A 144,179-nucleotide genomic window follows, 5' to 3' on the forward strand; every position below is an offset into this window, starting at 1 on the left:
CTATTTCGCGGGGTCCGCACCCATTGGTTATAGATAGTGATTAGGTCCGCACTCGTCGTAAGCAATAGGTGCGGACCCACGACTTTTTTCTTTGTAGAAAACGTCAGGGGCCGCATGTTGCACCTATGGACCCCCGCGAGCGTTTTTCTAAATCAAATTATCTTTAAAAAATCAATTTTAAAGCCCTAAAATGAAATGTAAATGGTTGAAATGCAAGATAAGGATGATGTGGATTACCTGGAGCTGACGATTTTAGATTCCAACGGATGGAGTTTCTGCAATCTTCACAGGAAGTTTCTTACCCAAAAGCTCTCACTTCTCGCTCTAAAGTGAAACGGTAAAAATGAATTTACAAAAGCCCTTTTTATAAGTTTTTTTGAATAAATGAATTTTTAATTTATTTATTTTTCACTTTAAAAAGGTAACTTTTTGATGCATTTTTATTTATCTTAAATAGGTATGAGTAATGTTTTGAGTTTTTGTGAAAAATATTGGATTTTTTAGGGAAAATTGATCATTTTCAACAGAGAGCGTACTTTTTTCACTTTTTCAGACTCTCCCAAAATTTACGAAAAAACGAAACATAGGAGTCCTCTTTAAGCTCTTTTCTGACTCATAAAATATGAAAAGATTGCCAAGTTTTTCCTTTTTAAACTTGTTAAAACGGAATTAAAAGGACGATCCACTTAAAGCTCTTTTCTGACTGTATAAACATGAAACGATCACTGGATTTTTGTCGTTTCAAGTTCGATATTGGTTATAAAACAACGTGTCTTTGATCGCTTTTTATTTTTTCAGATCGGAGCCACTAATGATGAAAAGTACTCCTTGATTGTAATGGTCAAGCGGTTTTCCCCGGTATTATTTTATACTTTTTCGGGCTTGGGAGACACAAATTTACGAAAAAAGACATCCATGGAGTTTTCTTAATTTTTTCTTCTGACTCCCTAAGATTGAAAAACACCGAGTTTTTCCTATAGTAGACTCGTTAAAATTTAACATTAAAGGACCTGTTCAATTTGAAACAGCAACGAACCACTCCTTCTTAGGGTTCGAATTTTAAACTAAGTTGGACTCATCCTAAGGATGAGCTTATAAACAAGAAAATGTTATCCTCCTCAAGCTTGTCAAAAATAAAGAGGTACTTGCTAGAAATGGTGGGGGAAAAGAGAAAAAAAGGGACTTGTTTGTTATACTTTGTGTTTTAGAAAAGCAGTTAACCACTCTTGAACACAACACTTTTTGTTCACCTGGGTTGGGAAATCCTTTGCCTAACAGTTAATCAAACCATATTGAAAGTCTTCAGCCGGTTTCTGGGTATTAGCTTTGGGTCAATTGTCACCAAACCATCTACAGTGTTGATACGTGTTCAAGAGGTCAGTTCAAATAAACCATTCATTTGCAAAATATATGTCATCCATTATGACCATCCCTGCGTTAGTCGTTGCCAAATATATTTCTTCAAAACTTGATCTATGATTTCATGTTGTGGGCTTGCCTACGACGGATCACTTTCTATCAACTTCAGCTCATTATCTAAAAAGATGATCTAGGAATTGTCAGTACCTTGGAATCTACATGCTTTACTAGCAGGTTTCTCGCCTTCGACGATAGGTTGCATCATTGACCTTCGATCAAAGGATTCTATGACATATTCGACATCAGCTCACCTATTCGCATTTCATGGATTGTACTGAGTACTTTGAGAGCCATTGACATTACTGGTGGTTTCTCTCACACTTGTTAACAGTTCACATCATTGACTGGTAATCAAGTGGGTTCTACCATGTTCAACTTCAACACATTCATTCACATGGATAGAATTGTACTATTTCGGGAAGCAGAAATCAAGACCCTGGATCTAGTTTCTACCATCCAGGCTGTGAGGAATTTTGTTATTCATTATACAGTGCACTATTCATAAACATATGGCTGCGCCCATAATGTGTCTACATATGTCTATACTCGTGATGTATTTCCTGTATCTGAACAGTTTAGTTAGTTTTCTAATCAGTTTTGATCCGAGTATGGGAATGCCTACCTCAGCGATGATATGTTCATATATATATATATATATATATATATATATTGCATTGAATGTTTTTACAAGTTCCGACTGGGGCGTCCACAAGATGATCCTTGAAATGACAAAGTACTTCACTCTTCTTAGATGACAAATTCTATTTTCATCTATTACAAAATTCGCACTTTAGGGGGCAATTTGTTGCACAAAAAATTGTCACCTTGGGATTCTGCAATCTGTGTGAGTCCATTATCACTCATACTTTCCTCCTTTGCAAGTCTTAAGCCTCAGTTCCTAATATCAAGCCTTGAAAATAATAGAAAGCCCTTAAAAGTCTCTAAAACTTTGATTCCGCACTTTCTCTTAGCATTGCCTGTGGTCCCGCACCTAATGGTCATGTTCCCTGAACACCTGACCGCTCTGTCTCTGCGTTATGGGTGCGGACTCCTATACAAGTTAAAAAGGCGCAAGTATATTCTTAAAAACTCACTTTAAGTCATTTCTAGAAGCTTCTGGAAGGAATCTTGAGGTGGCAAGTTCGCTCCTTTGAGGTGCATCCCATACCTTAAGGAGCTAACCCCTTGATGTGAGGAGCTTATCCTTTGAAGGAGGACTCTATCCCTTCATAGGTGGACTTGTAACCTCCTTCCTTTGCACTACAAAATGAAGCATTGCGTTGGTTACTTGAGAGGTTGAAAGTTGAATATTTTTGAGGTGAAATGCTGCTGGAACTTAGTCTTCCTACTTGACCTTTTGTGAGGAGAGATTACATACCTCTTTGATCTCATTTGGAAGAGTGTGAGGCTTGTCAAAGTAAAGGAGATTTCTGTTTTGGACCCTGGGAAGAGCTTGTACAACATCAAGGCTAAAAAGGTTGTAAGGTTCTTCTATTTCAAAGTTAATACAAATAAGTTTGTTTTTCTCAATAAGCTGTGTTTTATGGTTTATTTTATGGATTCCTTGATCACCATAATGAACATGATTTATGATATTAGCTATACAAGTATTATTTGATGTGTGCTTGTTTGTGATTGCAGGTTCTCAAAAGGAAACTCTTTCGGACGGTTGAAGGATGGCTAACACAAACTAGCGTCGAACTTAAGGTGGGGTCTAAACACCTCTATAGCTTTTGTTATGAATCGTATATGTTTAGAGAAAGATAGATTTTTTTGTCCTACTTGTTGCTAGATATCTTTTCATACTAGGGAGATCGGCCTTGTCCGCAAGATCGATTTATCTGGCCAACAACTATGGAAAGGCATAAGAATGTATGACATATCACTTCCTTCATCAAGTAGGCTTTTCATGTTGTATGGTGTGCTCTGTTGGACTATTCATGATTTCCAAGGACTTGGTTTTTGTTTCAGTAGGATAATTTTTTTTTACGTATTTACGCTCATAATTTATTGTCATCCCAACTTTCATATTTAGTTTTATACTATTATTTTGATTTTATTAACCTTATTGAATTGAAGGGATTCAAACAAAGGGGATATTTTCTTGTCCAAGATGTGTAGAACAATTTCATAGGTGGTACTCTAAAGATCTTCATAAATTTATTTATGCCGACAACAAGGTTTTTCTACCATTAGATTATAGGTTTAGAAACTACCATCATAATAAATTTGATGGAAAATTTAAAAATAGACTCCCTGCCATGATTATGGTTCCAACTTAGTGGCTTAAGAAGTATGAAGACGCTGAATTGAAATCTTGGCAGGATTTTTTTGATGGGGGTGATTCTATTGAAGAACTAGAACAAGTTGTAATTAATATTCCAAAAGGGATGAAAAGGAAATCCATATTATATGAGCTCCCATACTGGAATGATCTATTTATATCTCACCTATTAGATCCTATACACATCTTCAAAAATGTCCCAGGTTCAATTTTTTGACATATAATAGGCAAAGAGAAGGACACCTTGTCTTCGAGGAGAAATATTGCTCTTTCACGTACCAAATTTTATAGAAAACATTTATGGACAAACATGGAAAATGAAAAATATGCAGAAGCTCCATCGATTTCAAAAAGAAAGAGCTAGACCAACTAAAAATTTTCATATGTTCAATAAGAAAACCTACTAGCTATGGGTCATCATTAAATAAATATTTTACTTTTGATGGACATATCATAGGATTTAAAACACATGATTTTCATAATTTTATGAAGGTATTATATATCATTAGTTAACATTTATTGGTAAAACTGATTAGGTACTAAATATATTATGATATTCTATTGTGTGACAAAAATACTAATAATGACATTTGATAAATTTGTTTGATATTATATCATATCATTGGAAATTGGAGGGGTTCATTTGTTACCTTTGACTCGAGGAATGCCATAAGTGAATTGTCAGCATTTGCAAGTTATGTGGTATGGAATGTTCATGTGTGAGAGACATAGATATATTTTATTACATTATAATTTGTTCCTACAAGTTCATACTAATTTACTATTCTTATATTACGTGGGTGACATACAAGGAGGTCCACAAATGTGAAGTGTCAAAATGGAAGAAGAAAATTGCAGAAATTGTATGTGTATTTGGAAAGGAGCTCCCTACAAGTTTCATGGACATACAAGTCCATTTACTTATACACCTAGTTGATGACATTGAATTGGCGAGTGTTGTATCGATGAGGTGGATGTTTTTCTTTCAGAGGTATATGAAAAATCTAAAATGATACGTTTGACAAAAGGCACATCCAGAGGGTTGCATGGTTGCAGGGTGTGTATTGAATGAATAATTTTTCTTCCTATGTGAATTCCTTCATAAGTGTTTCAAAGATGGGCCACACTTCTGGGATGAAAAACAAGCATTAGATATTATTAATGGAGAAAAATTACAATCTAACAGCGTTCAAGTATATTTTATTAAGTAAACTCATTATCATTGTGGTTCTTTTTATTGCAATCATTAATTTACTCTATAATTTATTTGTAAAATTAACATTTCCTTTGGAGTTTGAAATGAACATGTTGACATGTAATAGGTGTAGATGAAAGTGTTATACTCAACAAGTTCGTTATGTACCAGATGGACTTTATGAACAAATGGATTGATTTATTTGATAAAAAGAGAGATGAAGTGTTCGAAAAAAGGAGACAATTTAAGAGATAAAACCCAAGGAATACCCCATTTCCTATTGATCTGCAATGAATGTGGCAAAAATTTCACACTAGAATGGGTTATTGAAAAAATTCAAAACAAAAGAGAATATGCAAGTATAGATTCAACCATAACAGAAGATGAAATCCACATTTCTAGAGGTTGTGAAAAGAAGTTACAGTTGGAATTTTACAAAATGTTGTTTCCTTATAGTTTTGACACTCTTAGTTGTCTTAATATTCATCATTATATTTGTTTTAACCAAAATAAATGGTCTTTCATAGGAAAGGGAATATCCATCAATGTGGGCATATGGTCGAAATTATCATGTAAAATGTGTAGATGTAAAGAGATGATCCTTCGATTGTGGCATCATGGTTGACTTCAGGAAATACAATCGATCAAGCTCAAAAGATAAGAATATTATTGAATGGAACCTACAATACGTTGGGAAAATACAAGAAATTATGGAGTTGGATTACTTCTCTTTTAAATGTTGTGTTTTTAAGTGTAGATGGTATGAAGCATTTGAGAGGACATGAAGACATGATACAGATAGTCGATTGTTTTCTATAGATTCCTCAAAGTTCCTACCGAAGGATAATGAGCCTTATGCTCTACCAATTCATTGTGAGCAGGTATTTCTTTAACTCAAAGAAGAAGTGATAGTGATTAATAATCTAATAATACATTGTTTATTGTGAAAATGTACACGTGCTTATTAATAAAAAAAATGGTATAACATAGGTCGAATATATGTATGTACTCATTCATATGTAGGTATTTTTATATGAAGATATTCTGGACCTGAAATGGATATTTTTTCATACATTATGATCCATTATTAAGGCATGGATTTGATGTTGCATTAGTGGATGTTGAGCAAAAAAATTATGGCAAACAAAATGAGAGAGAGGGATTAGATAACATTGAAGAAATTGATATCCATAATAATGTTGAAGGTGGTTATGTTCAGGCACAAGAAGAAAACAAATATAGAATTAGATTTTGTTATGGAAGACAACATATGGATGGTGTATAAAATGATGATCGAAATACATCTGGTAAGAATATGGATAGTCTACAGTCATATTGCAATGATGATGAAGATGATTCAAGTGAATATGAGGATGATGATAATATTAACTACTTGAAAGATGATAGGAACATTGACAATACTACACTGGATGACATTGTTGCAAAAAATGGTGTTAATGACCAATACTTCTAAATTTTGAGAATTATTTGTAATCCATGTCTAAAAATTGACAATTCTTATGGCCTAAACTTTGAAATGCTTCAATATTATTTGTGTCAATAGAAAATACCTATTGTAATATCATTAAAATGTTCAAGATATGGTATGAATTGTTGGCAGAAAATTTAGGATTACTTGAATGATTCCTCCATGAATTTTGTATCAACATATATTCATGAAGACATAAAAGTTAATAAAATATTAATGCATGTATCTCACAATGATTTGAATAAGAAAAATTATTTAAATTGTTTGCATTTTAATGTTGGTCAACCTACTCTTACATTTAATTATCGATCCAAATAGGATTTTATTTTTAAAAATTGTCATGCAAAGTCTATACTAAGGCAGATGATGACTGGTATATAATAATCTCAAACCGAAGTCATTGCACACACACTCTGAGCAATCAACAAAGCTATTACACACTCCACAAAGATTCAATGTGAATAAATACTGCAAAATAAGCTACTCTTTCATTCAACCATTTTCATAGCACTCCTGAAAACCATCACTCATTCAATCTACACACATAAAAGGAAGTGCAATCCAAACTGTAACAACAAAGAAAATAATTCACTGTCACACTAAGATGAGGGACTAGTTCGGGACTTAAGTTGTCACACCAATCAAAGCTAACTCCAATTAATTAAATTACACACAAAATTAATTATAACAATAGCAGTAACAATGATCACATAACTAAGAAATATTTATGAAATCTATCATTCAAACACTCTCACAACACTTTTGAAACGATCACTCATTCAATTTGCACACATAAAAGGAAGTGTAATCAAAACTGTAACAACAAAGAAAATAATTCACTGCCACACTAAACATTGGGACTAATCAAGGACTTAATTTGTCACACAATCCAAAGTTTATTGTAATTAATTCAATTACAAACAAAATTAACTATAACAACATTCACAAAACTGAGAAATATTTATGTAATCTGTCATTCAACCACTCTCACATCACTCATGAAAACCATCACTCGTTCAATTGGCACAAATAAAAAGAAGTGCAATGCAAATTGTAACAACAAAGAAAATAATTCAATGCCACAATGAACTTAGGGACCAATCTAGGACTTAAGTTGTCACACCATCCAAATCTTACAACAATTAATTAAATTACACACAAAATTAACTATAACATAAGAAATAACAAGAATCACATAACTGAGAAATATTTATGCAATCTTTCATTCAACGACTCTCACAACACTCCTGAAAACTACCACTTATTCAATCTGCACACATAAAAGGAAGTGCAATCCAAATTTTAACAACAAAGAAAGTAATTCACTGCCACACTAAACTGAGGGACCGGTCCATGAATTAAGCTATCACACCATCCAAAGCTTACTCCAATTAATTAAATTACACATAAAATTAATTGTAAAAGTAGCAGTAACAAAAATCACATAACTAAGAAATATTTATGCAATTAAGTATTCCACTCTAACTAACCAATGACCCCTTCTAAGAACGAGGGTACTTCCTCCTCAGCAGGGGTTGATGCACCAAAAAACACACAGACTACTCAGAGGAAATTATTATAGCACAAATTTTAGATTTGCATTAATAAAAGTATCAAGATTACAAAGCTTTGGTGTTTCCCTTTTCCAATCCTATTCTCCAATTCTTCACTCTAGCCCTCACTAGAAAACAATATTCTCTTTTATAGATCTTAATTACAATGATAAGATCATCACGAGAATCTTTCGATTCCCTTGTGATCTTAAAATAAAACACTATATTAACAATTACACAACAATTTCCATGGAAGGGGTAAAACTATAATGGTTTCCTTCAATTACAAATAGAGTTAAAAAATATCTCAAACAAATGAACTGGATGCTCCACAAATATCTTTTGACTTTGATGTGCTCCTAGATCCAGTCTGATTAGGAAAGGCAACACATGCTTAAGAAATTATCTGTATAACAACAATAGCGCCCGAAACGTTAATTAATCCAAATCGGTAAATGAACAAAAATTTAATATTGTAACAACAAGCTTTGACAAACCATCCAAACCTAAAATAACCCATACATTAGTTTTATGATAAAAATTAGTCTAAGAAAATAGTTATAATGTCAAATTATAAGTAGAATTGGACTAAGAAAGTAACAAGTGAAAAAGGACATACTTAGGTGAATAAGGGTTGTTACAATAATAAGATATGGTCTTGTTGGTCAAAAATGGATAAAATAAATAGGAAAATAAGTAGGAAAAAGATGGAAATTTCATGACCCAACATCTCCCCCCAACTTAAGATTTTGCATGTCCTCATGCAGACTCACGTCACTAATGCCTGACATGCTGAGAGTGAAGTTGTGTGAGGTTGTGAGTTCCTGCCACGTCTTCTCCTCTGACCTTATATCCTCAAGAAATAAGGTAACCAAACAAAAGGGAACTTGAATATAAGTCTTATCTAACCTGGACCACTCTTCCTAATACAATCAACATATTTATGAACTCTTAAAAATGATTTCTCAAAATTTTGATAATAATATGGGTCTCCCTTCTTCAATTCTTGTCGGGAAAGATCCCATCTCAACTTGCTTCCTTCTAAGGGACCAATTCTCATTCATTGTATATTTCTCTGGCATCTCTGTAGAATTGATTCTTAATGATCCATTCGTTGTGCCTTAGTGGTTGGCAATTGTCATATTTTATTTATTTGTGTGCGACAACTTTAGCTAAACAATGTTATCCTCTAATAAATATTTATACCTCACTACAAGAAAAAATGACATTGGTGAGAGGCGAAAATGTCACAATAAGCTCATTGGTGACAATCAAAAGAGCCTTTGTCACCAAAAACTGAACGTCACCAAAGGTGGCATTGCCAAAAGTATAGGTGTTTTGGTGACATTCAAAGTCTGTCACCAATAATGATTTATAATGATGGATAGTGTTATGAAACCAACTCGCAAAAATATAGAAAAGATAGATCAACGCCTTAGAATTCAGCATCTTTGAGGGGGAAACCTCCTTTACATTACACAAATGAACAATTCTTGGATGATACAAATGACAAGACCTCCTTTCTATATATAGGAGTCTAAGGAGTCATAATATAATCAGAGCCGACATAACAATAATAATGTAAGGGAACAATAATAACAATAGTGGGCTTCTATGGGGCACAATAATAACAATATGGGGACTACATTGTGCTAATAACAATAAGGGATTACAATAGTAGTATAGGGGCCTAACATGCCCCTCTCCTTCAAAAAGTGTTGTCCTCAACGCTTGAGTACTTCTTGATGCTTCTGTATAAAATTCTTGTCCTCCCACGTGGAATCTTCAGCGGGTAGGTTCTTCCACTTGATGACATACTCTGAAATTGATCGATTTCATGGCTATCGACTTCTCGGTTCTGTGAATGCTTTAGTTTCCAATATGGTTTTTCCTTCCTTGTCAAGTTCTGGCAATATTGTTGGAACTGGGATCTTCGATAACTTTTGAATGAGTTCCCACCCTGATTCGTCATTCTTCCATTCATCCCTTTCTTTGTTTATCATATTTGGTTGGATAATTATACCAACCTCTACCATTTCTGCAACCATATGTTCAATTTCACTCCTTTGGGTATATGGATAACTATAAGGCCTGACATTTGGAGGAACACTTCCTGGAATAAAATGAATAGCATGATCATGATCAAGAATACATGGGAAACCTTTGGGAGTCTCAAATAACTTGGAATGATTTTCCAAGACTTTTTGGAGATCTGGAGAAATACATGATTTCGATGTGGGAACCATTAGCGAACATAATTGTGCAATTACGCCTCGTTGTTCTTTCTTTAGAGTCTTTGTCATTCTGTCAGAGCTGGTGATCTTTCCTAGTTTCCCTGTGATACCCTTTAATTCAACTTCCTTTCCTTCTGAAGCAAATTTCATAAAAAGTTCTTGAACAAAGCCCTTTTTCTCTTTTTTCTTCGAATTTTTGTGGTGTTGCTCTAAAGAAGGTGTTGCTCTTTGTATCCTCATAATGTGCTATCATTTCCTCCATGAAAATTAACCACGTAATAATTTGTTTACGAGAACAAAGCCTTTTATACCACAAAAATTGATCCAGTTCTAAATATGAAGATGCAATACATACCTTTTGTAACAGTGGTACACCATGTCGATCAACATATTGCTCCATCTGAAGTATCCAACTTACCGGATCCTTGCCATCAAACTTCCTCATTTCGCTTTTTCTTGATTTTAGGAGCTTGATCTTGAAACAAATGTAACTCTATAATTTCAGATCTCCACGTTCTGAAATTTCTTCTCGGGGTATCTCTCTGCGTTTTCTTTCTAATGCCGCAATTCTGATCAAGATTGGATTCTGCAAGTGGGTGTTATGTCAAATCTCCCACAATGTCCTGATTATAGATAGGTTCAGTAGAGTGAACTTGTATGAAGTTCCACATGTCATTGTTTCAACCTTGGTACCTGAAACTGATACACATAAAACTACAAGAAGTCCTCTTTCTGACACTTCTTACGAAATTTCAATCTGATGCTCAGAACAAAAGTTATGACGATTTTCCCCAAGTCACTTGTTTGGAATGTAATTCGGGAGTCTGCACAATCGCTAACTTCCTCAGATCATATCTCCAAAAATATAGCAAGACAAGATCTAAACTTCGGGCTCAAGGTTCAGCGCGATTTCTTCTCAAATGGGTTTTGTTTTTCGCTTCTGAAACATTGCAGAAAAAATGTTATAGATAAAATGTCATGATGACCTATTTGGAGCAGCAAAACCCTAGAATCCAAAGCTTTGATACCAAATGTTATGAAACCAACTCACAAAAAGATAGAAAAGATAGATCAACGCCTTATAATTCAGCCTCTTCGAGGGGGCAACCTCCTTTACATTACACAAATGAACAATTCTTGGATGATACAAATGACAGGACCTCCTTTCTATATATAGGAGTCTAAGGGGTCATAATATAATCAGAGCCGACATAAGAATAATAATGTAAGGACACAATAATAACAATAGTGGGCTTCTATGGGGCACAATAATAACAATACGGGGACTACATGGGTACAACAATATAATAAGGGGGTTGTATTAATAACAATAAGGGGTTACACTGGTAGTATAGGGACCTAACATGCCCATCTCCTTCAAAAAGTGTTGTCCTCAACGCTTGGGTAGTTCTTGATGCTTATGTATAAAATTCTCATCCTTCCATGTGGAATCTTCAACGGGTAAGTCCTTCCACTTGATGAGATACTCTCATGGTAAAATGAGCTTTGGTCACCAAAAAATGATCATCACCATTCCATATGGATATTAGGGCATGATGGAATTGAACCACCAACCTGTTGCTTATAAAGCAGGTGTTCTTCTATTGAACTAACACCCTTTAAAGAATTAGATTCTAAAAATTAGACCTTGAAACTTCATAAATTGTAAATTCGAAAGCTTTCAATAAATTTAAGTCTCGAAAATCTTTTACTAAACAAGAAAAGGAGCATCGAAGTTGCAAGTCCCTACCTAATGGTTATGGAAGTTATGAAATGTGGGTGGAAGGATAAATAGTTATGTATAAGAGAATCATTATGTTCAGTTGAATACTCAATTAGAAGTGACACTCTGAAGACATTTATAACCTATAAATGACCTATAACTAGAAAATGCACCAAATATTGCAAAGGAAATGTCATAAGTGGATAGCATATGGAAGAAGAGAATTGTCGAAGATTGATGCAATATGTTATAGGTTGAGTGAGAGAAAAATATTAATGTTGTTGTTGTTGGGTGTTTAGATATCTAAATGATATCGAAACTTTTGTGCAAATATAACACGGATCTCTGGAAACCATGAATGACATAGGATAAAAAAATTATATATATAATTTGGAATTTCACAAGTCTGCACTCAAAACATGATAGCAACCAACAAATAAAAAATTTGACTTGGACAGAAAGCAATAGCTTCACCTTCATTCTTGAGTTGCTTCTGTTTATTTGAATTTGACTTGTGACATTATTTATCTGACAAGGAATCAAAATCATCACTAGTATTAAATTCATCCAACACGGACTTTGGAGATCCCACATACATCTGCATTTTTGTTGCCATGCTTGAAAACCATGGAGATGCCTATCGATAGTAGAATAAGATGTGTACTTGTGTACTTGACAGAAACCAAAGAGACAACACAAGAGACTATAGCAGCAATACCAAGATGACTCTAGGGCGGCATATTGAATAGACAGAGGCATGTTTACAATTATGAATAATCATACGAAAATTCTAGTTCTAAATATGTGTTGTTGCATTAGTATAAAGAATATCATTGAACATGTATGAAACTAGAAGTAACATATACCTGAAGCAGACAACCTTTGCAGCAAACAAATATATATATATATATATATATATATATATATACATATACATATATATATTTTTTAGGCCCTCTCCTTGCCTAATCTTTAGCAATATCAAGCAGTAAGGAACATAATCAATGCACTGTATTGTGGCATACTTCTGGGAATTTGTTGTCATCATTACTTCATAGTTATGCAGTAAGGATTTGAAGTGAGACAGAATTTCATCATTTAAGGAGGTTTCACTATTATAATTCTTCTATAGCAACATTTGTCAGTAAGAGTGTTTTTGCAACTGTAAAGGTACAAAAATCTACTGAGTCAAAATATTGAAAATTGAAGGAGCACCAAAGGTATGTGTGTAGTTGGGGTATCAACATTTAGTTGTAATAGTTTCTTTGCCTAAAGATCATGATGCATTTGAAGGGGCTTGTAGTAATAATTGTAAATAGGCCTACCATATATATCTCCAAATCAATTTATGGACTGGAAGTTTGCTTCATTCTTTTAAGGGTTTCATTAAGCTCATTTACATGTGGTTTCATTCTCCATCTGTAATTTAAGACAGTTTGAAATTCCTGGAAATAAAAGGCTCGACCCTCCACTCACTATTCTATGTATATCGTTCTCATGATTTGGTTATTCTGCTTCATTTGGTACCACTGTGGTATTAGCATCTCTATAGCAGATGGTCTCCAAGTTTAATGAAATACCACTAAGAATTGTGCCAAAAAAATTATTATGTATGTCATATTGTTGCTCCTCTTCTTCATGTGGAAGGCATAAGAATTTTATGAAAATAATGAAAATCTAAACTATGGATATGTTGGAGCCCATCAATTTTCCTTTTCTGCATATGGTAAGAGAGGAATAAAAGTCCATGAGGATAGTAATTATGTGCATGTGAAATCATGATAGTATTTGGAATGACAAGCAAGCCACTAATAGTGACTCGTGGTAATTGTAAGTGGTCATACAAATATAAATGGAGGTTTGTATCAAAGGATTTTAACAGTCATTATTTGTTTCTAATTGAGATAGTTTAAGGACCCCAATATAGAGATAAATTATAAAAATCCTTAGTGATTGAGTATGGTTGCGGAGGATATTAATATATCCTCTCAAGTTCCTTAGATAGACCAAGAAAACTGTGCATAATCATACTCAATCACTAAGGATTTTTGATAATTCATGTGTGAAATTTACATTAATTAGGAAAATATCCTAAGAAAATAGAAAACACATTTAATCGATTGGATTTAAAATATTTGAAAAGACAAGTACTTTTGTAAAGTTTGATTTTGTGCTTGCAAGGGCTTGCCCATGTGGTCAACGACTGTTGATGTTGTTTATAAAGCTGACTTGCTCGCGGTAGGTCTCCAACCAGGGTGCTTCTGCTTCAACAAAGCTACAATGCCAGCTATTTGTGGTGTTACCATGCTTGTCCTTGATATCATGACAAATCCTTCTCCTTGATAATTGACTTCATCAGTGCCATTAGGAGACCATGCTGCCCATATTAGAGAACCAGGAGCCAGAATATTTGGCTTTAAAACATCAATGTCCTGAAAGTTGGAATCCTTAATATCTGGCCCTCTAGAAGAATAGAATGCTACCTAAGGAGTTGTACCTTGATATATAGGCTTCAACCCATTTCCAATGGAAGCCTTAGCTCCAAACCTTGTGATTTGACCTAATGGATCCCTTATTGTTGATCTATTATAGTAATCTACAAGAATATGTGTTTGATCTACTTCTTTTATAACAATTCCTAGAATTCCCACTAGAACTAGATCAAATTTAGCTCCCAGAGACAGATTCTCGAAAGCCATAATGAACCCAGTTGCACCTAAACTCTTTGCAGTTTCTAATAGACATCTTACAGATGCAGCACCATATGCAAAGTTGTATGAATATCCACAAATTAGAATGTTCCCCTAAATCATAGTCTTGTTAAAAGCTTCAAGGTCTTGGCAGTCAGATGGACTGGATATCACAACTTAATATTTCAATTTTATGGTAGCTTAATATTTATTAGACCTAGGAATGTCTCAAAGAAATTCCCACTATGAATCACAATTTTCAACATGCCACCATTTCTCAACATTCATATCTAATAAAGAATTAGGTGTTGAGATATCGATCATATACGGCTTTTGTACATCTTCATTTTCATACCAAAATGTTGACTCTTCTTTTTCATCTTGTGCAGTAGCTAGAAGTTCATGAAGAGATTCTTCCTCAAATAAACTCATAGGATCTGGAATAAAAGATTCAATAATTGAAAAAAAAAAGTTTCTCTGTGTTCTTCATGCACTTCGACATTCTCTTCACAATTACATGTTTCCTCAATGCAGTGCACCCCACATTCCCTGATGATTTCATCAATCCAATCCTTATGAATTGGATGATCATTAACTTGCATTTCAGCTACTGCAAAAATATCTTCATTTTTCTGATCATCTTAATAGAGTTCAGACCCAATTTTATCCATTGGTGATTTAAGCAAAGAACCTTGGGGAAGATCAATGCGTGCATTTGCTTCAAGTTGAAGCTGGAGAGACTTCTTTTGTGTTTCATTTTTAAAGCTTAAGTCTTCAAGAGCAGACATATCCTCAACAGACAGATAAGGTGGTTGTTCCAAAATGTCCAAGGCTGGGAATTCAAAAGTTTTTTCCTTAGGTAGAACTGGATGGTCCTCTTGCAATTTATTAGGAACTGGAAAGGCACAAACTAAATCTTTCCAACTAGAGACACAGTGTTGGGTTGTGTTATATTCTTTCCATGACTAGCCCATGTAGTTAACCAAGGGGGTAGAAGGCGGACGGAGCCGCCCCTTCGTTGCGCCGATTACGTAGCGTGGGGAGTCACAGGGGGTTTGAGGGGTATAGGTAACCCCACTATATGGGGTTCGGGCCTACCTATGGTTTTGTGCATGTTTTTCGCACATGTTTTTGGACGTGATGGTTTTCGGTCAATGGTTTTGGAAGCAATGGTTTTTGGTCCATGGTATTAGATGCTTCGTCATGTATAAATATGTATTGTAACATTGAAAGGAACATAATGAAAAATCAAGTTGGTAGTCCCGGTTTTGGGATCTAGGGGAAATATCTGTGTATATGTGTTTTATGAGTTCTACTCTCACATTGTTTATTTTCTGTGTTTTAGAAATCATATGCAGGTAATTTCTGTACAGGGTTAAAGCCTACATTTAGTATCAGAGTTGTTTTGGCTTCAAGGGGACGCCTTTGTTGCTGAGGGGTTTCGCTCGGGCTTGTGGGAGATCTGCAGGATTGATTCTCATAGTGAAAGAAGATGGCGAGCAGTGGAAAGATAGAGATCGAGAAATTTAATGGTCAGAGTTTTGAGTTATGGAAACTCAAGATGGAGGATCTGTTGGTGGATAAAGATCAGTGGATCACGGTAGATTCGGGTACTAAACCAACAGGAGTGTCTGATGAAGAATGGAAGAAGTTGGATCGGAAGGAAAAGAGCATAATATGATTGTATGTCTTAGATTCAGTATTGTTGAATGTATCAGAGGAAGCTACAACGAAGGATTTGTGGGACAAGTTAGGGACTTTGTACCAATATAAGTCTCTAGTGAATAAACCGTTCCTACAGAAAAATATGTACAACCTGAGGATGAAAGATGGAGACTCAGTGACAGAGCATCTGAATGTGTTTAATACTGTGGTAAGTCAGTTATCGTCTATTGATATCAAAATTTCAGATGAAGATAAGTGCATTAGCTTGTTGTGTTCTCTACCAGATTCATGGGATAGTCTGGTTATTGCAATAGGTAGTAATGCAACTGCCTTGTAGTTTGATGAAATAGTCTCATCCTTCCTGACAGAGGAGATGAGACAGAAAAATATGGAGAGCCAAGATGGTGATGCCTTGTTTGTACGTGGACGGTCCCAGAGCATAAACAAAAATAAGTCATCGAGTGGGAGATCTAAATCTAGAGTGTTGTGGGGAAAAATGCCTATGCAGGACGATCCTATCCACCTAAGGTGTGATAGTGCCTTAGCAACAAACAAAAACAGCTATTCTAGTATTCTTCCTTTATGAATTAAGAATGAAGAGAGATGGATGGACTAACCAGTGTCTTCCGTTTGTCCCTCGATCCGGTTTCTCTTCTCTTTGAGAGTTCCCAGCTACTTGACTTCTCGCTCGCCCAGCTTCAACAGGTCTCTGCAAGATCACAAGAAGAGAACACTACACAAAGACATAGATTCATATTCATAACTAGTTCAGGATTAGAAATAAACTAAACATACTAATGCAATCATACATCAAAGATACATCAGTATATAGGAGAAACCAAGATAGCTTTATTGATGAATAACAAGGTTCAGGAAGAGATACAACCAAGAGGGCTCCAATCCAGCATCTCCTTCCCAGCAAATGAAATTCCTATCTTCACCTTCCTTCAAAGCATTAAGCACCCAATGATTCCAGTCTCAAACCAACAACAATTCTTTGCAATAACAAAATTCCAGCCTTCAGATCTCATGGAGGAGAGATCCATATATAGATGTTTGGAGAGAGGATGAGTCAGCTTGAGATCTGACTAGTGTCCTCTCCCTCTGTTAGTTCTTGCTTCCACTTGGAGACTGAGAGCCTCTTACTCATCACTAGTCGAATTCCTTGAGGCAAGTGTCATTGGAGAAGATTCTGGAAGCTTCCAGGGTATTTCCACCTCGTTGAATGAACTTGCCATTTGTCACTTCCCGCTCAGCGCACCCTGGTAGTGCTTCTACCTGTGTTGCAGTGCACCTAGCCAGTGTAATCTCTGCATTTCAGCGCAGACAGCTAGTGGAGCCTCTGAATTGATCCTGAATTAACTTGTTTTTCAGCAGTTTCTGGTGGAGAACTTCTGTGAATTGTTGTGGTTTGTTAGCCTTGTTCCTCTAGGGGTAGGAACAACATGTTTAGGGACTTTGGATCCCTTGGATTATGGACATTTCATGCTCAATGCTGTAAGGCACAAAAATGTCTATAACAGTTGCCCCCTAAAGTATGAGGCCCTTTATCGGGTGAAATGCTTTATAAGGAGGATCCGAAGTTCTTTCATTGCTGGGAGGAGACCTGTAATAAGATACAATACAATAAATTATTTTTCATACTGCTTTCATGATCTAGCTGAGGCGGGCATTCCCATGCTCAACTTTATAAATTCATTTTTCTGTACATAGAACAGACAATCGTCTGATGGTAGACTGATAATTTTGATGAAATTATCATCCTTTGGGTAGGATGATTATCTGCTGCAATGATTTACATGTCAATGTCTTTATCTTTCCTGAATATATATCGGAGCCCGGATGGATGAAACTAGATCCGGGGTCTTCAATCTCGTTCGATCTTCACTCTAAGTACAAGTCAATCCATGTGAGAAATGTTCTGAAGTCGAACATGGAAAGACATCGCTTGATTACCGGTCAATGAGGTAAACCGTTAACAAGCGCGAGAGGAATCACCGATAATGATAATGACCCTCAAGGTACTGCAGTACAATTCACGTGGTGTGAATAAAGGACTTGGCATCGAACACCACGCAAAATCTTTCGGTCGAAGGTCATTGATGTATACCTGTCGCCGGAAGTGAGAAACTTGCCATTGAGGCATGCAAGCTTCAAAGTACTGAAGGGGTTGTTCCTAGATCAACTTCTTGGATAATGAGCTGATGTCGACAAGAAGTGATCCGTCAAAGGAGGGCCTTAATGTATCCCACATCAGTGACACGGAACGGAGCAAATGATTTTTTATGGAGGTGAAAACGATCTGATGATATATGATTCAGGGTAGCGGTCATGAAAGGATGAAGGATAATGTATGGCAGTGGATGGGACACGGTTGACTTCTCTGAACGACTTCTCTTGAACATATGGCGACACTTATGCGATGGATCGGTAGCATTACCCCAAATATGGATGGTATGGCGAGACCATGGTGATGTGACCGGTGAATGAAACAACCCAACCTGACTGTGGTACGAGGAAAAGTGTCATGTTCAAGAGCGACTTGCTACCATCAAAGTTTTCTTGAGTTTCTCCCAATTTTTCCCCAGTCATTGCTGACCAGTACCTCTTTATTTTTGTCAAGCTTGAGGAGGATAACATATGCTTGTTCTATAACTTGCCCTTCGGGCAAGCCCATCGCTATGTTTTAACGAGCCTAGCGATAGTGAAACTCGTTCTCGTCTAAAGACAAGTTTGTCGCTATTTAATGCTTTTAACGAGTCTAACGACAAAGATAACTCGGTCCTTTTCATTTTTAGAGAGTCTGAAAAGGTACGTAAAGTCAACTCCGAAAGTCCTTTTTCGTCATCTAATCCCTTAAGTTCGAAAATTTATAAAACAATACAGAAGGGATGAGTTTTCGATAGTTTTAACGAGCCGAAAAAAACAAGCGCTCGATCTTTTTGTGCAATAATCCCTTAGGTCCAAAAAGATTAAAATGTAGAGGAGGGATAGCACTTCCGGTCGCTTTAACGAGCTGGAAGGCCAAAACTCGGCAATCTTTTCATATTTTATGAGTCAGATGAAAAGAGCTTAAAGAAGACTCGTCTTTTGAGGAACGAGTGATAAAACGGGTTAGCAGCTTATTCCAGGTATGGGTTGGAATTTTCCAATCACGGCAGTGTCACAAGGATGGCTAGTGAAATCACTCTTCGCAGTTGTTCCTCAAAATGGGTAAACAATCATATGGAGTTGAATGATCGGCCAATGGAAAAGTGGAGGTGGTGGGCAAACACGACCAAGGCTTTAATGGCTGATATCGCTACATTCACGGTGGTTATTTACTGGAATAGTTCATTTTTTAACGAGCTTAAACGCGGGTGGAAACATTTGCTCGGTCTTATGTTTATTTTTTAACGAGCATGAACTATGTGCTAAAACTGCTCGGATCTTGCGTTTATTTTTTAACGAGCATGAAATGTATGCTAAAACTGCTCGAAAACCCAGTCATATGATAAGAATGTATCATTGAAGATGCTATTTTTTATGGAGCTTAGATCTTACAAAGCTTTGCTCCGGATCCTTTCGTTATGCAAGTTTGGAAACGACTAATCCTACGAGTTTAAAGGGTTAGACCTACAGGTTTAAAGGGAGGACCTAAAAATTTAAAAAATAAATAGCCGCCCCTTGCTTGCACTCCAAAAGGTTTGCATGCCCCCAGGCATAAAGTACGATTTCAAGGTTACCCCTCAATTTGCAGATAAAACATTTGTTTTACCAGGAAAGGCCTACCTCTTTCAGGTTACCCAAAGATTGTTCTATTAATCTTTCAAACAAAACACTTCTTCGGCAATGTCTACCGAAATAGACAAAGGTGAGAGACTCCGTCTGTCAACTCACATAACTTTGACAAAATAATCTTATTCTAGAATAACCCTCTTCCAGCATGGGCGGGGTACAGACTAGTCATATTCTCCCGCGGAAACCTACCCTATACCCAAAGTTTTCCTGCCGAAGCAGACCAGGATGCATGCCCCCTGGGTTCCAGTCATATCCTTCCGGATTACTCGCGCTCATCGGGAGGACGGACCGTGGGTTGAGACATTTCTTGCGTGAAGAGACCATTTAAGGAAGGTATATGACTATTTGCGATGCGTGATCCGGGAAATGAAAGCTGGTCCACGAGCTTGACCACTCTTCCTTCGTGCGGAAAACACATTACTCTAAAGAGTGAGGAGACGATGGCTCCCATGCAATATATATAGTCTCGTCCAAGGAGTAGGTTATAATCCAAGGGTCCTTGAACGACCATCACGTTCATTTGAACGGTCTTCCCTTTCAATGTGATAGGCACATTGGGGAGGATCCCTAAAGGTCGACTGGTTCCTTTATCAAAGCCCGTCAGATTTCTCATTTCAGGCAAAAGCGCTGGCGAACCAAGCGCTTTCCAAGAAATAGAGGAAAGGATACTCATAGATGCCCCCTCATCAATGATGGTGCCAGCCATGACCATTCTGTATATTTGAACGATAATTATGAATGGTATGCTTGCTGGCAATCGGGGTCTGCCTAGTTGGTTCCAATCGAAGGAGACAACTAGGTTGCTTGGTGGTGGGACCGAATATACGGCCGGGTATGACTCTGACGAAGTTCCTTCCTGCGATAAAGGAGTGGGCAAATTGCCCCCTTGTTCGTCGGAGTCTGTGTTGATGAAGAGAACTTGGACGGTGTCATCTTTATTCTCCTCTGTGATGGTATCATTCGAAGATAGAGCCTCTGAAGGCAAAACCGGGTAAACTGCCGCCTCAACCTTTTGACTTTCATCAGGTATGGATTCAGACGGTTCATCCTCAATGATAGGTGCTTCGGCTGACCACCTGAGCGGGCCAGCCGGGTTCTCAACTGGTGAAGGACTTGGCAGGAGTTTTTGATATCCAGGAGGAAGTTGCACTGGTAAAATCGGGCGATCTTCCAAAACTCTTTTAGCCTCGTCTAAGAAGGGACAACGGTGGATGGCATGGTCGCCTTCACACAGTTTGCAGGGAAATCTAGCTTTCCCTCTCTGTCCTGTGGCTTCACTTTCACTAGTTGACGGTGTGCTGTCAACATGGCTATCAGAGGTTGACGCCATCGAGTTGTGCAAACGGGGAGACCAGTCCCTTAGTATCCGAGGGATGCAGGGACAATCTCTGTGGAAGTGGTCTCCCTTGCATATGACACATGGCGATTTAGGCCTAGTCAGTGCTGTGTGTGGATTTTTGTCAGACGACACTTGTTTGCCCCCAGTCGTTTTTGGCTCCTTCTTCTTCTCTTTCTTCTTCTTTTCCTTCTTCTCCTTAGGAACTTGGTTTTTTGTTTTACCAGTTCCGTCAAGCGAAGAGGAAGGAGGAGAGGAAGAATTAGATGAAGTAGAAGGCTGGTGGGTAACTCTGGTCTGGTCTAACTGTTGATTCGATTGTTCAGGAATAGTGGTGTTCTGAACGACATTAGTTGAGAAAAGCCAGACCGGCAAGCCAATTGTCAGTCCTGGAAGCGACAATGTGGCCATATGCGGCGCACCAACATCTCCCCAAGAGGAGAAGGGACTAGGATTTCCACCAAGGGGAATTCCTTGGTTGGTGTGCTCCATTTTCTCAACCTAAAGATCAACGCAGGAAAAAGGGGTGATTGTTCCGTTTAAAATAAATTTTAACGACGCTTTAGACACAACTTGCTTTTTCAATTTTAAAGAGTCGAGAAAAAGCTAAAGATGACTCTAGTCTCCTTCGATGTTTTAACGAGCTCGAAGTGACAAATGCTCGGATGGACTTTTTCCGTTATAGAGTCTGAAAAAGACCAAAAGGAACTGCTCTGGAGTTCTAGGTAGAAGGTGTGCCAAACTTTTCGCAAAACCGCAGAATACTTTTTAAGGTACGGGCGGTCAATCTTCCTGAATGTTGTGTTCAGTGCATTGCGATTAGTAGGGCGGCCGACACGGCTTCCTAAGGATAAATGTTTTATGCCTATAGGGGTCTCCCAATATATACTCGACGGTACGTGGGAGCACAATCCCTACTGGCGCTATTGTCTCTCAGGAGTAATCACCCACCATCAGCGAGATCGACAGTCACCAGGCTTTACGACGCCGGAACACGTCTCTAGCCTAGACCTCTATGTTGTGCGTTAAGTTACAAAGCGTTGTTAAGTTCATTCAATTTATTTTAGGTTGATCTTTCTTAGAAGTTTGCCTTTTTGGATCACCACGAGATGTATGATACAATTCCTAAATGTAGTCTAAAGATGATAAGCAAGCTTTTATATCTTTTCAACAATGAAAATCCTAGCTACAAAGGGAAAAGAAAGACACCATCTTTTCTCAAAGAGCAATCAGCACACTCTAATGCACTTTTCCTAAATCAAGCATGCAAACTATCAAGATGCAAATGCACAATGCAGGTGTTTGTTTTCCGCTCTCTTAATATTGATGCCTAAAAAGAAAGCTTTTTGTACAACTTTGAATTTGCTTTTAAATGACAAATACAAACAAGTTTACTTTTTCGAAATCAGAAAGGGTAGAAGAGATTACAACACTTAACGATTTTCGAAATGAATACTTATTTTGACACTCAAAAGAGACAAACTCAAACCAAAAGCAAAAGTAAATGTATAATCAACTGTATACAGCCAATGAACTCTCTCCTAAGATCACTACCAACAGATCTGAATCAAAGGCTACAGGATGACTATTTCACTCTTGCAAAGGAAAACTGTAAATGACGCCACAAACACATAAAAACACTCACAGTCTTTTTGTACAAAAGGAGGCGGAATTTAAGCAGAGAAAAGGAGTTATCAGACAGGTACCTATGCTGGTTACAGGCTGCAAAAATCAGAGATCAAAACAAGGCAAAACAGAGCAGAGAACCCCAGCTGCACAAGGCTTAACTGGATCAACGCACCCCTAACACAGAGGTTTTGACATTCAGCGCAGGTAGCCTTCACGGGACCTGCGTTGAAATGCAGAACCTCTTCACAGAGTCTGCGCTGAAAGAGAAACGAGAGTTTCTCACTGGGTTCTGGGTCACAGTTTGCTGATTAATCTACGGTTTCAGGCCAAATCAAAGCAACAAGCAAGGTACAATCAAAGGGATGCTTTGAGGGAGGACTAAGATCTATCACAAAGGATCATCAAATCATTTGTGAGTCCATTGTTCAGATCATAGACAAATCCAGTGATTGGATCAAAGCAGCAGCTGTCTACTTTGCATCTCAGAATAGCAGATGCAGTTCGATTGTTGCTCTTGAGTCTATGAAACAAACAATGATAGAGACACAAATAAAATGACTAAACAAATCTCCCCAGCGGAGTCGCCAATTTGTTGTGGGGAAAAATGCCTATGCAGGACGATCCTATCCACCTAAGGTGTGACAATGCCTTAGCAACAAACAGAAACAGCTATTCTAGTATTCTTCCTTTATGAATTACGAATGAAGAGAGATGGATGGACTAACCGGTGTCTTTCGTTTGTCCCTCGATCCGGTTTCTCTTCACTTTGAGAGTTCCCAGCTACTTGACTTCTCGCTCGCCCAGCTTCAACAGGTCTCTGCAAGATCACAAGAAGAGAACACTACACAAAGACATAGATTCATATTCATAACTAGTTCAGGATTAGAAATAAACTAAACATACTAATGCAATCATACATCAAAGATACATCAGTATATAGGAGAAACCAAGATAGCTTTATTGATGAATAACAAGGTTCAGGAAGAGATACAACCAAGAGGGCTCCAATCCAGCATCTCCTTCCCAGCAAATGAAATTCCTATCTTCACCTTCCTTCAAAGCATTAAGCACCCAATGATTCCAGTCTCAAACCAACAGCAATTCTTTGCAATAACAAAATTCCAGCCTTCAGATCTCATGGAGGAGAGATCCATATATAGATGTTTGGAGAGAGGATGAGTCAGCTTGAGATCTGACTAGTGTCCTCTCCCTCTATTAGTTCTTGCTTCCACTTGGAGACTAAGAGCCTCTTACTCATCACTAGTCGAATTCCTTGAGGCAAGTGTCATTGGAGAAGATTCTGGAAGCTTCCAGGGTCTTTCCACCTCGTTGAATGAACTTGCCATTTGTCACTTCCCGCTCAGCGCACCCTGGTAGTGCTTCTACCTGCGTTGCAGTGCACCTAGCCAATGTAATCTCTGCATTTCAGCGCAGACAGCTAGTGGAGCCTCTGAATTGATCCTGAATTGACTTGTTTTTCAGCAGTTTCTGGTGGAGAACTTCTATGAATTGCTGTGGTTTGTTAGCCTTGTTCCTCTAGGGGTAGGAACAACATGTTAAGGGACTTTGGATCCCTTGGATTATGGACATTTCATGCTCAACGCTGTAAGGCACAAAAATGTCTATAACATAGAGGGAGATCTAAATCTCTAGAAAAACCTTTAAAGGTGGTGTGCTGGAAATGTGGAAAGGAAGGGCACTATAAAAGGGACTGTAAATCTAAAGCACCTGATAAAGGAAAGGGATCTGATGATGCTCCTTCTGCAGAGGCGAAAACCACCTCAAATGAAGGTGGGGTTGTGTACTTGGCTTCTTCAAGTACACATGTAGATCATGAGGCATGGTTGATTGACTCAGGTGCATCCTTTCACTTCACTCCCCATAGAGAGTGGTTCTGCGAGTATGAGAAATACGATGGTGTTGATGTCTTCTTAGGAGATGATAGGAAGGCTAGAATCATTGGTCGGGGAAAAGTAAAGTTGAAGTTGCAAGGTGGAAGGGTTAGAACACTTCCGGGTGTTCTACATATTCCTACATTGGCTAGAAATCTGATTTTTGTAAGCAAGTTGGATGATGCAGGTGTAAAGACGGTGTTCGAGAAAGATACCAATAAGATGGTTCGAGGAGCACTGATATTGATGCGGGGAGTTCGGATTGGAACTCTATACAAGCTGCAAGGTAGCACTGTTGTTGATGGGTGCAATAGTTCTATGGTTCCTGAAAATGAAGTAGAAAATCTAGTGGTCTCTGGAGAGAAGACCATGTTGTGGCATCAAAGGCTTGGACATATTGGAAAGAAGGACCTTCAAATACTTCATGGTAAAAGTATGGTAGAAGGTATGAGTAATAGCTCTCTAGATTTTGATTTCTGTGAAAATTGTGTATATGGGAAGTAGAATCGAGTGAGTTTCCCCTCTGGTGGTAAGAGGGCGAAACAGATATTAGAGCTTGTGCACAGTGATGTGGTTGGACCAGTGAAGGTTCCATCACTGGGTAAGTCTATGTACTATGTATCATTTATAGATGACTTCTCAAGGAATACATGGATATATTTCCTTAAGAAGAAATATGAAGTCTTTGACAGGTTTAAGGAATTTAAGGCTCTGGTGGAAAACCAGACAGAGGAGAAGATAAAGGTGCTGAGGACAGATAACAGTGGAGAGTTTTGCAGTAAGGAATTTGAAGAATTTTGTAAGAAGTGTGGTATAGGACGGCAGAAGACTACTCCATATACACCTCAGCAAAATGGAGTTGCAGAAAGAATGAACAAGACGTTGATGGAAAGGGCAAGAAGCATGCTCAATGGTCTCAGTTTAGGATAGGAATTCTGGGCAAAGGCGATGGAGACATCATGTTACCTGGTCAATAGATCACCTTCATCAGTGTTGGAGTATAAGACTCCACAAAAGGTATGGACTGGTAAGAAACCCTCTCTTTCACATCTGAGGGTATTTGGATGTGATGCATATGTACATGTTCCAAAGGAGAAACGAACCAAGTTGGATAGTAAATCTGAAAAGTGCATCTTTATTGGGTATAATGATGGTATAAAGGGTTATAAACTTTGGAACCCAGTAACAAGGAAGGTTGTATACGGCTGAGATGTGGTGTTCAGAGAGGTGAAAGATGTTATTAAACATGATGTCCAACCTGTTATCACTCAGGTTGTCCCTCAGGTTGTAAAAAGGGATACGGCCGAGGTAACCACAGACCAACTTTGGACTACAGGTTCTAGCCAACCTGCAATCAGAGAGGGCTCTCTCTTTCTGATTTAGATTTGTTAAAAATGATTTTAGGCTAGGTATTGGGTTTGAGGGGTTTTTGTTTTGGTTTTGGTGGGAAGATTTATGTCTTCAAGTAGAGAGGCTAAGCATAGTCTGATAAGTTTCAAACCATTGGGCATGGAGTCGAGGAGGAAAGATCGGTGGTGCGTTTTCTTGGTCACAAGAGAGATATGTGGAGCAAGGTAGCTGCACATGAAACAATGTTTCAGGTTTAAAGGATGGAATGATTGCTAAGGAATGAGAGGCAATCAAGAATCTCTCTTTTAGCTTAACAGAGGGAAGTAACAGAGCTTTACCTAGGGGCAATAAAGAATCCCTAGATAATTGGCCAACATAGGGGAATTAGGGTAAATATGAGCCAGAAGGAATTCATATTCATTACCAATTCATTCAGATGAAAACATATAGAAACAGCAGAAATTGAGCATAGAGTGTTGTAAACAAATTCTAAGCTAATCTTTCTTTCTGCTATTCAGATAGTGGTTAACAATAAAACAGAGGTAAGATGCACTTATTGTTCCAAGTTGCAGCACAAGAATTCCACATTTAGTCTCCAGAAATCTTTAACAACACATCACACCGTCATACTCCAAATCTTCAGCAGTCTTTGATTATAGAAAAAATCTCAGGTATACAGTGTGAGTCTCTAGTGAGAGTTATCAATCGACCCACTCTTGAAACAATACAGTGGGTCGTATATATAGAAAAAAAACTCTTCAAAACTGCTTATTTACAATTTGACCTAAACAGGTATGAAAGAAAAGATGATTACTTTAACCTAATCCTATCATAAATAAATGCGTGAAAATATCTCAGGCTGCGTTGAGGGCATCCGTATCAAAACTGAGTAAATTATGTTGTCCTCGGTGGCTTGGTGCAGTGTTTTCTGAAATAAATGAGCATGGGTCTCTGCTTCTTTGTTGTCCGGTGGCTTTGAATGCTTTAATTGTGATTTGAGGGCAAGGATGGGCTTACGCCTCTTGACTTGACTTTCTGGGAACTCATTAATGCTCAGGTGCTTTGAGCCCCTAAAAAATCTTGGCTGATACTCTTTGGATCTTCTTCTTCCTTTGATACTCTTTGACAATAAACTAGGCTGCTACTCTAATGTGCTGTGCGTTAAATCAACATTTAATGGCCGTTGTTCGGCCCTCGGTTTCCTTCAAAACTGTCTTCTTCTCCTTTCTGAGTGCTTCGCGAAGAAAAACGGGTCATTCGGCGCCTTTTGGGCTTTATGGGGGCTGCGTGATGAAAAGATTCCCCATTCTAGCCTAATTTATCCAGCGATGGCGCAAATCGCGCATCAAAAACTACCTCAGAAACTGATTCCGGGGCTCCAGAGTGCAATTTGCGCCCTTCGCGCCAAAATTGTTGATGACGTCAGCATGGTGGGACCTTGTACGGCGGATGACGTCAGCATGATGATGTCATCATGTACGGAGGTGACGTGGTAGTACGGCAGGGGACACGGTGGTAGGACACGTGGCAGGGTGACTCGGCGATACAGTGGCAGGAGGCCACACAAGCGGATGACGTGTCATGGTGACTGGGCAGGGGGGTGACGCAAGCGGGTGACATCACTGGGCAGGAGGCGGTTTCCGGTTTTGGGGCACACTGCCTTTAGACAGAGGTGGTTTTGGGGAAGGGAGCTCCGCCACAGCCCAGAAGGCGACGCGTGGTGGGAGTACGGCGGGAATACCGCCCATCTCCCGGACGCTAACCTTCGGGTGGCTTAGAGATGGGAAGGCCCGCCCACCGTAGATCTGTGGGGCGGGCAATCTGACGGCTGGCGGCGAAGGTGAGGCGGCGGAGGGATAAAGGGCGGGAATATACACAGAATATTCTGATTTTAATAATGCGCGGCGGTGGGTTAAAACTTAGGGAACGGCGGAGTTTGAGGGTTGTATGGGTTTAATGAGCGCGGGTAAATGTTTTTATGAACAAAACTTAGGGTAAGGGAGCCAAAAGTGGGTTTTTTAAGGGTTTTAGGGCTAGGGGAGAGGTTGTTAGCATGACCAGGTGTCATCTAACTCCTGCTATGACACGGATGGGCTAAAAACAGCCCCTGATGGACCATTTTTTCCCTGACTTAGAAGAAATATGGCTATAGTGCCAGGGAGGGGATATTTAATATTTTTGGGATTTATATACATAGTTTTAGCAGGGGAAGGGGATACAGATTAGGGATTTAGATAATACAGTCAGCAGTTAATATGGAGATGACCAGAAAGCGCTAAGTTAAGGGTCCTTAGGCTAATTTTGGGGAAAAGAACTTGTAAAGAAATGAAATCCTTGAGCGAAGCAGACCTTCACCAAGGCAGCTGATATGGAGAATGATGGAACTAAGAGGAATCAAGCAGATCTTGACCTCTTTGGGGAAGTTAGTTAGTGACTTGGGAAATGAGAAGAAGGGGAAGTTAGTTATGTCTAGCTCGAGCTCCTCCAGATAAAAACCTTCCTGATAACTGTGATCTGAAAAGACAAAAACACTTTGTAACACAAAATTGATCATAAATCATCATTCTGTAACCTCACAGCTACCTACCCGGCCTACTTACCTAACATTTTTTCTTCTTTTGATTTGGGTGCACTTAGATTTGCAGACCCAGATTTACAATTTTTCTTTTGAATGTTTCCTATCTAGATCTACACTTATTTCTGCCAAGGGCCAAGATTAAGCAGTTGGGTCCCTTTGATTCTCTACCTATCTACAAATCTGCCAAGATTAAGCTGTTTGGAAAGATACATTCTCTATATTCTAAAACAGGAAATTGAAACCTAGGGAGGCGAAGATTAAACTGTTTAGCCTTCCCTTAACTGAAATGAATTCTTAAAAATGGAATGACTCATCAAAATTGGAATACAACAATGGCATGTGGACTAGCACACTTCATGGCATCTTGTGGAAATATGGAACACTGCAGCCTGCAAAGTACGACATATTTGGCATGTAAAAATGTCAATCATGAAAGATGAAACCCTGTTGCAACAGGAGGCTAACAGTGGCTCCACTTGGGGATTGCTTTTCCTTGTGAAAAGTCAAGAACAGCAAGTCAGACTGCCTTGATTTTCTATTTGTTGCTGTCGACTGGAAACATTTGTTCTGGCTGCTAAAAAATGTGAAACTTTGAAATCTGAACCATTCTCTCCTCAATTGAGTTACTGTGAATTGTACAGCATCGCCTGCTTTCTTCTGCGTGCTTGATAATTATGTACAATGTTGTTGGAACATGCCTTTGACTACAAATAGTTCTTTTCTACCATGAATTGCTTGTAATGTGACAGTTTTCCTCTTGCTGTTTTGCTGAAATTGGTGTAGAGACAGAGCTTTTAGCACTGGAATACTTGCATTGGCTGTGTCTTCGCAAAATTTACTGTTGCTCCTTTAACAATAGGCCTGCTTATACGAAAATGAAAAATAAAGTGCTGATATATACAAATAAGATTGTACAAAAGATATATACAGGGCTGCATTGTTTCCTTTAAAAGGGATCATGGTAATGTTTCAGCATACGGCCATTGACAGGGCCTTCTTCAGTAGAACTATCCTCTACAGATTTGAGAAAATATGTGTTATTTCCCTGAAAAGCAGAAATAACGAATGGCCCTTTCCATAAAAAATCAAACTTGGCATGTTTGCCCTTGTCTTCTCTTCTTTAGTCCCATCTTAGAACTTTGTCACCAACATTGAAATCCTCAGCCTTAGCTCTCTTATCAAACATCTTTTTTAGCTTTTCTTGCAAAATTTGAGCTCTGTCATAAACTTGTTCTCTGGTTTGCTGAAGATGAATGGTTTGATTAACTCTTCTCTGAATGTCATTTGGTTCAGCCTGAATCTCCTGTAACAGTTTGATAGTAGGAATGCCCAGGGATGAAGGAAATCTAGCCTCCATGCCATATACTAGCTTATAAGGGCTCATTCCAATGGATCTTTTGCTCGAGAGTCTGTCTGCCCATAGGGCATTCACTAGCTTTTTGTGCCAGTTCTTCTTGTTTTCTTCTAGCACCTTCTTTATGATGTTGATGAGGCTCTTGTTAGATGATTCGGCCAAGCCATTACCTTGAGGGTAATAAGCTGTAGAGTGGCCCAAGGTAATATGAAATCTGTGGCAGAAATTGATCATTTTTTTGGACTTAAAGGCAGCGGCATTGTTAGTGATGATTTTCTCAGGGCAGCCAAATCTGGAAAGGATATTGCACTCAAGGAATTGGATAATGATGGTGTCATTGGCTTGTCTGCAGGGAATGGCTTCAACCCACTTAGTGAAATAGTCGGTGGCTGTTAGGATCCATTTGTGCTGGCCTGAGGAAGAGGGATGGATTTCTCCAATGAAGTCAAGACCCCATTGTTGAAAAGGTTTTTCGGTTGAGATGGGTTTCAGGGGCAGGGGTAACAGCTTTCTCTTGCCCTCAAAGATTTGGCATTTGTGACATGACATGGCAAACTTCTTTACATCTGCAAAAAGAAAGGGCCAATAGAAACCTGCCCTTAAAATTTTATCAGCGGTGGACTTCCAGTATAGATGTCCTCCACAGTCACCTACATGGAATTCTTTCATGACATTGTTAGTTTCATTCATGGTTAAACAATTACGCAATATACCTTCATGATTTCTCCAAAATAATGCACCATTTATAACACAAAACTTTAAAGCCTTCATTTTCAAAAATCTTTTCTTGGTCCTGGACAATCCTGGGGGAGCACACAGGTTTAACAATACAAAGCATATATCAGCGTACCATGGAGATTGTAAAAAGGTTTCACTGATCTGTGGAGTTGCCAGCTCCGGTTCATTGTCCAGCTGGTTAATGTCTAGGGCTTGAAAGTTTGTTTCGGACATCAGTTTGGCTAAACCTTGTCCCTTTATCAACTTGGTTGGTTTTATTTCAATGTCATATTCAAGGATGTTTGCAATCCACTTGCCTCTTTTGCCTTCCAATCCCTCTTGGGTCAATATGTCTTTTACAGCAGTGTGTGGGACATAGGCAATCACGTGTGAATATAAGATGTACACTCTGAAATCCTTGATGGCCTTAACTAGTGCGTAGGCCTGCTTTTCCATGATTGGGTATTTCAAAGGGGCGTCTCTTAGAGCTCGGTTGAAAAATGCAATCGGTTTTTCAGCTCCTTGTTCATCCTTTTGTAAAAGGACAGCTGCTATCGTGTGATCAGATGCAAACGAAAATATGATAAAATCTTTGTCAAACTGTGGGCTGGTGAGTACAGGGGTCTAGGTTAAGGTCGTTTTGATACTTTCAAATGCTTGCTTGGTTTCGAGAGACCATTTTATCTTGGCATCCTTTTTTAACATGTTTCTTTACAGTCTTATTAACTCAGCTAGATTTGGGATAAATCTTCTTAAGAAGTTGATTTTCCCAAGGAAAGCTTGCAGCTCTTTTATGTTTCTTGGATATGGGATTTGGAGGATGGCTTGGATTCTTTCAGGATCAATTCTAATGCCATCTTTTGATATGATGTGTCCAAGTAATTTGCCTTCTTCAAGGCCAAACAGAGACTTGTTGGGGTTCAAGGAAATGCCATATTTCCTACATGTCATAAAAATTTGCCTAAGATGCTTGAGGTGTTCATCAGATTTTGAGAATGGGGTTAAGTCATCAAGGTAGACAACTAGGAAGTCATGTATTTCTTTGGCAAATGCAATATCCATTGCTTGTTGAAAGGTAGCACCAGCGTTTTTAAGTCCAAATGGCATCTTGACATACTTAAATGTTCCCCACGGTGTGGTAAAGGCAGTTTTGTCTTGGTCGTCCGGGTGAACAAGTATTTGATTGAAACCTGAAAAGCCATCTAGCAAAGAGATTCTAGATGACCCCACTACTCTTTGTAGGATGTGGTCCATTTTGGGCAAAGGATAGTGGTCCTTTAGGGAGACTTGGTTTAAGTTTCTCAGATCTACACAAAGTCTGATTTCACCTGTCTTTTTTCTTGTAGGAACAAGATTGGACACCCATTCAGAAAATCTGATGGGTGCTATTATGCCTGCTTCAAACATCCTTTTTACTTCCTTCTCAATTGGGGGAAGAAGCATAGGGTTGATTCTTCTAAGTTTCTACTTGAAGGGTTTCTGGTTGGGTTTCAATGAAATTGTGTGTTGGATCACCGAGGTGTTGTAGGATTTCAAATCCTCATAGCTCCAAGCAAATACATCTTGGAATTTTTTGAACAAATCAATATACTTGGGCTTTTGATCAGGTGGCACATTTTTGGACAATTTGATCATTTTGGGTTTCTCTTTTGTCCCTATGTTGTGTTCCTCTATATCAGTGTTTATGGGTTGCAATTTTGGCTTTCTGGGCACATCATTGGTGTCAAACATGTCTTCTAATGGGGTTAAGCTAGCAGGCAGAAAGTTATCCTTTAAGTCAATGATCTCTGCCTCTGTTTTGACTATCTCTTCCAACCGCATTTGTTTCAGCTGTTCAATGTTTTCGTTGTCAAAAATAGTTGGGTTCAGGATTTGTTTGGTTGTTGCAGCTGTTACATCTTGATGATTTTCATCTGTTTGGTGTTGGGAGTCATTCATAGCATCCATGTCGATGTTAATATTTGAAAACTCATGCTCAAGGGTAAGAAAATTATTAATATGGGCATCATTTTCGAATACTTTCCAATCTTTAACGTTATTTGGGGCAGCGGGCCTATGTTTTATTTCAGCTGTGAAGTGATGGTTTGGGTCAAAAGGAAGCTTGCATGTACTAGCAAAGGTGGCTAGGTTGTGTGCATGAATGTTATGCTCTCTTGAAATCTTGGCCAGCTTGAATTCAGTGAATGCATTGAGTATATTAGTGGCAGCCGTCCTATAGGCTCTCATTCTATTGTCATTGGTAACAAAGTTACCTTTCATCTGTTGTACGATTAAATCAGAGTCACCTAAAATAGACACCTTTGCAGCTCCTAGAGCTTTGAGGAGTTTAAGGCCTAACAGCAGAGCCTCATACTCTGCCATGTTATTTGTGCATTTGAAATTCAGTCTATAGGCATGGCCTTGTGCATGATTATTATGCGTATTGTGAATCCAGACACCTGCCCCTGCTCCTAACTTGTTGACAGAGCCATCAAACTCTAAATACCATGTGATTTCTAGCTTGTGGTTAGTGCTAAGAGTTTCAGCTGTTTTAGGGTTGGGTAGATTTGCAATTTCTGTTTGGGGATGTTCTTGTAACATGCTGGTTGCGTTAACTGTTGTGACAGTTTCATGGGTATATGCAACCGACTCTTCGTTGATGTGTGCTTGCTGCTCTAGAGCGAAGGGCTCATTATCAATTGAAGAATTTGTATCATCATTAAACAAAATAAAGGAATCCATATCAGAGTGGATTGAGTAAATGGGAAAAATTTCAGGCTTGCTCTCACTACTCACCACATATTTCATGATCGTTTCTCTATACAGTCTCTTTGGTTGCCCAAAGACTGAAATGGTGGCATAGGAAAGGTCTAATTGAAGGGATCCTTGGAGCTTTGCTCCCCATGACCTTGACAGGAGCATACCGTATTTTGGTGGAATGTCAGCAACCACTACATCCATGAGGATGGTCTTATTTGGATATTGAACTAAGGAGACACACAAGTCTTTGATGAGGCCTAGACATTTCACTTGACTTGAGTCAAATGAGTATAAATCTTTGTAAGGTCTTGTAACATCAAGATTCAGTTTTTCCATAACTACTTTGGACATAAGATTGTGCGATGCCCCAGAATCGAACATAGTGTTGTGTAAGACTTTGTCATGTATGTGCAAGCTGATATAAAAGGGAGGGACAGGTCCATGTGTTGATTTCCCATTAACCTCTGGGCCAAACAGCAGTTCTGGGGTGTCATCTAAAACATTTACATCATCCTTAACCTCTGGCATTTGAAGTGATCTTTGAATTTGTTGCCTATATACATTGTGTTTGGCAAGTTCTGAGAGGGGAATGGATATCTTCAACTTAGCTATTTCTGCCTCTAAATTAAATGGCTTTTCCAATGGAGTTTTGGTGTTGATAATGGCAGTTTTTTCTGTTTCATTTGAATTATGTGCAATTTGCTCTTGTTTATCAGCGTTATGAGGACTGATTGCTTGCGGTTTTTCAATTTCAGGAAAGTTTTTTGGAACACTGTTCGAGCTTTCTTTCGAGAAAGAAGGTGGAAAAGGCTGATCTTTGGAAGGCTGCAGGTCTGTTATGTCTTCTACAGTCACTTGATGTGGGTTTGGGAGAGGTATATCAGCTAGTTCTGTCATGACAGCCTTGCCTTTAATCTTGTTGGGCTGTTTGCCATCCTTTGTTTTGCTAGGTTCGGAAATATTAATGGTCCTAGTTCTCAGCTTATATTGTTTGTGTACTTCATACACAGCAGTATCGTAACCTCGTTTAAAATCAAAAGACTCGCCAGATTTAGTCTGAAACTGATTACAGTCACGTTCGTTTTGGTCTTCTTGGCTCAGAAATTTTTTATGCTCACCCTTTATATCCATCAAGTTCATGTGAGTGTCCTCTATGGGTTCACTAGAAGTAGATCCTTCAACATAGTTATCTTGAAAAGGGGATCTTATATCATGGTCTTGGTTAGACCTACCAGCATTTGTGTTCTACGTTTTCCTAAAATTTGGGTTCCTTATGGTATTAGACTGTTGTCCTTCCCATGATGCTTTTCTCTCAACATTTTCTACTCTCTCTCCCAGCCTTTGTAGGCCACTAATAATAGCATCAAGCTTTTGATCAAAGGCTGAGGGTTCTTCCTTAAAGGTGGTTCTTCTTTCCATTCTAGCTCTGTTTCTCTTGGCAATTAAGTTGGCTTCTACGCTGACAGCAACGTTTTGCATGTCTGCAAGGGTCTGAGGAGCTCTTTCTTTTAGCTGGTATGCCATATCCGGGTCGAATCCATCAGGAAATTTATACAAGGCCAGATCAGGGGGAGGCCTTAGGTTCTGTGGTATTGCGTTATATACATTATTGAATCTTGCACAGTACTCCAAAACAGTCTCTTGAGGACCTCTTTTAATTGTATCATATTCGGCTAGTATGTGCAAGGGGTCTTTCTGTTTCTCCCATCTGTTGGTAAAGGATTGCTAAAGCTCATCTGGGGTGGTTATGGAATTTGCAGCAAGTGATCTGAACCAAGTTCTTACATCACCTGTTAAACTTTGAACAAAAATTCTCATTCTCACGCTATCCTCGTCTATCTCGTAGTTTTCAAAATAGTCTTGCATTTTTTTAGTGTGCTGAAGGGCAGTAAAAGGACCAGTACTATCAAAATATGTGGTTTTAGATTGGTACTCTTGAGGTAAAGCCCCAGGATTAGCAGGCAGTTGCAGGGGTGCATATCTATTGGCCATATTGGCAGGGATAAGTGGAACAACGGGGATAAATGGAACAATTGGGACGACAGGGATAACTGGGATAACATGAACAGCAGTAGTTGTGGTATTTGCAACGAATGGAGGTGTGGAAGGAGTGCTTTGAGATGTGGATGATGAACACAGGGAAACAGGGGTAGACCGGAATAAAACCTTGACAGGAGTTGGAACAGAGCTAGGGTAAGCTGTTTCAAGACTCAAATCAGCAAAATTTTCCTGTCTTTCTTGCTTCCTAAGGATTTTTGGGATTAAGTTCAGGTTCTCAAAAACAGCTGGAGGGTCTGGATCTGGATTTGACCTTGTGTATCGTGGATTTTTCTTAGGAGCCAGCTTCCGAATTTGTTTTTTGGTATTTTTCTGGGAAATTTTTGTAATTAGCAAGGAACTGATCAGATTTTTTGAATAATTGTGTATAGCTTAAAACTAGCATGAAGATTGACTAAAGCAGCTTTTATCTACTCCTGTAAATGTAAAACAAGAACAGTTTCAAAGGCTTCCTGGCTGACATTCAGGCTTCATCTGTAGTTTTAAGGGATATATAGCAATTAGAAAGTCGATTTTTCCTGTGGATTTTTACAACCTTCTTCATGAAATTAACCGAGGAAAGTTCCCCAGCGGACTCACCAGCCATTATGTTATCACTCAGGTTGTCCCTCAAGTTGTAAAAAGGGATACGGCCAAGGTAACCACAGACCAACTTTGGACTACAGGTTCTAGCCAACCTGCAATCAGAGAGGGCTCTCTCTTTCTGATTTAGATTTGTTAAAAATGATTTTAGGCTAGGTATTGGGTTTGAGGGGTTTTTGTTTTGGTTTTGGTGGGAAGATTGATGTCTTCAAGTAGAGAGGCTAAGCATAGTCTTATAAGTTTCAAACCATTGGGCATGGAGTCGAGGAGGAAAGATCGGTGGTGCATTTTCTTGGTCACAGGAAATATATGTGGAGCAAGGTAGCTGCACATGAAACAATGTTTCAGGTTTAAAGGATGGAATGATTGCTAAGGAATGAGAGGCAATCAAGAATCTCTCTTTCAGCTTAACAGAGGGAAGTAACAGAGCTTTACCCAGGGGCAAGAAAGAATCCCTAGATAATTGGCCAACATAGGGGAATTAGGGTAAATATGAGCCAGAAGGAATTCATATTCATTACCAATTCATTCAGATGAAAACGTATAGAAACAGCAGAAATTGAGCATAGAGTGTTGTAAACAACTTCTAAGCTAATCTTTCTTTCTGCTATTCAGATAGTGGTTAACAATAAAACAGAGGTAAGATGCACTTATTGTTCCAGGTTGCAGCACAAGAATTCCACATTTAGTCTCCAGAAATCTTTAACAACACATCACGCCGTCATACTCCAACTCTTCAGCAGTCTTTGATTATAGAAAAAATCTCAGGTATACAGTGCGAGTCTCTAGTGAGAGTTATCAATCGACCCACTCTTGAAACAATACAGTGGGTCGTATATATAGAAAAAAAACTTTTCAAAACTGCTTATTTACAGTTTGACCTAAACAGGTATGAAAGAAAAGATGATTACTTTAACCTAATCCTATCAGAAATAAATGCGTGAAAATATCTCAGGCTGCGCTGAGGGCAGTCGTATCAAAACTGAGTAAATTATGTTGTCCTCGGTGGCTTGGTGCAGTGTTTTCTGAAATAAATGAGCATGGGTCTCTGCTTCTTTGCTGTCCGGTGGCTTTGAATGCTTTAATTGTGATTTGAAGGCAAGGATCGGCTTACGCCTCTTGACTTGACTTTCTGGGAACTCATTAATGCTCAAGTGCTTTGAGCCCCTAAAAAATCTTGACTGATACTCTTTGGCTCTTCTTCTTCCTCTGATACTCTTTGACAATAAACTGGGTTGCTGCTCTGATGTGCTATGCATTAAATCAACATTTAATGGCCACTGTTCGACCCTCGGTTTCTTTCAAAACTGTCTTCTGCTCCTTTCTGAGTGCTTCGCAAAGAAAAACGGGTCATTCAGCGCCTTTCGGGCTTGCTGGGGGTTGCGTGATGAAAAGATTCCCCATTCTGGCTTAATTTATCGAGCGATGGCGCAAATCGCGCATCAAAAACTGCCTCAGAAACTGATTCCGGGGCTCCAAAGTGCGATTTTCGCCCTTCGCGCCAAAATTGCTGATGACGTCAACATGGTGGGACCTTGTACGGCGGATGACGTGGGAGGATGACATCAGCATGATGACATCATCATGTACGGAGGTGACGTGGCAGTATGACAGGGGACACGGTGGCAGGACACGTGGCAGGGTGACTTGGCGGTACGGTGGCAAGAGGCCACGCAGGCAGATGACTAGGCAAGGGGGTGACGCAAGCGGGTGACGTCACTGGGTAGGAGGCGGTTTCCGGTTTTGGGGCACACCGCCTTTGAACAGAGGTGGTTTTGGGGAAGGGGGCTCCGCCACAGCCCAGAAGGCGACGCGTGGCGGGAGTACGGCAGGAATACCGTCCATCTTCCGGACGCTAACCTTCGGGCGGCTTGGAGATGGGAAGGCCCGCCCACTGTAGATTTGTGGGGCGGGCGATCTGACGACTGGCAGCGAAGGTGAGGTGGCGGAGGGATAAAGGGCGGGAATATACACAGAATATTTCGATTTTAATAATGCGCGGCGGTGGGTTAAAACTTAGGGAACGACGGAGTTTGAGGGTTGTATGGGTTTAATGAGCGCGGATAAATGTTTTTATGAAAAAAACTTAGGGTAAGGGAGCCAAAAGTGGGTTTTTTAAGGGTTTTTAGGGCTAGGGGAGAGGTTGTTAGCATGACCAGGTGTCATCTAACTCCTGCTATGACACGGATGGGCTAAAAACAGCCCCTGATAGACCATTTTTTCCCTGACTTAGAAGAAATATGGCTATAGTGCCAGGGAGGGGATATTTAATATTTTTGGGATTTATATACATAGTTTTAGCAAGGGAAGGGGATACAGATTAGGGATTTAGATAATACAGTCAGTAGTTAATATGTAGATGACCAGAAAGCGCTAAGTTAAGGGTCCTTAGGCTAATTTTGGGGAAAAGAACTTGTAAAGAAATAAAATCCTTGAGCGAAGCAGACTTTCACCAAGGCAGCTGATATGGAAAATGATGGAACTAAGAGGAATCAAGCAGATCTTGACCTCTTTGGGGAAGTTAGTTAGTGACTTGGGAAATGAGAAGAAGGGGAAGTTAGTTATGTCTAGCTCGAGCTCCTCCAGATAAAAACCTGCCTGATAACTGTGATCTGAAAAGACAAAAACACTTTGTAACACAAAATTGATCATAAATCATCATTCTGCAACCTCACAGCTACCTACCCGGCCTACTTACCTAACATTTTTTCTTCTTTTGATTTGGGTGCACTTAGATTTGCAGACCCAGATTTACAATTTTTCTTTTGAATGTTTCCTATCTAGATCTACACTTATTTCTGCCAAGGGCCCAGATTAAGCAGTTGGGTCCCTTTGATTCTCTACCTATCTACAAATCTGCCAAGATTAAGCTGTTTGGACAGATACATTCTCTATATTCTAAAACAGGAAATTGAAACCTAGGGAGGCCAAGATTAAACTGTTTAGCCTTCCCTTAACTGAAATGAACTCTTCAAAATGGAATGACTCATCAAAATTGGAATACAGCAGTGGCATGTGGACTAGCACACTTCATGGCATCTTGTGGAAATATGGAACACTGCAGCCTGCAAAGTACGACATATTTGGCATGTAAAAATGTCAATCATGAAAGATGAAACCCTGTTGCAACAGGAGGCTAACACAACCAAAGGAACTTGAGAAGATAGATTTTGAACTAAAGGAGGAAGAATCAAACTCTACAGCAGAGGAGGAATCAGAGGATGAAGAGCTACAAACTCCAGGTGTAAGAAGATCAATTCGAGAAAGAAGGCAGCGAGAAAGGTATAGTCCATCTACTTTTTGTTCAATTTTTTTCTTTATTTATTACTGATGATGATCCCATAACTGTGAAGGAAGCAGTAGATTCAAAGGATGGAAAATTTTGGAAAGAGGCCATGGTTGATGAAATGGCATCTTTGCACAAAAATGAGACCTGGGATCTGGTGGAGTTGCCAACTGTAAGGAAACCCATATGCAGCAAATGGGTGTTCAAGAAGAATACAAATGCAGAAGGAAAGGTGGAGAAATACAAAGCTCGGTTGGTAGCAAAAGGTTATTTCCAGGTGCCAGGAATTGATTTTGGTGATATTTTTTCTCCGGTTGCCAAGGTAACTTCTATTAGATTACTTTTATCTGTTGTTGTTGCTTTTAATTTTGAGGTAGAATAGATGGATGTGAAGATAATATTTCTTCATGGGGATCTAGAAGAGGAGATCTACATGAAGAAACCTGAAGGCGTTACGGTGAAGGGTAAGAAAGAACTGGTATACAAGTTAAAGAAGTCTTTGTACCAATGTTATCGGGAAAACTAGTGTCCATTCAGAGGTGCTAGTCCCACTAAGACGGGTAGCTATCTTAGAAACAAACAAACTAAAGTCACTTGTGTTTCCCTTTATGAGAAATAGATGAGAGAGAAGCAGAGAGTACCAACCTCAGTCTTTCGCTTAGTTCCTTACTTGTTTCCTCTCCCCTTTGACAGAGCTTTGCCACTCTTTCCTTATTTGTCCCGCTTCAAAGAACACCTGTAGAGTCAAAGAAGCATAATACCATCAAAGCATAGAGATCTATAACCATAAACAATATAGGATCAGATATATATTAACCATACAAATGCATATATCAATACAAGATTCATAGATATACAAGAATATGGAGGAAAACTCAAATAGCTTTATTGATAGAAGTAGTAGAAGAGAGGATTACAACCCATTGATCTGACCCAGCGCCATCCTCCCAGCATGAAAGCCCTATTCACCTCATGAAAAGATAGATCACCCAACATTATGATGTTCCACAGAGAAACCAACAGCGTTACAGCACTTCCTTACAAGATACAAAATTCCAACCTCTGGATATCTGGGATGAGGGATCCATATATAGATATTTGCAAGTGGGTGAGTCAGCTTCTGGGTTTTTGATTAGTTTCATTTCTCTAATAGTTCTTGGTTCCACGCGGAGATTTCATGATCTCTTACTCATCCTTGGGCGAATTCAAAGAGGCACGTGCCAAATGGGCAGTTTCTAGAAGATTCTTTGGGTTTCCACCTAGCCAGTTGCCTTTGCCATTTGTCTGCTTTCGCTCATCGCACCCTACAGAAGGGATTTTCAGTATGCATCGCACTTTCTGCATGTAGTAGGTGAGATGCATCGCACCCTTAGCACTGAGCAGTCTGTATGGTCTAGTTTTGACCAGTTCTGAGTAGTTTTTCAGGGAGAACTTCTAGGAGATGATGTAATCAGCTGACCTTGTTCCTTTAGGATATGAAACAACACTTTTAGGGGCTTAGAAGCCCTTGTTTTATGGACATATGAGATTGGGGTTGCAGTGCCCAAATATGTCTATAACAGTTGCCCCCTAAAGCATGAGGTCGTAAATTTTCTGATGTCGGGTGAAATGCTTTATCATGAGGATCCGAGGTTTTTCGAACTGGAAGGTGACCTGTAATAAGATACAATACAATACATTATCTTCATAATATTTTCATGATCTAGCTAAGGCGGGCATTCCCATTCTCAGCTTTATAAATTCATTTTCACGTACATTAGACAAACAATCGTCTGTATGGTAGATTGATGATTCTGGTAGAGCCATCATCCCTTAGCTTGGATGATTATTTGTGCAGTTATGATGTACATTTGATGTCTTTATTTTCCTGAATATATCGCAACCCGGATGGATGAAACTAGATCTGGGGTCTTCAAACTCATTCAATCTTCGCCCGAAGTACAAGTCAATCCATGTGAAAGGATGTTTTGATGTCGAACATGGAAAGACATCGCCTGATTACCAACCAATGATGTAAGCTGTTAACAGGCGCGAGAGGAATCACCGGTAATGATGATGACCCTCAAGGTACGGCAGTACAATTCACGTGGTGCAAATACATGAGTCAATGTCGAACACCACACAAAATCTTCTGGTCGAAGGCCATTGATGTAAACCTGTTGCCGGAAGTGAGAAACTTGCCATTGAGGCATGCAAGCTTCAAAGTACTGAAAGGGTTGTTCCTAAGTCAACTTCTTGGATAATAAGCTGATGTCGACAAGAAGTGACCCGTCATAGGAAGGCCTTACTGAATCCCACATCTACGACACGAAATGGAGCCAATGATTTTGTGGAGGTGAAAACAATCTTATGATACAAGGTTCAGGGTGGCGGTCATGAAAGAATGAAGTGTGAAGGTATTGCAGTGAATGAGATGTAAGCTGGGTTGGTGAATTCTTTGAGTGACTTCTCTTGAACATATCGGCGACACTAAAATGGATTGGCAGTGTTAACCCCAAAAATGGATGGTAAGGAAGACCAATGGTGATATGACTAGTGAACGGAATAACCCAACTCGACTCAATCATGGTGATGGAGTGAAAGTGTCATGTTCAAGAGCGACCCGCTACAAATAAATTTTCTTTAAGTTTTCTTCCCAATTTTTCCCCAGTCATTGCTGACCAGTACCTCTTTATTTTTGTCAAGCTTGAGGAGGATAACATATGCTTGTTCTATAATTTTCCCTTCAGGCAAACTCGTCGCTATCTTTTAACGAGCCTAGCGACAGTAAAACTCGCTCTTGTCTGCATGGACAAGTTTGTCACTATTGTTTTAATGAGTTTAACGATAAAGATAACTCGGTCCTTTTCAATTTTAAAGAGTCTAAGAGACGGAAAGGCAACTCCAGTAGTCCTTTTTCGTACTATAATCCCTTAAGTCCGAAAATGTATAAAATAATACGAAAGGGATGAATTTTCAATAGTTTTAACGAGCCGAACAAGAAAAGCGATCGATATTTTTGTGTAATGATCCCTCAGGTCCAAAAAGATTAAAATCTAGAGGAGGGACGACACTTCCAATCACTTTAACGAGCTGGAGAGGCCAATTTCTCGACAATCCTTTCATATTTTACGAGTCAGATGAAAAGAGCTTAAAGGAGACTCGTTTTTTGAGGAACGAGTGATGTTTTCGGATAGCAGCTGGTTCCAAGTAAGGTTTGGAACTTTTTCAATCACGGCAGTGTAAAGAAGATGGCTAATAGAATCACTCATCGTAGTTGTTCCTAAAAAGGGGTAAACAATCAAATGGAGGTGTATGATCAGCTAAAAAAGGAGTGGAAGTGATGGTAAGAACACGACCAAGGCTCAAAAGCTGATGATTATGAGATTGCAATGGTTATTTACTGAAGGATGGGTTCATTTTTTAATGAGCTTAAACTTTGGGGGAACATTTGCTCATCGCTAGGTTTATTTTTTAACAAGCTTGAACTTCGCGTAACACTACTCATGCCAGTCGTATAATAAGGATGTCTCATCGATATGTTCATTTTTTAGGGAGCTTTCCCCATTCGAAACTTTGCTCCGGAGCCTTGTGTTATGCAAGCTAGGAATGACCAACCTACGAGTTTAAAGGGTTAAGAATCTACAAACTAAGAAAATAAATGGTCGCTTTTCACTTGCATGCAAAAAGGTTTTCATGCCCCCAGGTATAAAGAAGTAGAGTTTCTAGGTCACCATACAGAAGTTCTTGCATTAGCAAGATTGTTCCACCTACGTAGCAAACAAAAAACTTCCTTGGCTCTGTCCATCGAAATGGACGAAGGTGATTCCAGTTCCAATCACCTAACCTTTGAAGTGGGAATCCTATTCTAATCTAATCCCATTTTCCTAAACAGACGGGTGTGTCAGACTAGTCATATTCGTATGCGGAAACCTACCTTATAACTGGGGTTTTCCTGCCAAAGCAGACTAGGGCGCATGCCTCCTGGGTTTAGTCACATTCACCGAATCACTCGTGCTCATCAAGTGGATTGACAAGAGATTGATGAGACATTCCTTGTGCAAAAAGACCAGTTAGGGATAGCACTTGACTATTACCTATGTTTGAACCGGGGAATGAAAGTTGGTCTACGAGTTGGACCAATCTGCCTTCATGTGGAAAACACATCACTGGAAAAAGTGAGGAAACAATAGCTCCCATGCTATAACTGTAGTCACGCCAAAGCAGTAGATTGTAATCTAATGGCCCTTGGACTACGATCACGTTCAGATAAACGGTTTTCCTTCTCAAAGTTATAGGAAAACTTGGAAGGATACCTAATGGTTGACTAGTTCCTTTGTTGAAGCCTCATAGATTTTGAATCTCAGGCAGAAGCGATGGTGAACCAAGCGCTTTCCAAGAAGTTGAGGAAAGGATACTCACAGAAGCCCCTTCATCTATGATAGTACCAACCATGATCATTCTGTAAGCTTGTACTATGATTCGGAATGGTACATTAGATGGTAGACGGGGTCTGCCTAGTAGATTCCAATCGAAGGAAACAACTAGATTGCTTGGAGGAGGGACCGAATAAACGGCCAGGTAAATCTCTAACAAACTTCCTTCCTGCGATAAAGGAATGGATAGATTGCCCCCATGTTCATCGGATTCTATGTTGACGAAAAGAATTTGAACGGTGTCATTCTCATTCTCTTTGGTGACTGTATCATCTGAAGGTAGACCTTCTGAAGGGTCGACTGCCGTCTCGACCTGTTGACTTTGGTCCTGTGTGGACTTAGAGGGTTTATCTTCAATGATAGATGCTTCGACTGACCACAATGGTGTGTCAGTCGGATTTTCAACTAGTGATGGACTCGGCAAGAGTTTCTTGTATCCAGGAAGAAGCCATAGCAGTGAAGCAGGACGGTTATCCAAGACTCTTTTAGCTTCACATAGGAAGGGACAACGGTGGATGACATGATCGCCTTCACACAGTCTACAAGGAATTTTAGATCTGCCTTTTTGTCCATTGACTTCATTTTCACTAGTTGACAGTGTACTTTCAACATGATCATAAGAGGTTGAGGACACTGAATTGTGCAAGCGGGGAGACCAGTCCCTTAAGATTCGTGGGATGCAAGGACAATCTCGATGATAGTGGTCTCCCTTGCAAATGACACATGGAGATTTAGGTTTGGATTGTGCAGTGTGTAGATTTTCGCCAGACGATTTATGGTTGCCCCCTTTTGCCATTAGCTTCTTCTTCTTCTTCTCCTTCCCTTTCTTCTTCTTCTCAGTTACTTAGTTTTTAGTTTTACTAGCTTCACCAAGCGAAGAGGAAGAAGGAGAGGGAGAAACAAACGAAGTAGAAGGTTGGGGGATAAGTCTAGTATCATCCAGTTACTGACTTGATTGCTTAGGAATCACGGTGTTTTGAACGACAGAGGTCGAGAAAAGCCATACTGGCAGGCAAATTGTCAGTCCTAGAAGGGACAATGTGGCCATATGAGGTGCACCAACATCTCCCCAAGAGGAGAAGGGACTAGGATTCCCCCCAAGGGGAAATCCTTGATTGGTGGACTCCATTTTCTCAACCTAAGACCAATGAGGGAACAGTGATTTTATTCTGAATAAAATAAATTTTATGACGCTTTGACACAACTTGCTTTTTCAATTTTTAAGAGTCGAGAAAAAGCTAAAGATGACTCTAGTCGCCTTCGATTTTTAATGAGCCCGAAGTGACAAGTGATCAGATGGACCTTTTCTTTTAAGGAGTCTGAAAAGGAACGAAATTGACTACTCTGGAAATCTAGACAAAGGGATTACCAAACCAATTGCAAAACTGCAGAATACTTTTTATGGTACGGCGGTCAATCTTCCCGAATGCTGTGTTCAATGCATTGTGATCGATAGGGCGGCAGACACGGCTTCCTAAGGATAAAGGATATAGCCTATTGTGGTCTCCCAATATATACTCAACGGTACATGGGAGCACAAGTCCGTACTGGCACTTGTCGTCTCAAAGAGGAGGAATCACCCAACCTACGATGAAAGTGATAGTTACCAGGTTTTACGACGCCAGAATACGTCTCTAGCCTAGACTTCTAAATGTTGTGCGTTAGGTTCCAAAGCGTTTTTATGTTCATTGAAATTTATTTTACAGTTGATCTTTTTTAAAAATTTTGCCTTTAAGGTTCACCATGTGATGTAGATATACAATTCCTAAATATGCAATCTAAGATGATAAACAGTTGTTTATTTTTCTTTTTGCAATGAAAATCCTAGCTACTAAGGAAAGAGAAGTGAAATTCTTTCAACATAGAGCAGAGAGCACACACTAAGATGCAATGTCCTAAATCAATCTCCACAAGCAGTCTAAATGCACATGCACACACATGTATTTGTTTTCCACTTTCTTAATGTGTGAATGACAAAAAGAATGCTAAGTACAGATCTGAACTATTTTTCTTTCAAAGCGACAGTACTAACAATTTTCTTTTCAAAAAACGAAAGGAAGACTAAGCCGACACTTTGTGATTTCGAATTTAAAATTTCTTTCGACACTTGAAGTACTATTAATTCAAATCAAATACAATGGCAAAAGTGTAATAGACTATCAAAAAGAGGAATATTCTTTTCTTTACCTGAAAACGACACTTGCGACACTTTCAAATCAAAAGACGATAGTTCGACTAAGCTACTGTTTGCAAAGGAGAACTGTAAATGACAATAAATATATAAAAACATTCACAATTCTTTGAACTATGGAGGTTGAATAATGCAAAGGAAGGGAGTTTCAACAGTGGTATATTGATCACAGACAGCAAAACTACTGAATAAAGCTGAAGACAATGAAGAGAACCAAAATCTGGAGGCATAAATAGTCTTACCTAATCATCGCACCTGTAACACAGAGAAACAGGGATGCATCTCACCTGCAGCACACGGGAGGTGCGATGCATCCAGACTGCCAGTGAGAGATAGTGCGATGGTCTAGGGACGAGATTGGGCTTGGTTTTTTGCTCATAGTTTATAGCTTAGTTCAGGGATTTAGGATGAGCTAATGATAGGCAGTAAACACAAAGCATAGGGGCTGATCTAATGTGGTTACTTGAGCTACCACCAGGGAACTTAAGATGTTTGCAAGTCATATGTTCAGTTCAATAACTAACCCGGAGATTGACTGAAGCAACGTTGATCTACTTTGCAGTTGCATAGCAAAAGCAATTCGAAGGCTAGCTGGCTTAAATTCAGGCTCCGTCTGTAGTTTATAAAGCAAACAAATATAAACAAGCAAACAAGTTATTCGCTATGTTAGTTTCATTCTTTGCAGCCTTCCTCCAGTGATCAAACATGCTCTTACAAAGTGATTTTAAGGTGTCACGGTCAAATTTTGTCATTTCAGTGAGTCTTCAAGCAAAATTTGGTCACTAGGCATTAGGTCTAGGGTTTGCTTTTACTCTTGTCCAAATGTCGGTCCATGTCACCATTCAACTGAGTGTACCATCATTCAGAGGGTTGTCATCATCATGTCAGGTTTCAATGAGTCATTTTACACCTTGTTCATACTTCAGTTGAGCCTAGGTAAAGTTCATTTCCCTCTTCTAGGGTTTTGAAGGTAATTTCTCTTGGATGGTTAAATCATCAACAAAACTTGTATCCTGATGTTCATACACCTTCCCCTATCCTTAATGTACCTTATTAAACACTTCCCATCACTGATATCCCTCAAATTCCTCATGTTCGCACAAACCCTAGTTTCTTGCTACAACTTGACAATTTTCTAGGCTAGGCCTGTGTTTTTCCCTTTTGGACCTCTTCCCCTCACTCAATTTCTGAAATTCTACTTTCCTATACTTCCTAACATCCCTCCCTACTTCCCAAAATTTTCTCAAGAATTTAGAAGCCCCTTATCCCCTTCATTTCGCTTCATTTCAACAAACCCCCTCTTCCACACATCGGGATAGGTTTTACGCCAATGATGTTTTTGAGAAATAAAAGATGAATTTGGGAACACTGGGAGAGGTTTCTGTCCAAAACAGGCCAAGGAAGAAAAACCTCCTTCAATTTTTACACAGGTGTCATGGTTTAAGAGAAATGTCAAAAATACAGTTGCCTCGGGAGAATTGATGCACCTCTGAAGTGACCTTGGGAAAATCAAGTTTTCTCCTAGCTTGGTTGGCCAAATGGCTTGTTTTATGATTCAAATGATAACTAGACACAAATATCTTTCCAATGAGCTATCATGCACTCACTTTGGAGTTGAGGAAGACCTTCAAAAGTTGACTGCGACAGCACTCTGCCTTTAGGCAGCCTCATTTTGCACATTTTGACCAGTCTTGGGAGATTTGATTTTTGACAAAGAAAATGAACTCCAAATTGAAAAATTCTAGTTGGGTTGGAAATCACGCTCAATAACCTTTCTAACGAGCTATCCCGTGCTCAATTTGGACACTAGGAAGGCCTCCAAAAGGCTCCTGTAAAAAGTGTTACACGTTGGGTTTGGTGGCGCGACGCATTGGGCAACTGGCGCGGTGCACATAACTAGTGCGGCACATTGGGCTGTGATTTCCAGTGCAAATTTACACGAGTGCGGCACACATAACTAGCACAGTGTGTTGGGTTTGATGCGCAGCGCATAGAGCTTCCAAGCCCATTTTGCTTGAAAACTTTCTCAAATCGCCCGAAACCTCCAATGACCAAGTAAGTGCAGTTCTCCTCTTGGCTAGTGAAAGAGTTTGTTATAGAATTTATGGTGGATTGTGTCACAAAATCAAACCCTAAATTTTTTCCATTTCCCAAGAAATTTTTGTCTAGGGTTTGCATTGTTGTTTTGGTATTCTCCCATTTCTTCATTTTTCCACTCCTTCACTCATTTTCTCACCTTATTCCCCATTCCCTAATTCCCATATTCCCAAAATCATCTACCCCTTTTCCCAATTCCCATTTCCTAAATCCTAAATATAAATTCCCAAACCCTAGTTGTTATCCCTAAAATTCCCATATCACTCCCTAATCCCCTGTTTCCCTAGATAAACCCTATCCTAACAGTCCAAAAATCCCTCATTTTTCCCTCCCTCTACAATCCCTCATATCATTTTTCCCTTGGTGGCCGAAAATCAAGAAACACCATAAAATTCCTATTCCTCATCAAGACAGCTCACCCACTAACAAAGATTGAGTCTATCCCTCATATGATCATGAAGAGGAGACACACAGTGACTCACCTACAGAGGAAGGCCAACAAGGAGAAGACATTGTTGAGACATATGGCATATCATTACATGGCGAGAAACAAAGTCTACAAGGCGAGAATCAAGAGCTTAAAAGCAAAATTGAAGAAGGCACCAAAGAGGCGAAAGGAGCATGAAGGACTTCAGATATTGGCTTAGGCTTCCTTGGCCCAACATAGCTCTTGATAGAGAAGACTCAGCCCAAATTTCAAAAAATTTGGAGCAATTTTTGCATTTTGGAAATTTTTTTGCATAAAAAACAGGAATTTCTGCCCTATGCGCCGCGCCACGTGGCGCTCGCTTTTGCTAGGAGGCTCCAAATCACAAAAAATTAGTATTTTTGGATTTTTCATGAAAAATTATACTTGCTTACTTATGGCCAAGAAATTTGGGCAGGTTTTGAGCCCTCAAAAGGGTCAAAAACACTCAAAAAATGACCTTACTGCCCCTATTTTGACACATAGGAAGCAGCCTTGGGAGAACTGAGTTTTGGAGGGGCAAATTGATGCCAAATTGAAAAATTATACTTGGGTTGGAAAGTAGACAAGTAGACCTTTCCAACAAGAACACTTGGAGCCAATTTTAACACCAAGAAGGCCCCCAAAAGTGGGTCCAAACAGGCACTACGCATAGAGAATCAGGCGCGCCGCATAAAGGAAAAATTTCCAGTTTGACCAAGTATTACTCTATTTTTCACCCAGCTTTGGCCAGTTTGACTTTTTCACCTTCTTAATGGCAAATTTGTGATGTAATTTAATGTACATTGATGGATCATGATGTAAATATGTCAAATTTTCACTTATGGAGGTAGATTCATTAGTTAAAATGTTGTTTGAAACTGAATGAATCAGTTCCCTTGTTTCTAGAGGCATGCTGTTCCACTGCCTGATTTCTAGTTCTCAGTTTAGAATTGGTTGAAATAGCACCTAAACATGTGAGCTCGACCCCTAGAGGTTAGGATGAGCTATGGTTTGTCTATATTATGTGATTTTTCAGTCATTAGCATGGTTGGACTTTTGAGAAAGCCTTGAGCTTCATTGTACACTCATATCAGCATTTTGGCTAAGGAATTGAGACCAGGGTTTGCAGCACTCTTTGGGATCCATGTGGCAATTTGTCTTGATACAGTGCTTTCTTTTTTAATTGTGAATTTTCTTATGTGTTATGTATGCCATTCTCTATCTTGTGTCTTCTTAACTAAACAAACAAGAGTGTAAGTAGAATCCATTGAAATTACAGTGCTCTACTTGAGGTTTGCTTTAGTTTCTTGATGTTTTTAGCTGTTTGGAGAGGATCCATGACTTTCCTTGCCCTCTTCAGCTCCTCACCTGTCTAATCCTTCCATCTCATTTGATTTTAAGTGCCATAAACAATTGCCTACCTTGCCCCATTGAGACCTCTGCAAGACTGAGCCTCATTCCCCGCACCTAAAATCTGCCTTTTCATCTGAGCCAACAAATCATCATTTTATTCAGTCAAACTCTTGCACACATATACCTAGCCTAAGATCGGTAGTTAAAGCAGTCATCTCAAGCCTTTAGTGATTATAATTTGCTGAGATTGACCCGGAGAGAGCCCTCTCCTGACCTAGTAGGGCTAGCTACCAAGCTGAGCGTAGTTTGATGTTGGCGCTGGATCCTACCTTTTCAGCCTGAGGAAAATCTAGGCACTAACATGCTCCCCAGTGGAGTCGCCATTTTGTTATCGGGAAAACTAGTGTCCATTCAGAGGTGCTAGTCCCACTAAGACAGGTAGCTATCTTAGAAACAAACAAACTAAAGTCACTTGTGTTTTCCTTTATGAGAAATAGATGAGAGAGAAGCAGAGAGTACCAACCTCAGTCTTTCGCTTAGCTCCTTGCTTGTTTCCTCTCCCCTTTGACAGAGCTTTGCCACTCTTTCCTTACTTGTCCCGCTTCAAAGAACACCTGTAGAGTCAAAGCAGCATAATACCATCAAAGCATAGAGATCTATAACCATAAACAATATAGGATCAGATATATATTAACCATACAAATGCATATATCAATACAAGATTCAGATATATACAAGAATATGGAGGAAAAGTCAAATAGCTTTATTGATAGAAGTAGTAGAAGAGAGGATTACAACCCATTGATCTGACCCAGCGCCATCCTCCCAGCATGAAAGCCCTCTTCACCTCATGAAAAGCTAGATCACCCAACACTATGATGTTCCACAGAGAAACCAACAGCACTTCCTTACAAGCTACAAAATTCCAGCCTCTGGATCTCTACGATGAGGGATCAATATATAGATATTTGCAAGTGGGTGAGTCAGCTACTGGGTTTTTTATTAGTGTCATTTCTCTGATAGTTCTTGGTTCCACTTGGAGACTTCATGATCTCTTACTCATCCCTGGGCAAATTCAGAAAGGCAGCTGTCAAATGGGCAGTTTCTAGAAGATTCTCTGGGTTTCCACCTAGCCAGTTGCCTCTGCCATTTGTCTGCTCTCGCTCATCACACCCTATAGAAGGGCTTTTCAGTATGCATCACACTTTCTACATGTAGTAAGTGAGATGCATCGCACCCTTAGCACTGAGCAGTATTTACGGTCCAGTTTTGATCAGTTCTGAGTACTTTTTCAGGGAGAACTTCTAGGAGATGATGTAATCAGCTGACCTTGTTCCTTTAGGGTATGAAACAACACTTTTAGGGGCTTAGAAGCCTTTGGTTTATGGACATATGAGATTGGGGTTGCAGTGCCCAAATATGTCTATAACAACCAAGGATGTGGTATCAGAAATTTGATACATTTATACGAGGACTTGGCTTCACCAAAAGCAAAGCAAATCATTGTGTGTATTTTAAATTAATTGGCGACTATGTTATTTATCTGGTCTTGTATGTGGATGATATGTTGTCGGTTGGAAATGACAATGAAATTATCTAGGATTTGAAGACCCATTTGTCCTCCAAATTCGACATGAAAGATCTTAGTGCTCCAAACTATACTTTGGGCATGGAAATTAAAAGAGATCAGACAAAGAGGAAGCTCTGGTTAAACCAGAGGAAGTATGTCAAGACAATATTGTAGAGGTTTAATATGAAGGATAGTAAACCGGTGAAGGTTCCTATTCCTGTAGGTGTAAATTTATCTGCTGAACAGTGTCCCAAGACACAAGAAGAGGAAGAGGACATGTCCCGTGTTCCATATGCAAGTGCAGTCGGTAGCCTAATGTATGCGATGGTATGTACGAGACCAGACATTGCACATGTAGTGGGAGTATTAAGCAGGTTTACGTCAAAACCAGAGAAGGAGCACTGGACAGCAGTGAAGCGGGTTTTCAGGTATTTGCGTGGCACTAGTGATTATGGTTTGTGTTACCAAGGAAGACCAGGATTGGACAGAGTGTTGGATATTCGTGGCTTTGTTGATGCAGACTGGGCTGGAGATCTAGATTAGAAAATATCTACAAGTGGGTATGTGTTTAACCTATTTGGAGGTGCAGTCAATTGGATGAGTAAGAAACAATCTATAATGGCACTATCAACTACAGAGGCAGAATACATGGCAGCCACTCATGCAAGCAAGGAAGCAGTTTGGTTGCAGAGATTGTGTTCAAGTATGAGGTTAGTACAGGGAGTTATAAGGATAAATTGTGATAGCCAAAGTGAAATATTCTTGGAAAAAAACCTTGCATATCATTCAAAGAAAAATCACATTGATGTTCAATATCACTTTGTAAGGGATATGATAGAAGAAAAAAAGGTGTTGTTGGTAAAGGTGGACACTTTGAAGAATACTGCAGATGCATTGACAAAATATGTGAGCTCTGAGAAGTTCTCTCAGTGTAGAGAAACAATGGGCGTTGCAGGGCTGGATAAATGACTAAGCTCTCTTATGGCCCCCTGTGGAAAGAAAAAAACAAGTGGGAGAATGTTGGGTTGTGTTATATTATTTCCATGACTAGCCCACGTAGTTAACTGGGGGGTTAGAAGGCGGGTGGAGCTCCCCCTTCGTTGAACTGATTGCATAGTGTGGGGAGTCATAGGGGGTTTAAGGGGTGCAGGTAACCCCACTCTATGGGGTTTGGAGCAGTGCCCCGAAAAATTTTGGTTTTGAACCCTATATTTGTTTGGGCGGACCTACCTATGGTTTTGTGCATGTTTTTCTCACATGTTTTTGGACGCGGTGGTTTTTGGTCCATGGTTTTGGACGCGATGGTTTTCGGTCCATGGTATTGGATGCTTCGGCATGTATAAATATGTATTGTAACATTGAAAGGAACATAATGAAAAATCAAGTTGGTAGTCCCGGTTTTGGGATCCAGGGGAAAATCTCTGTGTATATGTGTTTTATGTGTTATGCTCTCACATTGTTTTTTTCTGTGTTTTAGAATTCATATGCAGGTAATTTTTGTACAGGGTTAAAACCTACACATAGTTCTGCTCCAATTTCGAAGAGACCATAGATTCCACATTCAAAATGTCCAACTTTTTCTGATTTGGGGAAGTGTCAAACTCTTCAGTAAAGTTGATAGACGTGTGAGAAGATAAGCTTTCACTAGGAACATAGTTCTGCTCCAATTTGGGATAAGCCTCAGATTCCACATTTAAAGCATGTAACTTTTTTGGATTTTATTTTGGCTTTTCAAACAACTCAAACTCTTCAACAAATTCAAGAGATATGTCAGAAGCTATGCTTTTGATAGAAAAGTCGGGACCTGTTGGAAGGATATCTTGAATGACTTCTTCACAAAATTTCCGCACATTTGTACCAACTATAACGACTTTATTTTCAACATACTTCATTGTCTCTTGTAGTAAAATAGAAGAATTTTGATCCCACCATGGTGATATATATAGTTTAATATATAGTTTTCAACTTTGTATCTGCGCCATAGTTATTATATGGTTTTAAAATATGGTTTGGCACTTGAAAACTGCGCCACCATACTATTTAGGGTATAACATGTAGTTTGTTACTCAAAGGATCACCATGCACATATTAATGCACCCACATTAATTAACGTATGCACCTTTTAACCAATCAAACCCAAAAACTGAACTTTGACCTTTTTCATTGCGTTGATTTGACCACTTCCACTTGTTGAGCTATGTGAATGCCACATGGCCAGGAAGGCCCCTTTTTCACCCTTTTGCCATAAACTTCAACAACCAATTTCTCCTTCATCTGTAGGATAAATGTGAAACCAAAGACACTGTCGGATTCAGTGCGATGAGCTCTTCATCTTGCAACTATTTATGGGAACATCTGAGACCTTTGGACTTGGATAAGATTGAGGATCCTCCTAGATCATTGACTTAAAGAGGCTAAAATACCTTTTCTACTCGAAGTCTTGATCTTTTCATTGTGAAGTTTTAAAGACTTAAAAAATGTAGAACACCAATGCTACCATCACTAGCCTCTACACCCTCAATATTCACCATCAGAACATAGTTAGCAATATCCCCAGTGTTCTTGATATTGAAAATTTCTTGTTTGTTGGAGTATTGAAGGTAGATAGTTTTAGCCCATACCTGATTTGGCTCAGATAATGAAGCATAACATGAAACCATTGAAATTGGTTGATTTAAATCTATCTATAAGGCATCATAACGATAATCAAAACTAAGAAAAATCATTATTGCTAAAGAAAATATTCCTATATGTCATGAGGAAATGCCTTTTATAAGAAGAAATATTAAGGTCAGATATTGCACCTATTATCCATCTAAAATGTTTAAGGAATGGTTTCCAAATCTTGACAGAGTTAATAAATGCCTCAAGCCCATGGTGAAAAAGACAATTAGAAAAACAAAAAGAGAACCTCATCATGGGGAACACTTATAAATTCAAGTCCATTTTCACGAAATATCCATGTGACATTAGAGAGAATACCAACATGATCACCACTACACAATTCAAGTCTCAACCCATGCAGATTGGATCAAATCAAACACTTCTTATCGCCAACCAGCCATATGTTCAGTTTGTCAAACAATTCAAGGGAACTCACCTAAATTGACCACAATTTATGTATTTGTATATCTATTTATGAGTATGTGTATATCGTTGTTTATCTATGTGTGTATACATATCTATCTATCCATATGTCTATGTATGTGAGTATATATCCCTAAAAGCTCATAATATTTTCGTTTTATGTCAAAATTCTTATATGAATAATGTGACATACCTTAGGGACCCTTCTCTCCATGGCTGCCTCCAAATAATGGATTACTCATTGTTCTTCTGCATCTGAGTTCACTGGGCAACCATCTATATGTTCGATGTAATACTCCTTCACATCCAAAAAATAGAGGCATACAAACCAATCAATACACTAAAAGAGAAATATGAGTAAAACAGTTAAATACTTGATAAAAATGTAGTCTCTCAAATTGGTGTGTCAAAATCTATACATGATAAACATCAGGTCCTTCGACACCAACGGTGCCATGAAAACTACATATTTCATGTCGGTTAAAGTGTATACAGTGTCAAACAAAAGCTTTGGCCAATATTTGCATTTAGTTTTCTATGTTATTTGACTCTCAAGAAGGCTCCTTTATAGCCTTGTTAAGAATTTTTTTTGTTTTTTGGTATCCAGTACATCCTGGAAAGCACAATCTACAAGCATATCAAGTATAACAGTTTAACGATATTGAGATTAGATTACATTTTTGAGATTGGGGGGATTTGTAGAGCTAGGGTTTGCAGCAGAAGTTAAGTGTTGGGCACCATGGAGGGGAGTAGGGGGGGGAGTTCCACTCCCTCCTATAGTCAGGCAGTCTCCAATCGAAGCAAGAAACCTCTGGAGGCTAAAACAGGTATTTTAGGAGGAGGGAATCAGAATAACAGAGGTACACAGGAACAAGAAAATGAGCGGGAAGAAGTCAGAAGAGAAAAAAGAACAGAAGGAGAAAACCAGAAAGTAGACACCAGAAATCGAATTGGACCGTGTAAGCCTAGGACTACTATCACACCCAGGGTGGTGTTAAGTGATCCAACACTGCAGGCGAATAGGGAACACATGGTGACTTACGCAATTATTTTTAAATTTATGGGGTTATGGCCAATGGAGAAAGATTTACTGTCCTGGATAAGGAATCACTGGAAACCTAAAGGGAGTATAGACCTACACCTAGGTTCAAAGGGTTTCTTCACTGTAGCCTTCAATAACATTGAGGATAAAGACAGGGTGTTTGAAGGAGGGCCCTACTTTTATGCTGCGGCAGACCTCTATATGTGGCCTTGGGTGATGAATTTTGTCCCGGAGCGCGAGACTTTCACCTCGGTCCCGGTTTGGGTAAGGCTCTACTTCTTACCATTGGATTATTGGCAGCCAAAATCATTAATAGCAATAGGAAACAAACTAGGGCACTTTGTAAAAATATCAGAGGCCACTAGGTGGGGAAAGTATACATCCTTTGCCCACATTTGCCTAGAGATGGATCTCTTGGGAGCTCTACTAGATGAAATAACCCTGGAAGTTTTTGATGAAGAATGGGTACAAACTGTGGATTATGAGCATGTTCCTTTCAGATGCCATGAACATAGGCATCTATTCAAGAATTTCCCCTTAAACAAAACAGAGAGCAAAATTAAAGCCACATCAGGGAAAGAAACTGATGGCTTTAACAAAATGGGAAATAGAGGTAAAGGAGGGAAAAAGTATCAAAAAAATCAATGAGGAAAAGCAGAAAAATCAGAATAGGTACAAGGTACTAGAAGAAGAAAAGGAACCAGATAATGCAAATCAAGCTCTGGAGGGCAGCCCTGGGGAGAAGGAAAAGGAAAAAAGCATGGAGGATACACATGACAATAACCAGCAAAAGGAGGATCTGTTGAATACCATGGACCTCGATAGGGACCAAGAGATGACCCCGAGCGAGGTGGAAACAGAGGATCATGAACTGCAGGATATTCTTGATAGGGAGCATCTAGATCTGGAAAAATTCCTGGAGCAGGGAAACACCAAAGGAATGGATTCACTACCACAAGAGGAGTTCAATAGAGTGCAACAACTGTTTTTGTGGAGAACTCAGGCAAAAGGGTCAGGAGTCAAAAGAAACCATGATAATCAGGATAACGAAGGGGTGAAAACTTTGAAGGAAACATCAAGACTAGCCCCTTGGAACCCAGGTAGGAAAAGGGGTAGGAAAAAACAGAATGAGTTGTTGATTGAATGTGGAAAACTGATGATAGATTCAGGTAAGATGAAAGACCTTACTAGTTACTCATTTACAAATCTGTCTTAATGAAGCTCACAACATGGAATATTAGGGGTCTAGGAAGTAAAAGGAAACAAAGGAATCTTAGCAACAGAATGAAAGAGGAAAAACCAGATATGATTTTCATCTAGGAAACTAAATGTTTGGTAGAAAAAATAAGGTAAATACACAACAAATGGCTAAGTAGGTATGAATATCTAGAAGTAAAAGCAGACAAAACAGCTGGGGGTATTCTCACGCTTTGGAACCCTCAGAAACTAGGTATCCTGGATGCTGAGGCATCTAGGAACTACTTATCAGTGGTTATTCAACCTTTGGGGGAAAAGGAAGTCTATTTAATCACAAATTTTTATGGCCCTCATAAGCCTGAAGACAAGCTTAGAATGCTTACTTCATTGGAGGATTTAAGAGACAGACATTCAGGTGTCCCATGGATTCTAGGTGGGGACTTTAACATGACCAGGTCCCTGTTGGAAAAAAAATTTGGAACTAGATTACTTGGAAGAGAGTCCATAGCATTTCAAAATTTTATAAAGAATATGAGGTTAGTAGATACAGAAACATATAATGGCATCTTTACCTGGAATAACAAAAGGGGAGGAGAGTCTCATGTGGCATCACAGCTTGACAGATTCTTTCTCTCTGAGGACCTTATTCTCACAGGCCTGGAAATGTCAGCGATGATATTCCCTTTTGGTGGTTCGAATCATTGGCCTGTACAACTTGAAGCATCCTTTATAGGTGCTCCAAGTAATAGACCTTTGAGGTTTGAAAATATCTGGCTCACCCATCCGGAATTTAGCAGCAATATAGAAAAATGGTGGAAAGAGGACATACAGGTTCAGGGTACGAAAATGTTCCTCTTGCATAAAAGATTGAAACATGTCAAAATCAGGCTTAAAGATTGGAATAAGAATGAGTTTGGCAACATTTTTGAAGCCAAAAAAGTAGTTGAAAGGAAGCTACAGGAAATTAATCAGATCCTCATCACAAATGGCTTCAACAAAGGAAGAAAGGAACAAGCCAACAACCATCAACAGGAATGGGAGGAATTATGCAAACAGGAGGAGATATTCTGGAAACAGAAATCGAGAGTACAATGGTTAAAAGAAGGGGAAAGGAACACTAGGTTTTTTCACAAATCAACCATGGAGCACAGGTCCCATAACAGGATCTCAAAAATCAAGGATTCACATGGAAATCAACTCAATACCCATAGAGATATAGAAGTTGTGCTAGTTCAACATTTCCAAGGCATAGCAGAGGAACCTCTCTTAGACAGATCACAATTCATCAATGACTTCACTAAGCACATTCCTAAGCTTGTGACAAGAAATGATAACTATAATCTAAACAGGCCTGTGAATGAAGAGGAGGTCAGCGAAGTCATCAAAGATATGCAAAATGGAAAGGCGCCAGGTCTGGATGGTTTCAATGTTGACTTCTTTAAAGCATGTTGGGGCATAGTCAAGCAGGACATACTTGATGTGGTGGAGGACTCCAAGAAAAATAGAACTATTTTGAAGGCGCTCAACACATCTTTCTTATCCTTAATTCCAAAACAGGATAATGCTATGACACCAAATAGATTCAAACCAATAGCATTATGCAATATGGTATATAAAATTATCTCCAAAATAGTTGCCAACATGCTTAAACCCCTTCTACCAACTCTTGTTTCTGAGGAGAAAACTGGTTACGTGGAAGGCAGACAAATTCTCAACATTATCATTCAAGCTCATGAGGTGGTTCACTCTCTTACAAGTAATAGGTAGGTAGGAATGATTATGCAACTTGACCTAGAAAAAGCATATGATAAGCTAAATTGGGCCTACATAAGGAAAGTTCTTTTAGCTTATGGATTTGACCATAACTGGGTAAGATGGGTAATGGCCCTTGTTACTACCTCTAGTTTTCAAATCTTGTTAAATGGATCACCATCCAAGACCTTTAATCCCTCGAGAGGTCTCAGGAAAGGAGATCCCCTCTCTCCCTTCCTCTTCATACTCATGATGGAAGGACTAGGCCTAGCTATCAAGGCGACCAAAGAAGAAGGAAAAATCCAGGGTTTCAGATTAACCGGGAATGTTAATGCTTTAACCCATCAACAATTTGTGTATGACACTATGAATCAGGGCATACCTACAGTCAAGGAAGCTCTAGCCTACAAACAAATCCTGAAAGACTTTGCAATGGCGACAGGCACAGAGGTAAGCATCTCCAAATCAAAGATTTTCTTTTTCAACACTAATATTTCTATTCAAAGAAATATATCTAGAATTCTAGGCTTTCAAAGAGAAATGCTACCCTCCAAATATTTGGGAGTACCACTAACAAATAAACCTCTAAGCAAGACAGCCTGGGAGCCGGTGCTTAATAAGCTACAGGAAAAAAGTCAGAAATGGACAAGCAGGTCTTTGAACTTAGCAGGAAGGCTAGTGCTCACAAAAGCTGTCCTTCAAACTGTCCCCATCTTTATGTTTTCAGCCCTTCCAGCTCCTAAAGGAGTCTTGCAACTTTGCAAAAATATCCAAAGAGATTTTCTTTGGGGTAAAGGTGAAGAGAAGAAAAAATGGGCCTTGGTAGCCTGGGAAAAGATATGCAAACCTAAGACACATGGAGGTTTGGGACTGGATGATCCTGAGGTACTAAACAAAGTTTTGGGGGCAAAATTATGGTGGAGATGGCTAAAAGACTCAGCTTCCCCTTGGGCACAAATTTGGAAGTAGAAATATGCAAACAATTGGCAAGACAGGGATCACATTAGAATGTCTAGGATTATCAAAGGCTCCCACATCTGGAACAAAGCTTGGGAGAATAGGAACATTGTTCAGAAACATAGTTTCTAGGAAATTAGAGATGGAAACCTTGCCTGGTTTTGGGAAGATAAGTGGCAACAGGAACCTAAGCTGTTAAAAGAAGAATTTGCACATCTCAAGAACGATACAAACAACAAAGGGTTACTCAAAGTAAATGATTTTTGGGATCAGGCAAACAACGGAGGAAAATGGAGGATATGGAAGAAACTAGTTTATAGGGATACCTCCCCCTTGAAGGCACAGGCAGAAGCTCTAACAAACATCCTGGAACAAAGGAAGATCCTGGTTTCAACAGATTCTGACCAGCTAAGATGGGGTCACAACAATGAAGGCACCTTTAACCTTAAAGAAGCTAAACGTACAACCCTTGGTCTTGACTTCACAATCCCTTATCGGGTTTGGAAGGATCTATGGCAGAACCAAGGCTGGATGAAGATCAAACTATTCATGTGGCTAGTGCAGCATAAGAAAATTCTCACCTGGGAAAACCTACAGAAAAGAGGGATTTCCGGTCCTTCCAAGTGCCAGCTATGTGAATCACAAGAAGAACCTATGGAGCATCTTCTCAACCTTTGTCCATTTACTTCCACATTGTGGAATGGGATTGCTTCAATATTCAGACAAACAGACAGGTACATGGATAGCATAACCAATACCTTAGAGAAATGGAGGAAAAGTTTCTCAGATTATGATACAGTCAACAAGCATGGGATTTAGCTCTAGGATTCCTTATCTAGAATGTCTGGAAAGAACGCAACAATAGAATTTTCAATAACAGGAAATTTTATTCCCAAGGCATCATGGAACTAATTTTAAATCAGATCAAGGAGACGATAGGAACCCTCATCAAAAAGCCCCCAGAGAATAACCCTTCAGATATTGATGTTTAAATATTACTAAAGTTGGGTCTGCAGGGGCTTATTCCTCAGGGTAATATCAAAAAGTCAAATCAAATTTCTCCTGAAAAAGACTTCTGGTATCCTCCCCCTCAAGGTTTTAGGAAATGCAACATTGATGGGGCCTCAAAAGGAAACCCAGGCATGGCTGGTTATGGTGGAGTGATAAGGGACGAGAAGGGATGTATAGAAATCATTTTCCATAGTAATTTGGGGAAAGCTACTAACAATATGGCAGAGCTCATGGCCCTTGAGCATTGCTTAGAAATCCTAAGAGACTCAAATCTTCATAACATTATAATAGAGGCGGACTCTGAGTTGGTTATCAAATCGGTCAAGAAAATCAGCTATGGCTCTGCTCCGGAAAAGGTTTCGAGTCATTGGAGGCTTCTTCAAGTTTATCACAGGATCCAATCCCATCTACAAAACATGAGAACCCTACGATTCATGCATGTGCACCGGACAGCCAATAAATTAGCGGACATTTTAGCCAATGAAGGAGCACTCTGTGCCAAAAACAACAATAAATATAATTGGACAGAGGTCCCCCAGGGCAGATTGAAGGATGTGTGTCTCAGACAGGCGAATGAGGACCGTGAGCTCTATCAGAACAGGGGATCCTGACAGGTTATAGATTCGGGGAAAGAGTGGATGTCATTCTACATGACGAAACAGACCAGGGATTCAAATGTAAAGAATATTCTTTCCTTTGAACGGAATTGTGGTACAGAACTCCAAAAACCTAGAACTCTCGGACGAGTGGGGACTGATAGCACTAGGATTGCAGGGAGCTTGGGCAAAGAGCGAGCAATCAGGAAAAATAGCAACATTCTTATCAATGTTGAGTGGCAATTTACTTAAGTGGGTCTTGCAGCTGGTTGGTTGGAAGGGGGTAAAGCAAACCACGGTAAAAAGAGTGTGGCTACAGTCAAAGTGGTTTTCGGGAGCCCTCAAAACCCTAAGCAGTTTTACAAGATTGCACTTGATGCCGCTAATTGATCAACACGTGGAACATGAAGGAGAGAGAATACCACCTTCATCGGGCAGGTAAGCCTCATTCTTCTTTTTCGCTCAATATTCTTTATAGCTGTCAGATATAATAGAAGCAAATCAACGACTATGGTTCTTAGTGCAAGTTGGCGGATTCGGGTTATCTTCCTTGCTAGTTTCTCTGCAAGGATGGGTTCGGAGAAGCTTGTGTGGACTACTTGCTCGATGTTTATCTCCTGGTGGACTTGATTTTTTGTTAATATGGTCTCTATTTCTTCGTTGGGTCTGCTTTTTTTCTTTTCGAGGTCTCTTGTCTCCTTTCCGTCTTTATTCCTCTTCCTTTTGAGCTCGGATGTTGGTTCGAAAGGTTTAGGTGGTGTGTTGTGTTGGGTGGGCTCAGTACCCATTGCTCAGGGTGATAGTTGCTCTATGGCACTCTTCTCCTCTAACTTTGTTGTATTTTATGTAACCTATTTTTAGCTTTAAATGAATAGAAGGACCGACTCTTGCTTCAACAAAAAAAAAAGTATAAGAGTTTGAAAAGGATGAGGAGAATTTTGAAATTTTGATGTTGTCACATAACCTAGAGAATGCACTTTCAATTTATTTCTTGAAATATAAAGTGTTTTATATATATATATATATATATATATAGAGAGAGAGAGAGAGAGAGAGAGAGAGAGAGAGAAATCACTACAAATACAAAAATGAAATATTGACATAAATATCCACATTTTCTAAAAATAAAACATTTACAAAACATGTGTACACATATACATACATGGAGAAATAGAGATACAAGTATTGAACATGGCATAGAGGAAATGGAAATACAAATACCTAACATGGAAAATATGGGTATATTAGATACTTATATTTCCATGTCCTCCATGTCTCGTTTCCTAGTGTCATATGACTTAGCATCCATCATATTTTCTAAGGAAATTAAAAACATGCACATTTGCATTACTACAAATAAAAGGATTACATCTGATAGCTCATCATACCAATAATGATACAACCAAAAGGCCTGCTAAAAGGCGTCCGAAAATCACAAAAACTGATTTCAAAAGGAAATATTAGTGGCATTAAAGAAACGGAAATAAAAGGCATTGTCCTAATCAACAATTCACCAAATCACTTCACAAAGAAATTAACCGGATTGGGAGGATCTCTTTATCCACATCTCCATTAAAGCATCCATTGTTTATTTAAATTGAAGTGTAATATCATTATCCAAAGTTGAAAAGGGGAACAAAGCACATGGAAACAAGCAGAGAAAAGATGGATTATGTAATTTACTTCAGCTTTATCTCAGGATGAAGATAAATTTATTGGAAATAAGGAAAAAAAAAAAAGTCTAATTATGACTAAAATAAGTTAATGGGATTTATAAGTACAAAAAGTATTGTCAATTAGACTTATTTTTGGTGGTTGAAAAAATTGATGTTAATCTTCGGCACCTAAATTCAATTCTCATAAATGACATATTAAATTTATATCAAATATCTTAATGTAATAACTTTGTGCTTGTTAAATAGTCTTCTTAGGATTTGAAGATCCTACCTTTGCTATGGGATGGAAACCATGTACTTGAATAAAGATTAAAAAATAAAATACAAGAAGCACAAATGGGAAAGCAGGAACGTGAAAGGAATCTCTTAAAAAGGAAAAATAAAAAGAAAAAAGCTAGACTGGTAGGAGGGAAAAGATCAAAATAAAAAGCATTAATAGGAAGAATCATTATGAAACTCAAAGAGCAGTGATGCATTCATGGATTTTTTTTGACATCGGCGGCGAATACTGACAATATCATGATGTGACTTAGGCAACAACTTTGTGTCCTTAAACTATCATGGGATCAAATATATTTAGTTCGGGCCTTCATGGATGAAAAAATTAGTTGAAGAAATAAAATGGAGTTGACAACAACCAAGCAGCAAAATTGAGTTCAGCAATGCAAAATATTGCATTGGTGTGATGTCCTACTGTGCAAAAGGATTTTAATGAACTGAACCTTCAGTCGTTTATGAAATTTGAAAACAAAAGAAAGAATGAGATAACTGTAACTTGTGTTTTACCTCCCAACACCACAGACAAGTTTCAGATTCAGCTTCGAGAACATCAGCATCTGCTTTTGGAATGCCATAGAAAGGACGTTGTCCAATAAGCAACACTGAACTTCTTACAGCTTCCAGTCTGATCTCTGCTCCCCCATTTTGATCTATTTTGTCCTTAAACTTCTCAAAACTGTTGCACTAGTTTTGAGTATGGAAGCCTAGTTTCTTCCAGAAATTGTGCAACAATCACATTGGTATTGTTGCTACCCATATCCATGATTTCATCAGAGCTTAAGAGCTATATTTTTCAAACCCTTCACTGAAATACTGGAACAGTGAAGAAATTTCCTGCTCAAATTTCCTCCTTTAGACTCTAAACCAAAGGTTTCCAGAAATAAAGAATGTTTTCTCTTCGATCCTTTTTTAGTTGAAGGTGTACAGGACATTCATGAAACGTTTATTTTATTGTCGTTTCTACCAGATGCCATTACATGACCATTGGGGCTTATGGGGGTCATCAAAATATCATCAGTGCATAAAACATATTTCTCTTCAGAATATTTAGGCTCATTTAAGTCGCCCAATATCTTAAATTGTGTGGCCCTAGTATAGGGATTTACATCTGATTTAATGGTACAAGATTTCAAAGGCAATTAATCCAGTTTCATGTTCTTAGACTTTGGCAGCAACATTGTTGTTGCTTCTGCAGCTAGACCAGGGGAACGAGACGAATGTAAAGGCGAGAGCTCAGGCTTTATGCCATCGGAACTCGGCAACAAAGTTACAACATTTTTCGGTGGTCTTCGAGGAGATTTTATAGGAAGAAACTCCTTTTTATAGGAATTTAAACTATTTTTTGGAGGTCGGCCACGAGATCTAGACGAAGGATTACAAAGCCCTGTCTCATTTTCAGTAGCCATGGGTTTAAAAGGCTTTTCTTTGGTGTCCTTTTCCACCTTTCCCCCTTCTACGATTCCTGACATAGAAACAACTTTAGACATCGTGTAAAAGCCTGAATACCAATTCGAATTTCAAAAAAGCAACCGCGACAGGAGTAAGCCTATTAAAAAATTAAAATAATTTATTACTGAGAAGGGTTTGCATACCACATATTTGTAATTTATTATGATTTCATGGGTGAATCTTTTCACAATGGATGGGACCGGAATTAACAGAGTGCTAAGGATTGCATAGGAAAGCTAATCCGTGGAAAGCTTTCACATTTTCTCACAAAAGAACAGCATGGTTTTCTAAATGGCAGAAATATTATTGACGCGGTGGCTATTGCTCAATAAGCTCTACACTCTATGCACACAAAAAAGCTTGCTGCGGCCATCCTAAAAATAGATCTCAGGAAAGCCTATGATTGCATTGATTGGGGCTACCTGAGGTGCCTCCTCATAAAGATTGGTCTAAATGATCAATGTACGAGATGGATAATGGCATGCGTGGAAGGCGTGAACTTTGCTATTCTCATCAATGGATGCCCATCTCCTTTTTTCGTGGGTGGAAGAGGTCTTCGCCAGGGATGCGCCCTGTCTCCCCTGTTATTCATTTTGGTTATGGATACACTAAGTCTCCACCTGAAAAATGCTTCGTGGCTGGAAGAGGTCTTCGCCAGGGATGCGCCCTGTCTCCCCTGTTATTCATTTTAGTTATGGATACACTAAGTCTCCACCTGAAAAATGCTGTGGATATGGGGCGTATTGGCCCGCTGTCTATCTCAAGGGGATGTTTCATTTCCCACAATCTCTTCGTGGACGACATCCTCCTATTTGCTATGCTCTGTCGACGATATTGGGACTGTCTGCACGGGATTTTGCACTCTTTTCAAAAAGCAACTGGGTTATGCATAAACAAAGGAAAATCTATTTTACATTATGGAAATGTGGATTTGAATGATATGGAATATGTATCACAGATGTTCGGGATTCAGGCTGCTCCCATAATGGAGGGTATGAAATATCTAGGCTTCAACCTTAAACCCTCGGCATATTCCATTAACGACTGGACTTGGATCACAAACAAATTCTATAAGCTGATTTCGGGATGGGAATATAGGTGTTTATCAATGGCAGGCAGATTGATCCTTACACAGTCGGTGCTCACCCAATTATCAGTCTATTGGGCGCAGCTTTATTATTTGCCTTCGGCTATCATAAATAGATTAAACAGACGGATGGCCTGTTTTATATGGGGAGGGAATAAAGAAAAGCGCAAATTCCATCTCACAAACTTAAGATACTTAACCCTTCCAAAGAAAATGGGGGTTGGGGCATCATGCAGCTACGAATTTTTGGTATGGCCCTTCTTTGCAAATCCTTGTGGAGAGCTGTCTTTGGGGACAAATTCCATCTCACAAACTTAAGATACTTAACCCTTCCAAAGAAAATGGGGGTTGGGGCATCATGCAGCTACGAATTTTTGGTATGGCCCTTCTTTGCAAATCCTTGTGGAGAGCTGTTTTTGGGGACAATCTATGGAGCGCTGTGGTGAAAACTCCAGAACAAAGACATTCTATATTGGTACAGGACCAAAAGTTTTGGGAAAAATCAAGGATCAGTCATATGGAGAAGTCTTACAAAGATAACACAATTCTTCTTTAAGAGAATGTTATGGAAATTTCAATCTGGCAATCACATTTTAATTGGTATCGATCCTATTTCGGGAGTACAATCAGACTCTCCATTTCCTCAAAAGCTCCTTACAGCCCTTCATCAGAAAGGAATGTTCTTTTGGGCACAGGTAATCAAAGGATGGCAGGGATCTATTCCCACGTGGAAAACAGCAATTGAGCTGGGGCTGGAGGCTTCTCTAACCGATAGTTGGAATAAGATAATCTGGGATATGAAATTAGCAGGTTTATACAGGTCTGAAGTGAATGACAGCATCGTTCTACAGATAAAGGAAGGAAATTCAAATGTACAGGGAAAGGATATTTATCTTACCATGATTGCAAATCATATGGATGCCTCCCGTTGTATTTTCCCGGTGTCCTTCTGGAAAACTGGTGTACCTCTCAAGATCACGTTATTTGCATGGTTAGTTTTCCATGATAAGAACCTCACTTGGAATAATTTGCAAAAAAGAAACTGGCAGGGACCAGCGATATGCTCTATTTGTTTTGCAAATACAGAAGACAATTATCATATGTTCCTAAATTGTCATATCACCCGGAATCTTTGGAATCGTTTGGCTCTTCATTTCGGTTTTGCTATCTTCTATCCCGCCACTATAACGGAGGCCTTTCACTGGTGGAGCGCCCAGAAAATCGAGTGGAGACCTATTCCTCTACTAGTTTTCTGGTTTGTCTGGAAATGGAGAAATAAAATAAAAAATTGAAAATGGGAGAGAGGATTTCGGTCTCATATTCGACAAAATCATTCCTGTTTATTCTTCTATCCTACCGGCTTCTCCCATGCAGCCAAAATATCAGCAAATAATAAAAACAAAAATTCTCTCCACTCCCCGGGCGCACTTCGACGGAGCATCAAAGAATGGAATATGCGGCTGTGGAGTATATATACACTTAGCAAAGGAACAAAGCTACTATATCTACTGGAATGGAGGAATGGGAACGAACAACCGAGCCGAGGCAATGGCCCTCCATGGACTGCTCATCTTCTGCATCTTTTTGGGAATTGGCTCAATTCAATTATATGGTGACTCAAAAGTCATTATAGAGCAGGTTACTGGAAAACTATCTATAAATAGTGACTCTCTTATGGGGTGGATGAACAGAATTGCTGATCTTTGGGAACCAACTCGTTTTCCTATATCCCATATTAGGCGCTCGCAAAATTTGGGGGCCGATGATCTTTCAAAAAAAGGTTTGCTATCCTGTGACTCTCTTATGCGGTGGATGAACAGAATTGCTGATCTTTGGGAACCAACTCGTTTTCCTATATCCCATATCAGGCGCTCGCAAAATTTGGAGGCCGATGATCTTTCAAAAAAAGGTTTGCTATCCTCTCCAGGTATGTGGCACCTGAGCATCACTGTGGATTCCTTTACTTACTGCCCACATCCTTTCAAAATGCCCGGCATTTAGTAGCTTCTCATCTTGCAGGTTTGTTTATTTTGATCACTTGCCTTCAATCCGTTTTTATCCTGTATAAAGGACTAGCTCCCTTCTTTTCTTCAGCTGTCTTAGAATATAAATGAGACTCTAAATCCAGTTTTTTGTCCAGAACTTCATAAAGAAAACAATCTTGTTTTCTGATATTTCTATGTTGTTTTCACTAGCTGGAATGTATCAGCTGTTCTGTTATGTACTCAATCACAGCATGTACCGAATCTTTTGACTTATATAATACAAATATTCAACTTTTTCTCTTGAAAAAAAAAAGAATTGCATAGAAAAAATGTATCTTTCTAAAATATCAATATTTAACTTCCAATCCCTACAAAACGCACATCCACAGAATCAGCGAAGTATCAAAAACTTGATTCAACGACTGAATTGAGAAATGAAACACCCTGAGAGCTCAAATTTCACGATATTACACTCTCTGTGGCCTCGGCCCCTGCCGTGAATAGATCTCCTTAATTTAGATAGAATGGTGTTGATCATGATCATACTGGTGAGCCAAAAAAAGGTATCAGAAGTTTAATGATAGGAGAAGATTGCGGAAAATGCAGATGGGAAAATGGAGAAATTGGGTTCCCTCTAAAATGTTGTCTGATTTAAAATTCTCGCCGATATTTTAACATTTCCACTAGATTTTCCAGATTTTCTAATGTTTAAATATTTACCACCACTGTCACACCATTGGCACTACGGATCTGTGACAAGGATTACTCAAAACTAAACCAACGTGACTATGGGTTTGATTCTTCCACCCTTAATATATAATGTTAGAGAACACACAAACCTAGCGTAAATGACTTTTATTTATTAATGGAAGATTGAAAAAACGTACATATTAGAAATGGTAAACAATATAAAGCATGCAACAAAGTCATAAAGGTTATATAAATTGAAATATAATGTTAAATATAAAGGTATTTAATTTAATAATAAATATATAATCTATATAATGTCTTTGTTTTTATCATTGGATATATATGCATTATTATCATAGAAACTTTATCTCAATATCATATGGAAGAGCGTATTCTTTGAGTTTATAGATAACACATGGTAAATTAAAGTTTTGAATAACTAATTATATTAATAAACAAGTTTTTAATTAATAATAGTGATTTTTTTATTGTGGCAGTCATGGCGAGTGCCTCAGGGAGTACAAATCTCTCTTTTAATAATGTGGGTGTAAGAGATGGAAATTCTGGTTCGAGCCATCAGATGTAAGCACCCCATGGATCAACTTTGGGGCCAAGTCGTGTGGATAGAAACAAAGACGATCCTCCACTAAGTTGAATTGGAAAAATTGTATCAAGAAAGATGCCTCTCTAAGGCAGTCAAGAATACGAAATATGAAATAGAATCAGACAAAATTGGGAGTTGCATCCAACATATGAAGGATTGTGCCTTAATATGAAAGTTCATTGGGATTTGGCCAATAAAGAGAGCATTGGTTAGATGGATCCAATTAACATGGCAATTGAAGGGACACATTGATCTTGAGGTAAGAGCACAGGTTTTCTTCATGATGATTTTTGAAAATCTAGAAGACAAAGATAGAGTATTCAAGAACAGCCTAGACTTTTTTAATAATGCAATGGTATTCATGAAATTCTAGCAAGAAAGGTACAACCCAAAAAAAATTATATCTCCTCACAACCCTAATTTGGGTTCCCCTATGGAGAATATTACAAGGTATTGGAAACATGATTGGATATTTTGTGAAAATATTCAAAGTGGCCAAGCATGGATGCTACACCTCATATGCAAGTATATGTGTGTATATGAATGTCTCTTAACCACTACAAGAATCAATTGAAATCTACTACCATGATGAGGTTTTGAAACAACCTCTATATTATGAGCATGTAGTGTTAAGATGTTGTAGGTGTCATGAATAAAACTATTTATTCAGGGATTGTCCCTTGAGTCTCATAGAGGAAACAAAAAAAACTTCAACCAAAATTAGATAACGGTGATTTTCAGAAAGTCCAATGATGAGTGCTAGTATTGCAGCAAGGATGTTGCAACTCCTGGGCTACCAGCTTTATTTATCAACCCGGGGTTCGTACAAACTTGGAGATGATAGTGGTATATGCACAAGTAGAAGTCAAGGTCCTACCTATTTTCACTTGTTCATCTGGCGAGAGAGCCCAGGGGTTCCAAGCCAGACTTCTATAGAGTCAGAAGAATCTTGATTCTTTGATGGAATAAGAGAAAATCTATTCTAAGAGAGCTACTCTACTATAGTAATGAAGAAAACAACATGTAATTCTAAATCACACCATATCCTAATTAACCATTTAAACAGTTATGCTAAGCAAAATTGCTAAATCAACACTAACCTAATGTTGCTATCTAAGTTACAGAAGCAAAGAGCATCAAACCAAACTAATGTGTAAGCAAGGAAACTAAACTAAGTTTGTTTTCAATTTTTTATTTTTTTTTGGTAAAATCATGCATGCAAGTTAATTGTTCTTGTAGACATGACAGGTGGATGGAAGGTGGTTGAGGATGGCTAGAAGGAGTATTGCGATGATCGGAAAGTGTTGGAGTATGATTGAATAACCAAATCAAAGGTCAGGAGTGGCAGCATTTAAAGAATACGCAAAACAAAGTTCGGGAAGGAGTTAAGTGGAAGAGCAATCGAAGATCAAAATCAGCGAAAGGAAGACGTAATGAAGTAGCAGTGCACAGGAACCGTTGGATCATTCAAATCAACGAACAATAAAAACGAAAGATGAGCGGCGGAGATATTATCGCATGAGATTACGTTAATAGATGGATGAACATGATTAATGGAAGATGAGCGGCGGAGATCTTATCGCAGGGATTAAGTGAATAGATGGAAACACTAAGTGAATAGATAGATGTTTCGATCAACGAACAGGATTAATGGAAGATGAGCAGCGAAGATCTTATCGTGGATATTAAGGGAATAGATGGATCGATCACACCAAGTCACGTGTCGGGAGAAGGTGGAAAACATGCAGAATGATGGAGTGGTCTTCGTAGGTGGTAAGCAGTTTCTCGCGCGCCCTAAAAGCTGTAAGCAGAATTCCTAAATTTTACACGATTAGCCTAAGTGAGTGACATGTAGCATGATAAAACCACTTTTCTCGCATTCTCTCGATCAGATATCAGTCGTGCAAGAGTTCACGTGAGATTGCGCGATAGCCATTAGATCATGTGGGATTGATCAATGGTGGAAATCGGCGAAGCTAGTTGGCGATCGGGTGACGTGATAGTCGTCGGATCAAGCGAGGCAGATCGACAGTGGAGATTTGAAGCGTCTAAAGTCAAACATTGAAATGAATACGCACGCGGTTGACAGTGATTGGCAAGGTTTGTTGTGGATTAGACGGTAAGGAGATCTATGGGTATAATCTGATTCAAATGTGATTTATTGGCTTCCGCTTAAGCATTTCGTGCTGAAGGAAATGAGAATATGAGTGAGATCTTATTACAGAAAGAGAGTGATGGAAAAAGATGACGATGAAATGAACCAAGTACTAAATCAAGACAACAAACTCTAAAGCTCATGCGAGAACTAGAAATTGTTGAAAATGCAACAAGATGATGGAGCTTAGTGAAAAGAAGTCGCCTTCACTAAGTGGTCCCACAGGCTATTTTTGGCGCAATGTTTATTTTTAGACTATGTCTATTTTTAGACTATGTCTATTTTTAGACATATGGATCATGGTCTATGAGTTGCAGGATGCTATTTATGGATGATTGGTCATGTTGGTAAAAATAGATGGACCTCTATTTTTAGACATATGGGCGGAGTCTATTTTTAGACTAGCAGGCTAAAAATAGAACAGTCGAATATTATTAGCTCTTAATAATATTTGGACTATAAACATTATCTTATCCTCTTGGAGCACTTCAGTTCGAGCTACGGATGTGGCACATGCAACTGCCAGAAGGAAATACGCTTTTCTTATGGGTTAGTTGAGCTATTGCATGAAGGACTTCAGTTAGAACTCAAGTGATTGAGTTTGGTGGAGTTGATTGAGGAGTTGATGGAGTTGTGTTCAGTTTGACTTAGTTGAACTAGTTGTATTTAGTCTAACTAACAAATACACTAGTGATGAGTGGTGTGAATTAATTATTAATTAATTCACTAATTATTAACTCATAAATCAACTAAAGAATACATCAGTTAACTCAGTGCATGGACAGTTCAGTGGAGACAAATGTTAGAGGTGAGTGAAAGGGCAAAGACAGTTGTCAGTGGTCACTATAGTTGTGCATGAGATTTTCACATGCATGGATTGAGTATTGCCAATGAGGATTGTGTGGTTTAGCCAAGGGAAATACAATTTTGGATCAGCCATTCTCATCTATTCTCATGCAGGATTGCGCAATGGAGGCAGGCAAGCAGCGGAGGAGATTTGAACCTGTGATTGATTCAGATCTGAGCTAGTTTGTGTGTAACAGGTGGAGATAGTACTGAGTACTTGTGAGGAGTATTGTACTATGTATTGTTACATGTTCTCAATCATTATAATATACAGATAGTTGGGGGTTTTTAGCTGTATGCTTTCCCCGGGTACATACTGTGTTGATATGTGTGATTGATGTTTCAATGTGCACATGCGATTGCATGTGATGTTTTTGATTCCGCAAAATTGATGATCAATGGTAGAGGAGGTTATGTATTATGCATGCATTCCGCAAATAGTGTATAATCAGGATAATCTCTATGAATAAGTGTTATATTATTCAAAATTTCTACAGAAATCTGGGTTTTTGGGGTTGCTGAAGGGTCTCTTCCTCAAGTCATGGTCCCAGAGGGAGGAGGTGAGGCCAAGACACCTGCTGACAATCTTATGGTGATCTTTTCTCCTTGCTAACCTGCTAATTGAAAGACAACACAAATGGAATCAAACTAAAACACAACCAATCTACTCTACACTGTTGTAATGGAAATGCGGCTACTTAAGCAAATGAACGATTAAACCATGAATCTATGCTAGCATACATGTACAATAAAGAGGAGCCTTGGCTGCTAGGGTTGGGCCCTAACCCAAGAGCTTCAGCCCTCTGAGTTAACTCAGTGTTGGCTCAAAACAAAACTCATTCTTATTATCAAAACAATGGATTACATCAAAAACTGTCACAAGTCTTGCAGCTCGAAAATAGAGTAAATTTTTACAATCAAAAATCCGAATCCTACTGAGGTCCTAGGCCTCTCTACTTATACATCTGAAGTCTCCAACAACTTCCTTAAAATTAGGGAGGCTCGGCTCCCAAACTCGAGATAAACTGGTGCTTTGACTTTCACTTGCTCAGCTGCCTTCTAGTCCTCATGATTTGGTTGTTTGCACTTTGAGCTAATGGAGGAATATTCAAATGGAGAGGTAGTAAATGAGGAGGATTTACCTCCTATAATTCCTCTCCCTTGTCCCATTCGAGTTTTGACCAAGGTCTTTGCCAAAATTCCTTACTTTTATCCTTTAATCTTGCATTAAATGCACATTAGACCACAAAGCAAAATATCCAACTCTAACTCATCTCATAAACAAAATATAATCAAAAGTATGCAATAAGTTGTGAGAATAGTTGGTTTGACTAAGCTAGGAGGTGAATTAAGGCCCATATAATTACCCAATGATGAGGCTCATCATCACCCCCCTACTGAAAGTGTTGCTCATCCTCTGAGCAACTTAGTCAATGTCCATGTCCTTCATGGCTCTAGTAGCCTCTCTGACATCCCATGCCTCTGTTGTGGTCCCTTCTTGTTCATAAAAGCCTGCTTTCCTTTCTACTTCTTCCCACTGCCTCTTTTCCTCTTCTTCTTTTCTTCCTTCTAGCATCCCTAGGAGTAGTGGTGGACTGAATTTTAGGCCTATCCAATTGATCTTCAACCTTTGCATTGATTGCTTATACATAGGTGTCTCGTTGAGTTCCTCTCTCAACCTTTGAGGGGAGTGATATTCTCTGATCTTCAAGCTGTGTGGCAGTGTGTTCCATCTCCTTAAGTAGGCATGTATACTATCCTCTTCTAGCATCCTAAAATTATCCTCAAAATGTGAAATTGATTGCTCTTGGGCAGCAAGATATCTAGGTGCCAGCCGAGGATCATTTGCAATTAGATTATGGGTGTTGATTAGGGCCATGGTATTTGATTGTTCAACTCTAATGAAAAGAGGTTCATTTTTCTCTCTGGCTAATATTCTTTTCATCTCTGCAGCCCTTGACTCCTCATGGTTCATCCATGATGCCAAAGCCATTAATCGTAGATCTCCTGGCTTGGAATTAGGATCCCAAACATTCACGTTTGTGAGGGCCATGTTGTGCAAGTAAAACTCAGCCATTTTGGCCCTATCCTCTAGTGTACTTTGATCACAAAGATCAATAAACTTCCTGTAGTCCTGAAATGGCATGGTGCCCCTTTGTGCTAGTGTTTTAATCTGAAATTGCATTATTGCAGCCATTGTTCTCTGAGGTAAAGAGCATAGGATTTAGCTGGCATCCTACACTGGATGACCTCCATGGAGAGGCTGGCCATACATGCTAGTTGGTTTTCCCTTTCCTGCAGCTGACCTCTCAGCGATGCATTTTCCCTCTCAAGTTGAACTCTCATTATTTCTTCTCTATCCCTTAAGCTACTTAGCTCTTTGTCCATTTCCTTGAGCTTCTCTTCCATGTGCCCAATGTCTTCCACCGCTTTCGACTTGGCGATTTGCATCCATTTGTGGGTTCTGGCCCTCTCTTTCTCAAGTTCGAAAAACAATGGGATGGCAAATGTTTAAGGTATCACCCTACCTCCTTCAATAAACCGGTAGTAGGAGTCTAGGTCAGGTTGGGGACTTGGTTCCTTTGTTTCAGGATCTTTCCCTTTTGTTTCTTGCTGCTCCCCTACCTTGCTTTCCAATTTCTATCCTTCCTGTAGTTTTTGTTGTGGATCCTATAGGATGGCCTTACCCTTTAAGGAAGTTGATTTGGTACTAGGCCTCCTTACATAGGTGATTGATGACTTAGGGGAAGTCAATTTGTCTCTTGGTGTAGGGGAATCTTCAATCTCAATAGGGATTTTTGTTGATATTTGAGTCATAGGGTTATCCACCCTAAGCATTGCATTGCAAATTAGTGTAAAGTCGGTGGACTCTAATAGGCCTCTGCACACTCAACTGCAGAGCCTCTTCCTACTACTACAACCCAAGACACTTAGAACTCTACTCTAAGCTCAAACCATTCCTTCGCTATTCATCTATTCATCTTGACTTAACTTACTTTACAACTTAGAGCCTCGCTCTATTTATACAATCCCATGGTCCACAGACTATGGGTTTGCCGACTTTACACTAATTTACAATGCAATGTTTAGGGCGGACAACCCTATGACTCAATTGTACACTTCGCGCTCCGCGCCTGCAATTCGCGGAGTTTTACAACATCTTTGACCAAAACTTGGGCTTTGAGCCCCAAAACCTGTTGTGGGGGGATTCCATGCCCAACAGAACCCCAACACAATCATCGTGACTCATCTCGAGTCACTCTGCTAGTGTGGCGATCTTGGCACAGAGCCCCTCCAATTGTTCCTGCGCTTCCCGGAGGTCCGCGCCGCACTGATTTGCAGTCTGCTGGATCTGCTCCATTCTCTCGGTCGAATGCTCACTGTCAAGGGCAAATCCCTGTCTTAAGTCATGCATTGCCTTCATATGTGCAAGCTTTCCTTCGATGTATACAGTGATGAGGAAGGCCTCATCAATCCAAGGCTAGACGCGCGCTTTAAGGACTGCCTCTTTTTGTCACGCGACACCCACCTGTTCCTTCAATGCCTTTGCCTATTGTAGCTTCACAAGCTGCTGAGTTAGGACAATTGTCTACGCCATTCCGCGCACACTGTCATACTGCGCTTGAAGCTCCCGTGCCTCTGTTTCCAAGTGTTGTATGTTGGGGTCCTCTTGTAATGAAGTGAGGACCGTGAAGGATTCTTCCAACATAGCGGTGCAGTTCTGTACTGCCTGTCCTATTTCCTCCAGCCCTTTCTGAATAACGTCAGCGTGCCATTTCCTAACTTCCAGGGGTGTAGAGGACTGCGCCTTTAATCGCAGTTTGGCAATTTGAAGATTGAGGTCCAGTTGTACCCTCGTTGCTTCCTCCTTTGCCTCGCGGAATCCACTAGCTAATTTGTGGATTCGTATTCCAACTGGTAGGTCTGTCGCGATTTCTAGCTCTGGAATGTGGCGACATGCTTCCTCTACCATTTGCTCCAGCTGCTGCTTCTGTGCAAGCACTTCATCGCGCTGGAGACTAAGCTGCTCAATGTTGATTCTCTATTCACTGAGAATCTACACTGCGCGTCCTTCCCTAGCGCGGAGTTCTGTTGTTGCTCCGTCCTGCAGCTGATATAATGTATCCCGCAGAAGGGCAGCCAAGTTTAGGCCAAGTCCCTTGATCTTGCCCACCGTGGCTCTGTCCTCCTCGCTTTCTGCTGTGAGCGCTCCATCCGACAGCACTATGGTGTTGGCCATTTTTGTGCACAATAGCTGCTCCGCTGCTGATGTACCTGTGGCTCTGTAGGTGGCTACTGCTCCTTCCTGTGAGGGTCGCACCTGAAGTTCTTGTAGCTACGCCCGTAGGGCCCCCAACACATTCTATTGCTCCATCATTGCTTCTTGGAGCTCTTCCCGAGTGACCTCGCGAACTGTGTCGCCGATGTCATAGAGGTCACCCTCTGTCAATGTAATTGGCTCGCTGTCCAATTTGGAAGCCTTGGCCTTCTTTCGTGGACCTGACCGCTCCGCAACGTGTAGTTGTTTCAGTTGCGTGGATGTCGTGCTCAGATCTGCGCATTCTGTTGTATCTGGTCCCTGTCCTGTAGACACGTTTTGGCCTCCTTCCTCCTCTGTCGCAGTGGCCCCTATTTCTTGTGTTGTTGCTGCTCTTTCGGCGACCTTTGCCTATTCCGTGACTGCCTTTGCTGCTTTGCCGGCGACCCTTACCTCCGCAGCCGCTTGTTCGTTATGCCTCTATTAGGCCAACTTTGTGACACACAACTTGGTTGCATCCTTCTGCTTTTGTGCTACTGATCTATCCCTTTCTTCCAGATCCGGGGCACGCCACTCAGGAGGCCATGAGTCGAGCACAGAGAAGATGGCATCATCAATTGCGATGAAGGAAGCTTAGTCTAGTTCTGCGTCGGGTCCTTGCGCGCCTTGATATATACATTGTGCATATCTACCTTGAAGTCTACAAAGCTCCACAGAATGTTATATACTATTGGGGATAGGCACAGCCTTTGTTAATCCACATCCAGACACTTGCCTCCATGAGCACCCATAAGATCTTAGTCTCACGGATCCGCATGGCATCCTTCGTAGCCTAGAGCGACGCATATTTTGCAGCCTCTGGCAAGTCCTGTTCAATAGGAGGGAATTGACTGTCCTCAAGTAGTTCCCCTGTCACTAGTAAGATAGACAAGAGCAACCATGTGTAGTGGAAGGTCTTGCCCTGCTCCTGAGCTTCCTTGCAGTTGGTTAGAAATTCTTCACAGAGGAATTCGGCCCAATTGAATTGGACCCCGTCCGCGCATTGTTCTGCCAGTTCAACGACCAGTGCAAGTACCTCGTCTCCGCAACATTTTCTCATCACCTTTCCGGTCAACGGTTGGGTGACTACGCACACCCCTTTGTCTTTAATGCTACTAATTACATAGCCTCTCTTCTTCTTTTCCAATTTATACTTCTTCTTCATGGCCTCTGCGAGCGCCAAATCTCCGCTTTTGCCAGTTATCTCTACGGGGTCCTTTCCCTTACAGGGAAGTCGAGAAATCCTATGAATAAGTTCTGTCGTGATGGGAATAGGCTCCTCCAGCCATAAATACCCATTGTGCGCCAGGCAAAATAGCTGCCTGATGACAAAGATTGTGATCGGTGCGCAGTGAAAATGTGGAATCCATAGTAGGTGGAGTAGCTCGACCTTCTCCATGCCGCGCAACCATTTCTGCAGCTCTAATGTTGTAACGGGCCCCTCATTACTTTGTTTCATGAGGTTCTCCATCTGTAAATGTGGGAACTTTTCGCTATCCACGAGGTCCCAGTCTTCAAATTTCATCGTGGGCATGCAGCCCAAGACTGAGCCTTGAAACAAGATTCCATCTGGGAGGAGCAGGGTGTGGAGTGTGCTCTTAGCAGCATCCAAATCCTTGGGTACTTTATCTTTTCCTTTTCGCGGAGGGACGTACTTGGGCACTTTTGCTGCAATGCGCACGACTAGATGTCTTCTTCCATTTCTTCATCCGCCTCTATCTCCTCTACAAAAGCCTGGAGGTCCTCCTCCTCATCCTCTGTCTCAAGGTTGACAACCTTGCCCTTGTCTTCCATGGAAAGTTTACCAAACCACAGATTTCGCGGGAACAAGCGGATTGGTCCTGCAGCTTGTGTGTCCTTCTTGGGCCTTGGCATCTGAGGTGATTTCAAAATTTTCGGTGCATCCTCCACCTACACCGTAGGGCTCTGCGCGTCTTCCTCGACAGTACTTTCTACAAAACAGACACCTCTCCTGGTAGTTGTCATCTCGTTTGAACTGTCTGTGGTAGTTCGCAAACTTGGGGGCTCAAATACGGCTTGGCACTGAACACTTTGTGCTCTTCATAATAACTCAAATATCAAATGAACAAGTGTTGTCTCGTGGCTAACCTTGGGAGTTTTATAATGTCTTTTGAATTTGAATTTTACTGTTCCCCCCATTTCTGAGTCATTAATGCATTCTTGGTGGCAGATCGTCCCAAATCTAGCTTTTAATTCATGCCTTAATTGCCCATCGCCCGCTCCCTTTTACCTTAAATTGGTCATCTTGTCATGAACAGTGACACCAATGGTTACTTTCCGGTTTACCCACGCAGCAGCGCAGCGCCCAGTGCGCGGGCGCGAGCCTTGTACCATGTTAATTCTGCACGCACCTCCTTCACCGCACAGTTCCTAAACAGACTCTTTTAGAGTCTCGCGCTCTCTTTCAACTGTCTGGAGCGCTAAGACTCTGCTCCCTACGACTAGTCAGGGGTTTGCACCATTTGTGCAAGACTTCAATTCACCTTCCAATCTAGTCTGTGGACACTCCTCAATTACCCTCGCGACAGCTAGTGCGGCGCATTCTACCTCATGTGGTGTGCTCCTCTTCTTACTGCGTTTGGTCAAGTACGGTCTCAGCCATGGTAGTAGAGTCATGAATTCTTGGCAACAATCGTCTAACGCAATGGTATGGTCATTCGTATCTCGCCTTGTCATCCTTGGTTTATCAACAAGACATGCTTGCATGACCTCGATTTCCAATCTTTTGATCTCAACGTCCATTAAAATTCTTTTCTTCCTCAATCATATCCGATCTTCTTCGAGTTTTTGAAGTCTAAGGTTCCATCGCTAAATGGCTTCCTGAATCCTTATATGTTCGCCCTCACATAGTCGTGTGATTCCTTCGTCCTAGTCTTTGCGTGCTCTCATAACTGCGAGAGCTATTACATCTGGATTCCTTTTGGTACTCCCTTTAGAAATCTCAGGTTCTACATTGTTTCGCACCTTGGGAGTCATCTCCATGCTCAGGCTTTTGAACATGGTCCTATAGGCCCATCGAACTGCTAGCACGCGCAGGTCCCAATCAGTTCATCTGGTCTGGTAAACCTTGTTCAGTATTCCGCACACCCTATCTAATTCTTTGTCGTGGAAAATTGGTAATGCACATCGCCCTTCGTGTTGTTGTGGTTTGTTCTGATTCTCTAGGTTGTGCGTTGGTGCGGATTGTACAGCATATGCCTGTATCCATCGGGAAAGGTGGGTGTGCAAGTCGTTCCGCCCCATCTGATTGGCTTTCATTCGAAGCTGGGGTTTTCCAAAACGTAGGTGCATCATCCTTCTGCATCCGCGCCAGTCTTCAAAAGTTCCTTGATGCATACCCCACCATCGTGCGGGTGTTGCGCACAGTGCCCACTTCAGTGCATCGAACCGTTGCTGCTCTGGTACTGCATTTTCGAATTTGCTCAGAAATTCATCCACCATTGACAATCCATCATATGTCGGCAGCTCCCTTGCCTCTGTTTTTATGCAATGCAATGACCTGATCATCATGTTGCAGTTCAACGTTGTTACTTCGTGCAGCCGATTCTGCCATCGCTCTATCTCTTCGTCTGAATCCGAAGTGTAGGATCTTTCACGCTCCCACGAAATCCTTCCATCTGAAGTCAGGTTCACCCAATCCTCTCCTTGTGCAGTTATCTTATAGATACAGCCAATATCGTCGTTGCGCACAGGTTTAGTGTATCGCGTTCCCTCGGCTAGGTCTAGCGGTACTACTACCCGTAGTGACTTTTTCTCAAAGGTCATTTTGAGCATCTTTAGATTTATGACCCTGTTCATATCAGTAGCCCAGTCTATTCCTAGTAGTGCGGGATAGGGATTGTTTTCATCGACAATCTCTATCACTTCTAAATCCACTTGCGCACTCATGCCATCAATATCGACTGTTACCCCTTGCAATCTTCCCATGGGAAAAATCTTCTGTTGGTTCGCCATTCGTAACTGAATAGGGGACCACTGTAACCCAAGTCTGCCCATGCATTCCCATGTTTGCTTTGGTAGTACATTCGCATCCGAACCCATGTCCAAGATTACCTGATCCATTTCGTACTCACCTATTTGCGCAGCCAACCTCATCTCCCTTCCTATGCGCAATGCATGCTTTCCTAGTTTCCGGACCACGCGTGGTTCTCCTGACCCTGCGCACCTAGTGATAAGTTCCTATAGCCCTTTGACTTCCTTGCTGTCGCGCAGCAGTTTCATGCATGTCTCTAGAAAGGTAGTGAGCATGGAAGGATCCATCCCTGGTTCTAGTTGATCCTTAGTACCTAAAGTGGAGGCCTTCGTGAAGCTCTTCTTAGCTTCCATGAAAGTCTCCTTCGCGCGTTCTAAATCAAACTCGGGTTCCTTTGTAGGAGCCTTGCGAACCCCCACACTTTCTTCTTGCTGCTTCCCTTTATCCTCTCCCGTCATCATACAACTCTTGAGCATCATGTTTACATTTGGGTCTTCTTCGTGCAGTTCAGACCTCATCATTTGTAAATTCTGGATCGGCGGGGGCTGGAGTACCCCTTTTTCACGCATCTTCGCTATCAGCGAAGAGCAATCTTCTACCTCATGATCAAACTGAGTACAGTACCAACATGATATCCTAGTCGGGTTCATACAATCACGGGCATAATGCCCTGGCCCTCTGCAATTGTAACAAATTATCTGTCCGCGACCCCTCCCTAGTCCCATTCCACCTCAACCCCGACAGTGCCCCTGAAATCCAGTGCGCGCCATCCCTGCATTTGGGTTGAGAGATCGTGTTTCTAACTGTACCCTGTAGGCAGGGGTCTGATCCATCATTAGTTCATAGCTTCGATAGGTGTGTTCGTCATGGCCTACCGACCTGCAGAAATTACAAAACAACTGCTAGGACGTCTGCGTATACTTCTGCAACAGATGACAATTATCTGTGGTATGTTTTCCTCCTATTTGGCAGATCGCGCACCATAACGCAAATGCCGCGCTCAACCCCACCTGTGCCTCCGGTCTTAATGGCATTGGCCCTCCTCCTACCAAGTAGTTCGCGAACACTGGACAATGATCTTTGTCGTGGCCCTGGCCTTTGCATTTTATGCACCATACTTCTTCGCGCGCCTCTGGCTGAGGTGCCCTATCCTGTTTCAAACTCTGCATTTCCAGACATAGATTCTGTAGTTGCGCGTGGATCTATTGGACTCCCAATCCAGGGTCTTGTATAGGGGTCTCATGCAACCTCATTGCCATCTCCAACGCTTCGGCCTGGGTGGAAAGTTTTTGTTGTGACAGCATCGTCCTTAAGTGTGGCATAAGTGAGGCCACAAACCATGTGTGATGATGGGCGTCTGTTAACATCATATTGGCTTCGCGGATCATACTCTTCAACCTTTGGTCTAGATCCCAGGGGGTCTCGCCCAGAAGCATCGCGATCTCTTTAAACCCAATGATTGATTGTGTCTCTGATTTTGGCCTGCTAAATTCCCTGTTCAACGCATTCTGGATCTTTGCAATTCCTGTGTTCGGGTGGTCATTGGAATGCGTGATATACCACGTTAATGCACGATCCTGCAATGCACTCACCAGCGTAGCCTTTTTGATGTTATCATCGTGATGCCCTTTGCTTCCCATACTGCTTTTACTATGAACTAGAATTGGTCCGGATCTTCATTCCCTACTCCTTTGAATACTGGTAGTTTGATCGCGCTCGCCACACTGAACTGTGGATGTGGCGGAGGTGGAGTGGTTGGAGGTGGTAAACACAGAATTTGTTGCCTTATCAAACTGATTGTGCTTCTCGGAGAAACCTTTGCGAGCTTGTCCTCGCTCTCCCGCGAGGGTGAAATTAAGGGACTGTTTTCTAATTCTTCACTACTTCCGCTTCTGTAGATCTTTCCGCTCCGCGTAGTCCCAAACATTAATTTATTTGCATAACCCGCTTTTCACACAACAACATCTTAATCTAAGTGTTCAAAGATTTAATATACTTACCTCGCGGTCCCTTGAGAAAACATCGCTCTACCTCGCTATAGCTAACGGTCGTGTCTACCGCAAACTCAGTGATAAATCCTCCTATTATTTGGTCGAGCCAATGGTCCACAACTCGTGCTATCTTATCTTCTGAGGCTTCTAGTCTGCGCACTAGTTCCAGAGTCCACACTATTGGTTTGTCAAGCCTACACCTTCCTTGGTTGTCTGCTAACTTTGCGATCCACTCATACAACTCTGATGGAAAAGATGCAAAGAAAATTTCGTGGATTTCAGTGTACAAGTAGCGATCCAACCACTGTTCCTTAGATACTCGCGGATTTTTGTTTTCCTGTGCCATGAACTCGTGAATTTTCCTGTCCAACCACTTTTCAACTTCTTTCTTTGTAGGGTTCCATTGGCACGACATCAGACATCCTTTATGCAGATCCTGGTCCCGGCAACGGAACCATTTGTTGGCTTAGTGGGGCCTGACCCAGGTTCAGAGGTGATTTAGCCAAGCAAATCCCGGTACTACTAGCCCTTTCGGCAACAGTCCGCAGAGCGCGGACTGAGGTCTCACTCGAAGTAGTATGGGAGGGTGCTAGAACCAAGTTTCTGCACCCTAGGGATGTCTGATGAGCTTTTGTAGGTTCGCGGTCTGATCGGTCATTGCGCGCACTTGCGATCCATTCGCGACCTGTGGTGTGACTTCTGCGTAGCCCTACTTGGGGCGCGACCCGTTTAATACCCACGATCCTTGTTAATTAACCAATTACTTAACTTGTGTGCGTAATATTTATGGTTATTACAACATATATATCAATTACATCAATGCGCGCAATACATAACCAAATACAAACATAAAGAAGATAATGCACAGCAAATACAGAAGAATAGAAATCAACTTCTCTTTTATTAATCTTCAATCTTGCTTACAAATCCGACACCGCCTACGCACTCAGCTGCAGGAGTCCGCGCACTCAGCTGCGGTCTCTACTAGACCTTTGCGCACTCAGTTGCAGAGCCTCTTCCTACTACTACAACCCAAGACACTTAGAACTCTACTCTAAGCTCAAACCATTCCTTCGTTATTCATATATTGATCCTGACTTAACTTACTTTACAACTTAGAGCCTCGCTCTATTTATACAATCCCATGGTCTGCGAACCATGGGTAGGCCAACTTTACACTAATTTACAATGCAATGTTTAGGGCGGACAACCCTATGACTCAACTATACACTTCGCGCTCGGCACCCGCAATTCGTGGAGTTTTACAACATCTTTGACCAAAACTTGGGCTTTGAGCCCCAAAACCTACTATGGGGGGATTCCATGCCCAACAAATCACTAGGATGTTTTTCCCACCATTCAACTTGGAATACGTGTCCCATGGCCTTGGTCTTATATTTTTTAAATGGTAAATCAACCAGGGGCTCTTACAACCCCCCCCCTTTCGGGGGAAAATCTTCCTCAGTTTTCAATCACACTTATAACTAGCAAAACATATTTCTCATGGAGCTTTATAACACAGCTCATTGCAGTATTTGCAATAACCAACTATTGAAAACATGACAAACACACCGCTTACTGGACCTTTATAACACAACATAATGTGGTATTTACAATAACAACACATATATACTCATGCACATTTTCCTCAACCAACAAATAATCCTATGGAGATTTATAACACAACTCATTGTAGTATTTACAATAACCAACTGCTGAAAACATGACAAACATACTACTTACTAGAGCTTTATAACATAACACAATGCGGTATATACAATAGCAACACATATATACTCATGCACATTTGCTTCAACCAGAAAATAATCATATTGTCTATGGAGATTCATAAACTTAGCTCAATACAATATTTACAATAATATAAACATGTACACATATGCACATTTTCTTAGCCAATGAATGAAAGGATACGATATCTGCGTCAGTAGCAAGGGAATCTAGAGGCTCATACCTCCAGCGTTAAAACTAGTACCAGTATTCACCTCCTTCCCAGGAAGTGAAAAATCCACTACCAAAGTCAAACCTACTTCCAATGTCCAATGCTACTAGTCCTCTCAGTGAATAGTTATCGACTCATTGTTCCAAGGCACATGCCTAATGAGCTTCTGATTCCATCTAGAAATGCTCATGAAGAAAACAAATTTACCTTCTGGCGTTCCCTTCTCTTCTACAAGGAAATCTGGTCACCCCCTTTCATGCAGTCACACACCTTCCAAGTTCTGTTGGCATCCCCTTCTCTGCTATATATTCCCTCAGGGGATCCATCCCTTGGCAAGGTTTCGTCGCATCGGAAGGTCCAAAATCCAAGGCATATGCCAGCCTCAAAACTATGATATAGGTCATATCATGATCATGGAAATTAATGGACACAATTGGGTACCAATGTCCCACAATGGCCTTACTCTTGAAGTACTTTACCATCAAACTGTTACATGTTCCAGGTCCTTTCACTGTTGTTGCTAACACTCTAAAAGCTAGTTCCAACCATCCAAACCATGCATTTCCATTCATGATCATGGAAATTAATGGACACAATTGGGTACCAATGTCCCACAATGGCCTTACTCTTGAAGTACTTTACCATCAAACTGTTACATGTTCCAGGTCCTTTCACTGTTGTTGCTAACACTCTAAAAGCTAGTTCCAACCATCCAAACCATGCATTTCCATGCTTTCCTACACCAAGCACATAATTTCCATTAGACTCAAAGGGAATTGAAATAAATTCAAGCCATACCTCATGGGTAGTTCGTCGATAAGGAACCCTTTCAAATATGTTTACTTCCTATCACAACAAGTCACATTAACTCTTTTATCAAATCATCATGTATAAACATACCACATCCAGTTAGCTCAAAACACAACAATCATAATCAAAATCATATATCATATGTAACCATCATAAGTCAGATTCATAGATCACATGAATAGTTAAAAATTGAAATAGAATACTAATACTTATCATTTAGATGGTTCTTTGCTTCTTCCTATGTTCTTTATACTTTCAGTATGCACAATGAATCGGTCGCCAAACCCGACAAGCATCCAATGCCTTCTCTTCTCTTCAATCATGTACACATACATAGTGTACATCACACACATACACCGACACACAGTGTAACACACAATACATACACTTACACCTAATGTGCAACACAACACATACACCTATACTCGGTGTACAACAGAACACATACACTTACACTCAGTGTACAACACAATGAATACACATGTCACGATACATAGACTACACAATACACATAACAAGTACCACATGTGCATAACACAATGTGTATGATGTGTACACAATACCACATGTACATAACACCACCTGCACAATGTGTACACAACACCACATGTACACAACACCACCTGCCCAATCGTGTACACAACACCAGATGTACAGAGCACCACTTTCACAACGTGTACACAACACCAGATGCACACAACACCTCATTAACCACATGTACACAAAACCACCTTTACAACATGGTCACAACACCATATATACACAACGTTGTATATACAACATGCACACAACACCGTATGTACATAGCACTGCATATGCAACATGTGCACAACACCATATGTACACAACACTACATATAAAACATGTACACAACACCATTTATACATAGTGTCGCATATACAAAATGTACACAACACCATATGTACATAGTATTGGATATCCAACATGCACATAGCACCACATATGCAACATGTACACAACACCATATGTATATAGAAATGCATATACAACATGTACACAATACCATATGTACACAACACTACATATACAACATGCACAAAACACTACATATACAACATTCACACAACAACATATGTACACAGCACTACATATGCAACACATACATTACACCATATGTACACAACACCACATATACAACATGCACACAACATCATATGTACACATCACTGCAAATTCAACATGTACACAACATTGTATATACAACATGTACACAATACCATATGTACAAAGCACTGCATATGCAACATGCACATAATTCTAGTACTTCACATCTAGAGTACACACCATCTCTACCAAGCAACCTTGCATCTACTGTCTTTCCGCTATCCATGCTTGTCCCAGCACACTGCATATCACACTGCTTTCATTATGTTGATATATCCTTCAACATTACCTTTCCATAATATAAACAAAGGGATAAGCACATAATATCAATTCACATTTATAAAATACTAACCTCACAGATCTGTCAGGGCTACTATTCCCACTTGATTCTTAATGAAACCATGAACCTATGCATTCCATTCACTTGCATAAGAAATCATTCCTCCATAAGAATGATCCCTTATGACCCTATGAGAGAACAACATACATAGATACATATATATACATATAAACATTAGTATAAACAATCATTATCCCAGATGACCTTGTCAAACAATGACATACATACATACATGTATACATATATAAACATCAACATAATCATGATCACAACATAATTACCAAATATCATAAGGTCTAGTTTAAGAGAACTCCCTTTATCAGTGCACAACATGCAAAACATTGAGAAAAATAGTTCCTAACATAGCCATGACATTTGGCGCCTCAAATCCATTTACTTTACCTTTCTTGTTACCTTTATCATGATTACCATGCCACTATCTATTTATCCTAATGGACCTGTTATCACCCCAAGAAACTCTCCTAGGTTGTATCTCAGAGATGCTCGGGAACATTACAAACTCAACAAAAATGTTGGAAAATGGTGGATGAATGAAAGAAATGCTACATATTCAAGCCAGATAACTACTTCTACTATGCTTAACCCCAGACATGGGTGAACACCCCCAGACTACAAGGCTTTAGACCACCAATTACTCACAGTTTTAAATAAAATGTGATGATGGAGAATACTGATCACACCAACAGATGCACAGGACCCTGTGATGGCCAGCTGCAACCAGTTAAAAGGTCTGTAAATCTATTTCCTAATGCACAGACAGGATGACAACTCTCTGGCATTAAAACAACAGAAACCTGCATACAAATTCAATGATACAAGCTAGATTCTAACACAGAGGTGGGATGACAGCCCCTCTAATGCTAAAAATCTACAACACATGAATAAATGCATAACAGGCACAACCTGGAACAAAGAAGAAGTGGAAAGTGAGCAATTGACAACAAAATAAGCTTGCATTAATTGAAAATGAAGACCAGAAGCTGCAGGTATCACACTAGTTGCAGCGTCCAGAAGTTGAAGCTTACAACAAGATAACATTCATCAACCTGATTACATCTTTCTCCTAGGTATATATAGAGTTTGTTTACAAAAAATCTCTGCTAACCTATGCGTGGAGGGGTCATAACTGACCACCAACCGCATTTACAATTAGATATGGTCTCTGCTGAAAACTGAGTGTTTTAATGAACGAAATGGCCTTTCTTCTATTCGGTCGTCCTTCTCTGAGCAAGCGGAGTACCATATGGGACAAAAACTCCATAATTGGTGAATGAATTCAACTGCTCGAGGCAGTACTTTCTTTCCTTGGTCGTGCTGTCTCTTGAATGCAGTGGGTGAAGTATTAACTGCAGAGTGCTGGAGCGCGGGGCAAGCCAAAAACATGAAAATTGCGTGGAAAACGAATGAGGGGCTAATAACAAATGCCAGCCGTCGGATCGGACTGGCGAACGACTGTGATCTCATGGCAGGAGGCATAGACAACATCGGGACAACATCAGCTGACGGATCGTGTAAATGAACGGTGGAGATTGGATTACGGAGGCCATCGGGTGGGAATGCGAATGGAGGATCATGGGTCGTCGAATCGCGGGATGGGCGATCGGACGGCTGACGGGCAGCAGAGATGCAAGAGTGTTAGAGAGCGGGGACCGTACTGGATGGCGGTAAGCGGTTTCCCCGCACCGCTCACGAGAAAAGGCGGTAATAGTATAGGGCGGGTGCGATGTAATAAGAATGAGGCACGTGGCTGATGCGATGGGCACAAAACCATTCTTCGTGCGGGCTATCGCGTGCGCGGCTTGCGGGATATCATCGAAAGTCGTTGGATCAGATGGCAGGCACGATCGAACAGCGCGGCGGGGGGGGGTCTAACATATACATCCATTGGTTGATGTGACAGGTGAGGGCCCCAACGGGTTATATAATTTACGAAGGCGCGTAGTTATAAGGGGTTAATACTTTAGCGCCGGGGATTAAACGAAGAATAAGTTTATACGGGGTTTAAACAGGTTATCAGGGTTTATAGGGTTTACAAAGGCAGACAGACATAATGAAATTAGGGAGAATAAGGAGAATAAAAGGGAAGGAGGAAACGGGGTAGCGGGAGTTATAAGGGAATAAGGCAAATGAAGGGGAAAAGATTAAATGAACTGTTGTAAGCTTCCCTCCCTGAAAAGATGCATGGCCCCGGTAGTCATTTGGTCTTCCAAACACACAAATGCATAGCAAAGCTAACACTGGCTCCTTTTGGGGATGAGATCCTCCCTGTGAGGTCTCAAGGACCTACAAACCATTGCCTTTCCAATTGAAAACAAATTAGCCAAAATTCCTAGTGTTCCATTGGGCATGGAGTCTACTGCACCTATACTAAAACTGATAAAAACACAATATTTACAACTTTAAATCCTAAAGACCTTAAAACACATAAATTTTCAGGAAACCCCCATTGACTAGGCCATCAAAAACTGCCTCTCCTCCCATACTTTTCAGTATGAAGATGTTGTTCCCTTGAACCTGTGAAATGATGAAAGGCCCTGTCCAGAAAGCATCAAATTTCCCATGATTGCCTTTCTTTTCCTTTAGTGCATCCCATTTTAAAACCAAGTCACCAACCTGAAAATTATCTATTTTTGCCTTCTTGTCAAAGGCTTCATTGGTCTTTCTCTGATGTGCTGCAGCCTTTTCAACCAGCTGTTCTCTAATCTGATGTACCTCTGCTAAATCAGTGATCCTCTTTGCCATTTCTTCTTCTTCATCCTGTTCTGTTTGAAGGAACTTTGCCACAGGGAGAGTCAATTGAATTGGGAATACAGCTTCAGTGCCATATACCAGCTTGAAAGGAGAATTCCCTGTGGATTTCTTAATGGTCACTCTGTCAGCCCATAGTGCATACTTGAGCTTTGAATCCCAATTCTTCTTATTATCTTCTACCAGCTTCTTAATTATCCTTATCAGGCTTTTATTAGAGGATTCTGCTAAACCATTTCCTTGAGGATAGTATGAGATGGAATGAACAAGTTTAATCCCCATTGAATCACACATTTCCACCAATTCTTTTGCCCTGAATGCTGTTGCATTATCTATGACTAGTTTAGGTGGACAACCAAATCTGCTGAAGATGTTTTCTGTCAAAAACTTCATGACCACATTATGATCAGCCTTCCTTGTAGGGATTGCTTCAATCCACTTAGTGAAATAATCAGTAGCTACTAATATCCACCTGTGCTGGCCACTGGAATGTGGATTGATTTCTCCAATAAAATCCACGCCCCATTGTTGAAAAGGTCCTTTTGCCTGAATTGCTTTTAGGGGTAGGGATTTCAACTGTTGTTTTCCTTCAAATCTTTGGCACCTGTCACAACATTTAACAAAAGAAAATACATCAGAAAATAAGGTGGGACAATAGTACCCAGCTCTGAGAATCTTATGGGCAGTGGTTTTCCAATAATGGTGCCCTCCACACATGCTGGAATGAAACTGCTGCATAACTTCTATTGACTGTTCCTTGTCCAGACACCTTAAAAATATTCCAGATGGATCCCTCCAGCAGAGCGGATTTTCATTAATACAATATTTTTCTGCCTTAAGCTTTATAGTTCTGGCTTGACTTTGAGTAAATCCTGAAGGGATTTCCAGCTTTAGCAAGAAATTTATTATTGCAGAATACCAATCACATGAAGCTAGATTCTCGGCCACTGACTGCTTTTTCTCTGGTTCAGCTGCTTCCCTTTCTTCTGTTTGACCATTTTCTGCAATTGTGCACAGGGAATCAATGTCTAAAGATCTGCAATTTTCCTCAGCTAACAATCTAGCAAGACCCTGACCTTTAACCAGCTTGGTGGGCTTCATCTCTATATTAAATTCAATCAATTTTTCGATCCATTTAGCCCTTCTTCCATCAGCATCAGGTTGTGTTAAGACATCCTTTATTGCAGCAGAGGGTACATATGCAATTATCTTGGAATGCAAGATATAAACTCTAAAAGCTTTCAAGGATTTAATAAGAGCATATGCCTGTTTTTCAATAATCTCATACCTCAATTCAGCATCCCTCAAGTTCTTGCTGAAAAATGCTACTGGATGTTCTGAACCTTCTTCATCTGCCTGCAATAACACTGTTGCAATGGTATCTTCAGAGGCAAATGAGAATACATGGAACTCCTTGCTGTAATCTGGACTTATTAATGTGGGAGCCTCCATAATAGCCTTCTTAATGGACTCAAAAGATTGTCTTGCTATATCAGTCCATTTGATTTCTGCCCCTTTCTTCAACATGGAGGTAACATGCTTTACCAGTTCTACAAAGTTTGGAATAAACCTCCTGACAAAATTAATTTTGCCCAGAAAGGATTGGATATCCTTCTTTGATCTAGGGACAGACAAAGTCTGTATTGCTTTGACTCTTTCTGGATCAATCTGAACACCTGCAGTAGACACAATATGTCCTAACAACTTGCCTTCATTTAAAGCAAATTGAGATTTTTTAGGATTGACTGATATTCCAAACCTCCTGCACTTCAAAAACACTTTTTTCAAATGCTGCAAATGATTTTGATGGCTGCTGGAGTATACTGTTATGTCATCAAGGTAGATAAGGACAAATTTGTCCTTCTCTCCCACAAATGCTATATCCATAGCTCTCTGAAATGTTGCTCCAGCATTCATCAATCCAAAAGGCATCTTGGCATACATAAAAGTGCCCCAAGGAGTGGTAAATGCAGTCTTCTCTTGGTCATCTGGGTGCACAACAATCTGATTAAAGCCTGAAAAACCATCCAAAAAAGACATTACTTTGGCTCCTGAGACTTTTTGCAGCAAATGCTCCATCTTGGGTAGAGGATAGTTGTCTTTCTTGGAGCATTTGTTTAAATTTCTGAAATCAACACACAATCTGATTTCTCCACTCTTCTTCCTCACCACCACTAGATTGGCTACCCATTTTGAATATCTAAGAGGGACTATGATCTTGGCAGCCAACAATTTTTTAATTTCTTTTTCAAGGAAGAAGCATCAGATTTATTGGTCTCAACTTTTGTTTGAAAGGAATAGTGTCTTTCTCCAGAGGGATTTTATGCTGGATTATGTTCTTATCATACGTCTTCAGATCACTATACTCCCAGGCAAACACATCAACAAATTGCCTCATTAAATTGCAGTATTCAACACTTTGATCAGCAGACAAATGAGTGGACAAATTTACATATCTAGGCTGACCTAGACTTCCTATATCATGCTTACAGACAGCAGATTGGTCTTCTTTCTGGGCAGCCTTGTAAGGCACATCATTCTGGTCAAACAGTGTTTCTAGAGGAATTAGACCCTTAGGAATATGATCGCTGGGAAGTTGGACAATGCTATTTTTACCAATTTTATTTCTAATCTGGGACTGAGGGTTTTCTTCCAAGGCACCATTCTCTTGGTCAATTTGCATTTCGGAAAATTCATCAATAACTTGAAGGAACCTATTTATTTCATCATCATCATCAAAAACTTTCCAATGCTGGACATTATCCAGCAAGGATGGTCTATACTTCATTTGGACTTCATACACTAGTCTGGGAGGCATTGGAGGGATAAATAGACTAGCAGAAACAGCAAGGGAATCAACAAGCTGATTTTGGGCTCTAGGAATATATGAAATATAGAAATAATCAAAACAATCTCTGATTCTCCATACCTCATCTCTGTATGCCTTCAGCCTTGGGTGCTTTGCTTGAAATGTTTTATTTACTTGTTGAATAATCAAATCAGCATCTCCAAACACCTTCAAATTCTTGATTCCTCTGTCTTTTGCTGCATTAAGGCCCAATAGCAGAGCCTCATATTCTGCTATATTGTTTGTCACTTGAAAAGCCAGCTTAAAAGACAGTTGAATGCTTTCTTTCTCTGGAGATACTAGCACCACCCTTGCTCCTGCAGTCTCCCTGGAACATGCTCCATCAAAGAACATCTCCCAAATTTGACTTCCTTGCTCTTCCTCGGCCTGAACTGTTGGTTTCCTGATCTACATTGAGGCCTTCTGAGATTCTTCTATTTGGAGAATACATGCTCCAAAATCAGTGTCCACTGCATATATGGGATGATTTGTAGGATTCTTCTCATCACTGATGATATATGCCAACTGTGCTTCTCTATATAACCTCCTACTTTCTCCTCCAAAAATTGGGACAGTGGCATAAGAAAGATCATTCTGTAATGTCCCACCTAGTCTCTTAATCCACCCTCTGGACAACAACATGCCAAACTTAGGAGGGACATCTGCTACCACAATATCCATCATCATACTCTTCATGGGCAGCTGAGTTAAGGTAATGGCCAGATCTTTAATCAATCCAAGACATTTCACTTTCCTTGAATCAAAAGAGAATAAATCATGATAGGGTCTGGTGATGTCAAGGCCTAACTCTTCCATGACAGCTTTAGGCATCAAATTATGGCTGGCCCCTGTATCTAGCAAGCAATTGTGGAGGATTTTGTCATGAATGGTCAATGAGACATAAAACGATGGAGAATTATTATCAGCAGGCTGAATTATGGGGCTAAGCACAATGGCAGGCTTGTCATCTTGCAAATTGACAGAGTCGGTGGAGGTTTGTGTGGTTTCTAGCTCAAGAGCCTCAAGGATAGGCTTTCTAAATACTTCACTCTTCACCAACTCTACCAGAGGCACAGATATTTTCAATTTCTGGACTTCTGACTCAAAGCTGAAAGAAGATGATAACTTATCAGAACCTTTTACCTCTTGAACTGGAGCTTTAAGGATGACTGGATCAGCTACTGGTCTTTTTTGTTTGATATTCTGTGATTTTGTTTGGACAACAGCTCTTTGGGTAGGATTCTCTTTGACATTTTTTGCATTGGACCTCAGATTATATCTCTGTTGCTGCTCAATTTGTAGAACAGCTCCTCAATCCCACTTCTGACTGTTTTGTTCTTGTAGCAATGATTCTTCATAAGTAGCCAATGTAAAAAATGCAGCGCTGTCTTTATCTTTCATGCAGTGAATTTCATCTTCATCTTCTTCAAATTGTTCCTCCTCCATGACTACATTTTGGAAAGGAGCTTTAACTTTCTGATCATCCTTTGATTCTTCACCCCTCTGCATTATTTGTAACTGCTCATTTGCTCTTCTGAAAGGATTTGGATTTCTTGGAGCAAATGTGTTTTGCTGCCTTGTTTTTCCTGAGTTCTGCTCAACCTTTAGCTTAGAAATTTCAGCAGCCAATGACTCTATCATCTTAGTCATTTTATCTAATTTAGGTTCTGAAGATGATGTAGAAGAAGTGGAAGCCTGACCTCTTTGCCTCCTTCTATCAACTTGACTTTTTAGTTTTTCTGCAGCCATAATATTAGACTCTACTTCTAGAGCTGCATCTTGCATGTCTGCCAGCATAGCACATCTCCTTTCTCTTAATAACAGGCAAAAATCAGAGTCAAAAGTATTGGCATAAGTGAGTTTGGCAGAGGTGGGAGTAGGTTTTACCTCAACTGGTATCTTGTTGTACATACGGTTGAATCTTTTATTAAAATCAGGCAAAGATTCACCATTTTCCCTCTTCAGATTACCAAACTCAGTATGATAATACAGCAAGTCCTTTTTGTCTCCCCATTGCTTCAAAAATGCATCATCTAAGGCTTCAATATCTGTTATAGATCTCTGGGGTAATTCTCTGAACCACTTCGTAGCCCCTCCATCAAGGCTCTGGACAAAAACTCTCATCCACACATCATTTTCACTTATATCCAAATTATCAGCATAACTATAGAAAGCTTCAAGGTGTTCTTCTGTTGTTACTCCTTCTGTGCCAATGAACTTGGGCATATATTTCTGATATTCTCCCACAAGCATAGGATTTAAAGGAACAGCAAGACTAAAGGTCCATATCTGGCAGCTACAATTCTTTCTATCCTCGTAGGTGCTTGCTGGCCTGCCATGATTGGGATATGTCGAAGAACACTGGCAAATTGAGTAGCATGAAACAATGAAATGGATGGCAGAGACAAAGGGATGCTATGGACTGTATGGGAAGCTTTCTTTGGACTAAGATTCAAAGAGGAACTAACTACACAAGGGGCTGAATTAATCTCTGAAGGAATTTCCTTATTAACAGTGCTGAGCTCTAAATCTTCAAACTGTATATCTTCAGCAATAACTTTATCTTTCATAGATGCATGAGATTTCTTAGGCTTACCTGATCTTGATGCCCCTTTTTGTGATGTTTTCTTCGATTTGAAAATCCTCTCAGGGTCAGGCAATGGTTCAGCTGGAGATTTCTGAGGATTTCTTCGAGTGTGCCTCACAAACTGAGCCAGAACTTCAATGTGGAGTCGCCAAAGGCTGGTCTTCCTCCAATGGAGTCGCCAGATAGATGATTACAACCAGATTATGTGTCCAAACCTTGTCTATCATCAAAGCTTGGAACTGTGTCGTTTTCCCAGGGAATCTGAGCTTCAATATCCTCTCCCCGGCAACAGCACCAATTAATGTTATCACCCCAAGAAACTCTCCTAGGTTGTATCTCAGAGATGCTCAGGAACATTACAGACTCAACAAAAATTTTGGAAAATGGTGGATGAATGAAAGAAATGCTGCATATTCAAGCCAGATAACCACTTCTACTATGCTTAACCCCAGACATGGGTGAACACCCCCAGACTACAACGCTTTAGACCACCAATTATTCACAGTTTTAAATAAAATGTGATGATGGAGAATTCTGATCACACCAGCAGATGCACAGGACCCTGTGATGGCCAGCTGCAACCAGTTAAAAGGTCTGTAAATCTATTTCCTAATGCACAGACAGGATGACAGCTCTCTGGTATTAAAACAACAGAAACCTGCATACAAATTCAATGATACAAGTTAGATTCTAACATAGAGGTGGGATGACAGCCCCTCTAATGCTAAACATCTACAACACATGAATAAATTCATAACAGGCACAGCCTGGAACAAAGAAGAAGTGGAAAGTGAGCAATTGACAACAAAAGAAGCTTGCATTAGCTGAAAATGAAGACAGAAGCTGCAGGTATCACACTAGTTGCAGTGTCTAGAAGTTGAAGCTTACAACAAGATAACATTCATTAACCTGATTACATCTTTTTCCTGGGTATATATAGAGTTTGTTTACAAAAAATCTCTGCTAACCTATGCGTGGAGGGGTCATAACTGACCACCAACCGCATTTACAATTAGATATGGTCTCTGCTGCAAACTGAGTGTTTTAATGAACAAAATGGCCTTTCTGCTGTTCGGTCGTCCTTCTCTGAGCAGGCGGAGTACCATATGGGACAAAAACTCCATAACTGGTGAATGAATTCAACTGCTCGAGGCAGTACTTTCCTTCCTCGGCCGTGTTGTCTCTTGAATGCAGTGGGTGAAGTATTAACTGCAGAGTGCTGGAGGACGATCACCTTCATCCCTTGGAAGCGCGGGGCAAGCCAAAAACATGAAAATTGCGTGGAAAACGAATGAGGAGCTAATAACGAATGCCAGCCGTCGGATGGGACTGGCGAACGGCTGCGATCTCATGGCAGGAGGCATAGACAACACCGGGACAACATCAACCGTCGGATCGTGTAAATGAACGGTGGAGATTGGATTACGGAGGCCATCGGGAGGGAACGCGAATGGAGGATCGTGGGCCGTCAGATCGCGGGATGGACGATCAGACGGCTGACGGGCGGCAGAGATGCAAGAGTGTTAGTGAGCGGGGACCGTACTAGATGGTGGTAAGTGGTTTCCCCGCACCGCTCATGAGAAAATGCGGTAATAGTACAGGGCGGGCACGATGCAATAAGAATGAGGCATGTGGCTGATGCGATGGGCACAAAACCATTCTCCCCGCGGGCTATCGCGTGCGCGGCTTGCAGGATGAGGATTAACGAAAGCCATTGGATCAGATGGCAAGCACGATCGGATGGCGTGGCCAGGGGGGGTCTAACATATACGTCCATTGGTTGATGTGACAGGTGAGGGCCCCAGCGGGTTATATAATTTACGAAGGCGCGTAGTTATAAGGGGTTAATACTTTAGCGCCGGGGATTAAATGAAGAATGAGTTTATACGGGGTTTAAACAGGTTATCGGGGTTTATAGGGCTTACAAAGGCAGATAGACATAATGAAGTTAGGGAGAATAAGGAGAATAAAAGGGAAGGAGGAAACGGGGTAGCGGGAGTTATAAGGGAATAAGGCAAATGAAGGGGAAAAGATTAAATGAACTACTGTAAGCTTCCCTCCCTGAAAAGACACATGGCCCCGGTAGTCATTTGGTCCTCCAAACACACAAATTCATAGCAGAGCTAACAGGACCCGACCAATCCAACTAGTTGTCATATTTTTACCTTGAAATTCCCTTTACTCATGCACTGAGCTTCATCCAGGTCTTACATTATTTGTTGGGCTTCATTCAGCTCTCCTCAAGCTCTATTAAAATTCCTCCTTCCCCTATCCAATTCCCAAGGCCCTCAAAACATAAAAAACAAGAACAAGAAGAAAACCATGAAAAAACAATAGCAATATGACATCATAAACAAAGTGGCGTGGTTGTGGACCAAACACAATAAAAAACGCAAATCAAGCTCAAACAAATCAGAAAATACCAAAGGCACAAAATTATCAATATACACCATGACTCAATCCCCATGGACTCTCAATGCTTCCAAGGGAAAGCTCAATGTGAGCCTTCTTCAAGATTTCATGGTAGGCTCTTTTGTCATTCAATCCCTTGCATCATAATACCATAGATACACAATTGTCAGTGTATAAATAAATATAACAATATACCAATAATCTTACCTTGTTGTGCCATGCATGTTGCCTTGGAACTGAACACATCCATGCCACCTCTCAAGGGACTTCAGTGCCTTGATGAATCTGGATATAACTAGAAACTAGCTAATATACTTGTCAAATACATGTTCAAGAATATAGCACATATCCACATAATATCAGACAAAATCGAGGTTAAGAAAATTTCTTGTATTCATGTAAAGCACTCATTCATTTGAAATTGTGATTTCCAAAACATAGCCCAAGGAATTCTCACCCAATTCCTATCTTTTACTTATTTTACCTTACTGCAATTGAGTCTTACTATGCACTATCACATCACCCAAATATTAGTTATATAAACAAATTAACTATTACTTTGTCATGTTATTACCAAGCACGTTTCCCTGCAACTTCTCACACATGTCAGTCACACATTCCAAAGATCAAGACATCATGTCTATTAATTTGAAATTGGCCTTTAACAAGATTAATGGTCATGTCATAATCATAATAGGAGTCATAATACTACAACTAGCACCTACTTTCACCCAAGTTCATATCAGTTGTCTCAACACATATTGTGTTAGTATAACCATCTTATAACAAGATCATTCCTTCATGCAATCTTACAGACACATACTCATATCATGCAATTAATCAAACAATCAAATAACTTGTAAACACACCATGTTATATAAACCAAACAAATGACATAATCAAACTCATACCTTAATGTATCTGAGGGGAGGCTATCACATCTACACAAGTCAAGCCAGATTAGTATGACACAATATCACAAGGATAACATCTCATACTTGAATATCATAACCATATGTACAGGCCAATCTAGATTAGAACGATACATGATAACATCAAGATCTTAGTTTCGATGATAATAATCATCATGCGTATGACCACAATCCATATAAAAATAAGTTACTACCATTCATCACCATCCAACACATTTGCATATAGCCATAATAATCAACTAGGATCTATCATGCATGTAACCACAATAACAACAGAATGAAAAAAATGTATATAAACATAATTTGTATAACAACCATTAACCCACATACCTGCATGCCCAACATACAAGCTTGTAAGATGATATTCTCTTACCCTGAGGTCCAATGCCACAACCTCGCTCTAATGATCTACATCTTCAGCTCTGTCTCGGCTAACATATCGACATCATAACATACCAACAACAACATGATGACACAAACTACAACAATCACTATCATAATGAATGCATAACAAAGACATAGACAACTAACATGCATGCACGATTGATCGAGGTGGCTCCAAACACGCTCAAAATTTAGTAGTGGCAATGGAAAATCTCAAAAATCAAAGTTCTTGGATTTCACCCAAACCAAGACCATATTCGTAGTCAAAGTTTTGGTCAAACTAGGCTGAGTGGCAGTCAATAACAAGGCAACAATTTGGAAAAGGGTCAGCGCACGAAATTTGGAGGTCAGAAAGGGAGAATTTATTGCCTATTTAATTTTGCCAATGACCCTAAAAACTGGTCAATTTCTTTTGAATAATTTGTTATAATAAAAACAAAAATATATATATTAAGGGTGGTGGGCTGCCACCCCCGCCACCCCTACCAACCAACGTATTAAATTTGGGGTGGCGGGCAGTCAAACCCTGCCACCACTCCAACACACCATATTAGTGACCATGTTAAAAGGCCAGTGGGGGTCGAACCCTCAGCCAGCACCTCTGCCAGCCCCACCCAACTGAAGGCCTTAGCAACAAATGTTAACCAAATAATACACGCCATAACCTTCGAAGTTAACACGCCACTGCCAACAGAACCACGCCACAAGTTTAAAAAACTGCCAACAATTTTTTGTTAAAAAATTATATGCACGAGTTGGAACCCATGACATATGGGTGGCCCAACGGTTTGACTCGGGTATGGTTACCAACGGCCAACAAGCTCATTCGTTGAGAACTCTGCCACCGAGATCTATTTAAAACTCAGTTTCTTCATTCCCTGAGGTAGGGAATGAGAGAGCAGAAATAGGTGCATATGGACCCTGACCCAGGAGCATGCACGAATTTCGAGGCGGGAATATTATTGGGGAATATTCCTTGATGCAGTGAGCAATCTGAAAGATTCCCTAGAGGGAAATTTTTCACAGTGTCAAATTCATGCCAAGTTTATACTCAAAAGAACTAGAATTTGGTAGGAAACATGATGGTGTGGTTCGTTTCCCTAGCTGAGCAGCATAAATCCAAGCATTCAACAGTGAGGAATCTTTGTTGAATCTTATGGAATCTAAAAGATTCCCTCGGAGGCTGAGTTTTGACAGAGGCAGAATGATGCCAACTTTATAGTCATTTTTCACAGAATTCCCTAAGGACCATAGTTGTGTGCTCAAAATTTTCATCCGAGCAACGTATTTTTCAGCCATTTCTATGAAGGAATCTTTGGGGGAATCTTTGAGATTCCCGTGGGTCCAGATTTTGACGGTGTCAAAAAGGGGCCAAGTTTATAGTCATCCAACACTATTTTGTACCATGAATTCAACGGTGATATCCATTTCTATAGCTGAGCTTTTCATTTTATGGCCACCCCCGAAAGTGAAGGTATATAATGCGGTGATGCAATGTCTTTCGTTTGATTTGCTGAGATGATGAGTTTGTTGTTGAGATCCTTGTTACTATTATGTTTAAGGATACTTGTATGCCACATCATGTGAGAATTCATTAGCTTGTCATGCTGAAGGAGGGCCCATTTGAGTGAGAGTTCCTATAGGAAGAACGTCTTGTAGTGAGATATGTCACTCTAGTTGAAGGAATTTATCTTTGTAATGACAAAGAATGTATTATGTACTCATCATCATCTTGCAACATTTAATGAAGCATCCTACCCACTCTTAACACCAGGTCTGGAGACATAACCCACACTAGGTGAACTACGTTATCAATGTGTTTGTGTCCTTTGATTTGATGATCGTCATTATGTTTCCTCTTCTTTACAGTGTGCACGTAGCTTTTCATACTCTTTCATATGCAATTCTGCTAACATCATAGAAGTAAAAGATCTTGGTTAATTCTGGTAGCTGAAGATATCTAGATCAATGAGAAACACATTCCACCCATCTAGTCCAAGTGTTGAACCTAGGACCTCTTATACCAATTTATGGTATCAGATATAACCCAAAGAGAATAAAACCTGCTTTGATAACACCCTATAAACACCTCCTCCCACATTTACCAAAGTTCACCATTCTACTGGGGTAAACATGTGATGGAGAGTTACTATGATATGACCCAACCTCCTATATACAATTAATAAAGTGGGGCCGACAATTAGAAACTTATTGACCTTCCTTAGGAGCTAAACAACCACTCCAAGTACCCAAACCCTGAGCTAGAATGCTTTTTCACTAACCTAGTATGCCAGTCACAAGCATAACACTGCATACATACAATTTTATGACTCCAGTTGCAAGCACAACACTGCATCCATGCAATTGCAATCCCAACTTCTAAGTTCTGAGTCTACAACTATGAAATCTGTGCCACCTTTTCAGTGCTAATCTTCGGATGACTACCCAAAACTTGATGAGACTTTCCAGAAAAATAAATGGCATAGAGACAAAGCCTCTAACACAAAACTTGATCAAGGACTTGACCTATCCAGGACTAACCATGATAGGCATTTTTTCAAACATATGCCAAACATGTAATCTATAGGTTAGGAATGCATATCTGAGGATAAGGGTCTGAAATTTATTTGAGATTCACCAAGAAGGTCTAATACCCTCTCATAATCACTATAATAACATTTTTTAGCTCATACATTCTTTAACCAATTAATATATAAACAAATATGAAATTACCAACCAATTCAAGGAATTCCACGTAACACTCGACCATAGATTAGGTTGAACCACATCTCTCTTTCAGCCTATCACCCCCATGCCATATTCCAAACATGAATGTGGGATCTCATGGAATAACCAAAACAAAACAAAACTAGGTCTCTCAGAGGCCAAACCACCTCAACCCTCAACCAGTGATTCCATCTCACATTCAAACATCACTAACCATCACCAGATCAATCTCTACCCAAGTTGTCTAGGGCTCTAGAGCGTTTATTTCAACTGAGCTCTAGGAATAGTAACTCAACCCACAATTGCCACAGGTCTCTAGTGCATTTTTCCAACCAAGGTTCCAAGACTAATAATTCAACCCAACAAGGGCTCCATAGTGTTTGTCCAACCAAGGCTTCCAGGACTAGTAACTCAACCCAAGTTGTTTCAGGGCTTCCAGAGAATTTGTCCAACAAATGGTCCAAGAACTAGTAACTCAACCCATAGCCATAAGGAACATGAGCACCAATCATAAAATAAAAAAGTCAAAAACCCACAACACGATGGCTATCCAGGAAATGGAAAGGCTCAAACCACTATCAATTTAGGAAATCCTGTATGCCAATGACAACACATAACCAAGAAACAACATGCATATACCATGCATGGAAATTCTAGCAAGGAATTCATACATGCAACCTATTACCTGCAAAGAAATCCATTTGTAGCCTCTAATCCAATTGTTCCCTTGTGCTTTCCTACTTTCCTTTTCATTCTTTTCCAAATAAAAGTGAACGTTAGAGTGCTCCAAGAATGCTCTAAGAATGCTCTAAGTGTGTAAGAGTAAGAAAGAATGAGAGAGCCAAAGACTGAACTATCGAAAGTTAACAAACCAAAAGTTGTGAACTGATCCTCAGAAGCCTTTTTATCATTGAGGCATATATTTTCTTCATTTTACTCTATATTTCCTTCAATTTCTTTCTCATGCAAATTTGTAACTCTTCATCTCCCTTTTCCCCTATTTTCCTTTATTTCATAAATAAAATGCCAATAATGCATCTTTTACTTTGCCAGTGCCTTTACCAACTTCCATAGCCACTAATAAATCGAAAGTGACACCCACTAGGATGTTTTTTCCACCATTCAGGTTGGAATACGTGTCTCATGACCTTGGTATTATATTTTTTACATGAAAAGACAACCAGGGGGTGTTATTGTTTCGACAAAGATTCCATAGATGGGAATGATCAATGATAACAATGAGACTGCATGATGAATATTGATGCAAACGTGGATGATCTCAAAGACTATGTAGGGACGTTAAGAATCCTTAAGTATTCAAACCTACACATACTGTCAAGGTATGTGTCTAGTCTAACCATGTCAAATTTTGATTAATACAATAATAGTTTGAAGAAATTTCAATGTTGGCCCCATTCATTACGTCTCACCATGCGACATTGGTGGTTGACATTCGTGATGGGAATGTTGGAAGACGTTCTATTACATTTCAAGAGAGTTCTGATAAAGCCCTATATCCCCTAACGCCTAAGCCTGCATTGACCTTTAAATACTTAAGCTCTAATACATAAAGTACCCTTAATCCCTCAACCTTGGTTAATGACTAATCCCTTAATGCAAAAGCCCTAAATCCCTTAACCCCTAAGCCATTGACCCTTAAACACATAAGCACTAATCTCTAATCCCTTAAACCATAAACTCCTATACCCTAAGCATGACTTAAACATTAATCCCTTAACCCATAATCACTAAGCCATTAACCATTAAACTATCTAACCCGTAAGTGCCAAATCCCTAGATTCTTAACCCTTAATCCCTTAAACCCTAACCCCCAATCTCTTAACCCTTAATCCCTATACCCCGAATCAATAAATCCCATAATCCTCAAAGCCCCTATCGAGTTAACCCCCAACACCTCAATTAATTAACAATTACCACCTTATTTAGTGCCTAAATGTTTTGGTCAACACAAACAACACCAAAAATAGCGTCATCCTGATAAATAATGCCAACCTTTTCAAAAAAATGGAGAAAATACACTAAAGAAATCCTTGGAAGCAAAAAAGGGAGCAAAAACAGGAGCTAATCATAGGGATTTGTTGTAATGATTAGTGGGACAAGTTATAAAGACAAAGATTTTGCTGTCGAGTTATGATGCCCTCAAGAGAGATGAAAGAAAAGCATAATCGCAGGGGGAGTAGTAGCCATGTAACCCATTTCCATTCGTGTCAGAGGCGAAAAATAAGTAGACAAAGGAGAAGAAGAGTTAGCTAGCAGATAGGTGGAGTTCTTAGCCAAAATACATTAATGAATAGATTATGTCTGGTGGTGTTGCCATTAATGCCAAAGGGAAATATTGTTAAACATGTGATGTCATTGATGTCAAAGGAATTGTGGTCATTGATGTAGGTCGTTTGATCATGTAACCATTGTTAAAGGGAAGATAAATGAATACCAATATGTGTTTGTGATGATAAGCTCCAACACGATGATGTACACCTTACCCTAAACGAAATATATCTCTCTAGTTATTTTGAAGATAATACCCCTATTTTCCAAAGGAGTTGTGTGTCAAGGTTAAGGCTAAGTGTCAACATGGAAGTGATTGGAGCATGAGCTCAATGTAGTATTGATAGGACTATACTATGATGTGTTGTTCAAAACATTATGTAGAATATTTAAGGATGGACTACCTGCTAACAAGACCTTGCATGAATTTTGATCAAGTGTTAGTGATGTCATTTCTAAATATGATGCGACTGTTAAAGTCAACTCTTTCCATGGGATGAGTTAGACTTTGTAGAAGTCTCTTAGCACAGATAGGATGCTTTAATGCAACATGGATCTGGATCTAATTCATATCTAACATGAATGGGTGCAACATTCTCCTTTCAACAATGGTGAGTTTGTTTCTTTAGTTGGTTATCCTCTTTCCTTCATCATCAAGAGTGATTCTTGATCGAACAACTGGAGTGTTGATTATTGTGTTAGCAAGAATGTTTTTTAGACAACTGGATCACTAACTATTGTGCTAGCAAGAATGGTTCGTAGTTGCAATAACATGAGTTGCAGCATGAGAAAATCTAGGAATCACAACAATGAAATGGAAGTTTAATAGTTGCAGTTGCTTCAATATATCTAGGGAATTTCGCAGCATAATAATCATCACAAATGGTAGTGTCGAACTTGCAACAATGATGAATGGGGTTGGAGTTGTAGAAACTATTCCAAGCTTAGACAGAGGAGTTGTAGCAACTATTCTAAGTTCAGACATAGGAGTTGCAACACCTATGTGTGGAGCTACAATGCCTACAAGGAGTTGCAACCACTATCCTTGCTTTTGTTTAGTAGTGTTACAAAAAAAGGTGAAATTTTCACTTCAAAATGGATAAGTATAAAAGTTTCATAAAGGAGAACATTCATTCCTCAACAAAAAATGGGGCAAAATGGGTGGAAAATGTATTGGGAAAAAGATGAAAAGTGAAAAATGGATAAGGAAGAAGGTGTTAGATGGGTGTTGAAAGTATGTCATTTTAGGCACTTGTTAGTTGTTCAACTAAGGCTTATGGAAGATTAGGCCCATTGTAGGATGGAAGAATCTATCTTTCTCACCACTACGGTAGATCTAGCGGATGTCATCACCCATGCCATAAATAGAATTACAAGGTTGAACAGAGTATTGGAGAACTTATTGTTGGAACTGTTATGCATAAGAGAGTTCTACATTTTGCGAGGGATGTTGGAGTGGGAACTGTATAGGAAGGAAATGTGTAGCATGGGTTTCCATTGGTCGAAGTCATAAAAAACATGCTTGACAACATGGGGAAAGATGAAAAGGAGTTTAGGGATGAGGTGGAGGCGATCAGGTGAATCAGACACAAAAAATATTGTTCATTTGCTTGGGTATTGTGTTGAGGGTGCAAGCAGGGTGTTGGTGTACCAATTCGTTGGCAATAACAACCTAGAACATTGGCTTCATGGAGATGTAGAGCCTATATCTTAGTGGTAGAGAATTTGACTACATTCATTCTAAGTGTGTTCAAGCGAAAACCTGGAGATGAAACTTATGAAACTCTTTAGGTTTCTATTGTTGTCAGTATTGATATGAAGGTGGGAAAAAAATATTTACCTTGTTATTAGCCTCAAGTTCCATACATGAGTCATTACCATATGGAAAAACCATGGGTCTAAATGATGGATCAATTTAAATTAATTTGAGCATGAATGAAATATAACTATATGGTGAAGACTATAGGTGTGATCATGCCAATAAGAATGTGAGGGAGGCACCAAAGGTGTATGCCCCCTTCCCCTCCCTTGGTTCAACACAGATGTATATTCCTCATATAAAATATAAAGATATTTTCCATATAAAAATCGATATATAATATTTTAAATATTAAATTCAACATAATAAATTTACTTAAAATATATTAGAATATAATATAAAATTGATTTTACTTGGCTAATTTTTTTTATGAGTCGACATTATTTAAATATTTTGTATAATTATTAATTTTTGTTTATTTTCAGATTTTTTATTTTGACCAAGATGAACAAGATTTTTAATTTTGATGATGAACAAATAACTTTACACATCATTCTGAACTCTTTCCCTTTTCTCACACAAAAAAAACATATTACGGCCATCATATTTTCCTCAAAAGCTAAATTTGGTAAAACTTTCAAACGCAAAGAGGGTAAAACCCAAGCTTTTTAAACACAAACTTTTGAATCCAACATGCTAACCTAAATATCCTTTAGCCTCATATCAACCCCAATTATTTGGCTGTCCTGAGCTCAGGTCATATTATGTTCATATCCAACGAATAATGGAAGGTTTTGTGACAGGCAGAATACAATATTACCAAACTGCTGGGGAGGGCTAGCTGTAGCGAACCCTTTTGTATCTCTTTTCACACAGTTCCTGCTATTGCACGGCGTGCTCCCCTAATCTTCATCACTTTCATAATCTGAATCGGTGTCAGACTGAGGGGACTCCAATAAGTATTTTTGTGTGTTGAAGAAGCTCCTTGAGTCCGAATCTAGAGCTTCGCCAAAACAGATAGGGAGCGATTTGAGCTTCCGACAATTCCACAGGTTGAGTTTTTGCAAAGAAGAGCTCAATGATTCACAACCTTTTGGCCACCGCCTTAGATTACCAATTATCTAATTTCAATATTTTTAAACGTGTAGGCTGTGAAATGAATCCTGTTAATTGCTTCATAGCTGTGCAATGTGAGAGAGTTAGTTCTCTCAAATTCTCTCTTAAATGTTTGTCAATCTTAAGGTGCATTTTACTGGCCTGTTCCGTTATTTATTCGTATTTTCTTTATTTAACCATTAAATATTAATATTTTAAAATTTTATTTTGATTTTGATTTTACTTATTTTTTTAAATCATTAATTTAATGATTGATTTAATAGTTCTCTTTTAGCCGTTAACGTTTACAGATGTTTATTCATGTTTTGTTTTACTTTGGTGTCATTATATATAGTTACAATTTATGTAATTTTAAAGTTTTTATCAATTATAATTACACTATTCCAGTAAAGTTTTCAAGTATTTTGGTTAAGTTTATTAATTGTAATGTATTTTGAAGAGTAAGGATTGATTTCAACTTTTTAATTTGATAAGTTGGGGTCAAAGATGATCATATAAATAATAAAACAAGTTTGAACTCATTTTTAAATAGGAATTTGGGATGATTCTAAAAAGTCAAATAATAATAATATACAAGACAAGTAAGAAGAATAGAGCTCTCCAACAAGTAAGTTAACCCCAAAAGAAAGCACAAACCAAATTGAGTTTAGATTCAAGTATGAACTAAATTGAAAGCATCACGCCCATGGTAACCACACATTAAGATTTCCATATCCAACTACAAAATATATTTGTTTTCTAATCAAATTAATAGATAGACCCAAAAGTGAGATCTATCACCAACACTAAATAAACTTACATAAAACCAATGACCCATGGCTATGGACATATCGTTTGAATCTTAACCTAAAGCTTTAGGGTATTCAACTTTAAGCTTTAATGTGTACAATACAAGATTACATAGTGTGAGTGAAGATGGAGAAGATTTTTGCTTATATTGAAATTTCAACATTATTGGGGCATTATGTGCTTATCTTGGCATTAAGATTTTTTGTTCCTATTAATTAAACAATATAATTTATATCTATTTATGTTAATTAAAATGTGGAAACCCATCTCTTCTAAAATCGATTATCTATTATTGTTCTTTAGAATGCACTTCAAAACAATAATATTTAGTAGTAAAACAATATTTACATATTATTTAACATGCTAATCATCTTAGAAACATCTTCATGGGGAGAATTAACATAAATACTATACAAACATAAATATAGTTATTTATATCATATTATGTCTACATTTTGTTTTAAATTGTAATTTTATTTATGTAGTTTAACTAATATACGACATGTCCTTTTTTGTGCAATTTTTCTGGTTAATTTTAGCCAAAATTTAGTAAAGAAATTTAAAATTTATAAGTTTAAGTAGTTTTATCTGCAAAGTTTGAGTGCATCAAGAGTTTTTTAAGATGTTGAATCTATTTATGCAAATCAAAATTGCATTTTAAATAACAAGAAATCATGATCTTGCTCCAAATTGTATTGTCATATTTCGACCAAGAAATCCATTTCATCTATTAATTAGACTACACCATTTTATTTTCCTTAGGAAAGTGGTTCTTTTGTCCATGTGTGCACCTAAAAGTGTTTTTTTCACACTTTTGGAGAGGTCATTTGACTTTCTTGGTTAGATGTTAGAGTAAAGTGGACAAAGAGACATTAATTGCACCTAAATGAAGCATCCCAAGCACATTATAAATGGAATGTTGCACTTCTAAAGCAAATTGGCCCTCTTATATGTTTGATTTCACTTCACTAGTTGTTGGGGGTTTTATGACTAATTTGTGTACCTGGACAATCATTCCTATGCTTCATGAAAGTGCTTTTACATAAGGTATGGGCATGGCCATTCAGACGTATTTTGAAGGTCATTGAGCATTATTTGATGTTTTTATGAAGTTATTTTTTAGGAGCTCCCCCTTTGGAAAACTTTACCACCTGTTTTATGAGGGTTTCAAGCATGTAAAAGCATCACTTAATTGTATTTTGACTCATTCTTCAAGTTTTGTGGATGAAAGTTTACTTTTAAGTGATTCCTCATGCTATATGTAAGGAATAAAGAATGACAAGGAGTTGTGATCTTGATTCCCATGTCCATAAATAAACGCATTCCTCTCATTCCAATTTGTTGTATATTGTCGGAGAACATTTTTGAAGTAATTAATAGAAGATATTTATTTGGTGTTTTGGTGTCAACACTCTTAAGCTCTCTCCATCTTGGCTATTTTCACAGTTCATTGAAGATATTGTTTTGGATGATTCAAGACTTCTTCTAGCTAGAAAAATTGAACCATTAGGGAGCAACATTGTGTCACTGATAATGAGGACATCTAGGGTATTTTACTCACACCTTATACTTATTTGGTGCAATAAGTTCTTACTCTCTTGTTTCTCTTACCTTTATGCTCCTTAATAAGGGTTGTGATATTCTTTTCCATTCCATTGTTGATTTTGTTGGTAAAGGCTATTACTTTTGAGGAAACCCTTCTTGTAGGGCCTTAGTTTTCATAATTTATCTGGATTAGACAAGAGATTATTTGGCCCATTTACACTCTAATCCATATGCATAAAAATACCAACTTTAGAGGGGTATATTACTTGAATTCATAAGCCCTATGTGGAGATAAATCATTTAATCTTACTCCCAACAACTAACCAAAAATTCCCTAGAACCCTTAATTTTTTCTTTGTCTTATAAAACATAAAAATATATAAAATATATTATTCAAATATATTTATATATTTTCTAGAACAAAGTTCATTGATTGTATTCTTAATATAGACATTTTTGTCTAAAAGTTTATGATTAATTATTCATTTAAAACCATAATTGGCAAAGTGACCCCATAGCTTTATGTAAAAATTTAGGGTTTAATCCATAAAGGGCATTCTAATATCCTAATGTTACCCTGGATTATTATTCAAAAATTTCTAACACCTTCTAACAGTGAAATTTGTCTCCTCTACGATTTACATTCCATGCTTTTCAATGTGGAGATATTCAAATTATTGAAATATTTTTTTAAAAATATAAGAACTATATATTCTGCTCATAGTCAAAAGTGAATATAAATAACTTTTAGTTACTTTATCCTTCTTTAAAGTTAATATAAAATTATGTTAATTTTCCTAATATATTATTTATGGCTAAGAGCCAGAGTAAAATATTTTTACCAGATCTCTCTTATACCAAAACATGTATATTTAGAGAGTCCAACGTTTGTTTTTATTTAGACAATATTTCATTTTATTTAAAAACACACATGTGAATTCCATGTTAAGAATGAGAAGAATCAACATTGACAAGTTGTAAAAGGAGCATTTGGACCAAATAATGTTAAGATTTCCCAAAATATATCATTGTCATAATATTGAAGAGTTTATTTGTCATGACATTCTTCATTTATCTACTATAACCTTATAAACTCATTGTCCACAAATTTATTTATGTTAAATGATTTTTAGAAAATGTATGTTTATCAATTTTGTTTAATTAAAAAATGATATTTATTAAAATGATTTGGATAAAATTGAGATGAAATTATTTTATTACTGGAATTCAAAAGTATATTAGATATAGTTTGGCAAAATAATTGTTATCCACCTCAATTAAACATAAAAAACCGTAATACCTTAATAAATTTGTTATAATACCATTAAAAAATACAACTTTTATATTTTTATATGTTTAATCATTCAACAAATATTGTTATAATACAATTAAAAATTACCACTTTTATATTTTTATATGTTTAATCATTTAACTGGTGTAAAGTAGGCCCTTAATCGTAGCAAACTCAGTCTCCAACATCCTTCCCGTTATAAGACAGCAAGAGCACGGAAAGTGGGAAAGAAACACAGAGAGAGACGGCATCAAAAATCATGCCGGAAATTCAAAGAGATAAAGAAGAATTGCACTTCTCACAGCTATTCCCAAACCAAACAGAGATTATGGTCCGAGAAGAGCAGGACAAAAAGCAGGTCTAATTAGCGGCGCCTAATTATTTGCTCTACTCTAAACAAGACTCTGACAAATTAGCGGCAGAGATTACTTAATCGTCCGCAGTCAAATTAGCGGCAGAACCTAATTATTCGTCCGCAGTACGATTTAAATCGGTGGAGAAGGTCAAGAGATTTGCAGTTATTTCTATTACATTGGATTTTCATCATACGTTTGATTATTATGTTTCTACTTTGCTTCGTATTTTCATCTATCACTTGGGTTGCTCTGGTTCCACTATAATCCAAAAGTTTTCATAGGCATAAATCTTTCACGTCATTTGATTGTGTCTATTGCCATTGAAAATTTCACCTTTTACATTAATGATTCTTGATATATTAAGAAACATTAAGAGAATCTCCGAAGGCAATGATACAATTTTCGCTAAAACTGTAAACAAACTAATTATATTTCAGCAGACTAAATTTATTAAAAACAATTTATTAGGTTATAAGTTATGTTTTTTTTGTTTTTTCTTCGTCAGGAAGAAAAAAGCTATATTATATTATCAAAGGAAAATATACAAAATAGTTGACATACATATCATCATTCACGGGATGTATTAGAAACATAGTTCTCCCCATCTCACACTAGGAGAAAAAGTGTACCATATGACTGAAACATACATAACCTAGCGAAGAAGATCATAGCATCCTAGGTGCCTAGATTTTCTAATATTCAGAGCTAAAGGGGAGAAACCCCATTTTGTTGGAAATATGCAGAAGGTAGATCTTCCCATTGTCACATATGGATATCAGAACAACAAGTCAAGTGACATATACAAAATTTTATAGAAAAAAATGGGGGAGGTTCAGATTTAACCCGGAAATAGGAAGTCCTCCATATCAAAAGTGTTGTTCTCCCAGGTGATCTCCAAATACCATTTACCTGTCACTCTCTGCAATCATTTTTTGGATAATCTATCTGCTTCCTTGCTATGGCTCCTACTAATATGCTAGATTGTGGACCCTTCATGAAGTTACCAAAAAAGATCAATCCACTCCAGCCATCCTTGTAACATAGGAGTGTTAATGGAGGCTTTTCCCAAGACCTGGTCAATAATGATCTTCGAGTCTCCATATATGTGCAAATAGGGAATATCAAGGAAACTGTTGAACCATAAGAGGCCCCATAGTATTGCTTCATCCTTGGTGTTGGTGCCAAGTCCTCCATTCCAAAAGACCTTGTAGGATAGATCAGTAGATATAGTCATCAAAAAACCACATGCACGGGAATTTCTTTGTGCAACACCGTCAAACAATCTCATCAGATACAGAAACTGTGTATATATCTGCATGTGTGGATTGTTACAAGAAAGTGGGGGTTGTGAAGAGTATACAGTGAGATTAGATATGATTCTATCAATAACCAAATAGAAATCATCCGGTGAGTTCTGAAAAAGATACTTGTTCCGCCAGTTCTAGATGGCCCATAAGAGGAATAGTGGGATGGCTCTCTAGGAGGATTTCTGAGTACTCCACCATTTTAGGGAGTCCTTGATGGAAGTATGTTGGATATACTGGAAACCAATAATAGCTGACAACTTCCTCCATACCTGAACAGTATACTGACAATGCAAGAAAATATGATTGTTGTTTTCGGTGTCTCTTTTGCAAATAGAGCATATACCCGGACCATGCCAATGCCTTTTCTGTAGATTCTCCCAGCTCAGATTCCTATTATGGTAGACCAGCCATGAGAAGATGATAATTTTATTTGGAATCTTAGTTTTATAAAAGGCAAATAGGAATTGGTGTTCCTCCTGACTAGCAGCCATTCTGGAAAGAGTTGAATATGTGTCACCCACAATGATATTGTCAGCCGCCATCTTTCCCTTCCAAGTGATTGAATCCTAGGTTCGTGTAAGACAAATGCCAATGTGTTTTATAGCAGCAATAATCTTGTTCCATTCCAGTGCCATATGACCATTGAAACTGAGAGTATGAGCTTCTTTCCAAATGGGAAGTGGACCATGCCAATCATTTATGACTTGACCCTAGAAATAAACTCCATGTCCATTAAGGTGGTGTTTGATGTTCGCAGAGATGGAGCATTCCTCTCCAGCACCTAGGATTGGGTCAATTCCAATAAGGATACAATTTTCCTGATTGAAATTTCCATGCAAGTTGTTGAAAAAATATTTTTTCCATTTTCCGAAAGCTTTGCCAAATAGTTGATCCCGCGAGTGGTGCCCTTTCTGTACCAAAACCTGAAATCTTTATCCTTGAGGTACTTAAGCTGTATGATCTTACTCCATGTACTAGGTCCAAATAAACCCCTCCAAAGGGATTTCATCAACAACGTTCCACCAAATCTACAAAGGTCCATGATACCCCAACCACCCATATCCTTGGGGAAAGTGATGTTGGATAGTTTGATCAAGTGACATTTTTTCCTTTCATGGTTCCCCCTAGATAAAATTTTCCATTAAGCGGTTTAGATCTTTAACAATGGATGCAGGGATGCAGTATAAATGAGCCCAATAAATCCCCATCTGGGACAAAACTGCTTGGGTGAGAACAACCCGCCCCCCCAAAGAAAGGCACCTGAACTCCCACCCAGATATCCTTTTGAAAAAACGGTCAGCAATCCATTGCCAATCAGCAATTTTGTAGCAACAGGGTTTGATACGATATCCTAGATATTTCATTCCATTTTGCATGGTTGAATCGTAAATAATAAAGGTAAAAAGTTACAATCTATTTCTATATAATTTGCAATTAATTTGTGGAGAATTTTTTTAATGGATAAAATTATTTGTATCATAAATAGATAATAAATCAAATTAAATGTAAATTTTCTGATTTATTTAATATAATATTGTAAAAAAAACTATTTTCTATTGGAAATAAGCATAGCTATATAAGGCAAAAAAAAACTTGAATAATTAAAATACACAGATATTTTAGTTGTAAGAACAATAAAAAAACTGGAAATTTTTTATTCTTATTAACTTCACAGAATAAATGTGGAGGATCCTTGTTCATTTGATGTAGGGACATCCTTCCTTGTCGCATTTGTATTTCTAAGCAAATTGGATATGCTTGGTCTCAATTCCCTAGCAGTGGTTGCATTTGTCGCCAATTCCTCTCTAATATTCTCCAAGATTCTTGCCACAGCTCTCATAGTTGGTCTTTCTTCTAGTGAGTATTTTGAACAAAGCAAACCAACATGTAGCAAAGAAATTATGCATGTGTATACATTTTTTTTTACAAATTCAGTGTCATACACCTCTTGAAAAAGATCACTGTCAATTACTTCCTTCAGTCTATTTGGGAATACGAAGTTCACCCGATTGTGCAAGTTTAAGTCTCCAACAAACATGTTGCTAGTTGGTTGTTTTCTAGTAAACATTTCTAACAAAAGAATGCCATAGCTATAAACATCCCCTTGGGTGGAAACTCTCCCACTCAATCCATACTCTACAACAAAGTAAACCTTCATTAAATTTTATTTGACCAATCCATACAAATATTGTTTTGGAAAAGTAAAAGTAAAATATATGTTTAAAAAGGCATACCTGGGGCAATGTAGCCAATTGATCCTCTTAAAGCAAATGATGAAGCATGTGAATTAGCAGAGCTTTCACCAGTTAATCTTGCAATACCAAAATCTGTCACATAGTCTAACATATATTCATCCAAAAGTACATTGTTGGGTTTTATATCACAATGCACTACTTGCACAAAATAATCATGATGAAGATACTCCATGGCATGGGCCACATCTATGCCAATGTCTAATCCGGCTTTCAATCCCAATTCACATACATCCTGACCATTGTTTCCATCTCTTTCAGGATACAAATGCTTATCCTGACCATTGTTTCCATCCATTTCAGGATATAAATGCTTATTCTGACCATTGTTTCCATCTCTTTCAGGATACAAATGCTTCTCTAAGCTTCCATTAGACATAAATTCAAACACTAAACCTTTGAAATGGAGATTGGAGCATGAGGTTATGATTTTCACTAGATTATGATGCCGAACCTTTTGCAAGACATTGCATTCTACCTTAAAACTCTTGACTCCTTGGTTGTTTTGCAATTGGAGAACCTTCATAGCAACAACTATGCCATCACTCAAAATTCCTTTATATATTGACCCAAAGTTACTTGTTCCCAACAAGTTGGCCTCAGCGAAGCCATTGGTTGCTATGTGAAGCTCTTGATATGAGATCCTTCGAAGCTCTAACTTTTGGAAAATATCCCTTGTGACATCAATGTTTTGTATATGCATATTCCTTCTCCATAGGAATCTTTAAAAAATGCAACATAGTATAAAAATAATGGTTTCACTCACAGGCAATAATACTCTTTTCACAATTGTATGATGGCCTCTTGGTGCTAGACAAGCAAATAAGTGAAATTCTTGTGGTCCACAGAGATATGGATTTCCTTGGAAGGACATGACAATTGAATGATTTGCAAAAAATCCTTCTTTTGGAATTTCACCAATGAGCTTGTTAAAGGACAAATTCAAATATTGAAGCATTTTTAATTTGATGAGAGTAGTTGGTATTGTACCCGACAAGAGTTGGAAGAGAGATCTAGGCTTAGAAGACTTTGTAAATTTTCAAGTGAATCTGGAATAGATCCTTGGAAGAAGTTTTGAGATAAATTCAACCAATATAGTTCAACACAACTTCCAAGTGTACTTGCAATGATTCCATCAAGTAATTGCCAGATATGTCTATAGCTTGAACCATTGCAAGTTTACTAATCCCTCTAGGCAAAGAGCCTTCTAAGAAATTGCATGACAAATTAAATAGAAATTTAGATTATAAAGTCCATCAATTTCTCTTGGTATCCTTCCGGTGAGCATATTGTGAGACAAGTCAAGCAATTCGAACTTTGTACAATTTCCTAAGTTGGAAGGTATGCTTCCTGATAATTAATTGTGATGAAGGAGGATATCTCTTAGTTTTTTAAGGGATGCAAGGGAATTGGGAATCTTTCCAGAGAGAATGCTTCTACTAACATCCAAGAGACCTAGTCAACGTAATTGTTGAAAGTCATTAGGTATGTTTCCCTCTAATTTGTTGTTTACTAAATATAACCTTTCTAAATTTTTAAGGTTTCTTAAAGATGGAATGTTTCCACCTAAATGATTGTTAGATAAATCTAGAAATGTTAGGTTGCTAAGGTTTCCTATTTGTGGAGGTATGTTTCATGTGAATGACAAGTAAGACAATTTGGGAGAAAGTTTTCCTATGGGGGCAAGGCACCACTTAGTTTATTGTCACCTAACTTTATTTCCTTTAAATGTGAACAATTGGTAAGAGCAGCAAAAAAGGGCATGGTGGTAGCACTACCACTACTAAGTTGATTAAAGTGCAACCATAAGTTCTCAAGAAGAGATAGCTTACCCAACTCTATAGGGACATTCCACTAAGTTGATTTCCCCATAAATAAATTGTACTTAAGTTAACCATTTTTGACAAACAAGAGGGACTATTGCCAGTGAATTTATTTTGATAAATTAAGAAGTTGGTCAATGTAGAAATATTAAACAAGGAAGTGGCAATGGATCTTGATAATTTATTCTCACAAAGATAAAGAAATTGCAAATTGGTGAATAGTCCCAATTCTTGTGGAATGCTTCATGTGAGCTTGTTAGTACAGATGTCCAAATGAATTAAACTCGAGATATTTAACAAAAAAGTTGAAATCGCCCCTCACATTCCAAAGTGTCCCAAATAGATTAACAAACACAATTACGATACACTGACACCAACTATAGCAAAATCTCAATTATGATGAATGACGCCAACCATGTTATTTGCCATTATATAAAAATAATAAAAATTAGACTGCTCACTAATTAGAAAGGAAATATTTAGAACCTGATAATTCATTGTCAAAGAGATCTAGACTGCTGACTAATTAAAAAGGAAATATTTGGAACCTGATAATTCATCGTCAAAGAGATCAAGTATTTGCAGGTTGGTGAGTAGTTCCAATTCCTGTGGAATGCTCCCAATAAACATGTTTCTGGCCATGTCCAAGTCAATTAAACTCGAGATATTTGATAAAGATGTAGGAATAGCTCCTGAAAATGCAAATTTTGAACAAATAAGTTAGCAAACCCAATTATGAACCCATTATGGCAAATGGCAGTAAGCATTAACAAAAAATCCAATTATTATGATCTGAAACTAATCATGTCGTTTTCTACAATATAAATAACAATCCAGAATTTGGCCTGCTTAAAACTCAAAGAGGGAATATTAGTACCCGATAATTCATTGCCACCGACATAAAGCCTTTGCAAGCTGGTGAGTAGTCCCAATTCTTGTGACAATGTCCAGCTTAGTTAAAGTCGAGATATTTGACAATAGTGTATGAATGGCTTTTAATAATGCAATTTATACAAAAGTAGGTTAGCAAACTCAATTACGGTGGTATTGCGATAATCATAGCAGGATCTAATTACATGAAATTACACCAACCATAAACCATATTGCTTTCTGCAGCAAAGAAAATAATCTAAGAATTACGCCTGCTCATTAGTCGAAGAGGAAGGGGATATTTAACACCTGATAATTCATTCTCCCAGAGGTAAAGTATTTGCAGGTTGGTGAGCAGTCCCAGTTCTGGTGGAATGCTCCCTGTGAGCTTGTTTGCCGCAATACCCAACTGAGTTAAACTCGAAATGTTTGATAAAAATGTGGGAATGGTCCCTGGCAGTGGAAAGAGTGCGCAATTTGGGTAGCAAGCCTAATTATGGTGGAATGGCACCAGACAACATTGTATTTTACAATATAAAATATAATCTACCCTGGAAAATCAATATGAAAAATAATGAATACTGAAAAAAATGGTACCTGTGAGGTCGTTGTACCCCAAGTAAAGCTGCTGTAAATGTTTGAGGAAGGTGAACTCTCTAGGGATATTTCCTTGCAATAGATTGTTGCGCAACCAGAGGCTTCTCAAACGAAAGAGGCGTCCCAGTTGTGGTGGAATATGACCATGGAGAGCATTGGCACTGAGATTAAGCGTATGGAGAAATGACAAATTGCCCGAGGGAAGGAGATATGGAGCCGCTCAGATCCATGCCACTTAGGTCCAGAGAGACCACACTGTCCTCGTGCCTGCGACTGCACGTAACGGCAGTCCAGTTGCACAGGTGGACTGCAGGACTCCAGTTGGCCATGGAAGCATGAGGATCATTGGTAATATCGTTCTTGAATGACAAGAGCCATTTCCGATCGTCATGAAATTTGTGCGCAGAGAAGGAGAAGGAAAAAGAGCATACGAAGAGGAAAAACAAGATAGGGAAAGGAAAATGAAAACATAGAAACGCCATGGTGGTTGAAATGCAGAGACGAGGAGAGTAGAAGAGCAGAAGTGCAGTGGTGTGTAGGTGGCTTCTCACATGGTATTTATAGACGGAAAGCAATAGTCGTAGAGAGAGGAAAATCCTGCATTGTCGTAAGACGGAGAGGAGATCGGAAGTCCAGATATGCGAGGGAAAAATATAAGACAATGAGAATCATACAGACCGGAGCACCTCAAAAAGCTGGAAATGTAACAATTTTTGTTTTTGCTAGATTTTTTGGCGAAAATCACATGAGAAACTATTTGTTTTGTTTACTCATTTGGAACCAATCAGTGTGGTTGGTTCTAAAAAATCGTTTATCATGTAATTTTCGCCAAAAAATCTGTGGCAAACTTGTTATTGGAGTTTGCCTTATAGATCACAGAAGCCTCAGCTCTACAATTTTTGTTTTATTATTTTTATATTATAATATTTTTACCGGCATATTTTGATAAAAAACTGAAAATGTAATAATTTATATTTTATTATTTTTATATTAAATATTTATATGGCCTTGTTTCTGATTTTGGTCAAAAAGCTGAAAATTTAATAATTAATATTTTATTATAAATAAAAATTTAATAATAATTGGGGTGAGACAGACCAGAGAAGATGATAAGTGGACATAATTAGGGTAGGCCCTTAATCGTACCAAACTCTCTTTTCGAAGTTAGAAGCCAGAAAGAGATATGATAATTATTCGTCCACAGTCAAAGATACGAGTCAAGATATGCCACGCCACTTTTTCTGCTGTACGATTTAACCTGGTGGAGAAGGTGTTTTGCGTAGGTACTCCGCAAACATAATTACAGTCATTTCGTTTTACATTGTATTTTCATTTCACATTTGATTTTTTTTTTGGGTTGGTGACCCTTGGTTTCAGGGTATAAATTTGAGGGGCATTTTTACTCATCAAGTAAATGATTTTATGGCATATTTCTTTTTAAATCGTACTTTGCATAATATTTAAATTTTATTTTTATTAATATTTTAAATATTATGTAATATGTGTTTTTGTTGTTTATATAAAATTATTTTTTTAATCTAAATGTTTTGTTTTTTTTAATTAATTTCATTTTTTTAATATTCTGGATTGATTATAAAATACTTTTTAACCAAATAATATTATAGATATATATGTTTTATATTAGTTTAAAAATTTAAATATAATTAACTATGTCTATTTGTCTATTTACCAAAGTAATCAATATCTTGGTGTCATTATATATATTTACAATTTATGTAATTTTAAAGTTTTTACAAATTATATTTACATCATTCTTGTAAAGTTTTCTAGTATTTTGATTAAGTTTATTAATTGTAACATATTTTGAAGAGTAAGGATTGATTTTAACTTTTTAATCTGATAAGTTGGGGTCAAGGATGACCATATAAATAGTAAAACAAATTTGAACCTACTTTTAAATAGGAATTTGCTATGATTCTAACAGGTCAAACAATAATAATACACTGGACAAGTAAGAAGAATAGAGCTCTCCAACAAGCAAGTTTACACCAAAGGAAAGAACAAACCAAGTTGAGTTTAGATTCAAGTATGAACTAAATTGAAAACATCACACCATTGGTAACCACACATTAAGATTTCCATATCCAACCACAAAATAGATTTGTTTTCTAATCAAATTAATAAATAAACCAAAAGTGAGATCTATCACCATTGTACCAACACTAAATAAACTACATAAAACCAGTGACCCATGGCTATGGCCATGTCGTTTGAGTCTTAAACTAAAGCTTTAGGGTATTCGGCTTTAGGCTTTAGTGTGTACAATGAAACATTGCATAGTGTGAGTGAAGATGGAGAAGAGATTTTTGCTTATATTGAAATTTCAACATTATTGGGGCATTATGTGCTTATCTTGGAGTATCAACAAGCAAGATCACTAGGTTTTTTATTTTCTACAATTATACATATATATATTTCTAAAAGAAATAAATTTTTTTCATAAGGATCTAGCAATACAATTTCAAGCAAGATTGTGATTTTTTTGTTGTTTAAAATATATTTTTGAATGCATAAATGGATCCAACACCTTCAAAAACCTTTGGGGCACTCAATTCTATAGATTATACAACTTAAACTCAAGTTTTTAAAAAACCTCTACCGAATTTTGATTAAAATTAGCCTAAAAAAATGTCATGAAAAATGTCATTTCATCTATAAGTTGGACTCTCTCTCTTTTAAATTTCAAGTCCTCCATCAAATTGATGGTTTGAAAAATTGAATAACCTTCATCATTAACATGCACATTTTAAAACAATCAATTTTATGGTTAAATAAAAGAAATACGTGTAATTGTCCCTCAAATTTAACCTTGTTAATTGATAAATTTTGACTTTATAAATTATCTAACTACATTATATTGTGAGTGGAATTCCCCACACATTATTATATAATTTCATGATTTTCCAAGAGATTACCTTTGATGATATTTTTTATTTCTCTACTATAATTGTATCAAGATTAAATAATAGAGGTAAACATTTTTTAATATAAAGTAGGAATTTTTATTATAAATAAATTTAAAGTAACTTTTATAGTTTACTTTATAATAATATTTTTATAATTTATCTTTTTAAATTAGAGAATAATTAATAAGAATTTTAAGAAAGTAACATGAAACTCATAATTGTATCAATATGTAAACATTTTATATTCTTCATTTTTCTACTATAATTGTATCAAGATTAAATAATAGATGTAAACAATTTTCAATATAAAGTAGGAATTTTTATTATAAATAAATTTAAAGTAACTTTTATAGTTTCTTTTATAATAGTATTTTTATAATTTATCTTTTTAAATTAGAGAATAATTAATAGGAAATTTTATTTATTCATTTCTCTACCATAATTGTATCAAGTTTAAATAATAGATATAAACATTTTGCAATATAAAGTAGGATTTTTTATTATAAATAAATTTAAAGTAACTTTTATAGTTTGTTTTATAATAATATTTTTGTAATTTATCTTTTTAAATAAGAAAATAATTAATAGGAATTTTTTATTATATATTTTCATGATTTTCCAAGATATTACTTTTGATGATATTTTTCATTTCTCTACCATAATTGTATCAAGATGTAAACATTTTATATTATTCTTTTCTCTACCATAATTGTATCAAGATTAAATAATAAATGTAAACATTTTTCAATATAAAGTAGGAATTTTTATTATAAATAAATTTAAAGTAACTTTTATAGTTTGTTTTATAAAAATATTTTTATAATTTATCTTTTTAAATTAGAGAATAATTAATAGGAGTTTTTTATTATATTATTTCATGATTTTCCAAGATATTACCTCTGATGATATTTTTCATTTCTCTACCATAATTGTATGAAGTTTAAATAATAGATGTAAACATTTTTCAATATAAATTAGGAATTTTTATTATAAATAAATTTAAAGTAACTTTTATAGTTTGTTTTATAATAATATTTTTAAAATTTATCTTTTTAAATTAAAGAATAATTAATAGGAATTTTTTATTATATAATTTCATGATTTTCCAAGATATTACCTTTGATTATATATTTCATTTCTCTACCATAATTGTATGAAGTTTAAATAATAGATGTAAACATTTTTCAATATAAAGTAGGAATTTTTATTATAAACAAATTTAAAGTAACTTTTATAGTTTGTTTTATAATAATATTTTTATAATTTATCTTTTTAAATTAGTGAATAATTAATAAGAATTTTAAAAAAGTAACGTGAAATTTAAAAAAATAAAATTATATATATATATATATATATATATATATATATATATATATATATATATAATAAATTAACCTAAAATTTTAAATCTAGATTAAAATATTTATTATAATTAAATTTAAAAAATAAAATTAAAAAGTGAGTAGTTTTTCAATGCTATTTTTTGAAAAGTTTTCCGGTTTATTTTCCAATTTAATTTGTATAGAATCTGAGAGGGTTTCATTGAAATCATAAGTTTGATGAGTTCACAATTGAACTACACAGGGGTTTTTCGGGTGTTGAATCCATAAATGTAGTCAAGAAAACGAGTTTAAACAACACAAATCAAGATTTGACCACAATTTTTTTCGCCGGATTCTGGCTAGAAATATGTAGGCAAGTCCAAAAAATCACACTTAAAGACTACACCATTAAAAAGATTCAAACCAATAAAAAATTTAATAATTAATAAAAAATATTTGTGTGAAGAGGCTCTCTCTAGCCTAGTGTGGTGGAGATGACTTATGTTAAATAAAATAAAATTAAAATTAAATGGTTTTTCCCATGGTATTTTTCTCTAATGTAACTCATTTAAAGGCTATTAATTAAACAAGTGTAAATCCATCTTAACTTTAAAATAAAATAAATTTAAATTAAAAAAAAAAAAGTAATAATTATAATTATCAATAAAATATTTTAACTGGATAAAATTACATAAAACCAAAAATAAAATAAAATAAAAAAACATAAAATTAATGATTATATTATAATTATAATCACAATTAATAATTAAATCAACCTAGATGCATGATCTATCAAGCACAAAGAGTGATCAAATTTCTTTTCACTCTAAAAGAGGTTTGCATCTTAAGAGATTTGACCCCGCCATGCACTTGGTAGATCAAGAATTAAGATGGATCATTTTATAAAAATAAAATATAAAAATGTAATTCAATATTTAATTTCATCAAACAATAATAATCAGTATCATAATTTATAATTCATAAATTAATAAAGTCGTGAAATCAACCTCCTTCGATCTTAACTCTGGATGTATCAAGGGCCTAGAGGAATCAAATCCCTTTAAGTGCAAACATTTTCTCAAGTTTTGTACTAAGAAAATAAGTTTGCACCTTGAGATATTTGATCCCTCTTGTCATTTGATAGCTTTGAAGTTAAGATGCTTCTAGACTAGTTGTAATATGTGGAGGAATGTGAGTGGTGATGGCTCACTTGGTTGAGTTTTGTTGAAATGATCTAATAAAATTTTGTTAATTGGGTTTTTCCCAAAGTTGGGGGTTTCCCAAGATAAACATTGTGGCCATTGTGTTTATGTTTCATGGTTGTTTTTAGTTTATTGTTAATTCTCTTATTAGTTTTTATTATATGTTAAGTTGAATAGCAAAAGCATAACTTGCAAATAAATGTTAATTGCGGAAAATAATGGCAAATAAACAAGATAGTGGAATAATCAAACACAAAAATTGACACAATGTTTTATGTGGTAAAACCCTCCTTGCAAGGGAAACATCCGCGGGGCAATGATAATCGATATTCTTATTATTCTTTCTTATTGTCTCTACAAGCTTACATGGATAAATAAGAACCTGTCAAAATTTTTCTAAATTTGTCAAGAGATTTTAAAGCAATTACATAAGAAACTTTTTACATAAAACAAAAAAGTTCCTTTTATATGTTTTTCCCAAAACTTAGCTTAGAAAAAACAACTCAAACCAAAGCAATCGATTTTAGCTATTATTCAAGAATATAGATAAATAGTTGGCAAATTATAACAATCTCCACCTTGACAACAATTTACTTAATATATCATCCCCAAAATATTCATCACCTTCCTTGCAAGCCAAAGGAAGCTAGGCAGCATTTCAACTTCTCTAACAAAATTGGTTTTGTGAACATGGCTACACAAGTTTTCTTTGGTATGGAATTTTTCCAAAGCCACCACTCCACTTTCATCAATAAAATATCTTACAAAATGGTATTTAATAGGCATATGTTTTTTCTTACTATGATAAGTTGGATTCCTTGCCAAATGAATAACACTTTGACTATCACAAAATACTTTCACATTTTCCTTCATTCTTCCAAACTCACCTAGTAAACCTTTGAACCAAATTTCCTCTTTGCAAGCATGTGAGACAACTATGTATTATGCCTTAGTAATGGATAAAGTAACTAGGTTTTGAAGCTTTGACATCCAACTAACAAATCCACTTGCAAGAGCAAAAACATATCCAAAAGTGAATCTCATCTTGTCAAAGTCACCTCCAAAATCTGAATCAACATAACCACATATTGAATCACTACTACCATTATAGGTGATACAATAATTATTTGTGCCCCTAAGATATCGAAGCACCCATTTCATTGTTGCCTAATTCTCTTTACCTGGATTTGTCATGTATCTACTAACAACAACAATTGCATGTGAGATATCTGGTCTTATACTAACCATCGCATACATTAAGCATCATACTGCATTAGCATATGGTACACGAGACATATACTCTTTTTCTTCATCATTACTAGGACACAAACCTGAAGAAATCTTGAAATGGGAAGCTAAAGGGATTTGAACAGGTTTCACATTATTAATGTCGAATCTCAAAAGTATTTATCCACATATTTTCGTTGTGATAACCACAACTTGCCATTTTTCTTGTCTCTATGTATCTCCATGCCCAATATTTGTTTTGTTTCTCCAAGATCCTTCGTTTCGAAAGTCTTATCCAACTGAGCCTTTAACCTGTTGATCTCAACCATGCTTTTTCTTGCTACAAGCATATCATCAAAATATAACACCACAATAATGAATATGCCATTTTTCAACTTTTGAAAGTAAATACAATGATCATACTCACTTCTGGTAAAATTGTGGATCATCATGAAGGAATCAAACTTCTTGTACCATTGCTTAGGAGACTGCTTCAAGCCATATAATGAATTCTTGAGTTTGCAAACAAACCTCTTGTTGTCATTTTGAACAAACCCTTATGGTTATTCCATATATATATCCTCATCCAAATCTCCAGGTAAGAATTTTGGTTTAACATCTAGTTTCTCTAACTCTAGATCAAGTAACACAACTAATGCTAACATAACTCGAATTGAAACAAGCTTAGAAATTGGTGAAAAAATTTCATGGAAATCAATACCTTCCTTCTGAGAATATCATTTTGCAACAAATCTTGCTTTGTACTTCTAAATAGTATCACTAACACCTTTATTCAATTTGTAAATCCACTTGCAACCGACCACCTTCCCATCCTTAAGAAATTCCACTAGATCACGTGTCTTATTTCTTTATAAGGCATCCATTTCCTCTTTCATTGATACTTTCCATTTATCACTATCAGATACTTCTATTACTTCCATATAACAACTAGGCTATCCATAATTAGCAATTAAAGCAACAAATGTAGAAAAATTATCATACCTTTTAGAAGAAAATCTGATCCGTTTAGATCTTCGTAGAGTTTGTTGTTGTATTTCCTTAGTTTCTTGAGAAACTTTTATATCCTCATCTTCTTCTGTAGGATTTTCTTCATGAACATTTTCATGATACTCCTCCCTTGAAAAAGATTGAGTTTCCAATTTAACTTGCTAAATCTATGGTACTTTTTCCTATTTCATTTCACCATTTACATATGATTTTATGAGTGACGATTCATTAAATATGACATCTCTATTAATGATGATTTTATGGGTAGAAGGATCCCGCAACCTATATCCCTTAAATTCATCACCATATCCAACAAAGATTAGTCTTTTTTATTTTGGATCTAATTTAGAACATTGATTCTTTGGAATAAGAGCATATGAATCACAACCAAAAACTTTAAGATTTGAATAATCATAAGGTTGACTAGTCATTACCTCTTTTGAAACCCTACAATTAATTGCAGTTGATGGTGACCAATTTACCAAATAACACATTGTAAGAACTACTTCTTCTCGCAATTCCTGCTGCAACTTGACATTACTAAGCATATTGTTGGCTCTCTCTAGAAGAGTCATATTCATGCAATCAAAAATACCATTTTGTTGAGGAGTATAAACTGTGGTTTTATGTCTTTGGATCCTAGCTTACTTGCAATAATTTTGAATTCCTTTGAAGTAAAATCAGTTCCATTGTCAGTTCTCAGAAATTTAATTGACCTGTTAGTGCTCTTTTCAACCAAAGTTCTATACTTCTTAAAAGCATCAAATACACTAGCCTTTTTTTTCCAGTAAATAGATCCACACCTTTCTAGAGTAATCATTTATAAATGTTACAAAATATGAAGATCCTCCAAAAGAGATTTTAGGAGATGGTCCCCAAGGATCTGAATGGATGTAATCAATGATACCTTTACTATCATGTTTTCTTATTTTAAATTTATCTCTCGATTATTTTCCATAAATACAATGCTCACATAAATTCAAATTCAAATATTTCAACCTTGGAAGTAACTTACAATCAACCAATACCTTCATCCCTTTATTGCTCATATGCCCCAAGCACTGATGCCATAAACGAGTAGAGTCACTTGCACCTTCAGATGCTACTGTTGCATGATCTATTTCTATCCTTCCTTCAAGCTTATAAAGGTTCCCAAACCTTTTAGTCATCATGACTACCGAGATGCCTTTCGTCACCTTCATAACTCCACGTTGAACTCTACATTTATAACCAGCAGAATATAACACTCCCAAATATATTAAGTTCTTTCTAAGCTAAGGCACGTGCCTCAGCTCTATTAATGTTCTAACACTACCATCACACATTTTAATCCTGATACTACTAATCCCAATAGTTTTGCATCTAACATCATTACCCATGAAAACCACACAATCATCAATAAATTGGTATGAAGAGAACTAATTCCTATGAAGACACATATGATGGGAAGCACCAGAATCTAACAACCAATTTTGATGATGTTGGGAAATATTAGAAGTGGATAATACCACATTAACAATACCTGAAGTAGTTTTAATTGAATTAGCTTCCATTGTAGGGTCCTGTTAGCGCTTGAAATTTCACCTCAGGCTGAGAAAGGTAAACCTCAAGGCAACATCAAACCATTTAGCCTCGTAGCTAGCCCTACAGGGCAGGAGAAGGCTCTCTCCGGTCTATCTCGGTAAAATCTTCAATAGATGAGATGACCAATAAGGTAACACTGATATTAGGCTAGTAAACTGATCAAAGAGTTTGATTTGGGGTTTTTTGGGTTTTTGGTGGCAAATTGAGGAGAGGGCAATTTTGGGTGCGGGGATTGGACACAGTTTCTGCAGGGGGTTCCTTGGGGCGAGGTAGGAAACAGTATTGATGCCTTAATTTGATTGGGTGATCAGGAATGAAAGATGAGGAGCTAAAGAGAGCAAACAATGACTTTGAATTCTCTTTAGACAGTCGAAAACATTGAAATTAAACAAATTTAAAAGCAGAGCATGGCAAGCATGAATTCTTACTTTAACACTTCATTTGTTTAATGTGCAGAAGCAAAAGAAAGGAAATGATTCACATAAACACACTTACAAGAACATTGAGAAACACACCATCAATACATGAGTCCACAAGAATCCCAAAGAGGACTGCAAAACCCTGGTCTTCCTTAGCCAAAAATTGCAGAGATACAAGTGAAATAATACAATGATAGCTTCTCCCTCAAGAGTCCAACCATGAAAATGAGCAAGAAAGTACATAATATAGATGATCTAACCTCTTTCCCTGCCTCCATGGGTCGCGCTCACTATCCTAGGAGCTGTTTCAACCACTTCTAAACTAAGCACTACAATCTAGGCAGTCAAAACAACTTGCCTCTATAAGCTAGGAAACCAATCCATTCATTAAATATTTACCCTTTACATGAATGAATCTTCTAGAAGTGTTAAACAAGAGTAAAAGTGTCTTAGAGTTACAATAATTACATCAAAGATAATCATCTTCCACCCCAAAAAGTCAAATTGGGTCAAAACTGCGTTTTCTGGGCTGTACAATGCAATCTGGCAAAAGCTGCCTGACGGGTCGCGCGACCCTGCCTGATGGGTCACGCGCCTTTGGAGCGATGTTTGAGGCACTTGTATGTGTCCAAATTGACCAAAAGTGGGCTTTTTGGAAAGTTCTGTGAGTCTACTTTCCAACCCAACTGGAATTTTTGAATTTGGAGGTCATTTGCCCTGTCAAAACGTAATTCTCCCAAGACTGGTTTCTGCAACTCAAAAAAGGGCCAGAAAGTCATTTTTTGGTAGTTTTTTGACCTTTTGGGGGACCAAAACTGCACAAAATCTCAAGTCCATCCATGGGCATATGTAACTTTGCATGAAAAATCTAGAAATGCTGAGATTTTGCCAAACTGAGTTGCCATGATGTAGGGTCGCGCGGGGGGTGAGACCCGTTAATGGGAAAAACCTGCAAATTGTCTGAAAATGTCAAAATTCACCCAAAATTCTCAAAATTTTTTGGGTTTTGTGCTGTGGCTGGGCTAATTAGTGCCTTGATCTTTGAGGGAAGCCTCAGCCAAGATACAGAGTGGATTGGTCATCTTTTTCCGTTTAAGGGCCTCGGACAACCGCCTTTGAAACATTTTCATCTTGGCCTTGCACACATGCATTCTTGCCCAGTAATGGTTTTTCATGTTCCTAAGCAATTTCTTCTCTTGGTTGGCCTTAGCCAACAGCCTCTCTAAGTGTGCATTCTCCTGGATGAGCATGGACTCTCGGTCAGCGGGCAAGGGATCACCGGGTCTTCTTCGGTTCAAGACTCGGTCACTACGAATCCTCCATAACTCATCAAGTGCCTGCTCATCTTCCAACTGTTTGTTGCGCTGCTCAAGGTATGTGATGGTCCATTGTGCCCCCTCTAATCTCCTCTGCAAGGCATCATTTTCAGCTCTGAGATGCTGAATGGTCTCCTTTGCCTCTTGGCTCGGAGAACTAGCCTCTAGATCAACAAGCTCAATATGGGGAACTCCTGATGGACCCTCATCAATCATGGGTTGTTTGCCCCTCTCTGGTACCTGTGCTGGTGAAGAAAGCGAGTCCCCTTCCACCTGATGTGGAGATAACACTCGCTGAGCCGGTGATGAAGGCGAGACCCCTTCCACCTGCTGTGGAGATAGTACTCGCCTAGCTGCTGCAAATAAGGCCCTCGGGCCTTTCTGATATGTAACAAGAGGTGAGGAGCTGACATGTCTAGTGAGAGGAATGTCATGCTGCTGTGATGGTCCTCCCTCCTCATGAACAACCCCATGATGTGGTGAAGGTGGTGTTGTGAAAAAATCTCGAGAGATGAACTCATCCCAAGAGATGCCCTGCTGAGTCAACTGATGCAATACCACTAGCTGAATCAAACCATAATGATAAAGGCTCCTGTACTGCTGTGTCGGGATCTTCCTCTGCATCATGGACACCATCTTCTCAATGTTCTGATAGAAGAAAACAGGGATGTTCATCATCCTCACTCGGGTGAAGTGCATCAGGAGGCGAATGTGGTATGAATATACTTGTGAAAATCTACCCTCACAAGTAAAATAATGCATAATGAGCCTCATGATGGGAGCATACTCACTCCTGAGAAATCTGAAGGGAAACACTCCTGTCAAGTGTCTCATGAGTGCTGGTCTAACGAAAGGCTCAAAATGAACACTATCCAACACTTTGCATTTATTCCATATCTCTCCAACATTAGGTATCCCTGTGGCCTGTGCAATCACCTCAGGTGTCAAAGTGAACTCTACCCCGGCAAGGTTGACATGTCTATCATGCAAGTGTAAAACAAACAGGCGAGCCAACTCTCTGTGGTGCTGAATACGAGAGATCCTCTCACAAAACTCATAACATGACATATACTGAAAGCAAGAGACTGCCATAGGACAGACCTGTAATTCTGCTAAAGATGTGGGCTCCTCTCGCCTGTGATGTCCACCTTTTCCACCCTTATGTGGCCTCCTCTGTACCTCAATCTCTGGAGATGATGAATGGTCATCACTCTGCTCATATGTTTCAGTGTCTGACATGTTTGAGGAGCAGAATGGACAAAATGTACTGTTGTTTCTGCCTTTAAAAGTGCTGAATTCTATGCTGTTTCAAGGGGACAATGACATGAGGGAAATGTTAGGGGAGGGACCTTTTTACAAGGAATTGGGAATATATGAACATAACAGGGAATTCAAGGAAACATTGCAAACAATTTTTGCAGATAGGAATACATTTTTATACTCTGGGATATTGGGAAATCATTTGCAAAGATCACTGCATATGGGAATACAAGTATAAAAAGGGAAAATATGGGAATATGAATACATGTATTAACAGGGGAAGATAAGGAAATATACAAAACTTTTTACATATTCACTAACAAATTGCTGTGTTTTTTCATGCATATGGTGCAGCAAGATTAGGGTTTGAGTGTTTTTGATGCTTTGGGAGAGGGGTAGGGTTTGTATTTTTAGTGATTAGGGAGAGGGGAGGGTTTGCATTTTATTTATGGAATAGTATGGGAAGCTAGATATGAGTACACATATGAGTGGAAAGGTGTTGTGGGGAAAAGTATCCGATGCGGATGACACTAACCCTTTCTAAAGGTGACAGACTTTAGCAACAACTGAATGACAAAGTTTTCATGTTCATCTTTATGAAAGCACAGAGAGTATGGAAATAGGGTCAACCAACCTGGTGTCTTGCGCTTAGTCGATCCTTGTCCTTCTCTCTTTGTATCCGATTCCCAGCTCTTTGCTCTCCAAGCCGATCCAGCTACACACAGAATCTGCACAACAAAAGAGAGCAAACTACGAGATACAAGCAATCATAATTGAAGCATGGATTAGGTTGCATCAAATATACATGTAAACACAAAAGCATCTATGTAAAACAAGTATATAGGAAAACATGCAAACTTTATTGATAGAAAGTAACAGGGTTCCAGAGGAAGTTACAACCAATGATGTTGGCTCCAATCCAGCAGCACCTCCTCGGCAGCAAGAACTCTCTTCTTCACCTCTAGTAAAACAATCACCCAATAATCCTGGCAGTATACCAACAGCACCTCCTTGCTTATACAAAATTCCAGCCTCCCTAGACCTCATAGAAGAGCTCTATATATAGGAGGGAAGAGGAAAGGATGAGTCAGCTGGAGGCTGGCATATAGCTGACTAGTGTCCTCTCCATCTTCAGTTAATCTTCAGTTCCTGTGTCCACTTGGAGATCCTTGCTTACACATGGTGATCAAGTACCTCTTACTCATCACAGGGCGAATCTCATGACCCAAGTGTCAGTTTGGAAGCTTCCTGGGCAACTGACACCTTGCAGGATGACTGTGCCACTTGGCCAATCTCGCCCAGCGCAGGTAGCCTTCATTGTTTTTGACTTCCAGCGCAGGTACAGAGTGGGACAGTTGCAATACAGCGCAGAAGCTCAGTTAAGCAGCTGACATGATCCAAAATAAGCCTGTTCTGAAGTGTTTTCAGGTGGAGAACTGATTGGAAGTGCTGTTGATTGATGACCTTGTTCTTTTAGGGGTAAGAACAACATGTTTAGGGACTGAGGATCCCTGTAATTATCGACATTCCCTGCTCCTTGACGCGAGGCACAAAAATGTCTATAACAGTTGCCCCCTAAAGTATGAGGCCGTTAATCGGGTGAAATGCTTTAGCTAGAGGGTCCGAAGTTCGTTCCAGTGCTGAGGAGAGTGCCCTGTAATACAATACAATACAATACATTATCTTTCATTCATCATTATTCTCATGATCTAGCTGAGGCGGGTATTCCCATGCTCAGCTTTCTATAAATACATTTTGGTACATATGACAGACGATCGTCTGAAGACAGACTGATAATCTTCCGCTAAAATTATCATCCTTTGAGGAGGATGATCATCTGCTGCAATGATGTACATGGCAAATTCTTTTATATTTCCTGAATATATATCGCAGCCCGGATGGATGAAACTAGATCCGGGGTCTTCAAACTCGTTCGATCTTCACTCTAAGTACAAGTCGATCCATGTGAGAATTACGCTGAAGTCGAACATGGAAAGACATCGCTTGATTACCGGTCAATAATGAAAACCGTTAACAAGCGCGAGAGGAATCACCAATAATGACGATGACCCTCAAGGTACGGCAGTACAATTTACGTGGCGTGAATAAAGGACTTGGCGTCGAACGCCACGCAAAATCTTCTGGTCGAAGGTCATTGATGTATACCTGTCGCCGGAAGTGAGAAACTTGCCATTGAGGCATGCAAGCTTCAAAGTACTGATGGGGGTGTTCCTAGATCGACTTCTTGGATAATGAGCTGAAGTCGACAAGAAGTGATCCGTCAAAGGAGGGCCTTGATGAATCCCACATCAATGACACGGAACGGAGCTAATGATTTGGTGGAGGTGAAACAAACTGTGACATATGATTCAGGGTGGCGATCATGAAATGGATGAAGGAAAATGTATGGTAGTGGATGGGACACGGTTGACACTTTCTGAATGACCCCTCTTGAACATATAACGACACTGATGTGATGGATTGGTAGCATTACCCCGACTGGATGGTGTGGCGAGGACCATGGTGATGAAACCGGTGAATGAGACAACCCAACCCGATGTGATACGGAAGAAAAGTGTCATGTTCAAGAGTGACTTGCTACCTCTAAACTTTGATGTTCTCCCAATTTTTCCCCAGTCATTTCTGACCAGTACCTCTTTATTTTTGTCAAGCTTGAGGAGGATAACATATGCTTGTTCTATAACCTGCCCTTCGGGCAAGCCCATCGCTATGATTTAACGAGCCTAGCGATAGGGAAACTCGTTCTCGTCTAAAGACAAGTTTGTCGCTATTTAATCATTTTAACGAGTCTAACGACAAGGAAAACTCGGTCCTTTTCATTTTTAGAGAGTCTAAAAAGGTACAGAAAGTCAACTCCATAATTCCTTTTTCGTCAGCTAATCCCTTAAGTCCGAAAAAGTATAAAACAATGCAGAAGGGATGGCTGTTCGGTACTTTTAACGAGCTGAAACAGGCAAGCGCTCAATCCTTTTGTGCAATAATCCCTCAAGTCCAAAAAGATTAAAATTTAGAGGAGGGATAGCGTTCCGATCATTTAACGAGCTGGAAGGCCAAAACTCGGCAAACTTTTCATATTTTACGAGTCAGTGAAAAGAGCTGAAAGAAGACTCGTCTTTTGAGGAACGAGTGATAAACAGGGATAGCTACAGATTCCAGGTACAGGTTGGAATTTCCAATTACGGCAGTGTCACAAGGATGGCTAGGTGAAATCACTCTTCGCAGCTGTTTCTCAAAAGAGGTAAACACACAAATGGAAGTGAATGATCGGCCAAATGAACGGTGGAGGTGGTGGATGAAAACACGATCAAGGTTCTTATGGCTAATGAATTTACGATCTCAAAAGGTTATTTACCGGTTCATTTTTTCCATGAGCTTGAACTCTGGGTGAAACTTTTGCTCACACGTTTCTATTTTTTAACGAGCATAAATTCAGTCATAAAACTGCTCGAATTTTGCGTTTATTTTTTAACGAGCATGAACTATATGCTAAAACTGCTCGATATACCAGTCATAAAAAGAACGCCTCCTCTAAGGATCCATTTTTTATAGAGCTTGGGCCTTACCACAGCTATGCTCCAAATTTTTGGCAAATTTTACTTCTGCCCCACAGGCTTTCTTTCATGTAAGTTCGGAAACGGCTAATCTTAAAACCAGATAAATAACCGCCCCTAGCTTACACTCCAGAAAGTTTGCATGCCCCCAGGTATAGGATAGAATTTCGAGGCTGCCCCTCCTCTCCCCTACTTCTATTTTTCTTTGGGTGTTCTTACTTATTTGTCATCTTGCTAATCTAATGTTAACGATACTTGTCTTCTCGTTATTTTAAGGGGTCTTACGCAGTACTCAGACTTCCTGTCGGCCCACTTTTAACAAACAGCTATGTGACAATAGAAGAACACTACTCAAAGATAAAACATTGGTATTATTGAGGGAGGCTTGCCTCTTTCTTATTATCCGAAGAGTGGTTCTATTCGCTGCCGCAAATCAATCTCTTTCTTCGGCGGTGTCTATCATTGGGTTGTCCAAAGATGGTTACCCTCTGTTACAACAATACGGTCTCCTTCTTAGTTTACTGCCCCTGCTTATCCTTCAAAACATATGTTTCGATGGGCGAGGCTTGAATTTAAACATGGTGACTACTTGTTACAATAAGGGAATTCCTACTTGGGCATTGCCCACTTTTTTAGACAAAGGTGAAAGATTCCCAAACACATAACTTTAACAAAAGATCATTATTCCAGAACAACCCCACTTCCTTCGGACGGGGTACGGACTAGTCATGTTCTTCTGCGGAAATTCTTCCTTATACCCGAGTTTCTTCTGCCCGAAGCAGACCAGGGTGCATGCCCCCTGGGTCCTAGTCTTTCTTTCCGGATTACTCGCGCTCATCGGGAAGGAGGACTGGGGGCGGAGGCGAATCTTGAGTGAACAGACCATTTAGGATTGGTATTTGACTATTTGCAATGCGAGATCCCGGAAATGAAAGTTGGTCTACGAGCTTGACCAGCCTTCCTTCGTGTGGAAAACACATTACTCTAAAGAGTGAGGAGACTATCGCTCCCATGCAATAAATATAGTCGCGTCCAAGGAGTAGGTTATAATCCAAGGGTCCTTGAACTACCAACACGTTCATCCTGACAGTCTTCCCCTTCAATGTAACAGGTACATCGGGGAGGATTCCTAATGGTCGACTGGTTCCTTTATCAAAACCTGAGAGATTTCTCAACTCAGGTAAAAGCGCTGGGGAACCCAGTGCTTTCCAAGCAACAGAGGAAAGGATACTCACAGAAGCCCCTTCATCAATGATAGTACCGGCCATAACCATTCTATAGATCTGGACAATGATTCTGAATGGAACACTGGCTGGTAACTGGGGTCTGCCTAGTTGATTCCAATCAAAGGATACAACCAGGTTGCTTGGTGGTGGGACCGAATATACGGCCGGATACGACTCAGATGATGTTCCTTCCTGCGATAAAGGAATGGGCGCATTGCCCGGATGCTCGTCGGAGTCGGCGCTGATAAAGAGAACCTGGATGGTGTCATCCTTGTTCTCATCAGTGAGGGAGTCACGTGAAGATGACACTTCGGTGACGGTGTCATTTGAAGACGGGTCTTCAATGACGGAGTCATTGGACGATAGAACCTTTGAAGGAAGAACCGGGTCAACTGCCGTTTCGACCTTTAGACTTTCTAACCCTAACAAAAATGTCTATAACAAAAGGGGAAGGAGGGAAACAATTACAAAGGGAAAAAACCTTGAAACAACACAAACCCTAGCACATTTAACCATTAACATTACAGTCATTTGAAATTTCATCCACTTGCACAATTTAACTTTTAAACACAAGCATGAGGGTCATCAATCATAACCAACCACCAAACTGAAGTGTAGAGGGCCTACCTCGAACAATCTTGAAGATTTGAGGGAGTTTGAACGGTTTCGAATTGAATTTGCAGGGGAAACCTTGACGGGTCGCGCGCCACGCCCAACGGGTCGCGCGCGCTTGACGGGTCGCGCCCGTTACAAAATGCACTGCGGAAATGGCGCTGACGGGTCGCGCGCCTGGCCTGACGGGTCGCGCGCCTGTCCTGAGCCCGAATTCGACCAGACTTTGCCCAAAACTCTTGAATGCTTGCTCACTCTCACTCCTCAATGCCTTGGATGCACAATGAGAGTAAAAGGAGGGAGATTGAGTGTTTATAGGTTTCATTTGAAAAAATTTCATGCTCAAACCCACTTTCTAAAGTTTTCTCATTGACACTTTTTAAAACTGACTTTTTGGCTTCCTTTGTCCTAAAATTGACTCTTTTAGTGCTTTGACTTGATTCTTTTTGCAGGGAGATCATCTGAGGGATCTTGGCAAGGGGACCAGGGTTACTGCTGCCCTTTTGAAGTCTTTTTGAAATTTCATCACTTTTTACAAAAATTTAAAATGACCTTGGGTTTAAAAACAGAGTTTTTAAATCCAAGGTGAAAATGAACTGTACAAGATAAAAATATCAAAGAAACATCTTTACAATCCTCCCTCTGGCTTGCTGAGCACTTATGAACTTTCAGAGACATGACCTTGCAGAGATAAATGACCAAAACCCTAGACCTAGGAATTGACTTCAAGACAAAACAAGACAAGCTTTGAAAGAGCTTAATGACTGATATGACCTGATCCAGCAATGCCAAGAGGGGCACAAAGACACCGGCTCCTCCATCAGGGTTATGGCATGCCTAATGGAATGCAAAACATGACACTGATGAGACACCTACCTATGCAAATGCAAAGAGTTTTGATCACTGATGGAGGGCTCAAGACCGACTCTAACAGGTCCTTTTTAGCAACTTTTTCCTTTATTTTCCAGAAATCCTTCATAAGATTCCATGATTTGTTACAATACCAACACTTTAACTTACACTTTCTTCCTCTTGACTTGGATCTTGATGTATTTCTCAAATTTTGATCTTTTTCTTTTGATCGACCTTTGGCCACCATTGCTTCTGATGTTGAGGTTTCAAGGCTAGATTTCCACTTTGTCTCCTCAGAAAACAAATATCCCACAACAACATCAAAATCAATGGTATCGGTAGAACTAAAACTGATAGAGGTTACAAAATGATCCCAATACTCAGGAAAAGAACACAATAGTGTAATTGCCTTGTCTTCCCCTCCAATATTTACATCTATACTATACAATTGACATAAAAGAGTATTGAAATAATTCAAATGATCAAATATCTTTACCTTCCTTCATCCACAAACTGTATAACTATGCTTCAAGTAGATTCTATTGGTCAAGGACTTCATTATATAAAGTCTTTCTAACTTGGTCCATAAGCTTGTAGTTGTTTTATCTCCAACGATGCTAAAAAACATGACATCTGCCAAACATAGGAAAATAGCACTGAGAGCTCTTGCATCCATGTCTTATCAGTCTTCTTCATCCATGTCCATGACTTTCTTTGCCTTGCCCAACAATGTCTTTTCCACTCCTTATTGCAAGATCATATCCTACATCTTAACCTTCTGGACCATAGCTGAAAGCTATTACTTCCATTGAACTTTTCGATTTCAAACTTTGCACTCTGCATCTTCGCCATTAACACAAACATTTCCCAAAATATCTGATACCACTTGTTGAGTTGAGCAACGAAAGCATAACCTGCAAATACACTTTAATTGCAAAAAATAATGACAAATAAAAAATATAGTATAATAATCAAACACATAAATTGACACAATGTTTTACATGGAAAAACCCTCATTGTGAGGGAAACATCCACGAGGAAATTATAATCGGTATTCTTATAATTCAAGGGAGATTTACAACAGTCAACTCACAGGCATACATTATCCAACCATTCAATCCACTCTCCATTCATTTTATGTGTTTTTATTGCCTCTACAGGATTACATGGATATATAGAAACCTGTCAAATTTTTTCTAAATATGTCTGTAACTTTTAAAGCAGCTACATAAGAAACATTTTACATAAAAAAAGGTTCCTTTTGTATGTTTTTTCCAAAATTTAGATTAGAAAAAACAACCCAAACCAAAGGAACCCATTTTAACTATTATCCCAAGAATATAGGGAAATAGTTGGCAACTTCTAACATTATCTCTCCAATATTTTTTTAACATTTGGTATCAAATTCAAGTGTTGGATTCCATGATGTTTTCCATGGGTTTATTTGGCTCAGTGAGTGTGAGAATGAGTGTGACAAAGAGAACTAGAAAATTGTTACTTCTTTTCATGGCAGTAACTAGTTTTTTCCATAGGAGAAACATGAAGTTGTTGGATGAAGCAACGAACCATGTTATGAATGAAAGAAGAGAAAGGACGTAACAATGAGAGTGAATTTCATAGCAGTGGAGCCTATGGAAATGTTCAAAGTTAGAGGCATCATTATCGGTTAGAGGAGATCTTGAGAGGGATTGGCTAGCGAGGTAGACATTATGGGAGTGATTTGGATATCTCTAAATATAGGAGTGGTTTTCATTACCCTATTGATGAAATGTTGGCCTACACCAACCACACACTATGGTAAGAACATATGACCAGCCCCTAGAAATTTGTATGATTATGAAGTTAATCAAATTTTCATGACCTCTGGAAAACAAATTCCAAAAGTTAACAGAGGGATCAGGAGGCCTACAACAAAACTAACCTCGGTATCGAGATCTCAAGGTTGAAAGAAGAGGATTTGAACTCATACCAATGGTAGTAGGGAAATGATGCTAATGCGGTAAATATCTTCTTTTCCAAGATGATGTGCCTATTTATTGGGGAGTGGTGATGGAGTACAAGAGTTAGTGAAAATTGTCAATCCACAAGACTAGTTCTCGTGGAATGCTCCTTGTGAGCTTGTTTGTGTCAAATGTCCAACTCAGTTAATCTCGATATCTTTGACAAAGATGTGGAAATAGCTCTTGACCATGCAAAATGTGAACATATAGGTGAGAAAACCCAATGTCGGTAGAATGAAACAGACCATGGAAAAATCCAATTATATTGAAATGCCACCAACCATATTGTTTTCAACACTATAAATTTGGGTTGCTCACTAGTCAAAGAGGGGACATTTAGTATGTGATAGTTCATTAATGTAGGATACGTAAAGTGCTTGTAGGTTGATGCTCCGTGTGAGGTTGTTTATGGAAATGTAAAACTCAATTAAAATTGAGATATTTAACAAAGGTATTATAATGGTGCTTGAAAATGAAAAGTATGCACAGATAGTTTAGCAAATCCAATTATAGTGATGTGGAAACAAAAATAGTAAAATCCAATTTTTGTTGAGAAACGATCTTGGAGAGAATTTCCACTGAGCTTTAGCATATGGAGAAATGACAAATTGTCAAGTGAAGGAGAGATGGAGCTTCCTAGATCCACGCCACTTGGGTGGAGGGAGACCACTTTATTTTTGTGCATGGTAATGATAGTCCACAGGTGGTTGTTATTATTCCAGGAGTATGATTTTGAAGTTATTGTGAAGCTTGGACGACTGAATACGGGACCAAACCATCTGTCACACATCGAAACGGGGGAAGAACCCACTAATTTGGAGGAGGGATTGCCTGATGCATAGCTCTTTGTAGTGCACATTGCAGATGGTCACTTTGAAGACATCATACACTTCCTAACAACAGGAACTGCCCCGGAAGGCTACACCATCCAACAGAAAAAGGAGTTAGTGGTGCGTGTGATAGACTTTTCTCTCATTGCCAGACATCTGTACAAAATGGGGTATGATGGAGTATTACGACGATATGTACCAGAGTTTGAATGGAGCAGTATTCTCGCGGGTGTACATGGTAGTACTGCGGGAGGGCATTACGTAGGAAGGGCGAGCACACAGAAGATCCTACGCGCAGGGTTTTGGTGGCCAACCCTCCATCGGGATTCAAAAGCTTACTACAAGGCATGCGATGTGTGTCAAAGGACTGGCAGGCCATCGCAGAGAGATGAGCTGCCTCTGAACCCATAGATGACGTTACAACCTTTCGAGAAATGGGCAATAGATTTTGTGGGACCCATTTAGCCTCAAGGAAAGAAGACGGGTGCGTGGTACATTATCACCATCGCTGAGTATTTGACTTGATGGGCGGAGGCATAGCCTATGAAGGATTGCACAGGCGCGACTGTTGCAAAGTTTCTCTTTGAGAATGTACTAATGCGATTTGGGTGTCCAAATATTTTGATGAGTGATCGCGGTACGCACTTTCTGAACGAAACGATTAGCGCGTTGAGGGAGGAATTTCAGGTATATCACCAGAAAAGCATGCATTATCACCCACAGGATAATGGGATGATGGAAGCATTCAATAAGGTACTAGAGAATGCACTGACCAAGGTTTGTAACACTCAGCGAAGTGATTGGAATGTACGCATACCCGCAGTACTATGGGCCTATCAAACGACATGCAAAAAGTTGATTGGACAGACACCCTTTAGGCTTGTATATGGTGTTGAAGATGTGATGCCCATGGAATACATTGTGCCTAGTCTGCACATAATGGAACTCACAGGTATGACGGATTGCAAAGCCCTGAAAGAGAGGCTCGCGTAGCTTGCTGAGCTTGAGGAAGAAATATTTTTGGCTGGATTTCACCAACAGGTCCAAAAGCAGCGTGAAAAAGCATGGCATGATCGGCACATTAAACTGCACACCTTTAAGGTAAATGATCTGGTTTTGTTATATGACAGCAAGTTTGATAAATTTCCAGGGAAATTTAGGATGCACTGGCTAGGGCCCTATGTCATTAAGGATATTACCGACGATGGAGCAATTCAGTTGGTTAAATTAAATGAAGATCCCTTCCCAGGAAAGGTGAATGGCAGCCGATTGAAGCCATACACTGGTGATCTGGCCAGGTGACTATATGAAGGTAGCATAGTCTTAGCGCTCCAGGCAGCTAAAAGGAGGCGCGGGACTATAAAATACACTGCCCGGGTTGGGGAACTGCGCAATTGGACGATTGTGCAGAATGAGGAGATGTCATAGGGTTCACGACAGCATGGAGAGAACTGTGCTACCCAGGAAAAAATCGCGTAGGTCAGCCAGAAAGTGATCATTAAATTCATTGTTCATGATTTGTCAATGAGAATACAACCAAATGGAGTAGATGACCGACATTTAAGACAAAGTTTATGGTAATATCCTTAGAAATATGCCACCAATCCGGCATTAATGAACTGAATGTGGGGGGAACGGTCGGATTTCAATTCAAAATGGCCGATAAATTACATGTGGAGACCCAACGAAAAACACTTAGCATTTTGAACATTGAGTTGGTGAGCTCTCAGACATGCGTGATCCGCGCATTCTTCGAAGAATTACTTGACTACCTAGTGTTTGATCGATTTCTAGAGTCCAACCGAATTTCATCTGTGATTTTATCCCAGGATCCAAGGCTATGGACGCTAAAGCAGTGATAGCAGAGGGGGCTATGCTGGAAGTTGTTATGGAGGCAGATGGAGTTGCTCTAGAGGTTACAACAGTACTAGCTGAAGTCCCCAAGTCCCCACAGATGCCTAGACCGAAGCATGCCCTGACTAAGGAGAGTGCGAAGGATAAGAAGGGAAAGCAGGCTGTGATACCAGTGCACGCGTCACCTAGAAGAAACCCACAGAAGGACAAGCCCACTGCACAAGAAAAGGGAAAAACCATTAACTTGGAGCCAGAGGAGGAAGAGATTGAGGACATCCCGATGGATGATGAGGATTTGGGGGTGGAAGTGGAGGACGTTGAAGTCGAGGGTTTTGACCCTATCACTAAGTTGCTCGAATATGTCCCTCTGTGCAAAGGCAAGACCAAGGTGTCGAAGGACATAGACGAAAGAAAGGTCGCCCTGCACATACCTCTACTACGAGACGAGATTATCTTTGATGGACCGTGCTGGGGGTGGGTTTTGCTGTTGAAACTGGAAGATTGGGACTTAGCTGACACTGAGAAGTTCCCGCACTTGGCGACAGAACAACTAATGCACCATATTTCTCACAGAACCACCAGGATGACTGCATTGGAACCGCGGAAGTGGCTCCGGGGTGTAGACAAGGCAGGTTTACTCAACTTGCTATGGGTGCCACACTACAATCGCACACCCATTACAATATTAGTCATGAAGTAGCTGCTATTTTTGGTGCACGATGGGTATCTGTGGCTGGAGGAGCCGATACCCATCACTGATAGGTTGATCCATAGGATCACATGGCTGCCCTATACAGGGGAAAATCTGGCCATGATGTTTTGTGGAAAATGTGGTGAGCAGGCCCTCGCAGAGGCCATGAAGAAGAAATTCAAGCTCGTGAAGAAGCTGCGAGGCTAGGCTATGCCATCTCGAGTATCTGCGGCACTCTAGTCAAGATGGCCACGCAGATCTTGGTAGGAAAAGTTATGCATAAGTGTCACGCAGATGAAGTGTCAGTACCTGTCGTTGCTTTAGAAACCTAATGCGCCGAAGGAATCCAGTTTAATTGGGCACGCTATCTCTGCGGTGAGTTCCTTGCGAACTTCTGCGAGGCACAGGAGCTCAACAAGACCTGCCACTATGCATGGCTCTTGATGTCCATTATGCTGGTATCCTAGGAGCTATTGGAAGACAGTCAATTCTTCTCAGTCACACCGGTCCTGCCAGAAGCAACAAAGTACACTTCGTTGTGGGCGACCAACAATGCTCAGCACATCAAGGATAACAAGATCTTCTAGATCTTGATGGAAATGAATACACGCATAGCTATCAATCACAAGTTGTGATTATCGCCTACTGTGTTTTCCAAACTACAGGAGCACGTGGAGTTCAAGGTAGACTTTTAGCACGTCACGATCAGGGCATGGAAGGACCCTGAGAAGAAGTGGCATGACTTGCCTTACCTGGTAATGGATGATGCGATTAATGTAGTTCTTGATCGATGGCTGACAGAGTGGCGCACTGCCTCAGACTCAACGTGGGGTCGAGCAAGTCCGTTGCGCAGCACAAAAAGGAGGACGCTAAGGTAAAGATGGTGCAGCTGGCTGAGAAGAGGAAGAAGGAGGCCACTGACAAGGCCTGGGCAAAGCGTGATGCCCCACAACAGGCAGAAAAGCAAACATGTGGAATAGAGTGTGGCTCTCACAAAGGTCCAAGGTTGCCTTCGCCTGAAACAGAGGAAGAAACAGACGAGCAAATAGAGCAGCATGGAGCGGACCCGGAGACAACATCATACCGCACTAAACATCCAAGAGAACAAGAAAATGTGGTGCCACGAAAGAAATCCAAGGCCAGTAAGACGTCGCTGGACCTAATCACCCTAACAGAGGGGGATTTGAATGACATTGGAGATACGGTGTGGGATGTCACCGCAGAGGTACTATAGCAGTTCGAGCAGCAGCAATAGCAACTATTAGGGGCCATCCAGATGGTTTTGCATGAGCTGCAGATCCGTGCATCACAGGCTAGCGCGGTATCCACTAGCCTCGCCCTCAGTACTTCAGAAGCCGCCGCAATGCTGCATGCGAAGGACTTCCGAGCGATAGTGCTGCCAGATGGAGCACTGACCACAACAAATGAAGCTAACAGGCCCACTGTCAGCACCCTCAAGGGAGTGGCATTGAACTTGGCATCACTTCCTAGTGAGGCACTCCACCTACTACAGGATGGGGTGATCATAGAGCTAAGGGCCTGCAAACAGCGCGCTTTGCAGGTAGTCAGTGAGCAGAAGATTAATAATGTGTAGATGGCTCTGTAGCGAGACATCACCCTCACTTCCATGGTGGAACTTACTAACACAAATCAGCGCATGATTAAGGCCGTGAAGGAAGCTTGCCGAATGGTCCCTAAATTGATCATTCTTGAGGATGCGGAGATAAATGAACAGGTCTACAAGCTTGCTACAGGGGTGCGCGATGCTCAAACAGAGTTGGCTAAGGTTTAGCTGGAGCTGAACCTACAGATCACAGATTTGCAGTTGAAGGTCCAACCTTCAACTCCGCCAGAAGTAAAGGAGCAGCGCGCAACCGCTGTCACAAAGGTGATAACAGTAGTAGAGAGCGCAGTAGTAGATTGCACATGGCTGTTTGAATAGTCGCTCGAGGTCCTGACCAACCTGTAGGAGGATCCTCATGTACAACAGCTAGAGATAGAGGCGCGAGAACTGCAGCAGTGCTATGACGAAGTAAAAGGAACAACGCGCACCGTTGCTCTCGTACAGAGACTGGCAAAGCTGCAGGAGGTAAAAACATTGAAGGAACAGGTAGATGTAGCGCAACACAAAGAGGCAGTGCTGAAGGTGCGCTTGAAGCCCTGGTTGGACGAAGCTTATTTAGTCACGATCTCCATTGAAGGCAAGCTTGCTATTCTGCAAGCAACTCAGCAGAAGCTTTAGGCTAACAATTCAGGACCAGCGACAGAGCAGTTGGTTGAAGAAGTGAAGCAGGTAGTCACGCAGTGCATCGCTGAGGTTGCCGTCATACAAGTTGAGCTAGGAGGTCTTTGCGCCAAGATCTTTGCGCTCACACTGTGACTCGAGGGCTAATCACCATGTTTGTGTTGGGGGAATGTTGGGAATGGGTTCCCCCAAGAGCAGTTTTGGGGCTAAAAGCTCATGTTTTGGGACAATTTTGTAATAAAATTGTAAAGTCTTCGCATTTTGTTGGCACAGAGCGTGAAGGAGTCAAGATTCATAAAGGGTTGTCCAACCTTATTTTGTAAAGTGTTAAGTCGACTGTAAAGATCTACCCATGGTCCGCAGACCATGGGATTGTATAAAAAAGAGATAAGTAAGTAAGCTCTAGGCAGTTAAAAAAAGAGAGTTAAGCAATGGAAGTTTGGTAGAGAAGTCTAAGTGTTTTGGGTCTTAGCATAGGTAGAGGCTCTGCAGCTGAGTGCGCTGAGGCCTAGGACGGAAGTCTGCAACTAAGTGCGCGAACTCCTGCAGCTGTGTGCACAGGGTGGATAGAATCTATATTAAACTGGAAGATATCAATAAAGAGAAGTATTATGCAATTACTGTGTATTTAGTCTCTATTAATGCATTTGATTATATTGCATTTTGGGTTTAATTTACAATGTTTATGTGATGCGAGAATGTATGTGATTAAATTTGTTAATTGAACACAAGTAAAGATATTAGTTTACGCGATGCTAATTGTGATTGATTGGTAAGATAAGTAAAACACTTGAGAGAACTTGGGAATCTATACAATACATC

General features: G+C 39.0%; 1 long non-coding RNA gene and 1 pseudogene across 3 annotated transcripts; both read right to left on the reverse strand.

Moving 5' to 3' along the window:
* Window positions 1-7,995: 7,995 nt before the first annotated feature.
* On the reverse strand, window positions 7,996-117,851 carry LOC149243921 (uncharacterized). Of its 3 annotated transcripts, XR_016246715.1 has the most exons (6): window positions 117,211-117,851; window positions 116,923-117,066; window positions 116,621-116,735; window positions 116,292-116,435; window positions 54,908-55,012; window positions 7,996-8,346 (listed from the first exon to the last, which is right to left on the reverse strand). It is a non-coding gene; the product is annotated as an uncharacterized LOC149243921 (long non-coding RNA). The 3 variants fall into 3 exon arrangements; XR_016246716.1 differs by lacking the exon at window positions 116,621-116,735 and having other exon boundaries at window positions 116,923-117,103; window positions 117,211-117,849; XR_016246714.1 differs by lacking the exon at window positions 116,621-116,735 and having other exon boundaries at window positions 117,211-117,844.
* Window positions 14,816-53,546, reverse strand: LOC149243922 (uncharacterized; annotated as a pseudogene).
* Window positions 117,852-144,179: the final 26,328 nt, after the last annotated feature.

This window comes from Pinus tabuliformis, chromosome 8, assembly GCF_031772625.1.
Source record: "Pinus tabuliformis cultivar Carrire ecotype Pingquan chromosome 8, CPIR1, whole genome shotgun sequence".
In the NCBI taxonomy this organism is placed as follows: Eukaryota; Viridiplantae; Streptophyta; class Pinopsida; order Pinales; family Pinaceae; genus Pinus; species Pinus tabuliformis.